We start from the raw sequence: 144,179 nt of genomic DNA, 5'->3' as shown, positions 1-144,179 counted from the left end.
GTTCCTCTGACACTACAGGCTGCTGTAGAGATTACATTCCAAGTTATGTTTATAACCTACTTTAGACTTTTTTGGTTTCCTAACCTTCAAGTTGCTTGAGGCATAGCTTGATCATTCAATCAATAGCCATGGCTGCTCATTCACATTCCTTATATCTGCTTCTTAATATATTTTCTTTCTGTGGCATGTAGGTTTAAAGGATATAATTTATTGAATGATGCCATTCAACTCTAAGGCCTTTGTGCATAAGGAAGATATTTAAAGTATTTTACAGGCTACACATCTAAACCAGCCATTTCTTGACATATCTGTCCTCAAGCAATGGCCCAACTTAGTGAGCATGTCCTGTTGTGCTAACAGATGGCCATTGGTCTAGACAGCTGAGGGACATGAATTCCCATTCAAGGGATGTGAATTAATTCATCTGGGTGTTAAGTGCATGATACACAGCCAAAAATTTCAAACAGTTGGATTTCTTGAGGCTTTGTGCCTTAAGTAACTGAGAGATTTTGATCTGCTTTTATTAGCAAGGCATCAACATTTAAGCATCTGTTGATTTGGTCTTCTAGATGTGCTCATGAGCTGAAATATGTATCAAAAGTAGATTTATTAATGATTATTCTATAACATCAGAGCACATTAATTAATTCTCTTTGAATTCAAGTTCTTATGCCTGCAGGAAAATTGACAAAATGGGGGATATTATGAAATGTTTCTGTTGAACTCAGTCCAAAACCAGACCAACAATGATTGCGTATTATTTGGGATTTGTGTGTGCATTAAGTATACCTATGTACTGCACTAACTGTGGCAGGAAAATAGATGGGATTTACAACCTCAGTTACATACTGACCATTTCCAACAATGATTATGGCCTTGGATTCAAGAACATCTGTTCTATGTGCTATGTAATCCACACAAAGTGAAAAATACCATAGAACTTTCCCTGTTAAGGGTCTGCAATAAATTTTCTATTAAGAAAGTTGGAATTTTCTTCTTGTAAGAAGAAAAAGTATGCGTCTTCATACCTGCCTACCCCACTGAAAGAAAATCCACTTATTTCAAAGTCATAAAATTGGCACTGTCTATGCTACCAAAACAGAAGTCATAAAACACACTGCAGATCGGGCCTTGAATAAAAATTCACAGTGATAAATAGTTGTCCAGATGTTTTATCTGCTGTAATTCTCAATATAAGAAATCACTTAGATATTGTCATGGTCACTGTTCTGTTAAAGGAAACTTATTCCCAACAATTAAGTATCAATGAAAGGAAATATTGAATTTCTATACAATGTCACTAATACCAATAAAAATGTTGGCAGAAAAAATAAATACTGATGACAATTAGTCTACAATGTTGTGCTGGGGATGTATTTCAGAGCCTTATCTCAAATACCATTCTATTTTTATTACTATTAGTCTGTTTTGTAACGATTATGATTATAAATCCTACCCAGAAATGACAAGATAAAATAGCTGCTGATATTTGATAAAGACACACACTAGAAAAACACTTAAATCTTAATTATATAGCTCTTGTAAGAAATAATCAGTCCACTAAAATTCCTTTTAAAAAACAATCTTTTTATGACCCCAGACCTGTATCTCTGAGTTTTAAAAACCTTCCTAAGGTGCCTTTCCCCAGAAGAGAAGACAACTACTATGGTCATTTTACTAAAAAACAAAGACAAACATGGGTATGACAATCTTTGGTGTGTACCACTGTGAGGTTGCTGTTAGTTGAGAGAGCAGGAGTCTAAAATTTATTTCATTTACTGCTAATAAAATAAGAAATTCATGCAGTGCTTAATTTTTTATCCAAGTTCCAAAAGGAATTATTCTGCTGAATTCTCAATAATAAGTGAATTTACATTAAAAGTTTAAAAATTTCTTTAGTCATCTTGAATATAAGATATAATAATTTAGAAAACTATTAGAATATATTGCTACACTGTAAATTGTATGGGATCCCTGAGGGTTTATGGGAATATTGATCAGTAAAAGATGTGAGATAGATATTATCACAATTTTGTGAGACACAGAAAAGAACCCCACACATTCTGTTAAACTGCATCAATGTATTCTGCTTTGGTGAAAAATTAAGTTGCAGGTGATGTGTCTCACATTTATTTGTGTTTGTTTTATTTTCAGGCACTATCTAAACTACAGTGTAGAATATAGTTTGGCTCTATGGAGCTATGACCATTTTCTATTGTGAAAATGTCAGTTACAGCTTTTACCAAGATCATGCTGGCTAAAGACCACATTTCCCACTCAATGAGGTGCTTCTAGCCATCCCTAATCCATGGTTACTGATCATATCTATTGATGACAGGGGCTTGTGTGATGTTTGGGATAGCAACAGTGTGATGACATTTCTTGGATCAAATACTCCCTTTCAGAAAAAAGCAAGAGGCAAATTATAGGAATTTAAAAGAAATGTTGAAGAGGGTAGATAGAATTCCACTATATGATACAAGGACTGTTATAATGTTTAAAGATCCAGGGAAGGTCTCAAAAGGGAGGAATAATTTAATGACTGCTCCACAGATTCATCTTTTCTTTCATTGTTAAACAGAATAACCTCTACTTCTTTGCTCGATAAAGCAGTACTGACAGATTTCAGTATATACACTGTCTTAAACACCACATCTTTTCTAAACATGTAGTTGGGTTTTTTTGGTTTGAGACTTCTATTTCATTAGGTCTTACCTAGGGTTTTACATGTTTTAGTATTCCTTCCTGACTCTAACATTTGGTTTGATGTTTCACTGAGGTTTTTGAGTATGCCAAATTATTTTTGTGTGTACGGGTCATATGATAAAAGCCTTGTGAAAGATATGCACCACCTTTGGATCTAGTGACACTCCTTGAGTGCGTTGTTGAAAACTTTTCACTATTTATACATCTTAGCAAACACAGTAAGTAATGCTTATTGGCTACACAGCTCACTTACTTTATTGGTTAAGCAATTCCCTCATTTCTAATTCTACCACTTCTAATGGTAATTAGTCCACATGCTTTGGCTTTCCCACAGGCAGGTGTCCAGCCATCTCTGGGAGAGCAGAGCTCCATCATGTGTAAAGGCCTGGGAAGAAAAATGTCATCTCTCCAGGTGCCCCCCACTTCCTTCTTCCCCAGCTTTATATGCTGACCATGATGTCATTGTTATGGAGTATCCCTTTGGTCAGTTAGGGCCAGCTGCCCCACCTCTTTTCCCTCTCAATGTCTTGGACACTCCACGGATGACATCTCCTCATCGTCCCCCATCCTCCTTGGTGGGGAGGGTGAGGAGCAGAAAATACTTTGACTGCGTGCAAGTGCTGCTCAGCAGTAACAGAAACCTCCTTGTTTTATTTACAGTTTCCAGTGCCAGACCAAAACATAGCCCCATATCAGCTACTCTGAGAAAATTAGCTCTGTGCCAGAAAAAACGCAGAACTTGGACTTAATGCTGGGCAAAGAAGGCTAATTACTTAGATATTAATAAAGTCAGTCCTGTCTGTTAAATTTATTGGGAATTAAAAGTTATTTCTTCAGGTTTTCTATGAGAAATTGATTTTTCCTACAAACTCCTGCTAGCATCTCTGTCCTAACATTTTTCTTTTTCTACAAAATAAAAGCAACATTGTCAATTATATGACAATGCTTAGAAGGTACATGACTTCGCAATCTTTGCTCTGTTCCCATTCCTGAAGTCTTTCACTGCTGTCTGCTTTAATTTCTTTATTGCCTCTAGAATTTATCATGCCATAACATGTATGTGGTCTCCAAGAATTACAGAATCAAAGAAAGTGCTCCTGAACTGAGAGTTCACAGATGGAGGAGCAAGCCATTACCCCAGATTTAACTATTCAGACAGTGTACTTCAAGAACATAGCTAAGAGTCCACAGAAAGATAGTAGCGTAAGGATTATTTTGTCTGCATGGAGATAGGCCTACCTGAATGACAGTAGGCAAAATATATTTTTTTCTAGTTACTGTCTAGTTGGCCAGTGAGAGCTGCATCTGTATTTTGTACTTCCCCATGCTTCTCTAGAAGATTGTCCATCACACTAATAAGAAAAAAGTACATCCACTCCATAAGAGAGTTCCCTCATACCTAGTTCTATATAGGGTAGGATTTCCAAGTTCTACCGATTTCCAGAGATTCTTTTGGAGTCCCACAGATCATTCATCCTTGTGTTAGAAAGGTTGTTTGGGATCTAAGTGGGCCTATGGTAAATACAGGGCAGTAACTGCCTGTAGCACGAGTAGGGTGTGAATCAACTGCTGCCAAAACTGTTGCTGTTCTTGAAAGAACCTGATAAACTGATACTTAGGTCTAATTATTTCCCAATTGTTACTTTGGGGCTATGGAATATGGCTGCTACTCTTCTCCTATCTATTTGAATACATACAATCTTGTCTTTATGGAGAGTCACTGTTTCACACCTAATTTGTGCAAAATTTTCATTGGGAAGACAGAGCGCTCTAGAGATGTAGCCAATGTTATAGCTGGAATCAATCATCAATATTGAGGTGGATGGAAGAGGTAAAATTGCAACCAGAATACTATCTGAACAGCAAGGCCAGAAAACAGAAAAATTTGTGTCTGTGTGACGTAGTAAGTCTTTAGAAAGTAGAAGAATTCCTACCAAAGAACTTAGAGCAGCTAAAAGTGTTTGTAGTGCTGTGAGTTGTTCATCAGTCATTTCAGAGAGGCAATAAGATGAACCAGGTCTCTCAAAAGGAGGTTTCTCCATATTCCTTACATCCAGAAAGAAAGAAGTGTGAATTCCTTAGTAAACAACTCACAAAGGAAGCTGATAGAGAACATGTATGTATGTATGGATGGATGGATGGATGTGGGCTTGTGTTTCTTCTGACTTTTTGTTCTGAGACTGTCTAAAGAAAAATGTGCCTAATTCTGAAACTCTCTGAGTTCAGAAACAAACACACATCTATTTAGTTCAAATATACATTCTGGAAGAGGTGAATTGAAAAGATCCAAGAAGAGTATGTTTATGCATGTGGGAGGTTCTACATTGAACTGTGAAAGAATAACAGAGACATAACTCAAAAATGTGCTGAACAAAAATGAACTAAAATTGTTTCAACTCAGGCTTAGAGGAAAGACTGAGCTACAAAGTCTGCCTTGACTGACACAAAATTGGTCCTCCAGAAAAACAACTTAATTACTGAAGCATGAAGTTTTAAACTTGTTCAAATTAGTTGTAAAATAATTCCAAGGAATAGAAAGGATTCCATTCAGGAAAGTAACACAAAAATATGCTATTGTTGACAAAATTTGAAAAGAAAATGTCTTAAGTTTTTATTTGAACCTTAGTTCCCTCTTTTTTTTTTTTTAAATAAGTTACATATCTTTCAGTGCTATCTTTATGCAAACACAGCAGCTCTTCTGTAAGACAAATTTTCATGTGTCTATTTTGCAAAAGTATGAGATCTTTGACTACCTGGAACAATCATTTATACCATTCAGGTTTTTGTGCAGTCTGAAGTTAGAGAGTGACTGTACCTACAACAAAGAAGGGATATAAGTCCTATTTTGAGTATAGAAACATGGCTACAAAGTGTTAATACACTGCACAACAGCTGTTTTACAATCATCACTGAGTTGACTAGAAAATTAGGACAGTATTTTAAATTTGCATTGTCTAGTTAATTATGCTGAATTATAAGTGCAATATTTCAGAAGTAATATAAAAGAAAAAAAGAATGCTGTCACAAAAAAAGAAATTTCAGGGTAAGATATAAAGAAAATCCAGTAATTACTTTTAAAGCTGGAGGCATTGATTCGGTTATATAATTTTTTATTAAAATTACTTTATTCTACTGCAAGTGTTTGACAGCAACATAATTTTCTTGTCCCATAGATGACGATGAAGTAGCACAGTAGTTTCTCAATGGGTCATTTTTATACAGAATTTGAGCTCCCCATGGAAATGTACTGTTTATTTCTGCAAGGTATTTCTCCATCTTTTCTAGAGATGAAGCCCTGAATTAATTTACCCTTCAGCACTCACATCCATGACAACTCCCCTACTAGTAATCACCCTTATTGGATAGGAAAAAGTCTATGTTTTTATTTAAAAGTTATCTGCAATTTTTAACCACATAACCTCAAAATGGCTATTTAAGATTTTGCAACTAGCAGTTGTAGTTAATAATAATTTTCATAGAATTTCATCATGGACTTTGCAGGGGAGGAAAACCTTTTAAATAGCATTACTTTCAAGTAGCATTTGCTAGTTGCAAAATGCTCTCTTCTCACATATTCAGCTCTTTAATGGTGCTGGTGTAGTGTTTGGGAAGGAGACTCAGTCACATGCCCTGAAAAGCAGGGTCACATACTATCAAATTACATGTAATTACATGATATTTCATACTATTACTTTTTTTAATCAGTTCTCAGGCAATGCAAATAGGCTGTATGACAGCTTCTACACAAATCCAATATGGTGAACACAAACTTTTAAGCTGTAAGAATTAAATTACTTCAGAGTTTTAAGTTAAAAGGGCTAAGTTTACAGTGGAGTGATGTCAGCCCTTCATGCAATTTGTTCTGCTGACTTTAATGAAAAAAGTGATAAAAACATCTGGGGTAGATTCCATATAAATTCTTGCCTTGCTGGTAAGATGCTGTTACTCTGTGCTACATGAGCCCCTGTTCACCATGAATGAGAAGATGAATCAAATGTTTGTTTCAATGCTGTCACGAATACAGTGAAATCTATGACTAAAAAAACCGTCTGAATTAAATATTTCATTTCTGTTGCCAAAACTACATAAGTTTAATAAATTATTTGATAGGAATATCAAGAGCTTTGGATATTTAGATTAATATCTATAGTATTAAATTAGATTTGCTGTAGTATGACATAATATATTTGAAATAATGTTATCAAAATGAGCTAATTTTCTGTGTCTCTTCTATGAAGTCAATATTTACTAAAATATTGAGGTATAATATTTGTTGTACCAGTAAGTGAAGACGGATATTTTATTATGTCCCAAGGCAAACAAAATCAAACACAATTTCTCAGTTTAAACATTGCATCTAGAACTGTACCTGATAAGGCAACTCTTGAGTTAATTAATTATGGCTATTTTATGCAAATTTTAAAAATTAATCTAATTAAAATGTGAGCTGGTCCACTTGATTGTGCTCTGGCAAAGGCAGTGCTGGGCACTGCAGACTAAATTTGGACAACATGTCATTCTAACACATTCTCAATGTGCCTTTAATTTCCTATAGACTGTCTCTATTGCTCTCAATATTCTGTGTCAAACAGCAAGTAACTGTACAAATAAAGACTTCAGTGGTAGATAAACTGATTAAACTTGTGTTTCAAAGCTTATCAAGAAATGAAATTCCTTTGTTGTGGCTCTACCATTTAAATTAGTTACTCAACAGTGTAACAGTGTGACTAATTGTACAGGGACTGAATTAATCCAACTCTTTGCCTCAAGACTGAACAGATTATTTACATTTTCATGGTAAACAATTTCTCTTCCTGTTTAATTTTATGTTTATGAAGAAGATACTCTATATCTGATGTGAATGATTCTGTTCCTGAAAACTTTTACCTATGGCAAAAGATCTCCACCTATTTAGTTTGTGGAGGTATACCAGCTGTTCAAACAGAAAATAACACCAGTCATCCTTATTTTATTTCTTACTTGATTCCTTTATATTTTTAATCCATCACTACAGCATGGTATGCTAGGAGTCTGGGAAAATAAAGTAATCTCACTGAAAAGAATGAAAGGTTTAGTGGAATTAACAAAATAAATATTACAACTATATCATTTCTATAATCCAGCTAAGACTGTTCCTGACCTCCTGTACCATTAAATTCACTTTTATTTTATTCCACATGTGTTGTCTTTTGCAATTTAAGCTTTTTCAGTCATCCCAGCAGATGTGCCCTTGGACAGAAATTCCAATCTAAAAAATTTTTCCATTTATTGTGTAATCATTTTTTTTCCCTGCACTCAGTTCTAATTTACTTCAGTTGTATTCAATTCCCCTCCTCTGATTCTGCTTCTGAGCTAGACTGAAATTTCCAAATTGTTTTGTTTTGCTATTTCGTATTAATAATAAATTCCCTCACATATTCACCATGCTCTTTGACTATTTTCTCTGTGTTTTTCTGTTAACATAGAATAGTATTTAATCAGTTGTTAAATGCATGTTGGAATTTTATAGCCTCTATTTTTCACTTTGCAGCAACTGGGTAATCAACAGCCTACATTAGTCAGTATAGGTGCTAAGAGATGACTTTAATTTGTAAAGTCATCTCAGGTACTATTAATATTGACAAGTACTGTTGACAAGATGAAAGAAAATCTGAAAGTTGCAAAACAGGTTTCTCAAAGAAACAAGAAATTTTCTTTAAAATTAAAATTATTTAAAAACTCGAAAAAGATTGTGCAAATGGTGAAAGGCAAAAATGCAGTCCTTATTTTATTTTTCTTTTCTATATTTTTGTAGAATATGTATAGAATGTGTATATGTTTCCATATTTTTAAGACCTAGAATGGCTTTGATCTTCTTTGAACAAAAGGTATTGCACAGATCTTTTGCTTCTAAGTGGCCTGACAGGGGCTTTGCTCAGGGGAAAAAACATTTGAAGTTCTAAAACTATCATATAATTTTTTTGGTTCTTGGGTGAGGTCAATAATATAAACATAAACAAAGAACAGGCTACACTCCACTTGCTACACACAGCTTATAACATTTCACAGTAATAGCAGTGTATGACAGTAAGCACCAAAGTGTGAAATAGATGTACATGTAATGATATTAGGTAGGTAGACCAAATCTCCAGTGGAGCTTCATGAGTAATTTATGTAAGACCTAGATTGGTGGACATAATTTAGGAAAGTGAGTATCAGGTATTCATAGACAATAATCACTGCTGACAAAAATGCCATGTGGCTTTTTAGTACACAGAAGTTCAGAACATTTGAGTTTTTGTAGTGCTCCATATAGTTTTAGATATAATAAACCATAATAACTGCTTTTCAAGGAAAAAAAAGCCTGTGTGGTAAACCAGAACATTAAATGCTTGACATTTTGATGGAGGAGGGAAATTTTGGGTGGCATAAAGTTGAGCACCAAAAATCATCACTTCAAATAAATCTGCTAATATATTCCAGCTAACACAGTTATTTAATTTTCTAGGCAAAATGAAATGGCTTCTCCAATTATGAAATAGTATTTGTTACTTACTTTTCAGGGTTTTCTCCCCCCAAGGGCTAGTTTGAGAGGTAGACATAGTGGAGAAAAAGGAACAGCACAAACAAGAGCATGTAGGCCTAAACTAATGAACTAATACAATTTATAATGAAGAATACCTATCAGGCCCTAAATTTTGTAAAGAACTTGCATATGTATTTGAGTCCACCTGTACTCTATAGGATAAATATGTGGTTTATATTTGGTGTTTATTTACATCTCCTTTTCAGAGGAGGTATTAAAATAAATTATGGGGGGCTTCAGAACTGCAACACCTTCTTGAATGACAGATAAGTGACCCTTTTGTGTGTACTCTTGCTCTTATTTGTACTATGACTGTTTTTAGAATAGCAACTGTCCCACATAGATTACTCCTGGAAAATTACTGGCATAATTCTATACCCTCAGTCAGGTTTAAACAAGTCTGTTTCACTCAGTGTTTCCCAAACCACTACAGAAATTCTAAAGAGTTATTCTTTTTTCCACTAAGTACCAGACCAGCTAAGAATTTTGATACTAATATCAGTGGAATGAGAATGCATTTTTTACTGCGTACGAAACATCATGTTGAGAGCTACTGTTGGGTGTCAGAGACATTCTAGCTGTTCTTGCACTTTCAGTTCAAATTAGCTCCTTTACTGGCTTATTCAGGTGCTTCTGAAGAGCAGAGAAGCAAAGGAAAGGTGAATAAAGGCAATAAAGAGTGAGCAGAAGCAGAAAAAGCATGGTCTCTGAGATAGAGTATTGGGGTGTGAGCATGAGCATACAGACACAACCACATATAGGCTGTAGTGTGGGCTCTGCAGAAGGCAGGTTTCCCCTAGGAGGCAAAGCCTATTGATACAAAGCTACATATTGGGGAAAATAAAAATCAGACTTTGGAGTAAGCATCTGTTAAATTTTCCTCCTGGGATTTTCCTTGTGCTTCTATTAGCCTTGTGAGCTGTTCCCTGGTGGAGCATCTAATTTCATGTCTCTGTATATCAATCAGCTGTCACTTATGAAAAGACTGCCTTGAGTCAAATCCTACAATTCTGTTCCAAAAATGCTCCCACAAAAAGAAAAGGGATAATTTTGATGGACAAGATAATACAAAACTCAAGCCTTGGTTTATAATCTTCAACCAAATTTGGCTTTTTCCCTTGATGTCAGACTAGATTTTTATCATTATTATGATGTAAAGTATTTGGTTGAAAATCAGTTATATTTACACTTCAAAACCACCAAATCCTTAGTCATGCAGTCCTGTTCTTAACAGCTGAGATCATTACAAAAGACTGACTGTAGCAGTTCAGTCTGCTTTTATTTCCTTTTGGCTTTGAAGTGTTTCAGTTAAGTTTTTCTACTTCATTAATAAAAAACAACATTTTCTTAGTTTCCTCTAGGCAAACTGAACTATGTGAAATAGTCATAACCTGGCTTAAGATTGAATGTCTAATAAAATGTCTTCAGTTAAGTCTGAAGTATGCCTAAAGTAAAGCAAGAATGTGAATGTAGTAATCAGCACACCTCAGTAGGAACTTGATTTCCATTAAAGCTTATCTACGTTCAATCTTTATTCACCACTGAAGCAGGTTTAATTAATTTTATCGTATTTGAACTGTTCATGGCTGTTGCTCTAGGAATTGCACAAAGCAATTAACTGCTTTCTTTGCTATATTTAGGAACTTGAAATGTGGTGGGAAAAATGGGTGTCAAGCATTTTGTTACTTGGTTTCATATAGAAAATCCTACTGCCATAGAGGTCAATCTGACTGTGCAACTGCAACATGAAATCATGCAGAGGATTCAAATTAGGATCTTAATTTTCAACTGATAGGAACAGCTAAAAATACAGGGAAAAAAAGCAAATAAGGAAAGGAGTGTCTATTGTTCAGTGATATTTGAAATCAAACCAAAAAAACCCACTAAAGCACTCTGAAAACAACTGACAAGCTATGCTGTAAAAGATACAAACAAGCAAAAATTCAAGAGAACATAAAAATTGGAGAACTGTTTTCTATTTCTTCAATTTATACTGAGAAGACAGAACATACTGGGCAAAAGGTTCCTGATATACATTTGGAGCAGACAAAACATTGTGTCATCTTTTATGCCGGTGTTAGTAAGGCTGTACACACAAACTTGCCATAAGAAGGATTAATTGGTGTTTCTTAATGCCATTTTTAAGGCAACATTCAATCTCTTAGAGGCAGAAGCAGATTGCACAAGAACAAATACAAAAGTTTTTCAAATCAAAAAAGACCTTTACATATTGTTTGGTGTTGAGGCAAGTTAAGACATAAAACTCATCAAAGCTATACCCCTAAAATTTAAATCTGTTCTGATTGCTAGCCTGAGACACAGTTTTTCAGTTCTGCTTTAAGAGATATAATAATTGGGGATTGAAGTAGATAGTCAATACTATATTAGACTGGATTTGTTCTCCGAGCAAAGTGCAAAGTGTTCCACTGATACCTCATTGTAAATACGGAAGAAGCTTTCCACCTGAAGTTATTTCCAGAGGAAACCAGAAAGTACTTATTGAAAGAGTTGGTTGCTCTAAAAACTTCAGTGTTTGGAAACTTTACTCTCTATTTCTAATTTTCCTGCAACTATCCTAATGCTCAAGTCTCCTACATCTACAGAACTTCTCTAGGAATAGGAATGGATTTCCCCAGGAATGCAGGAAGAATTAGTTGCTTTTTTGTGAGTTAAGTGCCACATTCACTTTCCATCATATAAGATGGTTCTATTTCCTAAGTGGAATCATATTATTGGGATGGCTTCATATATCAAGACCACAAAACATAGGGACAGAATATAGAGTAGGATACACCAAACATAAATCCATGGACACGCTTTCAGAAGTCAAATGCCATAGTGCTATGCAAACACTGAGATATCTGATTTTCACTGGTGGTGGGTATACAGGAAAGAGGATTGATAATGAGAAAAGGGAAAGGCAAGAAAAGTTAAAGTCCTCTTAGAGATTTCCATAAAGCTGCAGCTGAAGTTATCCCTCCTAGAAGCAGAAACAGGAAAAAAAGTGGGTTTATGTATTCTCTTGTTTTATGCAAAATAGGCTTAAAAAAGTTATTTATGTGCTATGACATAATAATCCCTTCATGGAATATAATCTCACTCAAATGGGGTGCAATTTCAAAACCTTTGCAAAAGGTTTGGCTATGTGTGAGCTACTGAAGCTGCTGCCAGTAGATGCACTATCTATACAAGAAGAGGCTAACTGTGTCAGGAGAATGGGACAAAAGGAGTTGTGCTGTCAAAAGAGAAGAGGGCAGAGAAATTTATTAAGTGCATTATAACTAATAGAAGGCCTTGTGGTAGAAATGAAATTTGAACATCCTGATCAGGACACGTGGAAATTAATACCCATTTAATGTGAATACTATAGAGCATACAGTCTGAAACCACGAGACTTTTGTGTTTTGCTAGGGAATATAATGCCATGTCATAACAGCAAAAAGACTTAATGCCTTGTCAAAGAGGGTTTATTATAGCTTTCCAGACTCCAAAGCTGAATGAGACTGTCACTAAACTTCAGCTCTTTTTTTATAAGACATAATTAGCACTGGTGTTTCCAGACTGCAGCTGCTCTGACACTAATATATTCAGGGTTACAACTCTAAAACACACTTCGCTATCAGATAGTGGATACAGCTCCAGGAAACAGATAACAACATTTTATTTAAGAGCACTTTTTTCATAGGCAAAGCCTTGTTTTGGAAAATTTCTCACTTCATGGAGAAAAAAAGTAAAAGATCTGGCTGAATATTTCTTATCTATTTTGAGTTTTCCAAATGTTAACTGGACTAACTCCTATAAAAATGGGAAAGTTCAAATTGTTTTGAGGTTGTTGAAGCCTATTGTTTTATATATACATAATACATAAAATACACTTTTGACTGGAGAAAAGGAAGATTAGTCCTTGAAAATTTTGAAACTTTGACTTTTAATTCCAATTGAGAATAAGGTTCTTCTAAATTTCCATAGTTTTCCCATGGTGAAAAATTGAGGACTGTTAAAATATGAAAAGAATAGTGAGATTTATAGATTTTGTAAATTTGTCCTTCAACACTAAGTAGTAACCTACTGAAATTGGTAATCACTGAATTAGACTCATTGAGACTCATTCCACCATTATCCAGTAAAGAATTACATAGTCTTTATCCCCAAAAAATTGCAGGGAAGAAAAAAAGGTTATGCCATTTTTAATGGAAGTCAGTCAAAGCTTAATAGGAATGTAATAATATCATTGTGCTGATACTTACATTCCTAATGAGCATCCCAAAATTCTCCAAGTGATCAAAGTTATAAAATCTTCTTGGTGCCAGGAGATGAAAACAGCTCAGTAGAATGTTTGAGCCATTTTGATTAACCAAGTGCAGAAAAACTTCTGAAAAACATTAAAGCAGCCACTTGAAGAGGGTCAATAGGGATGAAGACAGTATGTTGATAAACCCATACAGAAGAGTGAATAAATGGATTTATTCTTTAACTTTATAGGGTTATAAACTTTTGGTATTAATTCAGTAAAGGGCCTGGACATCATTGCAGGCTGCTCAGTGGAAACTACAGCTCAGTGAACAGTTTCAGTCAAATGAATAATCAGGTTACATGAATGCAAGGTGTAGAAAGTGATTATGCCTTGAGAATACTGGAGACAGTGCAAGTCTTCTTTCTCTCCCTCAAAGGAGAACTTGAGTTTGGATTAGAGATTCAGAGAGGGCTAGTGAGAAAGAACAAGTGCACAGAGCAATTTCCCGTGAAGAGAGACTGAAACTACTTGATTTGTTTACCTCAAAAAAGGGATAAATGAAAGTCTGTGTGCTGAAAGTAGTTAACATTTCACACACATTCTCTAGCAACAGAATTAAGATGACAAAATCAACCACTAGGAGGTTGGAAAATGCCAAAACTAATAATACTTTAACAGATGTGTCTCAAAAGAGAGAGAAATAATACTAAGAAAAATGTTTTGCAGAGTTGCTTAGTTGCTTTCTCAGACATAGAAGATTTCATTCTTTGAAAAGAAATTTTATTTCAGGTCAATTTTTGCAATTTAAAATCTTCTTATGATATTTACATTACAAGAACTCTTTCTAATGATACTTGTGTTTACACTCATCAGAGACTTATATTGCATAATTGACAGATGAACCGTAACCTGTCACAAAGACATGCACTTCAAACTTCATGTTAATGTACCTCTAGATAATACCAGAAATGGAAATAATTATTTTCAAAACATTCACCTCTAAAACAGTTTTCCTAGACTTTTTTAATCCCTTCCATTTTTTTCCTCTTCCTGATTGCAGCAGCAACAATTTTAATGGTTAAAAAAATTTTACATGTTTATTCAAAATGTCAATATTTTATTAGTTATATATTCCATATAGAGACAGTTATATAAATACAGGGAGGATATATAAAGCATAAACAATTTTCATGAGTGCAAATATCTTTAAGTCATAAAAATAATTTGCCAGCATGTTAACCAGGGAAAGTAATCCAGTCCTGATTTGCAACTTAATCTAGTAAGAGATGGAAACATTAAGCTTCTATCATGCAGTCAATTTTGAACTGCCAATGACTCTTCCTTACTTCAGATCTTCCAAATGAAAACATTATTCCCATTGGGTGGTTCCAACATTATTTTGAAAGGATTCTAAGATGTAATGTGTAGTATTTTCTGATTGTTAAACCAAGGAGAAAACATTTAGGACTAATTTTCTCAAAACCATAAACATGAACAAGATAATGGAGATAACTGATAAATGTAACTAAATTGCATATGATAAGTTAGATAATACAATATTTAGATATTGTATAATTACATAATTATATTACATATGCATGTTTCTACTTATGTCAAAGTCTACCAACATGGTCACAATGTGAATATGAATATCTGAAATGTAAACATATCTTACATTCTAATGTTTTGGGAGATACAATTTAATTTTGAATAAGACCAACAAATCATATCATGTTTTACATATCATTTACAAAATTATTGCTTGTGAAAATAAATTACAAGGTGAAAGTCTTTTTATCACACTCTGTAATCATTTTTTTTTGCAGCAGTTCTACAGAGGTGATAATCTTTAGTCTTGAAGAATGACGACCTTTTGAAAACAGACAACGTCCTACTAAATTAGCACACAAAATATGTTTTCCTTACAATTATGCAATTCCCACCCCCACAGTATCTCACTTATATACTTACGGGTAATAAATTATCTATGGACTTGATTATGGCTCTGTGTGTCATGACTATTTGCTGACTCTAGTCTGAATACTCAATGATGATTATGTCAAGCTGCAGTCCATACTTTCTACTGTTGCTTCTAACTGCTTATTAAGGACTGAGTTTAAATTAATTCTATTTCAGGCACAGTATATTGGTGAAATAAAGCTTGAAAGGGAAGAGCCAGTGGTACATGCAAAGTGCAAATTTCTTCTACATATGATCATCTTCTTTTGACATAAATTTGCCAATAATCAAACTAGGTTTATTCATTTAATTCCAGAGATCTTTTCAACAGACTGAATCTGTATATTTTAATTTTAAAAGTAGTTATTCAAGAGATTTTCATGGCAGCTGAGAATTCAATACTGCTTTGTTTCATCTGAGTATTAGAAGTAAGAGATCAAACTCCATTCTTATTTGGCCTGAACTATTGTTATTTTTTTATGTAAAATACATGGACTCCTAAACAAACTAATTTCAACTGCAGTAATAGAATGTCATAATTAATAATAGGCAGAATAAAAACAATTTCTTACCCTATTTAAAGATGGTCTTAACCTGCTTTCTCAAACAAACAAAACTCCAGAAAGTCACTATATTTTTTTCATGTAATGTAAAAACTAGTAAAGTAGATAAGACATGGAATCTAATATGGTGTACTAAAATAAAACATTGAATAGAGCAACTTAATACCAGCTACTGAATCCTAGAATTCTCCTCAAAATGTAGCCATTTATGTTTAAAATAGGTATCACAGTAAATAAAGTAAATAAGTATTTACAATACAGGAGAATACTTGACAATGAAAACATGAATTACTTGGTTTTTGTCCATTAATAAGTCACAGCATTCATTCAATTACTTTGTCATGACCTTCACATGAAAAACACTAAGGATAAACTGTGGATTAGCATGTATATTTCCAGTTTCTATTCAAAATTAAATTAGATAAATTAGGAGTGCACTATGCCAAGAATAATCCTTCCTTAGTCAGAGAGTTTCAGAAGTATGGCTTATCTGAATGAGTAACTGAGCTGGGATCTGTATCCAAAGGAACTTATTCACTTTATTACATGTGAGGAGAGTGGCTACTGAGAGTCTGTATCATACATAAGAAAAAGTGATAAGGGAAAGAGAAAGGAAAGACATAGCAAACTTGACTATATGCCAAAATGATCATGTTCCTAGAGACAAAATTTGATCTGTTTTAATACCACAATTATCAGTAAATGTCCCTTCTGAGTCCATTGGTGGATACCAACTTGCTTTCCTGGAGAATGGCAGTTTTCTCTCTTCTATATTTCTTTGTCTTAGGTTGTTTCCTTGAATGATGCCAAGATTCCTACAACATTTTGCTGGGAATATATTATGATCCCACTCTTTTCTTCTTTTGCTTTTTCAACATCATTATTTCTTCATTCCCTGCTGTAGTAATAAATACTCCATTCCCATTTTGAAGTAAACTCAGGCCTCTTTCATGATCCTCCTTCATTCTCAGTGACATCTCCTTCTTCCACCAAATGCCATTGCCATTTCTTGGGCTTTGAGTGTCACAGGTTTGCTCCTGTCTCTTCCACTTCTCCAAATTTTCATTATCAGAAATCTCCTCAAAATATAGTTTGAAATGTAGAGAACTATAGCTTATGGTCTTCTGTATATCCCTGAAACTCTGTTAGTAACACAAGACCTATGAATATTTGGATACCTAAGTTTCATGACAGTGCAACCTAGATATCACTGTAAGTAGGACTGCTGTGATCTGTGAGAAAGCATACATAAATAAAAATAGCAAAGGAAGGAATAATGCATCTCTGCAGTTCAGCAAGATGGGGCAGATGGAGCTCTGTAGTGGAAAGTTAAAAAGCATTTAATTTGAATATGTAGTGTATCACAGACTAGATTTTCCATGGACAACCACAGAGTTCACCCACATTATGTCACTAAGTTGGTATTTTGAAAGAAGCCTAGAAAATTCAAAAAGTGATATAGATTTCAGCATGAAAAGTAACACAAATAATGTGTACCAAACTAGGTAGTATTTCTGTGACTTTCTGGTAAACTTGAATGACATATTCTACCTGAAATAAACAGAAAAAAATAAAATTTAATTCCACAGAAACTTTTTAAAGGTTTCCTGTAACTAATAACACCAGTGAAGCAGTACTTTCAGCATCAATGTGTATGACTGCCTAGGGAATAAAGAAAAGAAGAAGCTATTTCAATAATATTTTTACAAATCTGTATAATGTTAAGCATAAATGTGATCTGGAAAATATTCTGCTATTACTAAGTCAGCAGTATGCCAATTTCTATTATCTCTGTTATGGTCATGTATAAAAGCTTTAATCAAGGATAATTTCTATTTCCTTAAAGCACTGTAAACCCATCTATACTTAAAATCAACTATTTGACTAATAAGGTACCAGTAGGCATAACTACTGTCAAAGTTCAAGTAAATATGTGATATTTAATCACAATTAAATTTAGTTTTGTTCAATGTCATGCAAGCACACACAAATCATGGTTATTTTAATTTTAAAGAAATTCAGATTTCAGACAGTAGCTGGTGTAAGATACTGAAGCTAATTAATCTCTAATGATATATCCAATATCTTTAAACAGATCTATATGTCTGTCTGTATATGCCTGTGGAAAATAAGAATATAATCGAAGAAACACAAATGATGCCCTTTGAAACAGACAACTCTACAAAGACACTAAAAGAGCAATGAATAGACCCTTGCATAACAAAGAAAGACTAGACAGTGGAAATTAAATAAGAAAATAGGCAAGACCCCAAAACATACATCAGACAGAATAGTGGTTATGTTTAGCCTGAAGTGTCAAAGTACAAGAGGGGACAGACTGGAAAACAAGTCTGGTAAAGAAAAACTACTCAATATAGGTAGAGTAGGGGAAGCAAAAAAGCTTCAAGAGAAATGACCATATAACTTCTGAAAATACTAAAAAACCTAATAATGGCTTTGAAAGCAATTGTAAGGTGTTAAATAGAAATTGGATCATCGTATTCTTAAAGTTGGAAAAGACCTCTCAGATTTCAAGTCCAATGATTAACCTAGCATTACCATGTTCACCACTAAACCACATCTAGTGCCACATCCCTTTTCAGTAATGATGATTCCACCACTTCCATGGGCAGCCTGTTCTAGTGCCTAACTCTTTAAGTGAAGAATTTTTTCCAAATATGTAATCTAAACTTCCTGTGGTGCAACTTGAGGCCATTTCCTCTCATCCTATCACTTGTTACCTGAGAGAAAAGAGTGGTCATTGAGAGATACTGGAGGTCCTGTAATTTAAATGCTTAATATCAGATCCTATGTATACCTTAGTTTTGCTGGCATGTTTGATAATTGAAAAACCAAACACGTAATTTAAGTGATGAAATACTATGTCTTTGTAACCAAATGTGTCCATAGGAACAGCATTTATGTCAACAAAATCCTATTACAGCATTAACCTTATCCAATTGATCTGAAAGTAGGAAGTAAAAACAGAGTTTAGAAAGTTGCTAAAATTGTCAGTGTACATTCTACATTGTAGCATGGGGTAAATGAGAAAAAGGAGAAAATGAAAAGCTGCATCATCAGTTCAGAAGTGCTTTTAAAGCTTCTGGTGGTAGAAGGAGAGCCAAATCTAAAGTTTTAATATAATTTGACTTTGTGCCATATTCATTTTCTGTATAACAAATACTCAAACTCATCTGTAAGCAGTGTAGAAGGATAAGGCAATGACACAAGCCAAGTAGAAAAGCATGAACTATAATTTTGAGGAGATTTGTGTATGAAAGTAAAGGAATTTTAGTAAATATATGCATATAATATTATAATTTTCTGACTTTAAAGATTTAACAAAGAAACCAAACAGGATTGCCTTACAATTATGTCACAAAATACAATCTACCTCATCATATTTCATTTTCATTTTTTATCTGAACCAGTTTCGCAAAACTCCTGATGTTCATAACTTGCAATGAAATTACCTTTTAAAGTTTTCTAAAAAAGGTGAAATGTGGGAGTTGCAATTTTTATTGTTCTGTAAATAGCAGTACATAGAGTACAATGACTCTGAATTTCTAACTGATCATATGTTTTGTAGGCTTTGAAAAACTTAAATGAAAAATCCCTCTGAAAGCCAAAAAAAACCCATTCTGATATTTTGAATTGGAAAAATAAAAATGAATTTTAAAATTTTCCAGTAAAATATATAAACATATTCTGATTTGGAGTTCTTGAAATATTTAAGTCTGTATAATTTCATTGTATTATTTTCAATAATTATGGTATACCATATTATGTATCATTAACTTGTAAAAGTGCTAGTTTAAAAATATGAAGCTAATTATAATGAATAAAAAAATGATTATGATTATTAAGTGTATTTTAACTGTATTTAGAATATTTAATTATAATCTTTAATTTTAAATGTTTATGTGAATGAAACACATATGTTAGGTTATGTGCATGAAAGTTACTCACAGGCAACACAGCCGTCGTGCCAGGACTGTGGGAAAAGCACAGGCAGATGGGCACTGATGACCCAATGATGTTCTACAACCAGTGTTTCCAAAGACCATCAGAGAAGACTCACTTGGCCATTGACCCCAGTGGAAGCCCCACCAGGATCAGTCAGCTAAACTCTCTCCCTCTTCATCAGGATATCTGTTCTATCAGGGGTGATTGCCTGAGTGGGTATAGAACTTACTACTGATGCAGGAGGAAGAGTATTTTGGGGTGTGAAAGCTTCTGATATGGCTTAAAGAGGCTATGGGAATAAACAAGACTTATTGTGGGATGCTGTACTTGGACTGGCTGGACTGTGTTTAGCTTCCTCTGTAGTGGCCCATACAGTGCTGTGGCTTGCATTTGTGACAAGTAAGAGCACTGATAAAACACAGGAATTTTGGCTACTGCAGAACAGTGCTCTCACAGCATTAAGGTTTTTCCTTTTATTCCTCCATCAGCAGGTTTCATTACTGAGCAGCCAGAGAAACTGGACCAAGTTCTTGCTGTTCGAGCTTATGTGAGCGCCGTGTCTGGTGGCATGGGTGCCCTCCAAGGCACTGTTTTCTCTCTGTGTTGACCTGTGCAGCAAGATGTGTTAACAGTGTGGGTGTGCTAACAGGAATTCTTGACACTGTCTGGACCTGGGGACATGGAGCCACATCAGCCTCATGTGTATGAGGCTGAGACCCGAGAGGCTCACTTGAGCCCTGATGTCCATCAGATGTGGACTCTAACAACTTAAGGTCCATGCTCTTAATTGACACACCCAGACCAGGGGATGCTACTGAATTTGTGAAAATCTGGTGGCGCGGCTGTTTACCTTGATGTCCTTGGTGCTCTTGGGTATTCTAGAAATGGAACACCATCCTTTTATAGTCTTCTCTCCTGAACCTGATTTAATTTCCTTATTTAGGTGCCTCTTACAGATAATACAGTCTCCTCTCTGACCTGTACAGCAAGTTCCTCTCAGCTTCAGCTGATGTGGCAACTAAAGATTTCCTCTCTGCCAGGAAAAAATCCTTTGTTCCTTCCTTGAATTAACCTCTGTTTCTAGAGGTCTTCAGCAGCCTTTTTTGTGTTTCTTCTTTGTCTGAAATATTTTCCCTTTCTAGTCTTCTCAGTCTCTGAAGAGAAGTACTTTATTTCAGGTGCAAGGTTTACACATTTATTCACGGATGTTCATCATCCTATCTGACAACCACTAGAGATGGCAGTCACATGACTGTTAACTGACTTACTGTCACTGCCAGAAGTCCAGTGCAGGAAGCAAGGACAGTACCATGGCAAAAACTTGAATGGGACTCTTAATCACAACATTTTAAATAGATAGGATTTTGTCAACCTATAGAATAGGGTCCTGAATTTTATTGTAACATGCACTTACTCATACCATGTCAATAGCTGGAAAGACATACAAGCAAAAAATACGTTCTAAAAACTATATGTATAGTAGAAGAGATCTGTGACTTTTTACAGAGATTAATTAAATTCTTATGCCAAGAATTATGATATCACCATTTTAAAGAATACTGCGGCTTTAGTTTAAAATTTGTAGGTGCTCAATTAATTATTTGCTACCCTATTTTTGCTTTAGGAAAGAAAAATAGAAATTAATATATTTAGAAGGCAATAAATACCATATGAGTTGGAAGTGTAATTTATGGTAAATTACAGGAAAGTTTTCCTTTTCAAAAGGAACATTTCTGAAATATGCTCAAGCAATTCTAATATTTCTAAACGCTGTCCAGACTATATATATCAAACACTCTGTTTAGAAGAATAGCTTTTTGTGCTTGAAGAGTTTATTTTTTTTTTCCTGAACAGCAAAAGAGGATGAAAAAAATTATTTTTTCCTATTTTATTTCAATTTATCCTATTTTATTGAAGCCCATAACTGTTCAATTAACAACTGAGTTTAGTAGCTAACTATCAGTAAAAATAATTCAGAAGAATTATACAAGGTATTAGGAAATTATCTGAACTGATATAAAAGGTCTGTTGCAATCTGTGGGTGCATTAGTTTTTGAAAGATGAGAATCAACTGTGCTGGACAGTAATTGAACCTCATGAGGTCATGCTATTTCTATGCTGAATCTGATTCTTATCTGAAGCTATTTTTTGATGGATTTTTTATGACAAGAACAAACAAAGACAGCTTGTCCAGTAGTGGAACAGGAAGATACATATATTTCTATTCATATTTTGTGATAGCTGATTGGCAAATGTTGCTTTTCTATGCAACACCAAAGTACTATCAAAAACCTGTTAGGAAAGTTTTACACTCTGTTTAAAAGCTTTTTTTTTTTTTTTTTTTTTTTTTTTGTCATCATATCTTTTATTCTATATATCAAGAAAATTTTGGAATTATTTTTAGAATACATAGTTTAAGCTATTGATAGAGGTCATCAATTAGGATTTAGGATGCATGATCACAGGTCATAACTTTTGTAGATTTTTCTTTTCCTTCTGTTCAGAAATAGTGTGCAAAAAAACATACTTTTAATGAAAAAACACCAAAATAATCAATGTATTGATTTCACAAAGTTGAGTCAGAATGAATATAGAGGAGAAATAAGGAAATTATAAAGAGGGAGACATTTACTATTGTACTAAAGAATGTTTTGGTCACTGGGATTATAAACTAATTAATATAATAAAAGAAATTGCTCAAAAATATTCTAGAGACAAACTGAATATTTTTGTATCTGCTTCTCTACAGCCAAATAAGCTTGAACTCTTTCAGGTTTGTATCAGCAGGTACCTACCTGCTTTTGCCAATCTGTAGCACCACTTTGGCCACAGTGCAGCAAAAAATTTCCCCACTAGATGGTAGTGGCACCACTAATTCCTGATCCTTCATCTTAAAACTGTATTTTTCAATTGCGTTGATGCTTGTATCTTCAAGATCATAATTAAATCATACTATTTTTTAACCCAATTATAAGCCTATAAAAGGTACTGATAAATTTAACAAATACTGAAATTTCCACTCTATTGGTAGCCATTTTACTAGCATTTGTTGTTGGGCTAAATAGAATAAAAAAATAAATATGGAAAAGGAGCTGCAAAATTCAGAAATCAATAAAGGACACTAAATGAATAAAAGAAAAAAAAAGCCAAAACCTTTCATTTTGATTCAATTCAAGATTAAACTATAATTTTATATAACACCCTGACAATCATCATTTAGGGAATGGGTCTTTTGTTCTCTAGATTTCAGTCCTTTACTGAATTATACTTTTCAAGACTCACCATGCTTCTTTATCCAAAAAAAAAAAAAAAAAAGTTACTGTGATTTAGAAGAAAAGGTCATCCTAAAAAGCTCATGAGAAAATTGTTGTAAGCCACAATTTTCAAGAGACTCTTTGCCATTAAAGAGATGAACATTCTTTATAACTAAATGGTTTCAAACTGAAAATTTATAATCAGTTCAATAAATGATAATACTCAACATCCATTTCCACACACAAAGTGGTTTAGCAAAACTGTATACAAAAATTTTTATACACAAACAAATAGTGCTATCAGGAAATCATTTAAACCAACATTCCCAGTCTGCTCTGGGGGATATCAGTCCTATGTTATGTACTTTGGCTTGTCTTGATGCTTTTCTGCCATTATCATTATATCGTGTGCGTGCACTAGCTCTCTTGCTTTGCCCCTGTTTTAGGAAGTGTCTCTGTGAGCTATTCTAGCCTCTAATACAGTCTCTATATACTTTTTTAAATGGCTTTTTTTTTTCTTTCTGAAGTACTCCTCTATAGGCCATTTTTTGCAAAAAATCTATATTAATCTGTATCTTCATGCAATCATATTAGTCTGCTAATTTTAGAGAAGCTTTCAGTAACTTGGGGTTACTGCTTCTAGATTATTTGATGCTTGAGAAGATAAAAGAAAGGAGCCCAGAAGTAATAGCAACAAGCTAAAAATTAATACCAAGGAGGAAACAAATCAAATTAAATATATTGGGTCCATGTGTTGGGCATAATCTGAATATCCTAAATCGAGTAAAACTCTATTCACAAGTAAATCTAATTCCCCAATGCATCTACAGATTAAAAATACCTTCTTCTAGAAATTCCACTAATTGTTTTCTTAGGGAGGATATTGATGTTTATATAAGCTGTTCTGTCTGCTGGCAGACGTTTTCTTTAGTGGAAGAGACTTCAAGGAAACAATTCCCTTTTCCTGGCTATAGCCACTGAATATCATGAAAACCGAGTCTAGTCATCTACCCTGCTAACTTTTGTTGTACTTAATGCTCATTTCAGACTGATTTATGCATTTTTCCGGGGTGCAACACATGGACACAAGAAATCCTCCACTAAACATCAAGATAGTTTCACAGGGCTTTTTACCCTTTTAAAGCTTACAAAATCTAGCCTGGAGATGTAGCCTTCAGACTTCAGCTGAAATATCTGCAGTCTGTAGTCTGTGAAACAATTTTGTTTCCCTGAAACAGGGAGAAATGTGGGTAGTTCCCTGAAACCTTGAGTGCACTTTGTTGAGTTTCTCTTTTTGAGAAAAGGAAACCCTATCAACTTTTTTATATTTATATTATTCTGTTTGTTTTTCTGTGATTTAAGTGGCCAGAGGATATCATCTGGTGGACTTCAGGAGCCAGTTCCAACTTCATATGAGGTTGCTACAGCTCCAGGTCCAGCTAGTAAAAATTTCCCCTGTCAAATTTTAACCCAGGTAGTGAAAATAAAAGGCCTGGTAGATCATCAAAAGAAGATCAAAAGACTTAGACAGATGTCTAAAGTCTGAATTGTGATTCTTAATTCTCTGCTTAATTCCTGACTAGTTCCTGAGGTCCAGAAACTCAAATAATTTCTCAATTTCTCTTGGCATCTGTGTTCTATTAGTGTAAATGACCCTAATATTTCAGATCTGACTCTGTGGGGATGTTTTGACCCCATCTCCTAGATGGTGTCTAAATATACAGCTACAAACTGAATGGGACAATATCTATCTACCAAAGGACAGTAGAACTAGCTGCTGCAGTAGCTGTAGGATGGAATATAGTTCCCATGGAATTGGAAGGATTTATGTTAAACTGCTGGCATCTCAGTGACTACAGCTCTCACTCAGGACCGCAAGACCAAGGTTCAGTTTTCCCCTTTCCCTGGGGATGTGACTTCAAATCACCTGCCTCCCTGATTAGATAGTAAACTGCTCCTGTTGAAGCCATTTAATCCAAATAAAAGCCAGTTGAGCCAGGAGAACTGTTATGTATTTTTTAATACCTATGTCAGTCTCCTGAACTGAAGAACCAAAGAAGGAAGTTGAAACCACACTAGCTTTAGCATGAGTTGTAAGTTCTATGGCTCTTTTCTTTCTCTCAACCAAAACCAAAGAAAGCCTAAAAACAAAGAACAGCACATTTTATTTTTCAGAAAAAATCACAGAACTTAGTCTAACAAAGAAGTTTCTGCAGACGTTCTGCAAGGAAGTATTCACCTTGGTGAAAGAAAGTACCCTAGTTCTAAAGAGAAAACTTGTAGAAGCTTATTTCAGCTTTTCTGTCTCAGGATACTCAATACCTAGACAGTCCAGTATTTAATTTTCTTCAGACATCATGCTGAGGGGTTTTATCCTTAACACACTCATTTGGATCTTCCTTGGAGAAGTAGGAACTTCAAAAATACATTTTTAGAGCCTCTGCATTGTGTTACACATACCGTTTTTCAGACTATAGCCCTTTAATCTTTTATTATGTAGAGAATATTGTAGTCTGAGGTATTAGTTGATTCGATTATTTTTGGAGCTTACAAAGAAAAGTGCCAATTTTATCCCAGAGTGATCAGTTTGGAATTTCTCAAATTCCAGCTGCACATTTTAGATAGTTCTACATATAACTGAAAATCCTGCTGCTGTAAAGAAAGGCTGCTCATCTCAGGAATTTATTATAAATATTTTATAATCCAGGAAAATTAATAGGGAAATTAGACAGCTTCATGTAACAATTTCTAATAAACAACATTACAATATATCATGTGTTAAAGAGGCAGAGAGAAAATTAGTTTTATTTTAGTTTATTTGGGGGGTGGGTGGGTTTTGTTTTGAGTTTGATTTTTTATTTTAAAGGATCTCTTCTTTCATACACAGGTTTATGGGCAATATGTTCTGGAAGGAAAGATTTTTACAACAAATATTAATATTTACAATATTTTGATAAATCCAATTGAAAGACAATAACAAGTTTGAAGTCTATAGGAAAGACAATTGCAAGTTTGAAATCTTTATGATTTAATATTATTCCAATTTAAGATTAGTTAAAATACTTCACACAGAAATCAACCCCTCATTTTCCTGAGGATAGGAAAGTGTATCTCCCACACTCTTCCCACATATAACTTAATGTTTATACTAATCACTGACAGCAGGGTATGTGCCAACAACACTTTTTCAGATGGCTGTCATTTTAAGGTAAAATGAAAATATAGATCCCAGAAGCCACTAACACCCCCCATGATTATTCTTCTTGAAAGTCCTCTGTGATGACAGTGTAATCACTGAAAGAATAGCAATGGGGACTCTGAGTGACCTTGAAGACTCAATAGATTTCTGAGTTGTGATGACTTTCTTAGATAACTCTTACTGGGTTTCTCTTACTGCCATAGAAAAATCTATGCTCTTCTCCTCTCATATCACAGAATAATGGAATTCTGGAAACATAAAGTTTACTGAAGACTTTACTGTGTAAGAATCCAGTACTAGTTATTTTTTAGAAACAGCATAGCAAAGTGTGAGTATTAACAGATAATGAGGTAATTGTAAATTTGGGAGCCATCATATTGGACTGGAAATTCAGATTCTGTCTGTTTGGACAAATATTGTTTTCTCCTAAAACATATTCTTCACACTTCTCTGACACTTCTTTCATGTTTGGGATCTGAAATTACTGGAGTGTAAAAATAAGATTATCCAGTTTTTTACAGACAGAGAAATTAGGGCACTATGTGGGCAAATGGCTTGCTTAGATTATGGCAGAGTTGAGAATTAAAACAGCATTTTCTAACTGCTAGTTTTGGTAGCAAATATTATCCTGGGTTTGTTACCTTTTCTGGAATTTGGAGAGCTGGGATTTTTTGATCCCATTAATGTTAATTCCATTTTTATTATAGTAGTTTAGTAGCCTAGGGTCTAATTTGTAGTCAACTGCAAATTGGTAATCCAATAGACATTTATTCCAATTTTTTATGTGCAATGGGTTAGCCTATGGCAATGTCATGTACAGAAGAAATAAGCAAACCTGAGAAGTTTCTGATTAGCAGCTGCATACTGCTAATATGAACATATGTTGCACATACAACATATGTGTTGTTCGACTGCTCATACAACCTTGAATTTAAAAGGCACTTGGAAAAGTTTTAATTTTTCATCTGTCTTGGCTAAAAGAGTTAACTTGTTTTAAATCATGCCTTGTGTAATCCTGTCCATAAGACAAATAAAAGAAATAAGACAAATAAGTCTACAAATCCTTTGAAAACTCAGCTCATGATAAAGGTTAGTGGTTTTGTAGTTTATTTTCTCAGTCTACTTGCTAAAGAAAGAGAATAATACATAATTATTTTTAATGTTTTAAAAAATGTAAGTTAAAGCATGTAACTGATGTAATTAACAAAAATGTTTATGTTCTATATCTCACAGTTCTAGAAGGCTGTAAAGTTTTTCTTCAACCAAGATGTTAGAACATACTATCAAAGCAGTTAAATTGTTAAACCTTAGAACAAAAGAACCATGAAGCCAAGTGTGGAATTCAGAAGACATGCAGAGGGGAAAAAGAAAAAAGAAATAAGAAAACTTGATATGTCAGTGCACCTGAGTAATTAAGAAGGTAAAAAAAAAATACTGACACATCAGCCAACTTACAAATACAGATAGAAAAGTCATAAGCCTATGTATTATTACTGTAGGATGGAGTACTTGAGCATTTTATTGTGCTCTTTTCCACCCTTAGTGTAGCAGCCACATTTAAATTACTCTATCACTTTGCTGAACCTGGGGGATTCTCACTTGCACTCAAGTGTTTTCTCACTTATATTCTCTGTCTACAAAGGCTACGTTTTACTTAGATGGAAGCTGGAATACTCTGTCATTCCCTTTAAGTTTTCATTTTTTTATCCAGGACAGCTGGTGTCTTAGGAGAAGTAAAAAGTAATTCTGTGTACAGAAAACCTTTGTGAATAATTTGCTTAAATATTGTCACAAGCTGGAGTCAACCTTTCCTTATTCATGACTACTTAAATTTTGATTTTTATCAGTTTTAAAATCCCAAATATGTAAATCTGATGTAAGTTATCAGATGTGTGATACAGTCCTTTTCACCTGGCCAGCTTTATTTGGTTGGACATTAGCCAGCAATGAGTGCTCACAGCCCAGAAAGACAATCGTATTCTGGGCTGCATCAGCATAAATGTGACAAAGAAGTCAAGAGAGGTGGGAGTCCACCTGAAGTGCTGCATCTGGCTCTGGGCTCGTCAGCACTAGAAAGGCATGGATCTGTTGGAGCACATCCAGAAGAGGGCCATGAAGATAGTCATAGATCATAGAAAGGTTTGGGTTGGAAAGGGCCTTAAAGGTCATCTAGTTCCCTAGTGATAAGAAGAAAAATTCAAGAATGATTCAAAACCAGACAGACAAGGTCTACATTTTTAAATGAGACTATATTCTCATTTTAGTGATGTCTCCATTGCTGTTTAAGAAACATTTTATTGATTTGATTTTTTAGGAAGTAGATTACTGCATTTTCAATGCTGCACATAACAGTGCTGGACATAATTGATCAATGTAGAACCTGTAATTGCTATTTTAAATTAAGGTTCCCATGCTGACAATTAGGATGAAGAGGTTAGGAATCTTCAAAAGATTCTCTGGCCATGCAAGACATGCATCACACTAGGCAGATTTTTGTGATTTAGCTGCAGATTGCTGTGTTTCTCTTAGAGTTCACACAAAGTGCTTTCCTTGCCAGGAAAAGGAATGTATAGAAGGGAACTTTTGTGCATCTGGTCTCATTCTGATACCAGATTAAAATATGCCTGGAGCACTTACATGGGCTTAGGTACTAAAATGTGCTCATGGATTGTACCCTAATATAGCTCATCTGTCCTAAAAGGAGCCACTTCACCACTTTGCAGTTCCATCTGTTTGATGGTGCCTCATTGGAATTCTGACAAAATTTTCTGGGGACTTTCTCTCTCCCAGATGAGTCTGATAAAATGTTGGCAGACATTGGTAAGAACTTAAGCATGCAATGAGTTAATAAGAGATCCATGGTGACTGAGATAAAAAGATCTTTTGGCCTCTATAAGAACACTGCTTCCTTGTCTGTACTACTGCACCACTATATTTAATTAAAATAATATTAAATTTTCCCTGGTATATTGCTGGAGAGTCAGTTAAATAATCTCAAGTGTCCTTAAATGATAATTGATTGAGCTGCTTGGAAGTGAGTTTGGTTGATTTAGCTGCATCATGTCTCCTTCAAGCTCATTTCTCTGAGCATGGGGTAAAGATCTCATAGCTGATCTGCACTTGATTTCACAGTGTGTTTGTCATAAAAATATAATTTTGTACATATATTTCACTAGCTTAAATATTCATATAGGCTCTTTATTTAACAACATCCCTGACATTAGAGGAAATTATTCTCAAAAGAATGAGATAGAGACAGAATGCTCTAAATTATTATGTGGCTGAAAAAAATATATGGAGAGGAATACCCTATTAATTGGAAAGCCCATGGGAATATTCAGCCAGTGAAATCCAGTGATTGACTGCATGTTGCTAACTTACTAGACTTAAATAGATGTTGACTCATCGCAACAGTGGCCATAGCAACAGATCATTCAATTTAGAGGCGAGAGGGATGTAGAGCAATACTGTGCTTGAAATATGTTTATACTTAAACAGACAAAGATATACAGAGAGATATAGATATAAACATCTAAAACATGCTTTCCAAGAGCCATATAGTCATTTTACAACCTGTTAGGAACTTTGCCCTAGGCAATACTTGTAGTCTACACACTCAAAGATATAAAAGGAGAATTGAACAATTTTGCTGCAGCAATTCATATCCTGACTTTGTTCTGCTTAATCTTTAAATCAATTGTAGATTAATCATCAAGCAAAGTAAATTAACAGAATTATATGAGAGTAGGTTAATACAGTTTATATTGATTTGAAATATATGATTTTTAAGAGAGAAATATGAACTTTTAAACAGAAAATTACTTATTATTTACTTTCACTCTAAGTTTTGTTGTTTTTTTAGTCAGAAGGGCTTGTAAGAATTGTAAAAGTAACATGCCAAAGTACCACCCACACAGTGATATTTTTAACATTCACTACCTCAGGAACATAATGCCCTCATCATTGATGAGTTCCTGAGGAAAAATGGTTCCAGATGCTTCATTTATAACAAAACCAATTTTTTTTTGAGAATGATACAGTAGTGGAACCACACTCTTGTTATTGGAATAATCCTACAATAAGCTTTTATGTTTCACCTAGTTCAGATGTTGAGTCCCCTGTAGAATCTAAAAACCTTAGTGTCTTTATTATTCTTGTGATAGTATTAATAATAACTTTAATAATTTATGATAGCACCCTTTTACACTTAGTGATGTAAAAGTACAGAAAAATGATGTGGTGGAAGACACAGTTAGCAATTTCCCCATCATAGCACTCGAAAAGTTGGACTGTATTTCATCTGAACTGCTGCTGGAAAAATGTGGGTGTAAAATTTTCACAGGAATTTACTACCTTTTCCCACTCACAAACAGACTTTGCTTTAACTGGACTGCTCCTAGCAAGTTCTTATATTGCTGCCCAGAATCCTTGTTTCTTTCTACAGAACTACCTCACCTTAATAAAATTAACAAAAGAATATGTACTGTGCTGGCTTTTTTTTATTAATAGCCCAAGAGAGATACTTCCCCTCAAACTCAGAGACTTTATTATAGAATTCACTTACTCAGAGTTCAGAAATTCCGCCAGAGGGAAAATGCCTACTGAATAAAAAGAGGACACCTCTTACAATAGTTGCCCTAATGTTTCTAATGAGGTTTGAGATTGTATGGCTTAATCAAATATACTTAAATTTATATATATAAAACTATAATGTATAGAGGGAATATAAAATATGTATAATGATAATTTATAGTGCACATATGAAAAATTTTAAAAAATTTTGCCATTTTGGATTTTTTTAATATTGCTATTCATCCCTAAAGAATTGTTTTTTACTTTTGCATTTTTTAGTATACATTTATACATATTTTTATACCTGAAATCACCTTATCATAATTTTTAAAATCTCTATTAATGAATCCTGATTAGTTAAGATTAAGAAACTTTTGAAAACAGATGCTGACAAGTGTGAGAACAACTTTAAATCATTAATTCGTAATATGAATATATTTAGCAAATTTCTATAATCTGATGCTATGGATAGAAACAAGCACAGCAGAAACCAGTTACCTTAATTTGTTAATAGATGTTCTATGATTACAGTGTGCAAACATACACTAAAGTAGCTGGGAAATGGCAACAACATCACCCAAAGAAATCTCTAAAGTTCCCTTGACATTCAGACCAAGAACTTCCAGAGATTTCTCAAAAGGAACTTGGAAACAGTGCTCACATGTGGGAGTTCAGAGAATCGCTCTGTGTCCCTATATAGATCCTGCTCTCTTAAAGGTAAGCTTCAAACCCAGTATCCAGGCATAGGGTGCACTTTTAAAAGAGTTGAACCTCCTTTCCAATGCTGCCAGTGTTGAAAACTACAAAGCTGATAGGCATGCTGAGAACTGTCTACACAGTGATACAGATTATTAGCAAGCAATGGTGCTTACTTATTTTCCTGAATAATTTATTTCTTAATGTATCTTAATTGTTCTGTATTAAGAACTTAATGTGATTCCACAAAATTATTCATTAAAGCTGTGTCTTCATGTAGAATATTTCTATCCATTTTCAGTTATAGTATCTGAAATGAAAAAATGCTAAAATGATAAGGTGATAAAATGATAAAATGACAAAATTAACTGAAAAAATAACTTCTAGAGTTCTAAACACAGTCATAAGTAAAAAATACAGTTGGTGGAATGTGAGTTGTATATTTCCACAGGGATGGTAATTTTAAAGAAACTGTGTTGAAGTAAATGGAATTAGAATAAAAATAAAATAAGGAGTTTGAGAAATCAGAATTTGGTTAAATCCATGAAATGAAAATAGAAGAAAAATCTCAGATTTGTCTTTCAAAGTGTGGGACAGTGGTATCAATACCTATGATGGTTATAGGGTATGTGAAAAAATTATACAGTACTGTAAAGAGGATGTGTGGTGATTGAGAGCACAGACGATGCTATGCAAGCCAAGCCAGTTTATTACACTAATCACCAGTATTTATAGTTCTCTAACATCCATACAAAATTTTCCACTTGGGCCCCTTTGCCTCGGTTCCCTTAGCAACAAAATCTTTTCGGTCATCAAGTCCCTGTTACATTCTTTCGTGTCAGCAAGGTCCTTGTTACATCTTCTCTCATCAGAGGTGTCAGAGTGACCAGCTCAGCTTCTGTAGCTGTCTGGTCTTCCACAAAGATATGTTCTCTTTTCAAGCAATTGATCAAGAAAGATAGGCCATATAAAAACTGAGGATAGTCAAGAAACTCTTGACTATCTAAGTTGCTAAGTATTCCAAAGTACTATTTGATGGTAGTTTTTATTTATGTATTTGTATCAAAAGACACAAGAAACAGGATGTGTCACAGGACAGTAGCCAAACGCTTCTTTCATAAGAACATTTGTAAAAACTAAAAAACACCTATTGATGTTCTTCAGTTAATAGGTTGTCAGTTAATTGGAGGGTAGACTATCTCATTATTAAATTATATAATTTGAAAATGATACTGCACAGTGATTAGGATGGGGTATATGTTTTCTTCACTGAGGTAGGGACTGCATATGTTTGAACAGCATACACCCCAACTGAGAAGACCAATGTGCATTTTAATCCCCATTATTCATCATTGTAATTCCCATTATTCAGCACTGAAACTGCAAATAGAAGAGTTTGGATTGTTTTTCAGAAGTGTCTTTCTCTTCTGCTGACTCTCAGATTACAAGTTTGCATCAATCTTTCCAGTCAACTACTTTGAATAAAAAGACTACATCAAGAGGTCTTATTGTTCAGTCATTTTGTCCAAGAAATTGTAGCACAAGTTCTGATAATGTGAGACTAAACTTAAAAATATTTCTCTCATGGTAGCTAGGTATCTGCCCAAAATTTTAGGCAAGCAATTGAAACACACAGTCACAAAGGACAATATATGATGCAGTACTAGGATATAGTTTCAGTAACAGGATGAAGGACTTTTTCTATTTGAAATTCTCACACATTCCTACATCATGATGATGTACTAATATTATCAAACATATGTAATTTCACTGCAGTAATAAAGTAAGACATGCTCATACATCATAATCTAAAACACTGTCATCTCTGGATGTATGATAATTTATATGGTCTGAGACTAAAGTTACATAAAACTTGATGTGAAAAGGTCTGAACCTATACTCCATCTAAGCAATTGCTCATTAGAGATTCAAAAATAATCCAGACGCAGCCAATGAATGTAATTAACTTCCTAATCTAAATGCTATAGAAACTGCAGAGCATTTCCAAATAAGACCAACCTTAATTTAAAACCCTCTAAATCTCCTCGGGTTTTATCTGTAGTTTTTAAATATTATATTTTCATTTTTAGAAATATTCAGAATTCAGAGATAAGTACTTGATAAAGCTTTAGGAAATGAGAATAGAGAAATAGAGGCACAAATATAAACAGTAGTGACAAAGGCAAGTGCTTAGATTCTGCACTGCATAGTGTAAAGACTGGCACATTCTCCTGGTAATGATATTTACTGGACTATATGAAGTTTATATATGCTAGTACTTGAGGTGATTTATGGAAAATCCTATGACAAGAATAGAAGAGAAGATTCATACAGTTCATAGCTCACAGCTGCTTTCTTGAAAGGGAATATACAAACTTTTTTATTAGAATTATTCTGCACATTCAAACTATCACCAAGTAGTGATTTATAGGTTTTTCTGATTCTCCACATAATTGCATTATGCATGGAGTTCTGAGACATATGCAACCTTGGCAGACTACACATTATCTAGTAATTTTTCAGCAATAAACAGTAAACATAAAATATCACTCCTCATTCAAGTAGTTCAAAATGTATCAGTGCTTCAAGCTGATGAAATAATCACGTTATCAAATTCAGCTATCAAAAAATCATGGTACTCTCTCCTTGATTAATGGATTAAAATGAATGTAACTAATTGATGTATGAACCAATCTAAATCACTGTTTTTCTTTGCTTTTCCAGAACATCTGTAATCTGAAATTCCCTTAAAAAAAGCAGATATAGTCAGGTCTCTCTGGACTTCTACCTTTTTGCTTTTTGAGATTGCTGGGGTTTTTTAAATACAATGCATGTTGTAGTCTCCAGCCTCTCTCCAGGTTCTTATGTGTATTATAACATCTAGAAACAAAAATTCAGATATGTCATGATTCTCCAGTAGAATACTTTAATTAAATATTTTTACAAGTGCAAAAGCAGTAAATGAAAATAAAAATAAATTTATTCTGTTAAATCAGAGTCATATAAACTGTTCTTCAGCCCTCAGTTTGTACAATATAGAAAGTCCCTTGTCTCTTTCAAAGCTTATAAAAACAAAACCAATAAATATTTTTATTCCATGCAGAAGGTCAATGATACGACTCTTTTTGATTCACAGAACCTTTGCAAGTCCTTACTTATGGAAATTATCCTACAAGCAATCCCTTAGCATCTGATTTAATGATCAGAACTAGATATATTATCATAGATGTTTTAGATCTTTTTACCATAAACAAATACCTGAAATTCTTGCCAGATTCTTATCTCTCTGAGATAAGCACATGCTATGACTGCTAGTTACTTTCCTTAAATCACTAATATTATTTAATTGTCAGGTGACTAAAGCCACATGTAACTATTCTATATAGAATAAATGGAATAAAACAGAGAATTGGTGAATTTTATTAAATAATGTAAGCAATTGTAACATAGAATAAAATAGAGAATTGGTAAATTTTATTAAATACTATAAGCAATTGTAACATAGAATAAATAATGGGAATAGAGAGGTAATAAAAATGCAAGAAAATGGAAACAGCCTTGATGATTATTTAGAAAAGACTGAGGGAGGATAGAAAATTCTGTGACTGTCATGGTGAGCAGAAAAGAGTCATTAGATTGAAACTTCAACTGTAGCTTCTGTAACCCTGTAGGATATCCTGAACTAACTTAAAGAACACAAAGTGTTTCAGAATTGGCTTCTAAAAAAGTTAAATAATGTCTAGAAAAATTTCAAAATAAGACTAAACATTTTGCCTTGAAAAGCTAATATAGCAAGATCTTCTGTACAGAAAATTAAAGCCCTCTCTGTGTCTCATATTCCCTATCTGTAACATAAACAGTGTTTATCATAATGATTCTGTCTGTATATCACTTTAAAAGTCTATATTAAAAAAGCCTAGATATTTCTAATAAAAATTGAGTGGACAGCTTTCAAAAAATGAAACCTGAATATTTTTAAAATATTCGAAGAGAAAGACTTACAAAGAAAAGAACTCTGGAAAAAACCCAAATTTTTTTCAGTGGACTATAAAGCAGTAATGAATTAAAGAAATTCTCCTTCCCATAGACCCTGACAACCTTTAAAGTCTCTGATGGGTTCAAGTAAAATTAAAAGAAAAAAAAAATCAAGGCATCGAATTGTACATCCAAAGACAGTAACAGAAGCCGAGGTTATCAACAGGTTATTCCCTGTAGGTGAAAATATCACTCAGTAGATTACGAAGTGATTGTTAAAACTGTTTAGCCATAAAAAAACTCCTTGGATTAATGATAGTGATAATTCCTTTGTCTCAACTCTCAGATTAAGACTTGTCTATTATTGAATCAAAGATGAAGTAGATAGGTACTACATAAATTTCAAGGAATTATCTGCAACTTTTTAGAACAATCATCAACAAAGATACAGCAGGTGGGGATCACAGGACAGGATGAAATGAAGGGCAGTAGACCTAGTGTTGAAGGTAAACAGTGTGAGACAACTGCAGGCAGGAACCAGGCAATACAAGTTTAATGGTGGTTAATACTGAATGCTATATTAACAATCATATGAGGTTATCATTGATGACACAATTTATTAAAATTCACCAATCTGCTGTGTTGTGCCATTTGTCCTATATAGTACAGTTGTATTGATTTATGACAACTTACAACTCCCAACTGCCTGCTGAGATTATGAGCTCTAATACCTGATTTTTATGTTGCCTAATAAGTGTGTCATAGCCAGCAAATTGCTAGGGACAATATTTGATGCAGATTGGACACAACAATCTGGAAGGTTCTTTTCTCCTTGAAATCAAAGACGAACTTGCCAAATGCAAGCTTTTGCTTAAGGGACTGTGAGACAGTAGAGATTTAACATCTCAGGAAGTGAGACAAGAGACTTCAGCACAGAAGGCTTTGGCATTGCCAGTGTATTAATAGGCAGGAAGCAATGGGATGCTGACGGGCCAGAGAAGGGGGTCCAGAAACAGTGGCTTCATTTTCTAGGACAACCTTCACAAAGAACTCTTTAATGGTCTATTCCAGTGTGCAAGAAGCTGAATAGGCATGGCAGGTGGCCCAACTGGTTAAATAAGGAATTGCTGACTGAACTAAAAAATAAAAATATCCTATATGGAAGGTAGAAAAGGAGACAAGCTACCAATGTGAAATGAAGAAACATCACCTAAATTTGCAGCAGTGAACTTGAGAATGGCAAGGATACGAAAGACAACTGCAAATTTTCTTACATACTTAATGAATTTAGATAAGCTTCAGATGTGCCCCTCAAATCTTTTCTCTAAATGTCATGAAGCATTGCTAAAATATGCACTAAGACCACTCTTCATCATATGAAGAACATTTGGGAAGCCAAGTGTTCAGAGGGAATCACAAGTTGTAGCAGCATAATCAAAGGCTCATGTCTCTAAGTGAATTGTGTTGGTTACATTTTCTGCAAAGTATAATGGGGGGAAAGAACATATACTGTGATCAAATGAAAAGGAGTTACTGAATCACATCCTAAAATTTAGAAAGGTGAAGTGATTTTTTGATTCAAAAAAGCATATATATTTTTCATATAGGCAATGATTGAATAGCAATTTAGATAAATTTGAATCTAAGAAAACTGCAGCTGAATCCATGAGGGAGGAAGGAAAATTGATAACTTGACAATCTGTGATAGGTTTATCTTCTGAAAGTGCTCTAACACAGTACTGCCCTAACCTATCTGGACTTATCTCGCTGCCAAAGGTTGCCCTGTAGAGACAGCACAGAACAGACAGCATGTTCTTACAGTTGCTTTGGTTCACAGCCTGGCTGTGGCACTCCAGCTCCTAATAAAAGGAACTATTTATTAATATGTCAAAGTGCAGCAGCTGACAAGCAATCTCTGCTGCTGTAGCTACTGAGGTGGTCATGATCTCTGGCAGAAGGGCAAGGAAATATCTTCAGCTAAAGCTGCAGTAGTAGATCTGACAGAACTTTAAATTAGTGCTTCCCATTTCAAACTGGACAAAAATTGAATTTTTCTCTCTTCTAATTGTGCTCTAGACTTTTTCTTTTACATTTTTCAGCAGGAAATTTTAAAGGAAAAGTGAAACATAATTGAGGGAATAATTTTTAATTACCACTGGCATTAAATACACTTCAATCTAATTGTTTGTGCCTGTCTCACACTTACATAATGTTAAACTTCCTGTCTTTTATAATGTTTTGTCTCCAAATTGTTGATGCAGGCTTTGAAATAGTAGTTAACTGCATTTTGGAATTTAAATGATCTGTGACTTATTTTATATTTTTTTACACCCAATGCCAAAAGCACTGTCTTTCAAAACAAGTTGTATCAAAAATCATTAAATTTATTAGGGAAAAATGTTCGCTTCTAATCCATCAATACAAGCACAGCACTGTAGTGCATGATAATGAATATGAAGAGATCATGGGGGACTCACTTGTGAATTTGATGGACATTTTCTACACATATGTGATCAACTTTATGGTACATAAGCTTATCACCCACTCATATTAGAAGACCTCTTAACTGCTGCAGAGAGCCCTGTTCTTGGCCAACAAATGTAGATTTTGTGGGTACTGTGCAACAATAAAAGTATTTTTTTTTTGTTAATTTAAAACAACAAAAATCCATGGGTGATGCTTTAATTTGTAAAAAGACATTCCTAATTGGGCAGTGCCTTTCAAGCAGAATAATCTGCTAATAGTGATGGATTTACATTGTCATGCAGATCAGCAGGTATTACTGAATATTTTGTAACAGTTGTATGGCTGCATTGTCTCACAGACTGAATTAATGTACCAGTTGAAAGGAAGGCAGTAAGCACAAAGGTATCCAGGAGATCAAGCCCTCCTCCAGGATTCCTACTGGCAATTTCTTGTAGCAAAGTTTATTCTTCATCACTTTGGTAACTACATATATGATATAATAACTGTTCTTTTATTCTCTCTTGCTGTCTCCTTTGTTCAGATTGTAAACCCTTCAGAAGAGAGGCTTACAATGCTTATGCTCAGATTGATCTACAGCTCACTGCAAAACATTTATCTAGATCACCTACCCCTATATCTATATCTATATCTATATCTATATCTATATCTATATCTATATCTATATCTATATCTATATCTATCTATATCTATCTATATCTATCTGTATCTATATATCATCTATATCTATATATTCTCTATCTATCTCTATCTATCTCTATCTATCTCTATCTATCTCTATCTCTATCTCTATCTCTATCTCTATCTCTATCTCTATCTCTATCTCTATCTCTCTATCTCTATCTCTATCTCTATCTCTATCTCTATCTCTATCTCTATCTCTATCTCTATCTCTATCTCTATCTCTATCTCTCTCTATCTCTATCTCTATCTCTATCTATCTCTATCTCTATCTCTATCTCTATCTATCTCTATCTCTATCTCTATGTCTCTACATCTACATCTACATCTACATCTACATCTACATCATCTACATCTACATCTACATCTACATCTACATCTACATCTATATCTACATCATCATATATCTATATCATCTATATCTATATCTATATCTATATCTATATCTATATCTATATCATCTATCAATCTACCATCTATCTATCTATCTATCTACATCCCTGTTTATCTGTATATATCTATATATTTTATCTCTAGATAGATATACAGATAGATAGATAGATAGATTTACAGATAGATAGATAGATAGACAGACAGACAGACAGACACACACTGTGCCCAAGAACTGTGCTTCTTTCGGAGTAGGTCCTTTGCTTACACTTGAATTTCAAGAAAAAGGTGAAGAAATAAATTACTTTAAATTCTGGATAAGTATAGCTATTTGATGTATTAAGTGCAACTGTAATACATTATGAAATTTGAAATACAGTTATAAACACCTTCATGATTTTCAACTAGAATTTCTAGTAAGAGAACATACTTTCAGTAAATATTTCTCCCTAAAATAGTGATCAAGAATAACAGAAACCAGAAGAAATAAACAAACTTACAAGTAAGATAGCAAAATTGTACCTCAGTAAATTAAGTAAAAACACAAGAAAAAAATAGATTTTGCAGAGAAAAATTCCTTCAAGTACACTTTAAATATCTAGTATAATTTTAAGTAAATTTTGAATGGAGATTTTTGTAAAAGGCTCTTAGGACAAAAAAACAACAAACAAGGGGACATGGTATTTTTATTAAATAAATAATGGACCTTGTAGTAGATTTTTAAAGTGGATTTATAAATATTTAAAAGATATCAATATAATTTTCAAGTACTGATTTGAAGGGCTTGGTATTTCATTAAATATTTTCTTCTGCCCTTCCCCTCTTTTTGAAGAATTAATATTTAAGACATAAATTTGATTTACTTTTCTTTTCAGGTTGTTAACTGTGTCTAATTTCTAACTCTATGCAGTAAATCTTTAAGTATTTGCAAGTATGCACACAAAAATCTTCCTGCATCTCAAAGAAAAAAAATGCCTTTTAAGTAATAGTAATGAAAATTATTTTATTATTAACAAGTTGATTTTCTGATTCCTGAAACTTTTGTTCCATCCTACAGCAAATATGTATACAAGGAATATATTTGAGTGACTATTTTTGAACACAGCCAGTTGGATAGCCATATGGAGCTTGTTAAAAACATGTAGGTCCTTTACTTACACTTGGACTTAAAGAAAAAGAGGAGGAAAAAAGTTTAAATTCCATTTGTGGTCATTCCCGAACAACAGCAGACAAAATATGTCCATATGTTCAGCCAATTAAAAGTTTTGGGGTTAATATTAAAGATACTCTGCAGTAGTCTATGGAAACTTTAATATCCTGTACTAAGAATAGTTCATACTACCACAAAAGGTATGAAGTAAAAACCCTAGAAATTTGTATTATTACCTGCACATGAAAGAACACTTAACTCACAAAAGCAGCACACAAAAGGCAGACATATAGGTAGCACAGGAATTGATCTTCACAGGAAATAGTAAAACCCCTGTGCACAGGTTATGATCAAAATGGAAAAGTAAAACAGACATTCATGACCATTCACTTTTGAGATAAGCAAGGAAAGCATCAGTTCTGTCACTTCAAAATACATGAGCACCACACTTGCAACTACAGCTTTTTTGATAAGTACTTTTGTTAATATTCTATCTACATTGATCAGAAAAATGCATGACTTAAATTTTTATTTCATAATTAAAGACTGCTATAAAAGCATGAGAAAATTATGTTTGCTTTTGTGAATCGGATGAATCTGTCTTTAATAAATCAAGGACAAATCTTCCTGTTAAATTTTTAGAGAAAGGACTCAGAACATTAGGCAATTTTTTTAATATAACAGTAGATAATTGTATGAATTCAATAGACATCTTCTGAATGTACATTTTGTTGGACAGGAAACTAATGAACTGCTGATGAAATTAAGCTTTAGTCTGTGTAATATTGCTTCTTAATATCTGCAATAACTTCTGTAAAGAACTAATACGTATCCCTCTGACGAATATTCTGTCCGAGTTATGTCAAAGACTTAATTATTTTTTGGGATCAATTTGCTCTCATTCTGCTTTTCAATATCTTAAAGAAAACCTAGGAGATAAGTAAACGAGGGGGAAGAAAATGAAAAATACATCTTCAGTCATTTTTCATAGTAATATCGTCTAGACCTTCCAACTAAAATGAGTACAAGAATTTAAGCAGGTTCATTTTATTTTTACTTTATTTATATTTACTTTATTTTATATCATCAACATCACTATGTGACTTTCAATTCTGCTTTTAAAAGTTCTTGACACACTTGAGCTTTGTACATGTTTGGTAAGGAAGTTGACAAACTGGTGAATTCTCCTGTGTACACCATTATGAAGTAGAGTGCAAAAGAAACTAGAAGAATTAATTCTTCTATAAAGGACTTTTCATTTCCTAGTACTGTTTTCAATTACATCAGCTTCTACCATCAGAATAAAATGTCACTGCAGAAAGGCACATATCAGGAGAAAGGCAAAAACAGTTTTCACAAATTGGTAAAACCACTTGTAAGACATCTATGTTTTCTCTCAAGGGGAACCCAAGAAAAATATGAAGATGCTTCTTTTTCTCCTCCTCTGTAGTGTCCCAGTATTATCTGCATTTGGACATACTCCTTTACATTGTCCTATAAAGACATAAATGTGAATCTGTCCAAGACAGGGGAAAAAAAAAAATTCTGCTTGCCTAACGCTAGTTGTTCCTTGTTTTAAATGGGATTGAGGGGTTCACCAAAGCAAGAGATATTATTAATAATCATACTACTTTATTAGTATGCCCTTAGGCATACTAATATATACTACTAAAAAAAAGTCTCAATGAATTATTTATAACAAGAGATTTAATTAACTAACTTCCTTACTCCTTTCTGCTTTAGATTTGTCTAAGCACAGATTGCCATTCTAACACTTTTGTTTCATACTCAGAATAATTTTTCTTAATCAAACTTTGAGTGAGTAGTTGTTCGTTAAAAATTCATCATAAATATCCACTGTTTCTCATGAATTCAAATTAGCTTGGCTTGGTTTTCTTTGTGGCAAGAGCATTTGGTTTCCCTTCTGGAGAGTAATTTTAGAGTATTTGCACCAATGTATTTGTTAGGTAAGGTTTTCTATTTGGCACCAGCCTTAACAGTATTTGTATTAGACATACTTCTATAAATAATACAGTAATTGCATAGAAATGGGTGCCTAAATATTTAGATACCAATGCAAAGAAAGAGGAAGTTGCTTTAACCACAACTACATCCCAGAGAAAGACCGCCCATGACTGCCCTTCCATTCATTGTTTGCCTGTAATGGACAGCCAAGGGTTCAGAGGCAGCCCCCACTGATGGCCTCTGTGCCCATGTGTCATCATATCCCTGGGGGCCACTGGAGAGGACATGGGACAGGGAGGGAGCTGGCTGGGCTCCGAGCACAGAAGATGCCTTAGCATGAGTAGCTCTACTCTCGCCAGACATATTGGCACTGTGATTGTCTAACTCATACCAAGTCACACTGCCTTACTTATGTAATTATGTGAGATGACAAGACCAGCCTCTTGTGGGCACATAGATGCACGTTTGCTCCATGGTCCCTGAGTCAGACCCAGTGTATATATCAGCATTTCGTAGCTGATTACCCAGACTTTTCTCTGCTGGGAACTCAAACTCCATGCTAAACTGAGAAATGCCCTTGTCACAGATGATCAAGAGTGCAGAATAAATATTAATTAGGTTTCAATAGACATGACTCCGGCGTCCTAAGTCTGAGGTCTTGCAATTACAAAAGTTAACTTAAGTTGTTAAGAATATGACTCTAAGCACTGTGAGATCTATATAAACATATATACATGATCCAACACATATCCTGGAAAACAGGGTTAGTCCCATTAAAAGTCCTTGAAATCATGTAAGTATAAAATTTTCATTTTCATCTTACACAGTAATCTTACACTAAGCTTACTATAGATTCTACCTTTGTTTGTGAATTTGACATAGGATTACTTCACTGTTTTTTAAATAGAAAATACATTTTCCTGAAATTCAGTCACAAAAGAATGAAAATGATTCCATGATGCAAGAGAGTGGAATGAATGTTACTGTACTTATTTACAAGTCATAACATTTTAAAAGTGGCTTTTCTCTTCCAGCTTGTCCTTCCCTTCTTTTTTCTTTTAAAATTGTTACTTACATATATGTTCAGTGTCCTGCCAGTTATGAGAACAAGACAGCTTTGTGAAGCATTATGGTCTTGATAGCTGAAGGAATTTAACATGTCTTCCTAAGTCTAGAAAATAAATTAATAAATTTTGCACTAAAAAATAAAAGCATGAGCTATTTTACTACTGTGCTGTGTTCTCTTTCTTACATAGCAGGGGAGACACCAAAAATACATGCTGTGAAGACTTAACCCCTGAATCATATACAACAGAAAGAGGGACAACAGAGAAAAATGCCATGCATTTTTTTCTGTAAAATAGTAATCTTTAAAATTTAGTGCAACATTAATCAACAAGAATGCTTCTACATTGCAAAAGTACCATATGCCACTTACTCTTCTTCAAAAACCAGAGACATATTTAAATTACAATGTAGAACTAAATTGTCTTGAATCCAACTGGAAGACAAAGTAGACAGTCTCTACTTTCTGAAGTCCACATTTCACATCTCACTATGGCAAAGCCCTCTCTTGTTCAGCATCTAATGTGCAATAAGGGCTACATCAAATGATTCTTGGTACAGCAAGTTTCTGGCTGATCTCAGTGTGGACTCTGACTGACAGTGACAGAACATCAAAAATGGCAGAGCAAAAAAAAAAAAAAAAAATAGAAGAAGAAATAACTGCTAAAACAGAGCTGTACAATGACAGTGCTGAGACCACAGGTCCAATTAAGACTGCTGCCAAAATATTCCTCAGGATGCTGGATAATTTCCTAGAACTGTTGGGGCCCTTGTTAGCAAGATCAGTTCAATCTTCTTTTACAATCCAAAACAAAGAACATCCATACGCAGTATAAATTTCTATTATGTGTGCAATTCCCATCAATAAAAAAATTAAATGAACTGACTTGTGCAATGACTGAGAAATAATATGCACTGGCTTCTCTTTACTTCTAGTTTGTCTAGTTTAGGCCTCACACATACTTCAGAACTACAGTGATCAAAAGCACCATTTTAGATCCCTCTCTCGCTTTTCTTGAAGAGAACTTTCTTGCTCTCTTCAAATACCAGCTGCTAGCATAGGCATTACTGAGTAGAATAATATTTAAAGCGGAAAGAACACATCATTCATTTTAACCCCTCCAACAACACTGTCTACGTATCACAAATGTAAAAAACATCTACCTCACCTATATAATTTAAGGACCAAAACATTATTTTGTTAGTACTGTAACCCTCTTTCCTTTTTTTTAATAGCTGCACCATCTAATTAACTCCATTTGGATTGGTTATGACCTTCTTTAACTCTTCAGAGTAATAGTCTTTGAACTCCTTTTCTTCACAGTCTTCTGCCTAGTTGAAGGTTCTCTGTGCACGGTTAATAACTTCCTCCACTGCCAGAAAGACAAATTCATTAGTCTCTTTTTGTGACAGAAATTTTAAAATAGTCTCCATAAGCAAGTCCTTATACCTTCAGAAATTTTCAGGCTTACACAATCCAAAGTCCAGTAGCAAGACATATTAGTGAAGGCTGTGATTAAATATGTCTTTGTAAATGCAAGCAACACACAAGATACTGTGATTGTAAAATATTTCTACATTTTAGAAATTAAATACTTTACAGCAAAGTTTCTACTTCAGTGTTAATTTCAGAGCTGTGAAAACAATATTATTTTACAAGAGGTTTAGTGACAGGTTCAAAAAAATTATCCGAGTCTGCATTGTTTGAATTATTTTTCTCTCAATATTCTATATTCAATAGTCTAAATAGGTGTATTTAGACTTTTACACATAAGGCTCAGGCAAATTTGGCCCATTTGCATAATTATAAAGACATCATAGAATCATAGATTATGCAGAGCTGGGAGGGACCCACAAGGATCATCGAGTACACCTCCTAGTCGTGCACAGGACAGCCTCCAGAGTCACACCATGTACCTGAGAGCATTGTCCAAACACTTCCTGATCTCTCTCAGGTTGGTACTGTGATCCCTTCCCTGGGGAGCCTGTTCCAGTGCCCAATCACCCTCTGGTGAAAAACCTTTTCCTGAACCTTCCTTTTCCTAAACCTCCCCTAACTCATCTTTCTGCCATTTCCTCAAGGCACTGGTCACAAGAGTACAGAGATAGCTGTGTGCCCCTCTGCTTCTCCTTGTGAGGATGCTGAAGCAATGACTGCAATGGGGTCTCCCCTCAGTCTTGTCCTGACTAGGTATTATAAATGGAGAACAATTCCATACCTACCAGGTTAACACACTGTGGATAGGACAGCTGAAACCTTTGTTTCTTTTACAAGGTGTTTGCACATATTTCTCTAGACATCATGCTCTAAGACTCAACATGCTACCTTCAGCTTGTTTGCTAGTTGTTTGCAACCTTCTGAAAGCCTCAGAGACCAAACCATATCCTTGTGATTGCAGCTGTAGTGTGGATTTTTTTCCACCTCTCAAGTCTGTGCAAAATCTCCATCTCACCTGTTCCATTTTCTTTCTGGTTGCAGGAATACGCAAGGCAGACTGCAACCTACGCTTTTTTTGTAGCACCAAATCTGCTCTCCTGAAAGCCAGATCTAGGTGTAAAGAGCATCTTTTTGTATCTGCTATTTGTACAGAGCATCTTCTATATGGAAAAAATCTGTTTAGTTCATTCCTTTTGTTGACATTTCCATCTTATTACTATACATTCTCTTAGCTTCAAGGGTTTAATTGCAGACCTGTGATTGAGACAATGAACCTGTTTCTTTCTGTCTGAGACTGATACCTGATATAAGTGACTGAATAACCTCCAGAAGTCCCTTTCAGTCTCAACCATTTTGTGATTCTCTGATAAGGACTGTATTTTGCAGCGCTGATTAAGAAGAGTCTGAATTATGATGTTAAAGTACCACCACACAGAAAAAATAGGATATTGTGCATGATATCAGAGTATCCAGCAAACACAGTGTATCAACATCCCCCTGGTGTCTGTCACAGCCATGCTGATACAAAAATGCTTTTGCCATTTTAGGTTATGTTATGCAGGGTAGGTAGTGTTGCTATGACAGCTGAAAAGGTTCTCCTGTCAGCCTAAGCTGCATCTCTAGCAGGAGCTCTGCCAGTGTGGCTGTGCTAGAATTGGCCTTGTAATGTAGATGTGTTCTGAAATATCAATGGAGCATGATGCCTGGAAACAGAAAAGCTCGGGAAGCTGGTACTATTGTTAGCAGAAAAGGGATGTTTTGTGTTGTAAATAAAATTAATTTTTTCTCAGAAAATTTGGAGCTATGAAAATGTGGTTGCATGATAAACGGATGAAGCCCTCTGAGAAACTCAGGGCATTGTATAATTCTATCCAGATATCATGCCTTGCTGCAGGACAAGCCCATTTTAGATGGCATGTATAGAAGTATATATGCATTTGAGTGTCTACTGGTTTGAACTCTGAGACACAGGTATTTGCATGGGAGGTCCTCCTTCCAAAGCCCTTAAGAAGAATGAAAATTTAAATTTTTTGTAATTGTCAAATGTGATTTGACATTTCTACCTATTTTGCATCTCCAGATCTCTTTAGAACCTGGAAAGGAAACTCAAAATACATTTTAAATTTGTGATAAAAAAAAACCAAAACAGAGTAAGGAAGGAACTGCACTCCATTATATTATGCCATAAGCATGGGGAAATCATGTCTGAAATGCTGTTTACTAAAAGGTTCAAAATATAATTAGTAAATTTCATATGCACTGATGTTGAAAATACTGTTAAAAATAGAACAAAAATTTGGTGCCAGTACAAGGCAAATGACATAAAACCTTTACAGCTGCAATATAAAACATGTGTGATGGAAAAATAGATTTGAATTACAGTACTTGTGAAGTTGTATACTTAGTTGTATGAGAGAAGGTCCTGAAGTTTAGCACATGTGTAGGTGCATTCCAAAGTCTTTGAATCTTTTACAAAAAAAAAAGGAGGGAACCTGAAGGTTCACATGAAGCTTAAAGAATGACAAGTAAACATTAAAATTTCTGAGACAAGGTGGATTATGCAAAGAAGGCATTCAGTAACTCTATATCCTTTGTTACCAGGATCCCATCTCTATTTAGCAAGAGGCCCACATTATCCATAGTTTTGCTTTTGTTGTTGATGTATTCAAAGAAGCCCTTCTCCTTGTCCCTAACATACTTGGCCAGATACATTTCCAGATGGGCCTCAGCCTTCTTACACTTGAGCAATGACAGAAATTCCTTGTACATCCAGGCAGATCTCTGGCCCTTTTTGCCTGATTACTTGCTTACTAGGAAGCATTTTTCTTAACCTTGGGAAAAGTGATCCCTGAATATCAACCAGCTCTCTTTGATCCTTCTTACCTGCAGGGCCCATTCCCACAGGACTCTTTCAAGAAGATCCCTAAGGAGGTTTACTTAGGTCTCCTGAAGTCCATGGATGTAGTCTTACCTGGTGCCCTGCTTTCTCCTCATCTGATCCTCAGCTATATAATTTCATGGTGACTACAGCCAAGACTGCCCTCATCCTTTGCATCTCCAAGACCTTCCCTGTTATAATGAGGTTGAGCAGCACACCATTCCTTGTGGGACTGTCCACCATCTGTGTCAGGAAGTTGTCATCGACACTTTCCAGGAACATCTGGACTGTGTGGTTTGCTTTGTTTCTTCTCCAACAGATGTCAGGGAAGTTAAAGTCCCGTTTAAGAACCAGGGTCTCTGGCTGTGAAGCTGCTTCAAGCTGCCTGTAGAAGTTCTCGTCCACTTCCTCATCTTGATCAGGCAGCCTATAGCAAGCACCCACAACAGTGTCACCCTCACTATTATGGTCTGTTTTCTTAACTCATAAGCTCTCAACACACTCATCCTTCGCTTCAAGACAGAGCTCAGTACATTCCAAGCATTGCCTCATGCAAGGGCAGCTCCACCACAGTGCCCTCCTGATCTGTCTTCCCTGAACAGTGGGTGGTCTTTCACAACAATGTTCCATCCATGTGAGCTATCTCACCACGTTTCTGTAATTGCAATGAGGTCAAAGCCCTGTGATTGCACACAGATCAAGCCTTCCTCCTGTTTGTTTCCCACAGTGCATGCATTGGTATACAGACACTTTATAGGAGTATTTGACTGTGTCAATATCCCAGGTAGTGTGCAAAGGGATGTCCCATAGTCCTGTCTTGTAGTTATATTTCTGGCTACTTGCATGTGCTGGAGGTATCTCCTCTTATGCCATTTGGCCTGCTGCTAAACTCTCGCCTTCCCCCACCTTTCTTAGTGTAAAGTTCACTTTACCAAATTGGCCATTTTACTGACAAAAAACATGTATTCTGAACTTAGTAAAGTGGATCCCACCTCTTCCAAACATCTGTCAATCTCATCAAACAGGGTCCCAAAGTTAAAAATATCAAACACTGTTGACAGCACCACAGACATACCCAGTGATTTACTTGGTAAGTCCATTTAACTCTGCTCTTGTAATTTACCCTAACTGGCAATATTAAGGAAAAAACTACCTGTGCACTCAGACTGAGTTCCACAGAGACCAGAAAACTGTTTTATTGTTTTCAGTTTACCTTTGGTATCATGAGTGCTCACAAGAAAGACCAGCAGGGAGTAATAGATATGTTGACAAGCCTTGTCAGTCTTTCCATGACATCTCTGATTCAAGCCCCTGGCAGGCAAAAAACTTCTTTGGACAATGGTGTGGTCAGCAGATGGGTGTCTCTATCTGCTGTGGCAGGGAGTCACCCATCTTAATCTCTTTCTGCTTCTTCAGGTCTGATGACTCAATTGCCTTACTTGAAGCCTTAACCATCTTGTCTGTGGTTTGGAGGGCACTAAACTTGTTTGCTAATGTCAAGTCTTCCTCTTTGTATGGAGAGTGAGTGATTTCTAGTCTTCCTCTTTTACTGACATTTGACTCCTTGTGAGATCAGGTGCAGAGGTCACCTTCATCTCTGATGTAGATGGGGGTTGAGACTCCTGTGTCTGTAATATCTCTGTCTGTAATATCCAATCTATTTCTTTCTCATACTCAGGAATGCTGCTCAGCTTACTTACTTCCCTGTGTTACTCTTTGACCTGGTTGACAGCAACTTGACAGGGACACACTTTCTGCAGAGGAGATGACTGTCAGCCCTAACTTCCTGTACAGGCACCAGGCACTCCTTGCAATAAGGCCTGCAGAGCTACCTACACCTACAGTCAGGTCTGTTTGGGTGAACAGACACTGCTGCTGCAGCAGCTTCAGTACTGCTGGGTAATTAACTCCATGGTGCATATTAATCATAATTTTGGAAGTTCAGACAAAGGCTGGAGACAAGAAGCCTGCTCTTTTCTCTCCCTCAGCATTAACTACTGCTCCTATTTGCTGCTCTATGGCTCTGCTACTCTGTTGGCCTTCCTAAGGCAGGGAGTTCTTCCTGCACCCTCCCTGTGCATCCTTCCTTGCAAACTGCTGCACAAATTGCAACACTCATTCTAGTGCTCATCCCCACAGAGTTTACTATAGGCACGCTGCTGTCACCAGTTGACTGAAGCTTTCAGCCTCACCAAACTGAGGATTTCAGTTTCAGATCACTGAAATCTCTCAACACCTATTGCCAGGTCAGTCCTGCTCACAGGGGCTGCCTGTTCCTGGTGATTTCCTGGCAGGTTGCTAGTCAGTCTCTCAGCTCTTGCTCAGGCTTCCCTAGCTCTAAAAACTCCCTGCAGTGCTCTTTCTATTGCTCAGCCCCACAGAAGTTATCATAGCCATCCATCTCTATATATCATATACAAAAATGATGCAATATAGCAAAGTACCATGAGTCGTAGCAAAGTTGTTGCAACCCACATGCTTTACTTTGTAAAGAATATACAGAATGCAACAGCAAATGAATTCTTTTTCAACTTGTAAAACTTCTTATTTAAACTTGTAATTGGCTCTTCCATTATGTTTCTGACTATTTTTACTATAGTATATTGTACATTCCTAAAGTACGTGTGATGAAATTTGATGTGGTTGAGAGCAGGGGATGGAAGGCAGGTGACATAATATCAGAGTCGAGACAATCAAGAGTAGCAAGATCTCAGGAGCTCAAAAAGAAGGCAATTGAACCTGAAAAGCCATTGAGTCTTTTTCAGACTGCTTATAGTTCAGTTGACAGCATTTCACAACTTATGATCTTATAGGTAAGGGAGAAACTAAAAGGATAACTGATGCCCTATTAGGTCCTGTCTAGGCACAAGGATGATGTTTTTTTCATTCATTAATATCATGTTATGGCTAGTTATAAAGAAACATAGATTAAAACTGTCCTTTAACCACAGCAAATTCTTGTTTTTTTATGATCCAGTATAAGAGCAATTTAGTAGTCACAAAAATCCTGAAATCCTGTGTACTCTAGCTGGTGGTCTTTGAACCATTGTCCTCTAGGCACTACTACCAGTCCATGGTGCACTTTTATTAGGCAATGATTTTTTGCCTTAACCAGACTGTATAATAAACTGAAAAAGATTATCAGTTCAGTTAAAAAAAAAAAAACAACTTAAAAATAGGTGAAAACTACATTATATATATCACATAATGGCACTGGAAATGCTAATGTACTCTATGAATTTATAGAGGATTTAATGCTAAATCTGCTTAAATGAAACATTGAAGTTTTTTCATAAAAGAAGAAGAACTACAGGAACCCAAGGGAAGTAGAGAAAAGCACTAATAATGTCATTATTTTCTGACATGTAAGACAAGTTGGAGAAACTATAAAGAATTTTTTTTTCCTTTTCAGGCCAAAGACCTGTGATCAAGGCAACAGAATACTTTGTTTCTCTTAAAAAGGGCTTTTATGCAGAAAGATACAGAAATAATGTAATTTAATACAATAAATATGCATTTTACATGTAGGGAATATAAATTAAGCTAAACCCTTGTTAGAAAAAGAAAAATCTCAGAATGAATTCTCTAGGTGACATCTTATAGCACTGAAGATGATGATGAATAAGTGCTGATGTTTCCACAGAGATGACACTGTCATTCTAGTTGCTTAGTTTTTGTTGCTATTTCCCTGCTAGATCCATTAAATTGGTATACTGTGAAGAAAATAAAATATCATCCTAATGAGACCAGGTGCTTTTTATGTAGTACTAGCAATATGCCTAGATTTTGTTCCTTACTTCTTGTGTATAAGTTCTTTTTTTATTTATTTTACAAATGCTGAAAAAATGTTTTTAAACTGTGATTAAAGATGCAATACTAAATGTTCAAGATCTTCTTGGCTTTTCTGGTTTCCTATGGAGCTGTTCATTTTTCTCTTCCTCTAAATTTATGAAGGAACTGTATTTAGAAAGGCTAATTTAGTTGGAGGGATTAAATGTGAGGAATTAGTTTACTTACATTTCACCTCTGGTTATGCATCGGAATATTTGTTATGATGAAAAGTTCTTGATGAAATTGTTTGTCACATCCAGCCTATACAATCTCTTGCTATTAGTGACCACTTTGAGGAGTCCCAGTATGACTAATCAGTGCTTACTCATTTAAGCTGTATTATACATTTTTTAAGTAAAATCTAAAAGACTGCATTACTATAAAGTGTTTCTATAGGGTGTACTCACTGCACTTAAGTTTATTCCCTCTGCACTACATGGAAGGCATTTCCATCCCCCAGAGAATGATGAAAGCTGACAAACAAAATAAAATCATGACAATCATCAGGCTGCTGTTCTCACTGGTATTGGAGGACTGGACTCTTAGGGCTGGGACTGAGTCTTGACATCTCATGTGGGGGGAAATATTTGATGGCTGCAAGTCACTCTATGTGACATGATTCCAGCACAACATCTGTAAAGTTTCAGAACATTTTATACCATCTTTGATGAGAATGAAACTTATTTAAGTCACACAGACAGTGTGAATCTGGTAATTCTCCCTCAGAAGATGGATACACACACCCAATCCCACCATCAGTGTCAGCAGAGTCAAAGCTTACACAACAAGAGAATTGTATTGATAGCTCTGAGATCCTAAGCCACAAAGCCTTTGAACTGCTTGTGATGGATAAAAATCTTAATCTATCTGGTTCTTTATGCCTGGGTCACAGGACAAACCTGTAAAGCAGACTCTTTAGACTAGGTACTAAAAACAAATGGCAGAGCAAACAGGGTGCTGCCAAGTTTCTACTGTCCTTATGACACCCTATACACTGCAGTATACCATTTAGGAATCACTGGCACTTGGGCTACATTTACCTTTGGAGAATTTGCACTTTGCACTGCAAAGCCACAGCTTTTGCCGGGTCATTGGAAGATACCAATTTCTAAATATAAAACTATAATAAATTATATACTCAATCTAAGTATACATATCAGCAAACTTCTCACAAATGGAAACTGACAATTTAATATCCACAGATTTATTAAATAAAAGGAAACAATGGCATATCTGAATCAAATTGTAATATTGATTTTTTTAAAAACAAACACAGATAGATTCTCTTAGTATTACATCAGCTAAAGACTTTACACTTGCATTTAAAGTTAATAGAATACATCTTACAGAAAAAATCCAAAAAATTACTTTGTGGCCTTCAAAATTACAATATTTTTTTTTTCTAATTATCTTTGTTAGTTTTTTTGCCAAGCACAAAACATTTGGATTAAAAAGATGATTTAGCAGTTCTTTCTTCAAGGCATGGTGTTTATTGATAATTTTTTTCTATTTTAGCTAAGGTGACAGTTTTGAAATTATAGAGAAGCTGATTAATACGAGCCTTGGAAAACTGGCAATCTGTTCACGTGCATAGACTTAAACTGAGAAAGGTGAAATCATTTGATCTGGCACATTTTGGACCTAGTAATAGCCCAGGTTGCCACCTGGAGCTGGACATTGAAAGATCTAAAAAACAAAAAAAAGCCAGGAGCTCACCAAATGAAGAAAAACGGATCTGTTGAACCAGACTTGTCAGCAGAGAAATCAGGAAGAACAAACTTTTGGTTAGCAGATAATGACAGCATTTGTAAAATTATAGAACTGAAAAGGCTGGTATCTCTGATGAAGGACTAGTGTCCTCCTAGTGTCAGGTGAAAACTTTTCAAGACTGGAAAGAAATACAGCGTAGCTGTGGACACACACATTAATCTAGACAGACATGGCGGCAGCTAAGAATGAAATTTGGTGGCAGAAGGAGTCTAATTAAATTCATAAAGGCTCTGTGAATGAACACTATATGTGAAGTAATCTATCGAGCACAAACTGTACATACTTGTCACCCATTTTTTTAAACCTTGCTTATTTCTGAGAACAGTTTTTATATCCCACTTCTCAGTGTGGTGTTCATCTTTCCAGGAACTACTAACTAGTTTGAAAGTAAGAACAAAGCAAAACATTTGAACTTTGGACTTAGAGTTGAAGTTCCAAGCACCTGAGAGTTTTTGTTTTAGGATTAAAACTCAAATATTTTGTTTAATTTGAAAAAAAAAAAAAAAAGGAACTGCTAGACATAATACTTGGACTGCTTCTTGGTTTTGCTAATGATACCTAATAAAAAAAGAGTATATATAATGTGGTTTGCTTGATTTCTTCTGACATGAGTGTTGTGGTCTAACCCAAATCTCCAACTAAGCACCATACAGTCATTCACTCACTCCCCCACAGTGGGATTGAAGAGACAACTCAAAAGCTAAAAGTGTGAATACTCATGGGTTGAGACAAACACAGGTAAAGGTGAAGAAAAAGCCACATATGCAAGCAAAGCGAAACTATTCAACAGTTCCCGTGGGCATGGGCAGGCAGGTGTTCACCTTTGCCCAGGAGAGCAGGGCCCATCACATATAATGGTGACTTGCAAAGTCAAACACCATCACTCTGAATACCCCCCCCTTTCCTCCTTCTTCCCTCCCCAGCTTTGTAAGCTGACCCTGATGCCGTATGGTCAGTCGGGGTCAGCTGTCCTGGCTGTGTTCCCTTCAGACTTACAGTGCACCTCCAGCCTCCTCCCTACAGGGGTGAGGTGAGGAGCAGAAAAGGCTTTGACTTTGTGTAAGCACTGCTCAGTGAGTGCAAAAACATCTCTGTGTTATCTACACTTTCCAGCAGAAATCCAAAACATAGTCCATACTACCGATTGTGAAGAAAATTTACTTAATACCAGATAAAACCCCCAGGAGGAGATTGCCAAATTCACTTCCCACTTCTACAGGAAACAGTTTCACTGGTGTGATTCTGGCAATCTGTTTTGGAAACTAACAGTTGGTCTGGCTTAACCAAAACTGACAGAAGTTGCTTAGATAGCATTTCAAGACCATTAATTTGATAAGGAAAACTGACGTTTTGCAAATAATTTTTCCATATATCTGTTAATTTACTTGAGTATAGACTCTTACCTCATCTCATATATATTTTCATGCATTTTACATTTTCATACATTTAAAATGTGTGTTCCAAAGAGAGAGAGATAGCTAGAGCAGTTTTTATATACCTCCTTCATCTTACTTAGATAAGGCTGAAGAAAGCATTCCTGAGGGAAAAAATGTTCAGATTCTGGAGCCATACATTCTTGTGCACATTATACCATTCTTTAATGCAGTGATACAGAGAGATGGTGCTTTCTCATCATCATCATTTTTTCCATCTCTTACATTCCATATCTTCCATAACTGTCATGCTGCTGTATGGATCCTAAGGTATGATCACTCTGTAGTTAACCTGAAACTTTAATTCCAGTGAATACTTGTGTTACACATAGACATAACTGGTATTCATCATAAACCATTCAGCAGACAAAGAGCACAAAACATAAGTAGCAAGGTTGCCTCAAGATCTACCTAATGAGCCAACTGTTATTTCTTTTCTGCCAGAGACTGTTGTTACAGTAGTCATTTGACATGTGGAAACTGAACCTGAGTTTACTTCCTTGAGGTAAAATGCAGAGCCCACACAAGTGCAAGTCACCATTGCTTTTGTAATATTTGGGAATTAGACCAGGAAAGCGAAGTCTAAATATATTGGTTCTTAACACACTGCAGGTGTAGAGAAGGTTAAAATCTAATAAGATGAAGAGGAAAGATGAGGAAAGGTGAAAACAGCCTTCTAGAGTCTGAGAGAAAATCTAGAAAAACTCTTTTGAAGAGGGCAAGAACATGAAAATAAAATCCTGCTTTGGATAAAATCCCTTTTTTTGCAAGGGAAATGGATGATCAATTAACACTGTGTATTTGGTTTCTCTAGGCTGATTTGTAAATCATGTTTGCAGTGTGATTCTCTTCCTTTTGGTGGAGAAATCAAAGCCTCTTTCATAACTCTGGGAGAGAACGTAGTGTTTCTCTTAAAGCAGACTCGCTGCTGGAAGCTGTCTAAAGAACCTGTCATAATACTCTGTAACAAAGACGTGGCTGAATCACTAAACATAATAAAGAGCAAGAGCAAACTTATCATTCCTGGAAACTAATGATCTGTTTTCTATTAATTCTACTTCTCATTAGCTCTAGTATATGAAAGGTAAACTGCCTTTACTTTTTCTTTAAGACAAGAAAGGCTACTATAAGTAGCTTTTCATTTAGAAACTATGACAGACAGAAAACATCCTACTGGGTATTGATTTTATTGGATGGCAGGACTAAAACCTACTTTCAGATGGAAGTAAGGAATGTGAGCTTGGAGTCACATGCAGAGGCTGTTTGACAGAATGACGCGATGGATACGTCCTTTCGTTGCTATGGTGATGGCTCATCTGCTTATATGTCCAAGAAATAGGGCTTTTCATTTTTTCCTCTAAGAAGAAAAACTGCTAACTCATAATAACAAAGTGATTTGTTTTTGCACTAAAGCATAGCTAATGCAAATACCATTGCCCAGTTTTAATTTGGACATGAAATTAATATCCTAGAGCAAATAATATGAACTAATAATTTTCCCATCCTCTACCTACTTACTCCCATAGAATTTTTCAGCACAGCAACTGTTTACCTCTTCTGTGAACCTCCAATATATCTGCAACAAATTGGATTTCTGGAATAACTGACACAAGCTCCCAGAATACTGGGGTAACTTTAATAAATTTATTTCAAAGTGGCATTTAATTTTATTTTTTTTTACTCAAGCCATCCAGATGTTAGAACTGAACAGATTTTACCAGCATTTTCTATCAATAGTCTCCTGAATATTTAAGTGAATTCTGTTCAGATGTGGCCATATTCTATTTCTGTTTATTGTCTTCAAGTGCCCTCTGACCAGTCTCTATTAGTGGGAGTGTTTACAAGAAGCTCATACAGAAATGCACAGATGAAGCTCCAGAAAATAACCTTTTTTTTTTTTTTTTTTTTCTGTACACAGGGAATATTTTTGTTAGGATTGCCTGCATTCACAATCCAGGATGAACAACACCAAGATGTGACTAATCATATCAATTTCATGTGCCAACCAAAAGTATCTATTTGATAACACTTGATATCTCAACTATTTGATTTGAGATGCAGCACTATTTTTCCTTATGCAATAGAAAAATCAGTAGAATATTAAACAAAAACAAAAAAGGCACAGGAAATCATGTTCTGTCTGCAACAGTTTCAAATGAAAAATTAAATTCTCAGTTAAGATTATTTGCAGATACATCAGTCATGCCTTAATTAAATGTAGCTGTCGTTTCATTGTAGCAATCCTCATGCTGTGTCAGAAACCCAAATAAAATAAATATCAAGATCAACCTGATATGGAAAGCATTTCAGAAATTACAGATGTATTTGTGAGTCATTGAAGTCATCCTCCCATTCAACTCATTCAAAATCAGAGTGCAGGACCATGTTATTTTATCAAATGCGGTAGGGGCTCTATGGCCTCCAGGAAGTATTTTTGTAGGTTACAATAACAGTAATGGCAGTGTGACACTTATTTCCATGTGATACTTATTTCCAGATGTCCCCTTGATAATTTTGCCAGATAGAAAAACCTAAAAATCTAAAAATATATTTTAGTTGGCATGCAGCATCAAATCTTCAGGTACCTGTCGAAGAGTAAGCCTGTTTGCTTTGAATTAATTGTGATATTTGTTTTCAGTGGTTTTCCTCCCAGGTATATTGCATTACAGAGTATATTATAAATTCCCTTTTTAGAGCACTGCACAGCTATACATTTTGAATAGCAATAGTCTTTCCTGATATAACAGGAATTACTTTTTTTCAAAGGAAAATAGATTGCATGAGTTTTCACAAATGCCTGTGAACACAAACTTCCAAATTATCATCTAAAGTCCAGAGATGTATCCTTATGTGTCTTCTATAGATGGTCCATTTTATTATAATAATGGTTTTGAGGTTGAAAAAAAATACGGCAACAACTTTCTGCAAGTATTAATGGTGATAACCTACACAAGAAAGCAAGGACTAAAGCTCATGGAAGCAATCACTGATATTCTACCATAGCCATTCCCATCGCAAAATATTTGTACAAATTGTGTGACATGGTAGACTCTCCAAAGTGTTAGATAGGATCTCAGTCTCTCTTCCCACTTTATAAATTATGTTTATGTTATTTATATATTTGTGTTTATAAATTTGGGCTTTGTTTTCATGTGAGTTTTTTCACCGCAGATTTTTAAATGATGGTATAAGATTGATAATACAATAGACTAATAATACAAGTATGCTGAGTGCATGCTTTTTTTTTTCCCCCAGAAATAAAGCAAATTAGCCACCAGTAAACTAACCATCTGCTTTATGCCTGAGCAACTATTTAGCAAATAGCTAAATTGAAGCAAATAAATGTAGAGGCTTAAAGGTCCGTTGCCATCCAAACTGTCTGTCTCACACAGGTCTAGGCCCTTGCCAATACTTTTCTCCAGTCCATATCCAGTCGCCTTTGTGTGCCGTCACTCTCTGGCTGAATTTCAGCTGTTGGTCTGACAGCCAAGCCTGTGATGTGGCGAGGAAGTTCTGCTAACCACACAAAATACTGACACCCTCACCTTGGCGCTGACGGTACCAGACGTGTACCGGGGACGCTCTCCGTGGTGCTGCTCCCCAGAGCCGAGAGATGTGTGCCTGCTTCCCAGCAGTGACATTTCTGTTTCTAATCTAGCCTCAGATCCTGCTTCAGCCAAGGTGACGTCGGTCGCAGCTGGCTCAGCAGAGTGCCCCTGGGCTGAAGCAGCAGGTGCTCTGCTCAACCTGCCATGTTTTGCCTGAAAGAATATGCTGAACTTTAATTGAAAATTGCCTTCCTGTAACAGACAGAACCTGCGCATTTTTCTGTGATCCTCATTCTCTTAAGCATGCACACACACCCTGCACTCCACAGGAAATATCTATAATTAAACTATGTCTGGCATGTGGCTTTGATCGAGCTGAAACCCACTTCTTGGGCCATGTTCCTCACTTGAGGCTTCTCTTCAGCAAGTGCTTGTGGATGTACACTGTACCTTTTGGGTAATATGCACCTGCTACAGCACTCTGCAGAGCCCTGGCCAATGATTTAACTTGCTGATAGTGTCCCACTGCATGCAGGTAGTGGATATGCCAGGCACCACACATGAGCATTTTGCAGCTGTCTTGATGAAGGAAGAAGGCGAAGGCCTGGTGCAGAATCATGGCACTGCGAGCTGAAGCCCAGGTGTTTGGCTGGACCAGGGGTGGGGAGGTGCTGATAAGGACAACTATCTGGCAGCGGAAGCCAAGGAAGCCCTGACCCCAAGTCCTCTGAGGGAAGACATTTTGCTGTTCTTTTAATTGCCACAGTGGCAGGAGATCCTGGCAGGCAGGACACTTCGCCTGGTCATGACCATGTGCTTTTGGCTTGGGTTTGGAAGGAGCTGGAGCCACACAGCCAAGGCACCAACTGCTGTTCTGTAGAGGTGGTGACACATAGTCGTGGGAAAACTTACTTAGATAAAGGCAAAAATTTATATTTCGCCGGGGTAGAAAGTGCCATTAATCCCCTACACTGTGACTGAATTTGGCCTCTGCTGCTACCTCAGCATTGCTTTGATATTAAAGCAAGGGATGTTTCAAGATAAAACAATTGCAGAGCATTTTTCCTACTGTGTTTTATTACATTGTTTCCTGCAGTTACTAGGTGTGTTTCACCTTATGACTGAAAGTATAGCTATGAATAAATTTCTGTGAAATCTTATCTACATTTCATTCCTTGAGAGGGGCAAGCTCATCAAACCTTACTATTGTCAAAAGGATTGCAAATCTGGAAGCAAATATATGCAGTTACAGGCAGACTGATGGTGGCAACATTTTCTGTGCCCTCTGAAAGAGCTCTAGCAATTTAGATAGCTGCGATCTTTCCAGCGCTCTTTTGAAATTAGTTCCCTGGAATTAAAAACTATTATATAATATAATTGCTATTCATTAGATAAAAGTGCATTCTGAAATCAAAATAACTCATCCCTGGACTGAAACAGAGAGAGTTGCACTATTAATTCTTAGGAGAACATTATAACTTTTTAAAAAAATTTATTTTTGTTCCATATATCTTTAAGAAAAAAAGAAGTAATTCCTATGTTTATTATTTGAATTTAGCAAGTTTTCTTAAGGAATAAAAACCAGAAATTTTTGAACTTTGTATTTAAAACAAACCAAGTAATTTATCACAAAACATTTTTACTATTTTTCAAATAATCTTATACAACAACATTTCTTATGTTACATTAGATAATTGAATTAAATAACAATCAAAATTTCATACACATTGTCCTGTATATTCTAGTCGGTACATCATACTGTGCTGGAAATATGGGCTACAAGTTTCAGAACTGCACACTGCCTAATACATTAAAATAACAAAAATCACTTGAATTAAAATAGAGAACAGAATGCAACTTACATAACAAGTATTTTAGAATTGATTTTCAAATGTAAATTTTCTCAAGTCCAGTATGTAAAATTTCTCTCAGAGATGTGTCTCTACCCTTTTCTAGATTAGGAATACTCAATTTATGCAAGCTCTATAAAGCCCAAGAAGCTTTTAAAAAATCATGTGTTTTCATGTAATCACAGTGATGTTCCAGTAAGCCAAAATTTTTCACTACTCAAAAAATTGACAAAACTATACCTCAGTTTTCACATAAACTAGCTTAGAGTCCTGCATATTATTCTAAGGACTCAGAAAATAAATAAAAAATTATAGTTGATCTTGTGACCTGTAACAGTGTGACAGGAAGATAAATATCAATTATGTGCAAGGAAAACAAAGATTTGAAAAATTATAATTTTAGGCTAATAATGTTAAAGTTTTTAATTTTCATTTATTTTGTAAAGTTTTGAGTGAATGTTGGGTAGCTTATATGACCTCTTTTATGAAATATTAACATTTTTTTGTAACCTATTAATGTATTTTGGATACCTACAGTTAAATGGATATTTTTAGATTGATGCTTTAGTAAAAAATAATGGGAAAATTATATACGCCTTTGATTAAGTATGCTACAGTATTAATTGGTATGTTAACAAAAAGAAAAAGCAAACAAAAAAAAGTTTTTTTGTTTAATACCAATAGCTCTAAGATCCACTCTATTTGTTGGCTTGGCTTAGAAAAGTTTAAACTTCCAAATTCCTTGTACCTTGGATGCCTCCAGCCTTGATTAAATAGATTTACAGTGCAAGAATCTGAGTTTAATGATTACTGCATTGTGTGAGTAGATACACACTTGTCAGGTAAAAGAATGACTGCACATGAGTCACATAATAATTTCATGTGCAGTTCCATACTGGAGAGGCTGCACTTGTGGGCCATTTGCCAGAACAACTGACTCAGCACATGGCTTACTCCCCTGTTATTTCTGGAAATGTCCTATGCAAGAACTTGGAGGCTTCTCGTCTGCAAGAGGCACAGGACACAATTATTCATGGGAATTTGAGTGGATAAAAGTAGTGTCGAGTGCTTCCCATAAAAGAAAAATAAAAGGGCTAAGAAAATTATCTGAGAGTTTGCTTAAGGCTAGGAAAAAATTATGTTGGCTCATGAACAAAGGTAGCTACATCTTAATTCTCAAAAATTAACCCAAAATTTTATATCTTAAGCAGGTTACACTGCCTCCATAGCAGAATTAAGCCTTGTCAAAACCAGACTGATCAAAATTATAATTTTTTATTCATTAAGGCATCCTGACTTTGGTTTATTTTGTTTTGAATTCTTGCTTCAGTTCCTCTATTTTTAAAGCTATTTTTTTAAATGTGGGGTTTTTTAGGATTGCAAAATTTAGCTAATTATTTTTATGCATATTTGAAATGACTGTGCATTATTAGGTTAATTTGGTTTTAATTTTTAAGCCAATAATCTGGAGACAATTTAAAGGCAATCAAAATACTGAAACTTTTCAAAATAATTCCTAATTCTGAAATGGTTAGGTAAGTACAGATAGAATTATCAAGAGTTGTATGCTGCTGTAAAATCCTGAATGATGTTATTAAACCAAATCCACAAGATTAGCTTATTCTACTGGCACATACTTCTTCTCTGCTGGTTGCCACTAAAGACTGTTGCCATGTGGAGTCCTGAAGTACACTCATACTTCTGCAGTCAGACCTCTGGGTTTGACCTGCAATAAATCCTTCCTAAAATGGAATTTAGCCAGCTGTCCCTAGCTGCTCTAGATTTGTAGAAAAGGTTGTACAGATAGGCACCAAAGGAGTGCATGTATTCATCAGTACTTGCTCATCCAGATATTCACCTGTTGGAAGTGATGGATAAACCAGCTAAACTGAAGCCTTTCCTCCAGGTCTTCCAGCTGGCATGCACTCATGATGCCCTGAAAGCCTTATAGGAACAATAATCAAAATGAGTGAATTTTGTTGTACAATTGTCTCTATTTTAAGCATTAAAAACTTTGAGGGTGGGGAAAAAAAGGATTAGAAAATTATCTAACAGGAAAAAAAAATAAGCCCTGAATATTTGGAAGAATTAGCTTCTGTATTTATTTTTTATGAAAATATATTTTTGGAATATGCAACCTGATTCTGAGGTCACCATTTCAGTAGTAGCATTAATTTTTTTTTAGTTCATTTTAATAAACAAATTTTTCTTAGTACTGAATAGCAATAATAATTTCAGTAAAGATATTATACATGCAGTTCATTTACTGTGCTTTCTTCACACTGCCTGATCCTACCTAGGATTACTTGCAAATAATAGAGGAAAAGACTGACAGAGTGGAGGTGTTAAATAATGGTTGGGTGATTTATCCTCCCAACTATTCACAAGCTATTTTTGCTTTCAAGTTATAGAGGAACACTGAAGCTTATTGAAGCTCCTTGTGCTGTTGAGCCTGGGAGCATTATATGGAGACTGCTTTTGCTGGTTTTCAAATATGTATCTTACTATTCACTTTCTAATTTCCTCATAATTATGATATTTGGTGCTTTCCATTTAGAGTTACAGGGGAATATCTCTCTTATCTTGAAAAGTCTTTATTTTAAAGAAGAATCAAAAATCTGAATACAGTTGCATTTTTAAGACACAAAATTGAAGGCAAATTAAAGTACTTTATTATTATTATTTGAAATCACCTTTTTATTTAATGCCATTCTCAGGTTTTTGTGTGCTTGATTCATGGTTTGTGAAGGATTAAGGCTGGCAATGCCAACTTTCCATGTGATCCATGAAACAACTTCAGTGTATTTCTTTTAATTCTGAATGTCTCACTCTTATTCCAGAAAGAAAACCAAATTCATGGTGTGGACTTGAGTGGGGAGAATTTATCCCATATTATTTGCAAGTAAAGCATACATGTGTTTGATGGCTGGTTAAAGGAACTGGTTTGTGCTGCCTCTGTCATTTATTACAGAAGTATAAGCACACTGGGAGTATAATTCCGGTTGCCATGGAGTAGCAATGCATATCAATATTAGACAAACTTTAGGATATGAAACAAAAAATATACTGGACTAGGTCTAAAACAGAGAAGGGGCATTTAAGCAGAAAGAACATAATAAGTCAGTCTTAAATTTGAACAAAATTTATCTTTTTTCAGATAAGATCTGTGTCCTTTAAAAAAAGACAAACAGTGGTGTCCTGATGATGCATTTCATCTAAATGAGATCACAATGTCCTTCAATTTTCCATAATAAAATTGAACTAGTATTGACTATCACGACTGCATAAAATTCACTTCAAAAGTTCAGATGTCCTGTTCAAACACCAGCCAATTCACACTCTTCTTACCTGCAAGACATGCTGACATAAATGTGAGAGAAAAAAATTTAATAAAAGTAGTGGTGTTGTTTTAATATGTTACTTACATTCTATTTCATTTTATCACAAGTTAAAATACTTGTTTTTTTCAGAAGCAGCAAACTCATAGAATTCTATTTTACAATGTCTAAAAGTTAAAAATAAGATATTGCCAATTCAATTCACCTTCTGTTGCTGCAAGCTTTGAAATTAAGAAAAAACTTTACAGACTCTACTGTCACAACTCAATGAGCCATTCATTCTCACACACACAGAAAATCCATAAATACTTTGATCCCTGGTATTAGCAACTGTGCTCTTTGTTGTCTAGGGAGGAAAAATTAAGGACTAGTGGGCAGTAAAATGAAGCAGTAATGGCTTTTACCACTGTGGTCCATTCCCACTACATCTTCATAAACACCAGCAAAACCATTAGGAGATGTTACCCTCTTGCAGTACTTGTGTGTGGTGCTGCTGCCAGTGCCAAGCCCAGCACAGGTAAGCATCACATCAGGAGGTGTGCCCTGGAGTGGGAAGTTTGCTCTGCTGCAGAGTAGCCACTGTGGTGATCTAGAGCTGGCAGAGATAAACACAGAAAATCAGGCTAAAAGAGAAGGAAGACCCACTGCAGGGGGATTTAGAAGAGAGTAATCATTCAATCACACACACCCAGATGTGTAGAGTGAACTCCCTAATTTTCTGTTGGCATCTCCACCACCACCTAGAAAACATGATAATTAAATGAAATGAAATAAAAAGGTAGGATAAAAAGGGAAATGTAAATCCAATGGTTCAGTATAGCTTACTTTGTTGACATTTGGTGTTGACAAAACAAATGTAATACATATGATTTTCAAAGGCTTTAGTCATTCCCTATGACTGTTACATTTCCTACTGAATGCAATCTTAATTTTCATAGCTGCCTACAATTATGTATGTGCAGCTGTATCCAAACATATTTGGAATGTATTATCAGGGTTCTCCTCGAATGCCTTTTTTTTCAAAATAGAAGAAGAACTGAAACCAAGAATGTCATAAGCAGATGATAACCAGCATCATGGAGCACTGCCCAAAAGTTGTGGTGCTGAAGAATGAAACTAAAAAGTAAAGTAACTGATGAGGCTGAAACTAAACCCCATTTTTAAGAATGCTTTCATGTGGCTACAGACAGTACTCCTAATTTCCTTATTTATGTATTTTCACAATTAATGGAATGTTTTTCATTCCATCTGCCCACACTGGCATCATCCTGCCCTTATTGATGATTAGATGATGAGTTGGCACTACCTAATATTCAGCTTTCAATGTGACCCTGCACTGCAGTTATTCAGGAGAACATTCAACAGTCTCTTGGCTTGTCTTCCTGAGTATACATACTTATCTATGAAAAAACAATGAGTTTGTTTTGTTGGTTTTTTTTTTTTTTTTTTTTGCTTTTTTAAAATTAGGGTATTGGTTTTTACCTGCCAGCAATAGCCTAAATAAGAAGAGCATGAAAAATTATTTTTTGAAAGCTATACTAGAAGCTTCACCATATTTTATTTCAAATTTCAATAAAAATGTTACATAAGATTGATTGTATCTTTTGATTACTGCTTTTCTGGACATCAGCATTCTAGGACTATGTGAATCATATGCAAGTTCTGCCTAGAAGGTGTAATTCTGAAACTATTTCAGAAGGAAGTAGGAGAGTCCTGTTTAAGATCAGTCTGACTGCCTGTCCCAGCTCACTGCAGACATCTGTCTAACAGACCATCAAGTCTGTTTGGGATAACAAAACACCTATCTTCTGTGTCCATGTTTCATGGACCTCCCATGACAAAAAAATTCCCAATGAACATAAGATTTTCCACTATGGGCTGTTGTGTTTCTCATGCTGTTTCCCATAGGATTAAGGAGTGACAGCTCCAATACTCCTGTCAAATATGCTGTTAAGAATCAAAAGAGAAGAATGTTATAAACAAATCTACACAAACAGAAACTGCACCCATGTTGGTCCTTTCCTTCAGGCTTGGAGGTTTTTGGTGGCTTTATAATTTTACAGTTTTACAGTTTCTTTATGGCTTCATCATCTCAGCAAATAGGAGCATCACAAGAATTCAGAAGTACTGAGAAAGGGTGAGTGTTAAAAGAGGAAGAAGGGCTTGGTGTCAGATTCTATGTATAAAACTATACTTCACATGTAGTCATTTAAATGACTTGAATCTTGTAATAAATAAATATTTTCTACAATATTGAAATGGTTTAATTTAATTTAAGCTTTAATTTAAAAATTTAATTCAAGCTTTAATTTAATTGTAACTGAACTAGGAATAACTTTCACTTTTTAAATAGGCCAATAAAACATTAGTTAGACTAAAAGTAAAATCTTGATTTATTTATAAGACAGGCTCCCTTTTTCCCCTAACAGTGTTTTGATGGTAACATCAGGGGTGATTTCTAACTAACTATTCTTTCTTGCTGAGCTCCTCTTGAAACAAGGTCTATTTTCTTTCTTTAAAAACTTTGGGAACAGACAGTTATTGTCAAATGCTTCAATACTTAATGTTGTCTATTCACAATTTGATTTCCATTTCTGACATAGCCCATAGGAGACTTCAAGTGCAACCCTTATTCTAGCAGGTATTTAATTCCTCCCTCAGCTCATAAATTGCGTTCTTGACATGTGCAGAAAAAGATAAGGGATAAATGGGATTAATGAGCACTTAAAAGAAAAACAATTAATATAAAGGTTATAAATCAAAGTTTATATTTAAAGAATAGAACCCCTTGGGGGTTCATGCTGTAAAATTGTTTGCTTGTATTAGATCAGGGATTTTTCAGAGTGACTAGTACTAAAATTATTGTATGTCATTTGTCTGTAAAATAGTATTTAATTGATATCAAACTACTGTTAAAAAACACAAGTGGTCATAACAGATCACAATAGGACAGGGACATTTTGGAGTCAAGAGCACAATAGCATATGTTCACTGGTATGAACAGGTAGAAAAGGGACAGCCATGCTGATAGTATGGTCAGAGCCAAGGAAGGAAAACATGATATTTGGGATTAAGATGAGAAGGGATTATTTTTGGAAGGAGATGTATTTCTAACAGTTGTTCTGAAAAAATTACATCAACAACAAAATTGGTTGGGAGAGATGACAGGTATAAACATAAATATTAATGAAACAATATTTCTGCTTTCAAGCTAGGTGAAGTTTCTGGTAAGAGAGATATTACATATTAATAAACTATCAGGAAAGACTAGAACAGAGTGAGCAAATTATTGGCATATTAGCTATTCAGCCAGTCTGAAACAGAAGTTTGGGGATCTAAGTAATCTATAGCTGGTTTAATGTGCCTGTAGCCGCAGTGTTTCTTTATTATGCATGTAAACATTTTGAAACTTGAATATAATGTTTGGAGAACATATATTTTTACATGACTTAAGGTTTATAAAGCATGTATATGTAGTCCACAGACCTACACAATATTTTTATGTAACTTTAAAAACTATCACAAAGGGCTTAATGATGTTTTTCCATGTTATTTTTTAAGCATCTGATATTGTATGATTAAAAAGTAAACAGAATCTTCTTTCTGTGAATCAGTGCAATTGTTTCTTTGGGTTCATGTAGGCAGTGCTCTATGGTAGAACAATTCACAGCCTAAGTTGTATGGAAAAATATTCTGGTTTGAGACATACACCTGATAATATAATTGTATTTCTCTGACTTTTATAAACTAGCTGAATATTTGTACATATTTTAGAATCTTGAAACAAATGTGCAAAGTAAAATTCTTGGTGTGATTAAATGAAATCCGTGTGCACACATACAATATAAGCAAAAAGAATAATGGCAAAGAGACTTCATGTCTCTAAATCTCTTAAGTTTGTTATAATTTTCTGCTAAATATTGCTATTTATACAATTAAGACTGAAGCTAAGACTTCTGGATTTTTTATATTTATTTATAAAAATGACAAATCATTTTTTGGTTTGCTGGATGAGGTGAATTTTGCAGATCATTAGCAGGCAGATTCACATTCTCCTACAACCTGGACATCTGACAGAAATAAAGTATATATTGTTTGTGTAATAGAGTAAAATAGCTAGTTTTTAGATTTATTAACTCAAATATACCAAAATTCTCAGATGACAGGAATCAGTGAAACTGTATTGGTTTATGTGAGATGAAACAGACGCTGTGTCTCAAAGGCTATTTGGGTATAATTTTGGATAATCTTTTGGAATAATGTATATACTTTTATGAATAACATGGTTCTCAAAATGTGTTTACTTCGGTCAGTGTTTGGTAGCTGGGATAGTGTGAGTGATGAGTATTTCATTCAATTGGGAAAATATTTTCTATAACCATTATTAATATATGAACTTCTCTGCTGAATTTATTTTTGTTTATATTAAAAACTGAATATATCGAAGGATATTGAATTATACTGTGAGTCTTTTCCACCATATACACATTGCAATCTCTCAGACACGTATTTGAGGTAGGAATAATATTTTTAATAAGTAGATTCATAAAACCACATAATGGAATTCTTATTACAGGCAAAAATTTGAGAAACAGTACATGGGCTATAAGCCAGGCCACTACTTGTATATTTTTTCTGCTAAGAAAGTCGGCTTTAGCATGTGTGATTTCCCAAGCGTCAGTGACAAAATGACAGACATTTGTAGTTCTTAATTATTCATAAACCACTTTAATTATACTTAGAAAGTGCATTTATTAGAAAATAATTAAAGAATAACATCACTAGAGTTTATGAACAGATTGTTCAAATAAAAGGAGTTTTTGAAATTTATTTCAAATTGTATGACCACATAGATTGATGTACTTGTGTATTACATTTTAAGGATTTTAAATGATGTTTTTTTCTGTGCCATGTAAGGTAAATTACAGTTCCCTTCAGTATATCATAATTAATGAGATCTAACACGATAACATTTCAATAGTGGTCAAAAAGAAGACAAAGATGTGACGATTATATAGGAATGCACTATACACTGATACGGATTGTTCATGATAGTCTCTTTATTATGGATAATTCATATACCTGCCTTCTAAAACAAATTAGAAGAAAAATAAGTAAAATCATTGCTACATATTGTGTCTATTGAAATAACATATACTTGTTTCATATCTATGCACTTGCACTAGCCTAGTGATAGAAGAAAATGTGCAAAGAGAAAAGTGCAAAGCTACTCCAAATGAAACTACATTGTTGCATACAGCTACAGTTTAAATATATACCCTGTTTGATATTAATATATTCATTATGATTCTCTTTGCTGGTAAATATTTAATAATGCCAAGCTTCTTTGTAAACATTAAGTTTGCGATGCAGATGACCACCAATAAAACAATCTATCTGTATGGGTTCAAGGTGTGCTGATAAGATCATACTCAGATTGTCAACATAATCAAGATTGTGATATAGGAAAGGAACTCTTGCAGGAATAGGTAGCATTCAATAAGGCTGTAAGTGTGTTGCATACAGGGAGGGGGACAGGGGTGTTTCACTGCTCCTTCACAGAGGTCCTTTGGCTTCACTGGGGCTTAGATCAGAAATGCAAGGGAAGTAGGAAAGTGATGGGCATTTTCAGATGCTGCAGAGTAAGACTAGCATTTTAGGAATAAATCTATCCAGGGCTGATGACTGCTATAGGATAAGTACACTAGATAAATCACCCAGACAGAACTCTTAATAATGCAATTGTGCTATGCTAACCTTTCATACTGGAGAAAACTTAATGACTTGGACTATAAGAAAGCATACCATGGCTCATCCACTTTCACAGAAGCAAGTAATCCCAGATGTTTCAAACTGTGTCTCCTTAGAATGGACAGAAATAATTATTATTTTCACCAGTCATCTTTATGTTGACCATAAAGAGTCAGATCTTGTGACGGGCTGACTTACACTGTCATGCTCATTGTCAGTGAACAGCTGGCAAGGCTGCTGATTGTCTTGCACAAATCACTTTGAGTCTTTGGAAACAATAGACTGAAATTAAAAGTAACCATTGCTGCAGAGTTAAGCATCAGTCATTATTCTCCTACTTTTGCAATGACCAGTTTTGCAATCCTTACCTAAAACATACTTCAGAATGGCAGTAAATGCAAAAGTAATTTCAAGAGGGCAGCAGGTATTATCCAAAGATTTCACCCATAGTAATTTAAGCAAAATTATCAACTCTCCACCCAAAGAAGAACAAGAGATAAATTTCTTAAAATTATTGCTATATTTAGCAGCTCATAACATCACCAACATGCGCATTTCTATGATTTTGATTTAATACAAATATTTCAAAATACAGATCTGAAAAATGCTCTCCATTTTTATTACAGGCCTATTCATAAAATATATACCTTTGGTATAATATGTTCTGTTGTATATAGCAAACCATTTTAATTATCATCAAAAATATATTTTAGCACTTGAAGGGGACTTTAATTCCTCAGATAACCCACATATTGGATACAGTATCTTGAACCAGCTCATAAATGGGTAGACATGATACAGATGTACATTTTCTGTAGGAAATGGAAAGTGAGAGGTCGTTTAGAATTCTAAACTTACTAATGATTAAGCTACTTTAACTGTCTTTATGCTACTTTCATAGATATATAAGAAGACATTATTTTCATTGAAAATATGCTTTAAATAAGGCAATTTTTGTAAGAATTTAAAGAATATTTTTGCTTGCATGAAAAACTCATTTACTTGTAAGGTGGTCATGCCTCCCTTGCTATTCACTACACACAAAGCAATAAAATTACAGAGCTAAGCATCCTCCAAGGATGAATTCACAGTGAAGAAAGCTGTGATATATTTTATGCTGTAAATCATGTTGTATCATATCATATGATGATACCCCAGTAGAAGAGAGCTGGTTATTTACACAGTGGTTCTGACTGGAAAATGTAAACAAAGATGAGTCAAGCACCTCAACAATGCATTGACTTGCTAGTTCATATCCAAGCTTTTTTAATGTTGTTCATTTAGTTCCATTGACAACTTGACATGAGGCACCTGTTTTTGAGTAAGAAACTGGTCAGATGATGAGGTGTCAGTGGGGATTTCAAGTAAATATGAATCGATTTCCTTTAGTCCATTAGTAAACCAAGGGTATTCTAATCTATGATTGAAGAAAGATGGAATGCTGTGATATGCAGGCTATATGCAATTTAAGGAGCTCTATGACAGTATGACAGTTGTTTTCTGATACATATAAGCTCAAGAAAATCTCCAGTAAAGTAAATAATGTTTTAAAATAATTGTTTAAATAAAATTCACATTTTAACATAGATTAACAAAAGTCTCATGGCTATTCAGAAGCTCTTTTCCCCACTGATATTGTTGGAATTGGCTTGGAAAAGCTCAAGTGTACTTGAACGTCACTGTAGGTATAAACAATTGAGCATTAAAAGGTATGACAATTGGAGCTTCTTTCCAGAACTAAATGCTCTTTCTTTTTAAGGTCAATTTGAAGGTGAATCCTATCGTTGTGAATTGCTTTTCTCTGCCAGAGGACTTCATTATAAAGAGAGATTCATTGTTGCAGGAGACAGCCTGTCTTGCTATTCTTCCTCATTTCACACTGTATTTCCCCTTACTGAAGAGGTCCCTGCTGTCTGTGGAAAGTCCTGATAATCACATGTTCCTCTTTGTACTACTGTTATAAGTAGTATGTTCTCTTTTCTGTTATTTAAAGGTATCTAATTGTTCTAGGTTATTACACTATGTTCATAATTGAGGCAAATACCTAATTATTAATTTGAAAATTTTATCAGTGGCAGACTAAAAAACAACTGCTAGCCTCAAGTTATTCTCAGGAGGTCAGTTTCAGAAAGATGTTAAATACTCACCCTGGGTAATAATATTATTACCCAGTGTTTCATGGGCTCAAGATTCCACTAACTAGACAAAACTTCCATATTCAACTATCACTCCTATTAGATGCATTAATCTTCTTCTCACAGAGATTTAGAACTTCTGTCTTGTACACAAGTGAGATATAACAGTTCTTCCTCACTTATTTTTCTAGGTGTTTCCTCAGAAACTCCTCTGGGGCACTTCCTGATTTCATGAGTTACAGTCTCTTCAGAAATAATGGTAACTTATATTTCCCTTCCCAACCCTCCTACACCCCTTTTTCATGCTGAAATGGCCTGAGCTGATGAATCATGGCTCTTTTCCTTCCTTGCTGTTTATCGTCCTGCCCTTGGAGCTTTGAAGATAATAATTCAGGCATGTTTCTCCTCCTAAATGCTATTTTAAAATTAAGAAGTCAATTGAGAATGTCATTCCTAGGAGGGATGGTGAGGTTTAATATACAAAAAAATTATATTCATGTCTATGTTAGTAGCAAAGAAATATGGATAGAAGTACTTACCAAAAATCCTAATGAATTTTCAGTTACCTTGATTTTTCACTTCACCTCTCATAATATATTTCATAAAGGCCTGATTTCATTTTTTTAAAAGAAGTTTTCAGAGGTTTTAGAATCAGGACTGTAACATGGACAGAAAAAGCATGTGGAAAGTGGCAGGAATAGTTTTATGACTTGTTTTACTGAACCAGGCAATATGGATACTGCTGATTCAATCTCTTTCTAGGTGCTTATCTCCATCTAAGAAAAAAAAAGGAAGCCATTCATAACTTTTTATTTCCTCAAGGATATCACTATGTCATTATACAAGGGATATACCATTGCATAAGAGGCTCTGTATGTCAAGGCTCTGTAACAAGCTTCCAAACACCATGAGAGGAATTTGATCAAAGTGCTTTCAGTGTAGAAGGTATATTTCACAACAATATTTAACAGGTGGTCTAATAAAATGGACAATTTTGTTGAACGCTGTTGAGTGATAATAGTAAAATTCCCTTTTTCAAACAGAGTCCACCTTCACTTGATTGTTGTTTGTAATCAGTGGAGAAGGTTTGCTTCTCATTCTTTCTCCTGCATCATTAGAACTATCCTGGAAAAAAACTTTTGCTGTACAAAAATTGACAATAATTCTCTTGTATTCTCTTCTGAAGTTCTGGTTCAGGAGTCCATATACTATAGCATTAAGGCAGCTGTTGAAATATGCCATGTAATAGCTGGACACAAACAACCACTCTGGAATCCTAGGGATTACAGTTTTTGGGTTGACAGCCACTGCAATGCCTATAAAGTTCAAAGGAGCCCAGCAGACTGCAAACAGTACAAATACCACAAACATGGTTACAAAGTTTCTGAAGTCGTGTGGTTTCAGCCGAGGGTTGTTATCCGGTTTAACCCTTCGCCTTACCTGGATAACGAGGATCCATATTCGCAAGTAACAGAAAGTAACTACGGCTATGGGAAGCAGGAAGTGGAAAAACACAACTGCTATAGTGTATGCTGAGCTCACAGACTGTGCAAACGTACACGAGTAAATCCTGGGGTCATACTGGAGCGATCCCACAAACAGGTTGGGCACGATAGCAACAAATGTTAGGAGCCATATGAGAACAATATAGCACAATGAATTCCTGTCGCTGTACAGCTTGTCATATTTGAGGCTGTGGCAGATATAGCAGTACCGATTGATAGCGATGCCTGTAATATTGAAGATTGATCCAATGACACTTAGGCCCATCAAGAAGCCACTAATCTGGCAGTGTAGGTATCCCAGTTTCCATCCGTTGTGAAACACAGATGTGAGGACCAGTGGATAAGGGTAGATAGCTACTATCAAGTCGGCAACTGCCAGGCTTACAACAAACACATTTCCTGTAAAATAAATATAAAAAGGCAAGTATTAGTTTTTCTTTTGCTCTTTTCTGTCATTTCTGCTCTAGTTATATTAATGAGCAGTCTCAGTGGAACACTTTAAATGTAATTAGTTTATATTTCCTAGCTCAAAATTCATTGTCATATATCAGAAATAAGAGACTCAATTTTAGTTTTCTTTCAAGAATTGCATCTTTAAGTTAAGCTACCTTTTTAAACTGTCTTTATCTACTATTTTATCTACCATGACCTATTATTTTTATCATGCCATTTATTTGGATTCTTTCAATCACACAGACTTAGAATCCATATCAAATTAAAACATTCATAGCTTTAAGGTTTGTTTTGGTTTTAAATAGTCTCACTTGAAAAATAAGCAAAAAACACTATTTCTAATAAATTTCCAAACTCAAATTTACCTTCTTTATTTAACTTCCTTTCATTGCATTAACTAGCCCTTAACTTGTTCAGTCCTGAAACTAAAATCTTTTCTCCCATTTATATTTCAAGCTTCCATGACTTGTGTATGACTTTTACATTGTTCTCTTTGAAACTGCTTGCAAGTATTCAAATATTCTTAACTTCTAAGAGTCATTTTGAAAACAGACGCAGTTGTTTTTCCTAAAGACATGCTTTTCAGTAAAAAAAAGAGATGCTGGGCAGTGGCCTAGACAGCTCCCAGACAGTACTGATGCTCCATTTTTCTCTGCCTCTAAACTGGAAAATTAGGCAATGGAACATTCTGCTGATTCATTTTTAAACAAAGGGATATTATATTCTTCAAAGACAACAGAATCCATCATGTTTTGAATTCATTTTTTAAGAAGAGATTATATTTTCTGGTTTTAGTTGCTTAAATGATAACCTATCTGAATACCTCCCAACCATTCTAATTTCTAAGAAGAGACTCACAAGAAACATTGATGTCACTTTTATTAATTTTTTTAAGATAACTATTACATGTAAAGCTTTAGTTATTCATGCCCATAAGTACAGAAAGCTCTCAATTTTATCTTTACATGCATGTTTGTAGGTATATAAATGCATATATACATAGACATTTGATATTCTACTTTGTAGTTTTGAGATTATTCATGGAAGATGAAATACGAGCTTCTATTGCAACCTGTAATAAAATATATTATTAGTTTCAGATTATGTACAGTTTCAGTGCTAATCCAAGATGGGCTTGGTGAATTATTCTATGCATTTATTCTCAGCATGCAAAATATAAGCAGATAGTAGCAGGTTAGTAGGAAAGACAAAACTATCTATGGACCAATATGGTGTTTTAGCTGCTAAAATTCTCAAAACTACTTTTTTAACAAATTATTTCAAATGTCTTCAAATGCATAGTCCCTTACCAATCTCAGGCTTTAAATGCCCAGTTAGAAATGTTCAACCTGCAAATACTGTCAGAGAAAAACAGAAATTATCTTTCTCTGGATGCTACCTATGCTGTTGTTTACATTTTGATACATGCACAAAGTACCACATTTGATACTTATACTAATGACACCTGGAACAAATAGCCTCCATTAAAAGACTGCTGCACCAGTTTTTCTTGATTTAGTATCTGGATTTATAAATAACTTTCTTGTGATGGTGTCTGTAGCTGTTTTATCTTTGACTGGGGATTCACTGCCAGACTGAAATATGCTTATCCTGAAGCCTTTGGCAGAATTCCAGACCATTTCAGCATAAACATCACAGCTTCTTCAAGCAGAAGATGACACAGGAAAAAAAGCACTGCTTTCAGAATTTATCTTTGACATAGTGGCAACTGATACAAGAACAAGAGACTGTATGGAACTGAAAGCTCTTAGTTTATCTGATGAATCAAGAAGTGGAAAGTAAATTAAAAGGTAGTGTTGGCAGGTTTTTTTTCCCCTGTCCGGAATATTGCAGGATTGATTAGGTGGTAACATATAAACCCCAGACACTTATTAAAATGTAATAAGAATAGAATAGAATTTTAAAATAGAATTTGAAAATAATTCTATTTATATTTTCTTAGTAACATTCTGCTTAGCTGGAGACTTCCTATTCTAAATTTTTTTCTTTGCCATCCACTAAAACTTCTGCTGCTGCTCACCATTATAATTTGCTAACATTGCAATCATTTACCTACTTTACTCAAATGATAAGGACAAAGTTAAAAGGGATTTTTTCCCTTTAAAAGGTGTTGTATTGAAGGGTGATAGAGGATATACATTTCTCTCTGAATAGTTTTAACTTTGGAAATGCATGAGTTTAAGAAGAGTAGGTACTCTTGTCTCTGAATCAGCCAAATTTCAGGCTTTCATAAACTTATATACCATGGTTGTTCCAGGCTTTTTCAACTGGCTGCTGTAGAATGACAAACTGAAAGTCTTGGAAACACAAGCTGTTTCATGTGAAAATTGCAGGCAAGCAGGAGTATAGGAGGATATCCTAGTAGTCTAGCTTAAAGGAAAAAAAAAAAAAAGGAATTATGAGTTTGGAAATCAAGCCCCAGGCTGCCAGCTCATGATTAGTATGTCAGCTGAATGAGTAAAGTGCTGGGGGTGGAAACTGCTTGGAAACCAGATACCTTTTTGCAGACAGGACTTTTAATTTGTCTTTCAGGAAGGGTTCTTTTAAAACTTGACTTCAGATAAATTTTTGTTATGAGCATGGAAATTGTTTTGCTAAGACAGAAAATTTAAGTAAAAAAAAGATTTGGCGTTAGTATGATTGTTGAATATTTTGGGGTTCATTTTTTCAGACCTTGAAGCTGAATCTGGAGCTGAGCTTTCATATGTTATATAATAAACAACTTAAAAACATGATCCTATCTTTAGGTACCACTATTACTGGAAAATATTGGTAATTGAGGAAATTCTCATATTATAGTAGCATATTGTGAAATTAAACTCTTATGTTTGTAGCATAAGTGGTATTTTAGAGGCGAGTATCATAAAAAAATGTGTATATTAAAGTGTTAATTTTTATCTTCAGTGTTGGGTTTGAATAGAATGCTATAAATGAAACCTGAAGCTCTACAATGAACCCTTCAAAAAGGCCACAAAATCAAAATCTTGAATAACTCTTCCTTGAAGAAAAAGTATTCATTCTCTTTAGAGAATAAGATCACGTAACTGTGAAAAAATGTGATTTGTGTACATAAAGAATATATTATTATGCATTAACATCAGCTGGCTGAACTGAGAAGGCAGAGGTTGAATTTCTTGACTTTGACATAAGCCAAATAAGCTTTAATAAATTTAAGCAAATGTACAGTGGATGTATGTGGGAAGAAAGATAATCTACTGGTAACCAGCTTGAGCAAGTTATGTTTTTCAATGCTGTCTAAAGCAATGTTCCACTAAATATTTTCACCACCCTTATGGAAAAAGAAACCTTTCTGCTCATCAAACACATAGCAACATCAGATCTACCTGCTGAATATAAGGCTGCATTAATGCAACAGAAAACAAGTGTTTTCCTAGACAACTTGACTTTTCTAATAGCACAATACAACATTAACTGAGTGTAAAAATCTCAACCCTGACAGATTATAAGAAAAAATGCTTATGGGATTGCCAAGATATCAAAATGAATATAAGAGCCTCAATAAGAACTACATTATGTAGTTGTATCAGTAGCAACTTGTGTTTGCGGAACATATACAAATTACTGTGAGGGTTGTTATTCCCTAGATTTAGTGCTAAGTATGTCCTGAATGATAATTAGAAAGTCACCAGAAATTTCTAGCAACTGAAATATATGCAAAATATTAATGGAAAAAGATTAAAGTTACATAGACTAGGTGGTGCTGAATGCCTGCCATAGAGTTAGAATGGAGGGCTGAACACTTTGCCAGGTCAAAAATTACTAATTCTTCTGGCAATTTTAGGAGAACTGAGGGTGATGTGGTCTACAAAGCCCTTTCCTCAAGTGTTAGGACTGTGAAGTACTCTTACTCTTCTAAAATATTTAGCCTGGGGAAAATAATCTACTGTAAAAAAGGGAAACAGCTTATGTATGGAAAAAACCCCAGTCTTTTAAAGCATTAGTGGTATTCCAGCTACGATATTTGGTACTCAGAAAATCTGAGTGAATTTTAGAAAAGAGCTCATATTCTGGCAACATCAGTATGGCTATTTTTTCTTCTTTTTTTCACAAGTTATTTCTATACCTTTTAATATTGGTTGCCAAGTCATTATTCTATTTACCTTTTTCAAAGTTTTTCCTAGATACAACAAGTTTTTCCTTCTTACAACAAATACTTTCCACAAGCCATCATGTTTTCATCTTGCAGTTGCATTTTGAAACACATACCATCACATTTCCATTTCTGCTTCAGGTTGGAACAATTTTAGGTGAGGGTTTTTTATCTTTATGCCAACTGGAGTTGCTTTATCTTTTAGGTAAGACTAAACAATATGTGCAGCTGTCATTGAAGTAACATAAAAGGATTTTGTTTCAGTGGCCACTGTCTCAGACAGTCTAATGTTTACTTGCTAAGTATATCTTTAAGGAAAGAGGACAGTGTAATTGGTCCAACACCGTTAATTTTCAGAAGATGAAACTTCGTTTCTAATGATCAGATTTATGTAATTCTTATTTACTGTCTTTTCACCACTTGTAAGATATTGCCAGATACATAAACAGTCATTTCCAATTGTTTCATAACTACCTTTTTTTAACAGGATGCTTTCCTATAAATTTTGATCATGTTTTGTAGACATTAAATATTATTTAAATATCATACAAGTATCATATCATACAAGTTTGTTATGTACACATTTTTTACACATCTAATGGCACAAAAAATTTATTTACATTTTTAAGCACTGGTTTCTGATAATTCTAATACTTTACAAATTTTCTTCAAGGATAGCTTATTTTTTGGCATTATAAAATCTTTCTGATTAATCTAGCCCTTGTTCAGGATGTTAATTTGGGAGTTTATGCTCCTAGCTGAAAACAAGACTATGATAGATGCTCACCAGTGAATGCCTGCAGCATCAGAAACTTTAAATGTGATACCTCATAATGGTGCAGCATCAGAGAGATGAACTTCTTCCTTAGAAAGGCATTTTGTCAGGCCTGTGCTTATTTAAGGATATTTCCATACACAAAATGGTGTCCCAATGACAAATATTAAAGCTAGATTTGTTTCATATTCCATGACCATTTTTGCCCTGAATGTTATTCCATTACCACCAATATTTCACTTATAAAATATCTTAAACAACTACAAAATCAAGGAGTGAAATCAGTTTTTGTGAGTACCTAATACAAATATAATAAAATTTTCTGTACGTGTATCCAGAAACAGATCTGAGCTCTACTCAGTGTTCCTTCTACCTGTGAGATTAACCAGTCAGAAAGTTTCAAGAAAAAAGATCAGTTCATAATCTTTCTAGCATTAAATTAATACTGGATAGTTGTTGTACCTGGCAGCACAGTTTGGGTTTTCACAGAGATAATGCACAACAAAAATTGGTAAATTAAAATAGTTGTAAGTGGGGACAATGACCATGGTTTCTTAGAAAAAATCCCAAAGTCAAGTAAGGTTACCTAGACAAGTAAGAGTGCAGTCCTAGCTTCACTGAAGAAAGATTTGAAATGTCTAAGAAACCAACAGTCCTTGCAGCTCAGCATCAAAATGGCACAAAACAGCGAGCAAAAATGTAGGAATAAATATTACATAAGCTCTAGTTACTCCTGGGAGCTTCATTCACTTTACAGATCATAATATCAACTCCCCTAGATCTGAAAAGCCTATTTTTAAACTAAAGGCACTATTTATAAAACTGTCCTGAATCAAGAAGTCCATGTGCACATTAAATTTGAATAGTGTGATGGGCCTGTGGGGTTTTCTTCTGATTAGCAAGTTAACCCTGATGCTGCAGGTGATGATGCAGGGAAATGTGAAATATTTAAAGCCCATAGTCAACCTTGTAGCTTTAAGAATATGTAAGAAAACCCCTCTCTTTCCTTTTAAGCTGAGAAAAGACCTTGTATTACTTTGTCATTTTTATCAAGCCTTATTCCAATGTACAATTCTGTCATATCATAGAAGGGACTTTCAGACCTTCTATCATCTCATAGGGATGCTAATGAAACTAAGAGGGCAATTAAAGACATTGCCACTGCATATACAGGTAATGATGATAGGCAGGTAACTTGTTAGCACTGAGGAGAATATTAAATATTTGAGGTTTAAACTAATTTGCAATCTTACTAAAGTAGAAATACTTAGTGTCAGGTAAGTTCAGATGCTGAAATGACCTAAATAATCTCAACATTTAACTCCAGTTAATAGATATTCAGGGTTCTGAGTCTTACAGGGTCTGGACAGCTGGAGAACTACCTAAGAGTACATTAGAGAAATATTGAAGAATAGATTTGTTAAAGAGATATCAGAATAATCTATATTGTAATATTTTGTTTCACTGTGCTGAAAGTTGAAGAAAAATTTACATAATCAGTACAGCATAAATGAAAGATTACTGATGTATTCAGAAAAGAAAAAGCTATACTGTATTTAGATTAATTATCACACAGAATCTTCCAGTGAAGCTGCAGCAACAATTAAATTTGAAATGCCTATGCCATCTTCTGGCCAAGAAAATCAGACGCATGGAAGTTCAATTGGCAGAAAATGGCAGTGACAAATTATGTAGTATTCAGACCAAAGGAATGGTTGTGTATCAGGTCCAAGTTTACTGTAGCCAAAGAGTATGCAGATGAGATTAAGTGTTTTTACTGATATGCCAAACAGCATACAATTTTCTGTGGTTTTATCACCTACCATCTTTGTCTGTAATCCCATGGTACACATGTGAGTGAGAAAGCTCCTGCTCTCCTTCTCACAGTCTAAAAATATCTGTTGCTGCTATTTTTAGTGGTTCAGTTATGAGAGGAAAGTGATGTGAGTTTACTCTCAGGCACAGAAGGGAATCGAATCCATATGCTGGATGAGTCCTACAGACTTGGGGATGTTCCTTGCCTGTGGCAGTTTTGTATGACATGCCAGGGCTGCTTTGAAATTATCCCTTATATTGGACCTCTCACATGAGAGGCATGTACAGATTTAGGCAGATTTAGGAGGTGCAGGGATATTGAATACCTCGGTACTGATAAGCTTGAGGTATTTCTGGGTATGTCAAGAAGAGCAGCACTATCTACTGGATTAATTTACCTGACACGAAATATAAAGCACTGAGGAAAGCTGCACTAAAGAAAAGGCCTGGACAACCATTGCCTACTTAGGCACCTAACACAGGACTAAACAGGAGTTAACATTGACTGAAAATCTCTTGGGAAACTGAACTTAAAAAAAAATCTAAAAGTGGTCAGATTTTGGGTCTTGTGGTCAGTGACATGAAATATTTTGCTTTGAGATTCTACATAGTGGGTCCATATCCAAGATATTTTGCTTTAGAAACAGCATCAAATTAAATAAGACTTCTATTCTTTTACAGAAACTTCTAAAATTTTATCACAGCTATCTATTTACCTGGGTAACAAGATAGTATTAAACTGGCATGGTCATAGGGTTTTATACTTTTAAAACATAGAAATATAAGATAAAAGTGACTCTTTTCACCCAGCCAAGAGTGAACTAAGACCTAACATAAAAGATCAAGTAGGCTTGTAATGACACTGATGTGAATCAACAAATCCTGCCGTCTTATAGGTGAAAGTTGGAAACCGGGGCAGGCTGGCTGAATACTGCTATTCAACCAGGGCATACTGGTGACTGTCTCAAGTTCTGTGACCTTGGTTTTGGCTCTGGTATCTACCTGGACTGTTCTTTCCACAGTTCACTGGGTGGGTATCTTTTCAAGGTCAGAATACATATCCCCTTTGAACATCAGCTTCTTCTATCTGGATGACAATATTTCAGACATCAAATAGATTTGCCTGAATAACTTATCCGCTTTTACAGAAGGGAATTATATTACCACTTCTGGCTTGATCTTTTCTATCTCTAATTTCTATGATTTATTTGGGAGGAAAAAAAATCCTGTGGACAGCCTGTTCTCCAACAAGGTATTGCCTAGATGTTACAGAACACTGAGGTTCAGCAAGCTGTATGAAACCAATTAGAATAACAATCCTGCTGATGTCAGAGGATCACGCAACTGAAGTGCATCACAGCAGAGTCAATGTGAGAGTACTTTTCTTCCCTTCAACTGTATTTGCACTAAGGACTGGAAATATGTGGAAAGACAAAAATTATACTATTCACAGTAATATCAGAGCTCAGATAAATAAAACTAATAATACAGTTCGAACATAGGATAGGGCAGAGATTGATGCTTATGAAATATAATTATGTTTTGTGTCTATTTAAAATCTCACAGATCTGTCAAGACTAAATAATGTGAAGATGCAGTCTATTGCCTTCCAAATCCTAATATGTATTTTGAGAAAACAAGTGGGAGAAAACAGGATAGTGAAGTTGCAACCACAAAACTGACAGGAGAGCCTGACAGGAAAGGCTTCTCTACTGCATAAAACATTGCAAACACAAAATCACTTTCCTGAATTTCTTTGAAAGTCACATTTTTATGTAACAGGGTTTTGTGGTTGAATTTGTCCAGAATTTTTCATGGGATGAAAAAGAAATTTAAAAATTCTCAAGAAGATAAAATAATCCATTTTCTTTCTGTTATGATTAATTACTGTATAGCTGGTCATTCAGCCAATGTAGACAGCAGACAGCAAAGCTATTAAAATGAGTTCATAAAATAGTCTTCCCAGTTCTTTCTCTTAAAATCAACAGTGGTAAGACACCTGCCAAGAAAGTCAGAAATAGCATTATAGAAAAAACCCCACTTATAGAGTTACACACATACGTTTACTCTTCCCTCCTCTATCCATTCTCTATTTCTCTAGTCTTCCTTTTACTCCTTTTAATATTTATTCCATCACTGTGTTTTTTCTCACTGCCTTACACCCCAAAATATTTTATTTCTGGCAGAAGCCTTTCTCCCCCATATTTTTCCCTTTTCTCTCCTCTTTGTTGTCCCAAGTTTCTTAGAAAAGAAGGGTTTGTTTATGAAAGTAACTGATGGTACCAAGAATTCTTGCTGTCCTATGCCATCAGAAATACATCACCACTGAAAACTGAAAAATAGGCAAATAAGTGTAACTTCCATATGCATGGCAGCAAGGTGAAGAATCTTAATATCCATCTTCTCTACTGTTTGCCTATTCCTCTTCATGATGGACAATCAAATCAAGGAAACAGGGTATGGGAAAACAGCTCTGGATTAAAAGGAAGTGAAGACCCCAAGATGTGCAGTTCCTTTCTTCTGTAAAAAAGATTTTAAAATTTTGTGAAATTTGCTCCAACTATTGGACCAAAATATACTCTCCAGCCCAACACTAGACACCTATACTACACTCCTTTTTCTGTTGCTTGTATATGTCCACAGACTGCCAGGAGAAACCTTTACTTAACACATTCTTTTCTAATTTGATGGGAACCCACACCTGCATCAGGATTCTGTACCATCTACAGTGGAGTAAAAATGGGGCAAGAAATATAAATTAGATCTTAAACTGGTTACACTGAGTTTCAGGCAAATTCAAAATATGACAAAACAACAAAGCAGATAACATTCTTAGAGCAGATATTCTGGATTGTTGCAGCAAGCAATTAAATTATAGCCCTTATAATTTAAATGTGTCAAAATCTTAGAGGTAAGGTACATTTTTGCCCCTTGTATTATAAAAAAAATGGATTTAGATATATGGTGGGTTTATAAGAAATTTATTAATTAAGGAATAATTAAAGAAGAATAAATATAAGAAATATAAGAATATAATATAGGAATATAGGAATATAGGAATATAGGAATATAATATAAGAAATATATATGAAATTAAGGAAGAAGGTAGTTTATTCATTATTGCCGTCATTCATTAATCATAATATTTTAGCTCCTGCACAGCTCCTGCTTCCTGACTCAGAAGTAATGTTTGTTTGCTTATATTACATGTGCATTTTAAAATATGTTGCTGATGAAATGTACAGTTGAAATTTTGTATTGGAGGAGAAAGAATGAAGGTGTTGCACTACCTTAAGTAAAATCTGTATTTTAATTTGTATCAAAAAATTTGCAGGAAACATACACTTTATCTGCACCTAAACCCCCTTGTTTTTGTTCTTTTTTTTTTTTTTAACTCAAGATCTAACTTCTAGTCCTCTCATAGAACTAAAATAGATGAGAACCAATAAAATTCTGAGTTTTTTAATGTTATCCGCATTGCTAGTAGCAACAGTCTATAAAGAATTTAAGATAAAGTTTAACATTTGTGACATTTGAAAGACCATAAATTATTTTCATTTATTCCAAGGCTCCCTGGGATTTTTATCTTTGTACAATTTAGTTTCTTCATTACAAAAGCAACTGTCAAAATAGACAAAACAACAGGAACAATGTGACTATAGATTTTACAGAACTTTAAAAATAGTCTTAAGTAATTTTTCCTGTAATTCTTCAGACAAATAAAGATATGAATTTTTTTCAGTATTTTTTCTGAATGGTCTAAATTAGACACTCTCACTTCACTGCAGGCAAAAAGACTAAGCTCTCCTAAATTCATGCCAATACCTTTACAGTATATTTGAGAAGTACTGATGCTCATGTGCATCAATTAATTATTCTGCAACTGGATGCACTATTATACTTGAAGGTAATTAACATACCTCCACTTAAATTTCAACTGAATAATCTATTTTTTACTATTGGTCTGAATGATGGAATGATGAATCTTTCACAGAAGTTGGCTCTGGGTTGACTAGATCTCTGGAAGTCATAATAAGGAGATCTAATTTGTTGCTTGTTTCTTTGGGGTTATTTTTATTTTTCCCTGTATGATGAGAGTTCATACAGAATAGAATAAAATTTTCAAGCAGTAATAATTTTAGAGAAAACTTGTTAGACAAATAGTGATGCTATTATTATAGCATTATTATAATATGCTATTATTACTATCTAACAATAGTTAGTATGATTACCCTTTGACATCATAGAATATTTCAGGTACTTCCACACCATGAAAGTGAGGTCAACTTGAAGGATTCTTCTTCTCTTTAGTAACTACTGATATTGAAGTAAAACATTTTTCAATATCCTCTTGATTATTTAATTAGAAAACACATGACTTTTACATTTAATGCTTATTAGAATAAAATGGGGTTTGGATTTGTGCTTTTTATCTTAACAGTATTAAATGAAGTTCTTTATTGAGAGCTCCATTACATAGAGATATCTAATTCAGCATACAGATGAATTTGCCAAACCACTGAATCCTTAGAAGTAGGCATAAGAAAAGAAAAAAAAAAAAAAAAAAAAAGGATAAAACAATGATTCAGCTAACTCTACTGACAAGTTGAAGTAGTGTAAGTGACCAAATAAGTGGGCCATTGCATTATTGAATTGTTATTTTTCTCCATTTTGTTTTAGTTATTTGCCTTTTCTCTGGGTTTTACTTTCATGAAGAGTGGTGTAGAATTTCTCAGAAAGAATTTATATTTTTGTTGCTTAAGACCAAACTGCTTGTTTATTAGTGAATGCAGTCAAAAAACTAAGAGTCTATGGCACTAGCTAATATGCAAGAAATATATAAATGGTTTTGACTTTCAGTACCTACATATGTCTTCAGAACTTATCACTCAATGTTCTTACTTAACAAGATGCACAAGACTGTCCAGCACAATAATACTGAACTGCTGAAATCTACACTTGCTGTCAAAAGTATTGGATTTTGTATTATAGTAATTTCAGTGTGGGTGCATTTAAAAGCTGTGTTATGATACCTGAATTATTTGTACCCATTGATTTTTGTTATGACTCAGAAATATCCTAACTGAGCACTTTGAGAAACCAAACACAATTTGTAAAATTAAGTTCAATACCTTCAGTGTAAAAATGTGAGCCCGTTCACTACGTGACAATAAAATAAATCTGGAAAACTATACCACAATTATAATCTTACAGTGTTATGTATGTAATAGTTGTGGAGCTCCTTTCCTTTTATAATGCCTATTTTTTTCTCTTACACTTCTTTCAATCTTTGTTTAAATGCTATCAAGAATCTTACAGAAAAAAAAAGCTTTTAAGCAAGCTGAAAAGCTATATATAGACAGCTAAAGATAGTATCCTTTTAAATATTCAGTAAAAACGTTTCCAGTTCTCCCTCTGAACCTTACTGCTCAGTTCTTCATCTTTTTTTAGGCACAAGCTTTCTGTGTGCCAACATAATTCATTATTTAACAAAATTTAGCAAACCAGAAGTCAACACTACTACTTATGAAACTAAAAATAAGAAACCCAAAGAAATGTGGGATAACAGCCTCAATGAATATTAATAAAAAGTATGTCTATGTTGAAAGGATGCCAAAAGAGTAGAAGTTCTGTGCATTAGTGTATGTCAAAGATGCCATGTACTTATATTGTGTTACAAAACCTGACTCGAAGTTTATTGTGAAGAAGAATGGGTGGCAAGGAAGCCTTAACTTCAAACAGCACTGAACAGTAGGTTCACATTTCTTTACTTTGTTCTATTGGGGAATAACCACCTCATTTTTAAAACAATATTTTTGTAAAATCTACAGGTGACTGAATGCTTAAAAAAAGGTGGGGGGAAAAAAGCATCTTTCATACCTCATCTAAAACTACGTATATTTTCTTATTTTAGTTTCAGAAAGATCGATATTTAGCTTTGCAGGTGAAAAGATTTCTTCAAAAATTTTAAAAGACAGCTTGAGCTCCTTAGAGAAACACTTTAGCCTTTTCCATGAATGAGTACAAAAATGTCTGCTTTAGCACATTAATGTATTTTTAAACTAACAGCAGAAGAGCTTCCCCTAAAGATCTGAATAATAGCTTTAATTTGTGTTGTGTAAAACTGGTCAGTTCATGAATCAGAATTTAATTATTTTGGTAAAAGGTAAAAAAATCTCCTTGTAAATCTTTCATTGAAATTGTTTGTGCCAATTGAAACCATTGATAGGCTATAGTAGAACTTCTCGGCATTATGGTCACTTCCTGATAGACTTGAATTCAAATTTTAGGAAAGGCCAAGTGAATTTTCTGTTTATAAATTCCAGTATCTGGAATAGGACTGTTTCAGTTCTTTACAGTATTTTTAGATATATTTTAACAAGCTTGCTTTCTGTAAGTTTGGTGTGGAAGGCTATTGCTATGGTCAAAGCTTTAAAACAGATCAATCAGCCTTCTTACAGTGAGCTCAGTGAAGAAAACAATGTGAGACAGAGAACAATAAAAACAAGCCAGTTCCACCCTGCATTTTTTGTATTTCTATGGCACCTTCTTTCTTCCAGAATTGATTTCTGTCAGTTCCATACTTTGATGGTCTCCTGTGGGCTTCTTCTCATTTCTTAGGCCTGATGTGTTTTCTGTTCTTCTCAGCCATCCCAATTCCTGCTGTAGCTGCAAGTTCTCTTCTTGATGCCTTCCTGTTTGCTGGTCCTTGCTTTTATTGACTCTGCTCAGCTGCTTCTGAGGGAGAGTAATTTCCCCTTTATTCTGGGAGATAAACCTCACCCATATATGCCTTTACCAACAACATGTGGCAAGCAGAGTGAGGAAAAAGGTAACAAATACCCTTACTCAGACTTAAGGGAGAGAAAAACAGTAGTTAAACTTTTCATTCTAAAGGCAGTCCCTGAAAATGTCTTTTGCAAGTCTGCAAGGAATTAAAAATCTATGCCAAATTGCTCAGTCAAACAAATGAGTAAATACATCCAGCTTTATTCTTCCAGCATAAGAAAGTACTTAGTTATACGAGATTTTCTAGGACAGATATAAAAGTGAGAAGATGTAAAAGGCAGGGCCAGTATTAAAGGAACAAAGCAAAGTATTGTTTAGCTTATCCATCAATGATTTGGATGAAGAGGCAGATGCCTCCTCAGCAAGCTCAGTGAACACAAAGCTGGGAGGAGTGGCAGACAACCCAGAGTGCTGTGCAGCCCTTCAGAAGGACCATGACAGCCTTGAGAGACAGACAGAGAAATTGATGCACTTTTGATAGGATGATGGGGAGAGACTTGCTCCACTTCCCTTCTGCCCCAGGGAACTGAATTTTGGAAAGTCTCTCCACAGATGAAGCATGAGAGCAGCCAGGTTCACTGTGAAATGTATCCTCTCATGCTTGAATTCTACAGTATCTCAACAGTAAAATTGTTGTTGAACAAATGTTCATGCAATTAATTAGTATTGCAATTGTGATTTTTACCATAAACTGCAGAAGTATAACTTCAATGCCTTTTAATAAGAACAACAAAATAAATTTTTTTTGCAATTAATATCCTGTGTATTCTAGCCTATTTTCACTCACCCAGATCACAGAATCATCAAGGCTGGAAGAAACCTCCAAATTCAACTAGTCCAATCATCAACCCAGCACCACCATAACAACCCCTAAACTGTATCCCCAAGTGTCACACCCAGATGTCTTTGAATATTTCCAGAGATGGTGAACCCACTAACTCCCTGGGCAACTTATTCCTTGCATTTTTTCCCTAATATGTAATCTGAACCTCCCCTCCACAGCTAAAGGCCAGTTGCTCTTATCCTCTCCCTTGAGACATGGAAGAAGAAATCCACCTTCACTTCACTACAATCTCTCAGGTGCTTGCAGAGAGCAGCGAAGTTGTCCCTGAGCCTCCTTTTCTCCAGACTAAACAATCCCAGTTCCTTCAGCCTCTCCTGTAGGACTTGTACCCCAGCCCTTCTCCAGCTCTGTTGCCTTTCCCTGGACTGGCTCCAGCCCCTCCCCATGTTTCTTGCAGTGTGTGGCCCAAAACCAAAGACAGGGTTCAAGCAGCAGCCTCGCCGGTGCTGAGTACAGGGGGACAATCCCTCTCCTAGTCCTGCTGGCCACGCTGTCACTGACACAGGCCAGGATCCCGTGGCCATGGCCACCTGGGCACACAGCTGGCTCCTGCTCAGCCAGCTCACATCCCGCACCCACTGGTGGGGCACCTCCATGCCTGGGTCACTTACCAGCTGTGCCAGGCCATTCTGTACTCTCCAGGACCCTTCTAGATAGCCTCTTCTCTGCTGTGCTGTATTTCCAGTGGACATCTAGCAAGTTGAAGTCCCCCAAAAAAGCAAATATAGGCTCTACAAGGCTAGAAACAGTCTTAGCTATATGGCGGGGAAAAAAGTAAGGACTGCCATGGGTTTGTGTCTCTACAAATAGGGAAGATTATTTGAAATCACTGTTGCCCCTAGTTCATAATAAAAATTTAGATGTTGATGTAAATTTGATTACAGTCCATTCAAGATTTAAGGTTTAAAAATCATGCTGTACATGGCTTCAAATTACAAATCAACCTCACATCTATTTCAGTTAATTGCACAAATATAGAGTACTTGGACTAGGGTTTATAGTATTAAATGACTGCATTAGTATTTTATAATTTATAAGCACATTGTTCATACATAAAATTATTCACTGAGAACACATTATTATATAGTGACCTTTTAGTGCTTCCTACAGAACCTTGTTCACTGAGATTATTGAACTTCAAAGAAATGAGAAGAAATCTGAATCCCCAAGAGAGCCAATAAGAGAAATCTAGCAGAATTATCAAACCACCATGAATACATTGTGTATTGTATATTACTCACACTTACTATTATTGGACACAATCAAACTCTGCAAAGAACACGTGGAAATTTCCAGTAGCAGCTATTACTGCATTTTAGTATTTTAGCCATTTCATTCTCCCCCACCAAAAAAAAAAAAAAAAACAAAAACTAAAAACCTATAGTGATATCAAAGCAATGTTTTTCTTGAAGAAAATTCCTAGAAGCAATAAAAATATTTTTTAAAAAATCAAATCCCGAAGAAGTAGCATCATTATAAAAAAAAAAAAGAGTGAAAAAGTGTAATGGGGGCTTAGTAGATTGGGTTCTTATTTTCACATAGTATCTTTTTAGATTTCTATTTACTAATTCATCATGATTCAGTATCCAAAATTAAAATATCAGGCATAACCTATTTATTTGTAAAGTTAACTATTCTGAAGACTGAATTAATTTCTTTGCACTCATGTATGTTTAAGAATGAATAAAAGTACCCCAGTAGATTCATTCATATAAGGTTCTGAAAAATCCTTTGAAGTAAATTCAAGGGTAAAAAACCAGATATCTCAATGCTTTGGTTTTCATGACAAAGATTAAAGAAAATAATGCTTTTTACAGAAAGCATAAATATTTCACTATCTGGACTGAACTTTGTGTATAGAAAAAAATTGAAATTCTGTATATAAAACTCTTGTACAAAATACCAGAGAAATTAATTATGGAGACATGTCCCTCAGTCTGCAAGATATTTCAGAGAAAAAATCATTAATTAAGTTCTTAAGCGTCTTTTAGGCTGATGGGTGATGCTTTGCCTTGCTATAAGATCAGTGTTTGTTGTAGAGCCTTAACTTCATTTTCTGAGCAAAGGAATTATTTTTTAAAAATCTCATGGTTATGAGGCTGATCAAGAGTTTAATTTAAAAAACCCTAGCACCTAGTACAAACCACTTTGTGTGCTATAGATTTTGCTAAAAGGTCAGAAAAGCAAAATTTCTATTTTCAAAAGAATGGCTGCCTTCATTAGGACAGGGCTGTAACTAATTCTGGGTTTCCAGTAATCTTAAGAGAACTGCAGTGTGGTCATGTCCAGCCTGACCTGAGCCAGCAGAAGATATTGAAGATATGTCACTTCTATAGACAGTAAATTGATGGATCACTTCCAAAATTATACTGGCTATTATTGTTATTATTCTGCTTCCTTCTCTGTTCTTTGATTTTTTTCTCCCATTCCTCTACCCCCAGTTTGAGGCACAAATAGTGGAAGACATGATAGCTCAAAATTACAAGCTCTGATTTTAGCTCATGGATGCTCCAAAAACAAAAAGAATGAGGCATTTGAAGATAATTTAATCACATTAGGATGAATCCTTTTGCTTTTTGTTTCTCATAAGGGTATATTGATGTTGGATGGCATATGGGGAAAGACAGCCTCTGAAGAAAAATGTTTCATATTCCTTAGTCTAATAGATACATGAAAGGATATCACAGTGTCCATCACTAAGTGATGGACAGCTTTTTGTCCTGAAGTTTTTTATGCCATGAAGTTAATAAAAAATTGATGCCTTTTCCAGTGGCAAATGTAAATTAAAGTGAATTTGAATGTGTTTCTTATCTAGCTAAAGGAAATCTTCAGAAATTATAATAAAAATACCCTATCCTGGTGATCTTGACATTATAAACACATGACAATGTGTTATGGAGGTCGTACTAGAATTTCTATTAAAAACTATCAGAACCATTAAATATTTGAAAGAATGAAAAAAGATGCTTAGATACTTTACTAAAACTTTACCATTAAACCTACTTTCAATCTTTCAGGTAATTTCTTATTCTAACTGGCGAATACTTTTTTGTGTCTTAAATGTTGGTGCAGTCACTGATGTTAACATATCTATCAAGTCTGACATTTTCTCCTGCAAAGTTTAATGTTCTGGGAATAGAATTGCCTTATTTACTATTAGTTGTGTTGTGTTTAAGAGCGAATGCAAGTTATACATTAGATTTAGCAGCCTGAATGAATCTTCCAGTTATAGCCCTGTATTCCTTTGGCAAAGGCCAGCTATAAAAGAACATAACAAATGACAGGGACAGTGTTTGTGCTAATGTGCGTTCATCTTACCATCTCTAAAAAGGGTTCCGTGTTTGAGAGAATTTGTAATTGCAATGATCATTGTAGGAAAAACACTGCTGCTGGGTCTGTGCTCACCTTCTGGAAGACAAAGGGCGATAACTGCTATGTGCCATTTCTTGGTGTTTTCTTGTGATTGTATTGGAGGAAAACTTTCAGGTCCAAGTATGTTTGCTTAAGTTAATGAACATAATCACAGCAAATTTGAGGAAACTGCACATGGCTGCAGGCACTGAGAATAAATCCATTTAGTGGTTTCTCGGTTTCAAAGTCTTATACATTTGACAATGTGTCCTTATCAAGTCTAAAATCAATCATTACTATTCTGTGGGATTTTAAATAACCCCAATTTTATTATATTGAAATCTATCCAATAATTTCAGCATAATGCCTTGGTAAAAATAGAAACTCTTACTAAAAATGATGATCATATGCTTAACAACATTAGTTTTTAACTTTTATTTAATAAAAAAAGCAGTTTTAACATCACATAGCAGGAGCATTTGGAGATCTATGCATGTTGCATTTTCAGAAAGCTGGCAGAATATAAATAATCCACTGGTTCTATGGTCTGTTTCTCATCTGTACTGCTCTTTGTATGTGAAGACAGGGTGAGAATGTTCTTTAAATCATCTCATCCATCATGACACAAGATACCCACATTTCTGGCTTTCAGATCATTTGAACAATACGCACAAACAAAAAAAGGAATAAAAAATGTAGCATGTGTAATTCTCAATTCATAATGACATGTGCTATCTACTGTGATAAGTATAACTTCAGAAGATACAATGTTTACCACAGCAACAAGTTTCTATTTCAGAACCTGAACAGATATACATTTTATGAGACATTAAGCTTTTAGATGTCTACTTATTCCTCGTATTTACAAATCCCATGCTATTGGAGGACATAGCAGTTCTGTATATCATATATGAAACTTCTGGACAGTTGTTTGAGCTACAGATCTGTGAAAAAAAATTAGTTATTTCCCATACATATTAAAAATACTATAGTATTTCAGGGGATATTGTAATTCTCACCAGCTGGAATTCTGTTTGTTAGCAACATTTTATTTTGGTTCAGATATTACTCTGTAAATTTGAATTAAAATAATTATAATTCAGGTAAAGTATTTTTTTTTGCTATTGTTGTTAATTGTCAGTATTTTTCTTGGTAGATGACTCTGAACTTCAACAGAGCTAAACACTGAAAATAACAGACAGCTCTCCTAGTCAGATAAATCAGAATCACTGCAAGAAGATCTGCATAGAAGGAAAAGGTAAGTTCTTCAGAGTCCTGAAAGCATGTCTGTGTGCCAATATGCCCAAATATTTGATAGAGCCAGGGATCAGACTTGGAGGAAATTTACTTAAGCTTCCATTAAGCTAGAAAAAGTATACAGATAAAAGCTTTGGCTCAGGTCCAGATCATATCTGTATGCAAAAGATGGCTCTGGAATCAGTCACATCTAAGGCGAGTAACTGCTCAAGATCCCCAGTTACTTCTAGTTTTTTCTAAGACAAAATTATGAAATCAATCTGAATTTTCATATTAGACACCATAATTCTGCCTACTGACTTTTTGAAAGCTATGATCATACTACTTGTGTAAAACTCCACAGAGTCAGCCAAAGCCATCACTAGGAATATGCTTGTTTAATTAAAGGATGCCATTAATCCAGTGAATAATGTTGGCATAGAGAAGATTTCTGTTGCTTCACAAAGTTAAAATTTACATTTGAAATATGTTTTTAAAGTATTTTAGATAGCATTCAAGTGTGGATTAAAACATATCGAGAGAACCATATCCTAGGTACTTTTTTCATGCAATAAACTACACATAGTATTTACATGCCTGTCAAGCTCCACTTATTTCAAATTATATTAAATGCCAGCCTGCTCTCAAAATTAAATACCCAAAGAAAAGTCAAGTATAAAGTTCCAATGACATCTTTAAAATATTTTTTTGGAAAAACAGATGGGTAGCCAAGAATCTTTTCTGAGCCAATAATCTGTAAATTTAGCATTTCATATGTGCGTCCATGAATTAGCCCACAAAAATATCTTAGTAAAGTAGTAAGTTAGTGACTTAAATGCAGTGCAGCTCTCTCCTAATTCTTGCATCTATGATCTAAATGCAGCCATCTTCAAAAGTTAACCAGCGTTGGATTGATGATTACAATGGTTGCTTCACTTTTATTCATTTGAGGTCTGGTGGATGATAAAGTTAACATGAGTGAAGAGTTTGCTGCTGCAGCAGAGAAAGGATGCTGAGTAGCACCAATGGGGGCATCCCCAGCAGGCAGAGAGAAATCATTGTGCCACTCTGCTCAGTGCTTATCATGCCACACCTGGAATGCTCTGTTCAATTTTGCTCATCCCCCTATACAAAAAAAGAAGCGTATGGGCTGAAGAGAGTCCACAGAAGAGCTACAAAGATGATCAAATAACTGTAAGGCTGTAAGTAAAGCCTGAGAGGACTGGGTTTGTTCAGCCTTCAGAGAAGAAGCCTTGGGAAGACCTTATCACCATGTTCCTGTATTTAAAGGCTAAAATAAGTCCCTTTATACAAGGAGTCACATGGAAAATATGAGAGGTGATGGGTGCAAGTTACTCCTGGGAAGACTCCAATTGGACAAAAGAATTTTCACAATGAGAACAATCTGGCCTAGAACAATCTCTCCAGGAAAGTCTGGGATTCCCCTGCATTGGACTTTTTTAAGATTCAGCTGCACATGGTGCTGAGATATCTTGCCTAGACTATGGTTTTACTATGTTCTTGCCAATAAAGATGAAACCCCCTTGAAGTCCATTCCAACCTAGTGTCCTATGATTCTGTGAAAATATCTCAGTTAGGAGAGATGATTTGGGAATATGCAGAAGTAAGTAACTGGAAATGTTTGAATTTTTTGCAAGACAAATGATTACTGGATAAGTAATTACTGATCAAGTCAGCTGATTGAGTCAGCTAACCAGTTTTCCCTTTCAAAACAAAAAATTAAGTACAAAATGCTTAAAAAATTACTAGGGAGAACTCTTATGTAATATTCCAAAACTGACCGAAGTGCACAAGCTAGCAACCCAGTGCATGGCAGTAGTGAATCTTTACTGTCATTTTTTAAACTAGGATATTATGAAAGCTGTCTGTAATATTTGACAGTGGTCTATTCTAAGGAGTAAGCAAGCATGTTTCCTGCACTGTGAGTTGCAGTGGAAAGATGGCTGTACATATATAAAAGAAGTACTTTTCAATCTACTTGCTAGTCAAGACACAGAGATGACTTTGATTCTTACTACTCTGTGGGGAACTGGCTGGAACAGAGTCTGCAGTCAATTCAGCTGCATCAACAGCACAGACCCCAGAGAGGACCATCCTCCTGTGCTAGGAATATGCATAATGTAGACTTTCATTTTGTTCATACAGAACTGGTTGTGTAGGCTGGTTACACAGCCAACACACACCATTTGAAGAGTGGGTTTAGTAATGATTTGACAGTAGAGACAACAGGGATAAGAAGCTGCAGCAGATTCAATCATAGCCCTTTTTAATAACTTTAGTTCAGGTTTTCAAAGCCGCATTTAATGTTTAGACTCACATTTGGTACCAATTTAAACTGGAATTGGCCATCTAGCAGCTTGAGGTGGCTTTACAAATATTACCCACCAATTACTATTTTACTCTATCAGCAGCTGGTGCTAAAATGTCCCAGTTGTTATACTAGGCACTAACCTGGGGTTGTTGGGTTAGAAGTAAAATGACAGTACAAGAGAGCATAGAGGAAAAGCATTTTTCCATCTACATGAAGAAAGCAAAATTGAATGGAGGTAGCTGTGATAAAGGCCCCTAAGAGTATCAGAGAAGTTTAAGTTTATATCAAGTTAATTTATGACAGAAGTCTGACTCTGTTACAAAATTGATTTTTTTTAGGTGCATTGTCTTGATAATTCATAGTATAGACAAAGTTGTTGACAAATAATGTTAGAATGCAATGTGATAGAATAGCAGACATATCTACTAGTTAACATAATTAGAAATCTCAGTGACAACTCTCATTCATTAGGGATATATTTTCCTCTTGTTGAACATACATCAGCCACATTGATATTAGCAGGGGTGATTTAAGCTTCCTTAAAACTGAAGATGACATTTAATAACTGTATCATCAATGGATATGTGTTCAGGTAATTCAGCTACTCATTTTTGGAAATCATTGTCTGGAAATTATTTTAGCTTTGCTAAGCAGTCATATTTGCTATAAACTGTGATAGAAAACTGTCCAAAACATATGAAGTGCTCCCTTTTATATATCATTCCATTATAAATACATTACTTTTACGTATGCATTGCTTTGGTTTATCTAATTAATTACACATTTTGATTAAAAATAAAGCTCTTAATTTGAGAGAGGCACAAAAATTTGAAGAATTGCTAAGACAATTTTCAGAAAAATCTCTATAAATTTACATTTGTAGAGGAAAAAAATAAAAGTATTAAATCTTCCTGGTTAATCAATTTATCTGTATGGAATCCTGTCGAAATTCTGTATTTAACTGTCTCTCTATAAAATTGACTACTTCCAGATGACCAAACCGACCAATGTGGTTTTAAAGATAATTTCCTTCATGTTCAGATATATTTACACTTTAGAATATAACCTCACCAAAAACTTGGGGTCTCCTAACAACCAACAAACCAATCAAATAATTTTGGACTTCTTGTGGTCACCTCTTTCTACCTTTGTGGACCCCAAGTGTACTTGCAGCCTTGTCTTCTCACCTACCAAATGAGTATCAAATAGAAGTTCATATTATTCTTTACTTGTCAATTCATCTTTTGTCACCTAGTAGAACTAGCACAGCATCATTTCTCACTGTACTGTAGCACTCAGACAAGGGGTAACCAATTATATTGAGTAATTCTCCTGGTTGGCACTCCTATTTCTCTTTCCTCACTTTTACTCTGTTCCTTGCATCTATCAAGATGAAAACAGAACAACACACATCTCTGCCCTACCTGGAGTATTCCTACACCTTCTACCAAAACTAACCTGCTAAGAGTCAGCAAAGGAAATAAGGTAAGAGATGTCTTCACAGGATAACCTGGTCTGAGCTGCTAAAATGGACCACAGGGACTTGGATTTCTCAGGGACCACGCACCTCAGGTTCAGGAGCAAGAAGAAATCCTATTTCTTTGGGCTTCTTTGAGACTCTCAGTCACATTTGTCAGCAGTACAAACAGCAGGTTGTATTAAGGAATTGTAACAGAAACACAGAGAAAATAAGCAGGACACAACCCACTGATTCTAAATACTGTCCTAAAATGCTAGATATAAGATATTCCAGCAGCTGGGTTAGAACATTTTTCAGCTTAGTTTGTGGAGCACACTTGCATACTTCTGTTGTTCTGCCTGTGTGACATTTCTGCTTTCTGTGCCTGTCTGGGAGAACACAGCACTGAATTTTCTAAAAATCTGATTATTTCCAGCAAAATGTATTGTGAAATATATTTGGACATGAATATGCAAAGTGTTTGGATTTTGCAAAGCTCTAACTATTCAAATTTTTTATTTTGTTTTTTTTTTGTGGTAAAGCAGAACATAGAGAGTGTGGAGTTCAAAGAAAAAAGAACCTGTCAGACTTGTTTGAAGAATCACAATCACAAACAAAGAAGAATTCTTTGTTCTCACAAAAATTAGGATATATTTCATAGAAAAGAAAAAATGCAGTTTCTGTGAATGAACATGTTCACAAGAACTTATCTGTACGCAGAAATTAAATGAATGAGCTACCGTCACCTGGACAAAATTGTTACAATTCTAATTAAAATACATTGTATTTTAATGGATTTTCATACTCTGTAAGGATTAAGTAATCAGACTCTATCACATCTTGATGCCAGCTTACTATTTAGTAACAAATACTATTATGAACCCCATGTCTGAGTGCTAATTTAGTGAATCAATATGAATACAGTATAATTAGTCATTTCCTGCTACAAATAGAAAATCTATAACAAATGTATTATACTCTGTATTCTTATTCTGAGAAGTGATGCATAAAATGGAATACATTACAGCTTAGTTTGCATCTTAATGGCCTAAAAACATGGAACATTTTTCCCCTCTAGTGTCTGTTAGTGGAAATGACAACAAGTTGAATGCATTTTTTTATTAAAAAGCTGTATTTTTTAACATGAACATGTTAAAGTCTATCCTAATGCATTATTTTGAAAATATTTTCTAATGAAGAATTAATATCAGACCCAATTCATACTGAAATTTTTACTACAGTTTTATTGTTGATGTCAATGAGTTTTTAATTCCTTTTTAAAGTAAGAGAGTGGGGAAAAGATGCATCTTCAGAAATTTCAGATTAGTTAAACTCACATCGTAGTACTGAGTTAAAAGCAACTATAGCAGATGTAGATTGGAACTTGCATTGATAATGTGGATCTTTAACTTTTGGAAAAGGTCTAAAACTTCAGATGTATCAATATAACCTTCACTACAAAGTAAGAGATTCTGGGAATAGCATCTGTTAACTTGCAGACTGAGCCTGGTCTGCCCCATCCAAGCTTGCTTCTAAGCTTTATATATTCAATAGGGTGAAGCCATAAATTGATCCTGGCACTTTCTAGAGCAGCCAAATTCAAGAAATGCAGAAGAGCAATTCAAGGTGGCTGCTATCTGTACCCATCACAGGCAACTCCTCTGGAGCCAACAGAGAGCAGCAGGCACGTGCTCTGGGGATTGAGAGCAAATGTTTTGCATGTGGCCTTTTCCTCTGTGGGGGTGCTTTGGGGAACAGACAGGACCATTAATTGCTAATTCCAGTGTCAGTGCCGTGACCAGATTTTCTCACAGGCCTGAGAGTGGTAAATATTATGCAATCAGACTAAACAATGGAATGTTTCTAATTTTCTGCACTGAATGCATGTTCCTACAGCATCTACAATCTATTTTACAATGATATTAAGATAAAAGCCTTTGTGGGTACATGTGACTTATCTAGATTTTGCTAGTTTTTCTCAGCTCTCATTAGAGGAGTCTACATTTGGAAGTCTATCTATTTTCTCCAGGCATTATTTTAGTGAAAGTTATCCCTTTAGACAAAATTTAACTCAGATAACTAAATTTCCATAATAACTTTTAAAAATTGGTTAGAAATGGCAGATTTGAACATTGTTTCCCTTGGAGTTTGGATTTTTGGAGTTGGGTTTGGGGATTCTTTTCCTTTGTTTATTTCTGTGTTGGTTTATTATTTTTTCCCTAAAGGTTTGCTAAGTGTGAAGGAGAGCAAGCTAACTCCTGCACACCCAGATTCCACAGGCAAACAAATAAGCATGACAGTTTCAATTGTTTTATTTTCCAATCAAGGTTTTTTTGGAAAAAAGAGGTAAAGAGAAGCAAGAAATTGTGTCTTTCTTTTCTTAGTCCCTCTGCACCAACTTGCATAAACATATGCATAAACATTGTTTTGGCTTCTTGTGTCTCCATAATGATGTTCCATACTGCTGTATATTTGAGAAAAATTAAACTTCATACCTTTCAATGAAACCACTTGTTGTTCCTTCTGTGTTATAATTAATAGGCCTCTCTCTTCCTCTCAGTGATTCAGATACACTATGTTTTATGTATGTTTTTAAGAATGAGTAGTTATCCCAGTAACCAAATTGAAACCCAGAGTTACTAGGGGAATGGAGCAAATAACAACCAGATGTTATTAATGAGAAAATGACTGCTCTCAGAATATTCATAATAGTTCTCCTTATTATCAACCTCTTGCATGGCACTCTTATGAAGATTTGAGACTTTGTGAAAAAACTTGATGGGGAATTCTGTCTCAGCTGACCAGCTTTCTTGAGGCATTTCCATTTATTCTATAGATGTCTCTGATACTCTGCTCCTAACTGAGGTACTCTAATTGCTACTTTACAGCAAATTTGGTTGGTACTTTAATCTGTAGAAATGTTGGTGTCTAGCTCTTTGACAAAATATATTATACCTCCTGTTCAGGAAATTGCCTAAGAATTTTTGGCCTAGAAAATATTCATGGAGGAGAAAGAACTCTTCCAATATGACAGTTTTATTTTGACACTCCTATGAAGGCAAAAAGAAAAGATTACAAAATTTTATAGGAATTTTATTTATAAACTTAAATACAATACTGAAGATGATTATTGTTTAAAGTATTTGGCACTCCAATAGAAGAATGAAATCAAGTAGCTCATTTCATTTAAAGAAGATGCTGGTCACCTTCATGGGAACATTCTTACAAAAGTATGTCATGCTTAACAAAAAATAATAAATTGCAGTCCAAAAGAAGAAAGTTTCAATGTCCTGTAACAATCTCAGAAAGATATGCCTTAGGTACCTCAAGTAATAATGGAACTTCCAAATTGAAAGATACCAAAGCTTATTATTTTTAGTGTACTTAACTGAAGATAAATTCCCTACAGGGAATAAAGAGTTCTAAACAGCTTGATGCAATAATATTGCATGATTTTTATTGTAGTATCTACCCACTTCCAGAATCATTGCTAACAAAACTTTATTTTCAAAATCTCAAGAAAAAAATTTTACCAAGTGTGGGTGAGCTGTAAAAATCTGACGTTTGTTGAACATAAATAGTGCCAAGGAAGGATAAGTCAAATATTTTGCCTAAAATGGCTCTTTAACAAAATTCCTCAGAGTTTTCTGTAGATGAATTAACAAAGAGTTGGTTGCAGAGGGAGTTCTCTGTAGATGGCATGCTAATGAATTCTGACAGGCTGAATGGTGCAAAGATAATGGGCTGAGCTGTCCACTGACTGTAAAGCAGAAGATGATTAAGGTTAAGACTTCAGGAAAATACCCCCCAAAAAATTGATCAAAAGGAACAATTTGACTTAGGGGTTGAACTGCAGGGGTCCAGTTTCTCTGCTAATGATTGATGTGTTAGTCAAATTCAAGCATCTGAAGTTTTACAGCAGTATCATGACTTGCTGCATAATTCATGATTGTTCTAATATTGCCATTCACTCTTCTTTTCCAAATATGAAGGGTCAACCAACATTTACTTCATCATCTTAATACTGCCTTTGAAATAAATTCAGATTCAATTAGATATAGAGAGTTATTATTTCATAATTTGATGGAAAACTTTTTCAAAAGAGAATACCTGAAATTAGATTTCAGAAGATGAAAAAAGATTAAATAATATTAGAAATATCTACTGAGGAATTGCTACAGAGTTTTTCTTCCAGAAGAATTGTCATTAAAATCATGCCTGATAAAATGAGGACTTTATATAAGAAAGGTGGCAAGACATGTGAAAAGATTGGGAGACTTTTTTTCAAGCCTATAATCAGTAAAAAAATATGTAGTACTTGTTAGGCAGAAAATAAAGTTTTGCTTCTAGAGATATTAATTTATCTTATGCACAAAACAGATTAAATATCTCAGAAATTGCAACAGAATTGCACCATTTACCCTTTCTATCCTCAGCAGAATGAAAAGCAATAAAAAATATATTTTTCCCTTTTTTATGTAAATTGTTCAGATGCACACTGAATTGTTCTAGACAGTGATGTGTGTCATCCAAGGTTGGGTCCTCTTATCATTACTCAAATATCATCAGACCGAGGTGCTTTTCTTGGACATGTTTACAAAGAATAAATAAATTCTACAAGACCAAACCAGGAAAAAGGAAACAGAATCTGAAAGTGAATTTGGCAACATATCAAACTTACCAAGCTTTCATAATTAGGCTCTGAGTATTCTGAAAGAGTAATGGATCATTAACATCAGTAGGGGGCTTTCAGGGAAAAAGAAAAATCCCAAACAAAACTTCAGCAAAGAGATAAATATTATTTTCAACACACAAGTATGGAAACTTCATTGTTAAACCATACCTTGCTGCTTTCAAGCTACAGAAAAAAGCCTTATTTTTTAGTTAAAAAAATATTAAAAGTATTTTTCTCTTTTTCACAAAGTTATAATCTATCGTGAAGCAAAAAATCCTAATATAATTTAAAATTAAAGATTTTGCCTTCAAAAACTTTAAACATTTCAACATATGCAGCCATTTTTTGCCATAAACCTAAATAAGACGATTCACAGGACCCAAAGTAGATTTCTAACTGGTCAAAATCTTTTGAAAGTTTTCTTCATAAAGTCTTGGGTGAAGGATAAAGGTCAACTGAATATTTCTCATATTATTGGAATAATGATTATGTATTTTTAGTCTCCATAGGCTTCACAGACATGTGACAAAGACAGGCTTCTCACAAATTGATGGTGATACTTTTGAGTTTTCATCATCAATTCCACATGTCATTAGAAGCAGGAAGAGAAACAACTCTGAAGAGAATGAGAAAGTAGTTCCTGTACACATAGATATTAAGTAATTTTTTATTCCATAACCTTACAGAATAGAATTAAGCAGAAAGATTCTGAAATCCATTAATGAATTGGCTGAGGAGATCCTTTTTCAGGGTCATATGAGTAGAGCTGATCCTGTGTCAGGTAGGACACCTTGACATTTTACTACAGCTGTTTTCTCTTATCCCTATAGAATTTGACATACCCACTATTTTGGGAGCTATTAATGCTGCTTTCTAAATTCCCCAAAGACTAAACAGTTGAAGAGACACAGAGTGGAACAAATAAAAATTTCCAGCTAGAAAGAAAAGTGTAATTATATATACATATATATATATATATATATATATATATATTGTAAGTACCCAAACATTTTATATTTTAAGGTCATGTTTATACTTTGCATTCAGTATTCAAATGCCATTTTAATGTCATTGATCATTTTTTAGTCACTACTATTTGCCAGGCAGAAATCAGACAGCAATCACTGTGGCTATATAATTTCTAAACTGTTGAAAATATTGCTGTGAGACGTTTTTCCATCCTGGATAACTACAATGCAGATGGAGTCTAAAGAGACTTTCTGCTTCATGCAGTTGTTAATGATATTATTCACAAAGCATATACACCAGGCAGATTTGGCTTGGCAGTCTCTGAGGTAGCAACCTCATCTCATTTCTAAAGAGAAATTATGTTCCCTTATGACAGTCACGCTCTTCAAAATTTTGGGAGTTAAAAAAAACCTGCAAAAAGTGCCATTTAAAGTTTGTGATTAGGGGAAGGAATCACTAACACAAAACAGTCAGCATTTTCTTGCTGGAAATGGTCAAATTTGTCATTTTCAAACCATCCATTTACCTTCAGAAACCAGAAAAACCCTGGCTGCTTCATAACATTCATAAGAGCTTTCATTTGAAATATATTGAAAGATGGGGTAAAATGTAGAACCACCTGGGAATTCATATACATGCTAGAAAATTTAGCTGAAATTTCTTTCTGAATTTTAGACTGCAATTGATGTGCACAGCTTTGGCCTAACGGTACGTAAAAAACATCACAAACTTTATTTTGATGAAAAGCAGCTGCCTTTATTAATATGACTTTTGTGACAATTCAAGCAGCTAAGGATAAGCCAAAGGGGAATGCAGTGTGCTGGAATAAATTTTGATTTTAGATAAATCCATGTATTTGAGCGACTGGAGCATGGGTACAGGAGGTATGTAGACCCAGTGACATAAGAAATCTTTCAGTTACTATTGCTAGGAAACATGTCTTAGGAACTTCATTTTGAAGACTTTGTTTACCGCAAGAAGAGTTGAGTCATTTCAGCAGAAAGTGCCTTGAGTATCTGGATAGAAAACAAAATATTTTTGCCTCTTCTTCTCAAGTATAACTGGCACTGAAAATATTTTGCTCCCTGTATGTTTAATACATCAATCATGATCTGCTTTTGTGGAGGTGTTGCAATAGGATGAAGACAGAACTATTTGAAGTAACTGAAGTATTCCTGGGACTTGTTACAAATTTAGTGTCAGCACTGTTTGTTTACATTTTAATCTTAAATTCAATTTAGACAAGAAAAAAAAAAAAAGAAAAACAACAACAAAAAAATCTTCATAATGGCTTTCATTTCCAGACACTTCAGTAGTGACATGCATAGCTAAGCACTGCAAAAGCATTTCAACATATGTTAGCTTCAGGGATAAGCACTGTTTGATTGGGGCACTCAATATCCTTAAGATGTTTAGGTGTTTAAATGGAACTGCCCTGAAAAAGAATGCTGTCTGAAAAATAACTAAACCACAACAACCCATCAGAGACCACCTTTTGCCCTCTTCACCTTACAAAAAAAAAAAAGGTCATGTGAAAAAAAGAAAAAAAGAAACTTAATGTGAGTTCTCTGTAAGGTGACTATATTTGAAAGACAGCAGGAACTGAATTTCTAAAAAAGTCCTTACAGCAAACTATAAAGCCTTGCCTACCTATCCAGGTTTTTCTGAAGAGGACAGAATGAACTATTTCCCAGTCAGTAGCTCCCAAAACACAGAAAATCTTTTATCTCAAGGAGAGGAAGAGAAAATTGCTAATACTTACAGATCGCCACAACTCTGTGCTTGCCCCTTACAGTACAGGAGGGACGAACACTGCACACTCTTCGGCTGGCATGTTCTATCACAAGAATCTCCTGTGAGTCCAACGTTCCTGCTGTTTTCTCTACTTCAAAGTCAGGGTGGAGAAGCTTGTACTTGCTTTCCCCCTGTCAGTTCTTCTGAACTGCAGTCTTGGTGTATCAATACCTCTGACTCGGGAAGAATTACTCGGGGGTGTTGTTGACACAAAAAAGCTCAACATGACCCAGTGAGGAGCACTTGCAGCCCAAAAAACCAATTGTGTCCTGGGCTTGTGCATCCAGAGCATCGTGGCCAGTGGGACAGGGAGGGGATTCTGTCCCTCTGCTCTGGTGGGACCCCACCTGGAATAACGCACCCAGCTCTGGGGTCCCCAATGTAAGAACAAGGTGGACCGGCTCCAGCCAAGGAGGGCCACAAAGCAGATCAGAGCACTGGAGCACCTCTCCTAGGCAGGCAGACTGAAAGAGTTGGAGCTGTTCAACCTGGAGAAGAGAAAGGGTCTGATGAGACCTTAGAGCAGCCCTCCAGGACCTAAAGCTGAGGGAACTAACAAGAGTTAAGGATGTGGGTTTTTGATTTAAATCAGATTAAGAAGACAACTGCCAAACTCTGTAGAGGCACAGACACCCTACTTGCACACAAAAAACTGTAGGCAATACCACAGCTATTAAAATCCCCTGATAATCTCAGTTCAAGGTAAAAAATCCACACAGCTGAATTCAAGGGAGCAGATGGCTCTGGATTTTCATACAATAGATGAAATACAACACTGAATTCAAAAGAACAGTTTGACATACTCAGTCCATCTGAAATTAGGTTTGAAGATAAATATATCAGTAAGTGTATTCTCACATACAGAGATGTCGGAAAATGTGCACCCAAAGCTATGCAGATGTTAATTATAAATTAAATTATTATTGTAAGGGGTGTTGTTCTGAGCAATACAAAATATATCACATAATAGGGATATATTTCCCCTTAGTATATGATATACAGAGTACATAAATACCAAACAGTCTTTCAGCCTGCCAAGTCTTGCCCAGCTGTAATACGAGTTGTGGCTCTGACACACATCTGGAATAAATGATTAGCAGAGAATTCTGGAATACTGCTTTGATCAGACTTTAAATAATAAACAATTGCAGAAACTGAGTTCATAATGGCTTAATTGTAATGCTTTTAAGAAGTAAGTCTTTTTTTGGTGCTTTTGCAATGTTTACTACATAGGAGCTCAATCCATGATGAGCAGTATAGATAAAAGCATGAAATTGGTAATATTATTCCTATTGCTTTGTAATTTAATTTCTGTTGCCATAAACATGTGCCGCTTTCATCTTTTTCCTCTGGTTTAAAAAATACTTTTTCAAATTGGTAGATAAAGCTTGTGGAAATGAAAACAAGACTCTTTCCATATTTTTGCTTTCCCCTTAAACTGGTCATGAGAGTTTCAATTTTTTTAATCACTGCACTATGAACAGAGGGACCACTTAAATTCTTTTTAGAAAATTTATGTTTACAGCTGTGCTAACAAATCTTTGAGCCATGCTAGTGGCTTGATTTGTGGTTTACTGTGATCTCAGCTCTGCTACTTATTTTCTTCAGGGACAAGATTCTTCAGGAGTCTTCTCTGATTAACTTAGCTTCTATGAGATAATATTTGGCTGCTAGTGCCAGACTAATGTTTTAATGTAAAAAGCTTGTTAATTCTCTCTGATTATAATACTTCTAAGTCAAAGTCACTCATTAGCCCTTAAAATTAACATCAACATATAAACATCAGTGTCAGCAGAACAGAAACTTATCAGAAAGTTCTGAAGTCTGCAATTTAAGTGGCAAAGACCATAGCTAGAGTAGGAAACAGTATTAGCTTTTCTTGTAGTGATTTTAAAGCTATGCCAAGCCTATATTTTATGACTACTTTATGGCTGTCAGTAGAATTTTCACACATGCATAGTCACCATTGACTGGTATTTCACCTTGTTTACAAGGACATAAACAATTTTATTAGAAGTTTAAAAATTCACAAGATAAAGGAGACCTGTAAAATTTACTGTAAATCTATTCACAGAGATCCTGCAGTCTTCTGAACATGATCATCAGACATGCTGGTCTTGAGAAAACAGACAGAACTGCCTGTAAATTAGCAGCACTGTAGGTTTCCCAGCAAGTACAGAAGTGTTTTTTTGGATAAACACTTTAAAACAATGGTAACTTCTTTGATGGGAGCAATCTAGCAAGGAGAGATCTGCAACTCAAGCTCATCTACTGCTTATAGCAGAGTACAGTATCCTCTGTGAAGTTTCTGATTTCAGCAGTATGGAATGCTATGAAGTGTAGTGGAAGAAATGACACTCCACCTGGTAAAATGAAGATTTTAGGGCCAGCTCAGTGAAGAATACAAGATTTAGGTACTGATGCAAAAAATGACAGAAGATATATTCTGGGATATATTAGACATTACTTAAATTGTAATTTGAGTGCAAATGTCTAAAAGCTCTATTTTCATTGAAGATTAGCAATATGAGGCAGAAAGGTCAATTAAACAGCATGGCTAAAAGGGCTGACATAAAGCTAAAAAAATTCCCATGATCTATGAGACTTGTATCTCACTAGTGAAAAATCTTCATGACATACCAGATCAAAAAGACAAAGGGACATGGGAGTTTTAAATGGTATTATATGAAAATGCTGGAAATTAAGATGCTTTAGAGGGGGTCACAGTATCCAGTACCTGTAATCCAGTAACAAATGTTTAGTTACAGCTGTACTGAAAAGATCATGCTGTAGCTGAACCAAGGATCAGCTGAATCAGTCTCATGAAGTCCCCTAGCCTTGCCATCTAACTGATGCCTCTCAAAATGACACATTTTGGAATAATCAGAAAAGGGAAAAAAAAAAAAAAAAGCAAACATCCCCTAATGTTTATCTTCATTTTATCACCTCATCCAAAAACATCTGTGCAACTTCAGTTGTGTCAGTGCATGATTATAAAAAACCATGTAATTACATGAATAATTTCATTTTTTGAAGGTGTATTGGACATATTCATTGAGTATTCATATTCACTGAGTTTTGTAAGCAAAAGGAATTTATAATAAAGGATGTTTGGAGAAAAAAAAAATCAAGTGTTTCAAAGTTATTTATGCATCATACAAGGTACATTTACAGAATTTCAAACGCTGCATAAAAATTGTTTAAAAATGTATGGGAAGATCAAGACTAATTTGCATATTGACAGACTCATAAAACACTAACAAAAGAGCACAGAGAGTATAAAACTTGAAGTTCAGAAATTAATATGTGCAATGATATAGCACAGAATTACAGAATATACTGAGTTGAAAGGGACCCACAAGGATCATTGAGTCCAACTCCTGGCCTCACACAGGATAACAGTCTGCACTCTGTAAAAAGCCACAAGTCTTGAAGTAATGGGTCACAAATGTGGGAAATAAAATCACAATTTCCCATATTCAAAACTGATGACTTACCCCAAACACAAATTCACAAATCTCTGCCTCACCTCAAAAGTACTACAGAATAAACAGCATATAAGGCTTGGGATTTGGAGAAACTTAGTATCCTTCACAATATTTAGAGGTTCTCTCTAGCTTTTTAAAGTGACTGAAGTCAACATGCTGCATTATTATGGATACTCACTTTACAGAGATAATAGGTTTCACTCAGGTAAGACAGCCTGACACTGTCTTACCTGACACATGTAAGATGTGAAAGGTGAAATGACCTTAGTAAAGCAACAGTCCAGAATAAGGACAGTTCTTAATACTTTCTCTCAAAAAGTGTTACAGCAACACTGAAATTGAAAAGCTTCCTTTTTGCTATACCTAAATATGCTAAACTAGGCATGGTCATAGCATGCATCCATCACTCAAATAAATCTCATTATGCAGCACCTGAAATTCCTTGAGAAGTTGGGGGCATTGTATTGATCTTGAAGATCCTAACAGAACGATTAAGAAACAAGAAGAGTCCATACATATGACTAAAGCAAAATTTAAGATTACATGATCAAATAGGTGATGCAAACAAATTAACTGTTCTGAAGAAAACAAAAAGGACATTTTTAAAAATACTCCACTAAAAAGTTCATTCTAGAAACACAATATAAATATTTTTAAAATTATTTTTGGGAAAAAAAATCGAAGTGGATTAGTGCAACACTGACAAAAGAACCAAGAGACTAATTCAGGGACACCACAGGCATCCATGCAATAGCTAAACACAGGACACAAATTCAGAGAGAATATGAGGAGACACTGAAGAGAATGAGTAACAAAACAGAAAGATTATAAAATTGGGGATGTAGTAAAAGAAATTAAATGCATTAACTATATGTTCATTCTATAAAAACCACGCTGGAAGAGAAGCTGCAGTTATGGTCTGTTACAAGGCTTCTTTATGGCACAGAGGTGCTATGGATGATCCTTTCTGCAGTTATTTAGGATAAAGAACTTTGGCAGTCATACTGGGACAAAAGACTGTTCCAGAATGAAGCTGAGAAGCAGATTCAGTAGCAGAACCATAATGCTACATACAAGCCACTATCACCCGAACAGTGAAGACCAAAAATGGCTCAGAAACTGGGCTTTTACAATATTACAACAGTAGATGTAACAGGAGACAGTTGTAAAATAAGAAGGAAATTCATTCTCAGCTGATAAGAAATTACTTAGCAGTGCAAATGCCTCAAAAAATGTCAACAATCATATAACAGTATGGGTTCAAATAAAGCAGACTGATGTCAATTCCAGATAGTATTTCATTTTCTTGGAAAATGCTTCCCAACTACTAGAATTCTGAAAATAATCACGTGGTTGTAAAATTTTGTTCCATACATAGAAAGGCCTTACTCTTATTATATTGTTACATACTTCTGCCACCTTTTTTGGTGTCAATGGTTTGCACAATGCATACACTACTACAGCTTGAAAGGCTTTATAGCGTTATCAGGGAAAAATCAGTTTAGACCCAAGCAATAGTTAACTGTATCAGTAAAAGTTACTAGTGACAGGAAAAACATAAAGTGATTTTTTTCTGGATTCCCAAAACTAGAAAATAGGAATTTCAGATTCAAAATTATTCTACCATTTACTTCACTGGGACTAATTTCAAAATTCCTATTAATTCCCTTCTATTAATTCCCTTCTCCATAGCCCCTCCTCTCTGAACAGTGCCAGCACACCATGAAATTTTGAAGGCACTAAAAGAAGCCATCTGTCTGGACAATTAACAAAGCATTAGGTACTGGTTTAAAGAGCTTGACTCCAAAGAGATTGTCCAGTGGCCATAATCCTAACAAAAAGTTGAACAGCAAGAATCAACAAATACTTACCAGTAAATCCTAAATGCTACATTTCAGATTGTTCAACTCTTCCTCCAACTTAGTAAAAAATTTCTGTCTTTGGAAATTGTTTTGACTGAAGTTGCATTGTTGCTGTACTTTCTTCCAGATACTACTAATAGTAGACATTAACTGGAATGCTATCAAGCCTACCTGTACATGTACAAAAGACTTCATATCTGAACATTCCTGGTGTTTCACAGTGCAAACTGAAGTCATTTGATGTAGATGCAGAATATATGAAGTAACAAAGTGTAATTTTTAAAGTCATTGTTTCCTAAACATAGTCATAGTTTAAAATGAAACATGGTTTGATATAGGAATTACATGTGGAAAAAAATTGTCTAGGGACCGCAACAAGCAATAGAAGACAATGGATTTATATTTTCTACACTGATAGCCTGAAAATCATGACATAAAGCAAGATCTATGAGAATATAAAATGAAATGTACTGAATTATAAGCTTTGGCTGGGAACAAATATAGAAAAATATTCATGACAGATAGAAGAAAAAAAAGGACAGTCCTAAAAGCAAAAATCTCAGGGAGAACAAGACAGAAGTGACATGTGTGCAAGTGCTCAGAAATTTAGTATTCAACATATGGACAGAGATTGAAATATGAAGGTCACATCTGAACTTTGAGAATGGATATGGAGTCACTGAAGACTACAGAGGACTGGGAAGATGGTTCTGGAAGACAGTAAGGCAAAAGGGCAACTGATGCCCTTTCATTAGGATTTCAGTAGAATATTTTTTTAAGTCTGCTCCTCCAAAGGAGCAAAATTAACAGCATTGGAGAGACTGCTACCACTTGTTGAAGAGTTGGAAACACAACCTTAAGCTGCTTAACACTCCAGAGAAAAAAAGGGCAAGAAAAAGGACAAAATTAACTGCCTACTTGTACATATTATATAGACCTTTAGGGCATGCTGAATAAACATGCTGTTTTGTTTTACTTATGAGCAACAAAATGTTTCATTATCCCTGCCAGATAATGATCAAGTAGAAGAACTGAATCAAATGTATTTCCTTAAGAGTGCAATCTAAGATGATCAGAGACCTGGTGGAAGCAAGACGTTGCAAACAAAAGCCAAGACCCTTCTGAAAAGCCTCTTTGCAACATGGTTTATGATGGCATCTAGATCCATGAACATCCACTTCGCAGATGGTGCAGAGGTATTCTTGAGCAGATGTACTGTTCTGCACGGTGGCCAAGAATAATTCCAAGTTGGAGCTAAAAACTAAGTTGAATAATTAAGTTCATGGCAAATAAGTCAGGGTACTTATCAACTATATCAATACTTAGCAACTATATATACTTATCAAATGACACTAACAACAAAAGACTCATCCTGAAATATTCTGGATTCTGAAGGGTCTCATTGCTTTTCCAGAAGCAAGAGAAATTAAAGCATACAAGAACAGCACCATTTTGAGGCTGTTGGCTGAATGGCACCCTGTGGACTGCAATCACCTCGAAAGAATGTGAGTTTGCAGTGAGGCCTTTTCTGTTCACCAGGAGCACCTTAATTACTGCAGCTGCAATCACTGCGTGTGGGGTGGGGCTTTTAATCCTCAGAGCAGCCTCTGTTAAAACAGACTCCAGCCCCGAGCAGTCATCCAGGTACCCATGCAGAGAGTAGAACCTTACTTCTAATAACCATCTCAGTAATTACACCTGTGAGAGGAAGGCTGTGTTTAGGATTACAGATTTACGAGTGCCCTACTATAGCTGACATATTAATCCAATTTTTCCCGTTACACTGCATTCCTAATTTGTCAGCTCATATGACTCTTTTCTTACCTCAGTATAGGCTCAGAGTTTCTGAACATAGAAGACAAAACAATTTTACTTTACAGATGATAATCAGTCACTTATTTCCAGTCTACTAAAAAGTCAACATTTTGTGTTTCTATAAAAAAGTATTTGATCACATACTGCATTTGCACTTATCAAATGAATATGTAAAAATCTTCCAACAAAATAAATCCTTAAAATAATGCTGCAAATATATCTTCAGAATAGGTATTAGCTTGAATGAAACATACTGGAGCTTCCTCGCAATGTTACTACTGAAAATTTAATTTACTTTATTGGAATACCTGAATAAGAGAGTAGACCAAAAATAACACAAGCAAATCCATTCTTTGAAATTTATTTGCAAGATAAGCAAGTTTCTTGTTTTTAAGTAAAGTAAGCAAATATTCTGTCCAGTCATCACAACAAATGATCAGCAATTCAAAAGACAGAAACAGGTGAAATCTCTGTGAAATCTGAATTTCATCAAGAAAGTTTTCTGAGTAAATACGGGGAGAGGAGATAATATGAATACCTATATAAGCAAAAGATCTTAGAAATCAATTCACTGCTTTGGTGATAGTTACATCTGCACTAGAAAGACATGCTCAGGCAGCTTTACCCCAGGAAACATTCTGGCAGCAAAGGCCTGCCACTGCAATAGCTTGAGAAAAGGAAAACAAAACACCCACTAGCAATGAAAAAAGCTTGCAATGAAAAGATGCGTCACTCTTGGAACAGATGGGACATCCCAGTACAAAACAAGCACCAACAACAAGCAGACTGCAAGTTCTACACCCACTAGGCATAGAATAAGGTGTACAAGATAAGTTTAAGTAACCTATTGGTTACTAAGTTACTTAAACTTACCTTGTACACCTTATTTTTTTCCACATTCATACTTCTGCATGTCCACATTTGTAAGATTCAGCCACACCTTTAGGTCACGTTGCAGGTAAGAATAGCTACAAGTGGTATTAGCAAGGTACAAGTGCAAGATTTGCACAACTGTATAATCTCCCCTAGGTTGTCACAAATTATGCATTAGAAATTCTTACCAAGAATAATTACAAAAGCAGCACTTCATTTAAAATGATAGTATTCCTAATGACCCTAAAAATTCTGCAGCATCTCAGAATTCTGTTTTTACAAAGAGTATAAATATCAGCTTTGACACAACATGTAAAGGGGACCATGAGGGAGAGACTCAAGTCAACAGCAACTCTAAAATAAGAGCTTTTCGGAAAAAAACTGACATCCACACTCAGTGGAAAAATGTAAGGGAAAAAAACCCAAAAGAAAACAAAATATTCAGCAGCAAACAATTTAGCAGAAAAAGTGAAAAGTTGTTCTTCAATACAGGAGTGGTCATCTTCATGCCATCCTTGGCACAATACCCAGTGGGTATGGATCATCCGAAGTGCAAATGTATGATGAGCAGAAGCATGTCAAATTCATGCAGAAATAACTGAACAAAACTGGATATGTAAATAAAAAATACTTTTGGAGATTGCCTACAAAGGAGACGAGTATTATGCAACAAAAAGTAAGAAAATCAAGGCAGTTTCCCACCAACCAACAAAATGTTCATAGTCATTATCAGGCACTGCAGTAGTGGGATAAACTGAAGGGGCAAGAGAAAAAGGAATCAAAACATCTGCAAAAAACAATATGTACTCAAATTTGGAAGTGAAAACACAAAAGGACCAATTATTTGCCAAAAAATTGTTCAAAAACCTTTGCTGCAAAAGCAAGAAAATCTAACTGCATTTTGAGCTCTGTATTAGATATTTAATACATGCTAAGACACAAATTGCTGTCTTCTCCATACTTACCAGTATACAGAGATGAAACACACTTTTACTGAGCTTGATGAGGATTACTTTGTTAACTCTGCAGTCCTGAAAGTCTGCATCCACAACAGTTAGAATGAGCTTGGCCAATGAAGATTATGTGTACATGATACGAATAGAAAAAATCCCACGGGAAGCTGTCTCAATAACCATGAATTAAAACACACCGAAATTCTTCTAATTTACCCCAAGAACTAAAGCCACCACCTGTGTCTAGATGCAGCAAAGGTAAAGATTACTGTCCTCTCTACCCTCAGAAATGCTAAATATTGTTCTCCTGTGAATGAGAGACTAACTTCTGGAGTGTCTATATCCACAAGCAATACACAGAAGTATGAGTTATATGCCAGCAGATGTTGCAGTAGGAATAAAAAAGGTTAAATGAAAAGGCCCTTTCTGCAAAAACCACCAAATTAGAGGAAATATTTCTGCATGTATCTCTAAATTCATGAACGCAAACTACACAAAATTAAGCAACTATTGGTTTGAATAACTTCTGCAACATGGTAAAAATCAGTAGGATTTACATGTCCTTTAATATAAATGTGGTTCTGTACATACCCAAGACAAGACACCACCAATACTATGAAAATCTTTAGCAACAGATGTTGGAATGTGTTACTTCATCAGGAACGGAGAGTAAGATGGGTTTATAAGCACTGAAGAGATTCTCAACAGTACAGTTCTTCAGACAAGGGGAAAAAAAGACAAACTGAAAAGTTAGTGGTCAGAGACAGCCAGACTGAGAAATTTCCAAAGGAATATCATACATATATGACATAATTCACAACAGAAATACCCATCTATATAGTAAGGCTAGAGCAGCAAATCACCAGTTTACTCTGATTAATGAATGTAATAAAGAACACTGAGTTCCTAGAAAGTAGAAAAGGACAAATATATCAAGAATATACTTGTGTGATCTGACCAGACAACTCTAGTACAACTGTCTTTGTCCTAAGAAATAATTCCCATTTGTAACCCTACAAAGGACAGCATTGCAGAAGCAATCATTGGTGGTCTCTTGTGTTTTCTTTATTCCCAAGTGTGTTCTTGAAGCATCAACTTCCAGACTTAATAGCTTGCATACCTACTATATATGAAATTTTAAGTGGCTTCCTACAATGCACCCACCTAAGGATATACAGGTCAGGCACTTATGACCCTTGTCTTTACTCAACTTTATTACAACACTATCAGTGAGCCAACAAAAAGCCTATTCCAGCCCCAGTGTTTTCTGCTTACTGCACTTGGGGTTTAAGGCTATGGGCAGTAGATCAGCCTTCTTACTCACTGGCAAGTATTGCAGAGATAGAGTGAAATGAAACAGGCACCGACCTTGGTAAGAGATTTGCTACTGATTTCATTAAAAGCAGGATTTATTTCACTTTTAGGGAAGTTATTTCCAGAGATCAGGCACACATCTGGAGATGGTGCTCCCTTGCAAAGTGGAAAGATTATTTTGTAGAAAGACTAACATAATTTGTATCAACCTTTCTTTGACTAGCAAAGCAACAGTCAAGAGGCGATACTCTTATTCTCATTACAGGAATAGCAATGCTATGTAATATTGGTATAACAGCAAAGGCATATAAACTGACACAAAATGCATTCAGGCAATGAGAATCATAGAATGGGTTGGGTTGAAAGGAACCTTAAAGATCATTTAGTTCCAACCCGCTGCTGTGGGCAGGGACACTTTCCACTACACCAGGTTGCTCAAAGCATCATCCAAACTGGCCCTGAACACTTCAAGGAATGCAGCATCCAAAACCTCACTGAGCCACCTTCCAATGTATTAACACATTTTCTGTTGGGGCATGGCAATTCCAAAAGGATTTCTGTGAATACCTACAGCACCTGAAAGTTGTATTTGATGATTGAAAAGGTGCCATTCAGTCCTGTGTTCTAAGAGAGAGCTAATTCAGTGACAGATTCAGGGAAGGTTCAGATGCAATATGGAATAATGGGAATGTGGGGAAGAACCTAGCTTTTAAAAAGTAGATTAAATTATGTGAACCCGCATGTTAGTTGCAGTACATTGCAATACTCAAACTACAGAAGGCAGACCTCATCATTACACTGTCAGAGAGAATCTGGAGACATCTTTAATGTAAATAATTACTATAATTATGACAGGGCATATTAATGTAAAATACACAAACCTTTTTATTTAAAGACTATGAATTCTTCATCCAGAATGAAACAAAAATGCAACTGAAGTAAATTATTAATTTGCATTTATTCAAACTTTGATTCTTCACAATATACAACTTGCATATTTTCAAAGTATTCCTAATAAAAATGTCGCAGCTTAGCTGTACTGGACTCTTTCACCAGTGAAAATGAAAATACTTTTGTCTCCCAAGTACAGATAGGGAGATGAATGTGTCCTTAAAAATCAAGTTAGACTAAGGAGTAGAAAACTGTTTATCAGTCATTCTGGAAAACAGAAACATAAAATGAAACCTGTAGTCACTACTGGGGAAAAAGAAAATTAATAATATTTTTTTTTTTCCCAGAATGCAAAGACCTGGTGAAACTTCTGCATGTTGTGACTGGATATAAATTTTCAAACCTGATCCCTGTATTCATGCCCATTGACCACTTTGGTTCATCTCCACAGAGCTGGCCACTTTGTGTGGCTGAGTAACAAAGTTCTGGCAGCTGCACCACAATCTGAAACAGCTGACTAAAAAACAAGTCACATTGACCTCAATACCAAGCATGGAGCTGACCTCTGTCAGCACAGGGGCAAACAACCTTTACTTGATAACCTCTCCCTGCATACAAATCAGTTTTGCTAACCTTGCATCTGCAGCCAAAACCAAACCCCAAACAAACAACCCCATGGTGAAATTATATAAGCACACCTTATACTTCAACACAATGTGTAGAACACAATGTACACATCGTGCTGAATGGGGTTTCTGTAGGCCTAAATGAAAAAAGTACATATCCAGCCAAACTTTCACAATAAAGGTAGCTGAACAGTCAAGTTTGAAGGTGTTAACTGAAAATATAATTAACCTGAAACCATCCATAAACCTTTCCAGCTGCTTAGTCTGTGTTTGACTAGAGAATTGCAGTGCTTGGTCACACATATAAGTGTTTAAAATTGGCTGCTTCTGTTTTCTCTCATTTTAGAAAACAGGACTTCTTAGGATAGGGTAGAGAGTCCAAATGAAGCATTGAAGGACTTTACAAGAATTCTAGCAATGGAAAAGATGAGTCCTCCACCACCAAGAAAACCCAACCCACCACCCTGCCCAAAACCCAAACAACCAAATTCAAGTTCCCAACTCACACAGGATTCTTTGATATAATCAAGAACTGAATTTTTATGAAGGCCTGTAGCGTAATACCTATTCTTCAAAAAGCATATCTAACTACACAGCCTGATACTGTATTAGGAAATTTATAAAACTAGAAGAATGAACTGACAATTTTTACTTCTTGTGTGCTTCTTCAAGGAAGTGAAGTTTACCTCCTCATTAAAAAAAAACTACAGAACATGAAACTTTTCACACATACTGGTCAGTGACTACCACAAAGCTACTTAGAAGCTACAGAAGTTACTATTTAAATGTTGTAAACAGCTTTGTTGTTTACTTTCAGTTGCTGCTCTATTTGAAAAAAAATTGTAGTATGCTTGTCACTGGAATTTAAGGACAATGGTGAAGTTCATTTGCATATTTTATCTATTTTTAAAAAGTAAGAAGCTAATCAGACCTTTTTTCTGTCATTTAATGCAGAAACCTTGATTATCCCACCTGTCTACCTGTGATTTCAGGAGGGCTAGATTTGGAAAGAACTTTGGATTTGTTTAGTAGCAGCATCTGTATTACAATACCAAGCATTACTTAACTATGCACATTAAATACATGTTCATTTGTTCATGTAATAAGCAAACATTTTTTGCTTTGGTAACAATTTCATTTTCTGCTATCCTGAGGAATTGTTAGTAACACCTGTCCTCCTGAAACAGAGGTCTAATTTGTTTCTCAGGAGCAGAAACGTGGTATTTAAGGCAGCTCAGAGATGTGACTAGATGAAAAACTGCCAACAGCAAGGGAAGCGAGTTCTTATTGACCTTGCCAAACTTAACTGTGATGCCTAGCATTGAATTGACACCACAAGGTTTTTATTGCCCCAGGAAAGCAAGCCTCACCAGAGAAACAGAATGGACATTGCCACACCAGCACTGGATGCCTACTCTTGGTAGCATTTTCTGTCACTTAGACCTGCTGATATCTGACTGCTGGAAAGACATGAAGTGTCCATGTTATGAAAGAAAAGTGGATAGTGTGAAAATAAATAGGAAAGAGATGAGAGCAGAAGTAAATTGGATACTGCTAATGAAAAAACTAAAGATGAAAATAAAGTTTATGAGAAAATGGAAAACTCCTCAAAAATAACCTAACAGGGACACCAAATAGTAGAGCATAGGAGTATCACTGCCCACTGGCAGCAGCTACACTAGAAAAAGTAATGTCTTTAAAAACTTCAAAATGCATAATCTTGCAAAAAGAACAAAAACCTGAGCTTGATGCAGTAAGATTATTAATTATTTGGAATACTCACCTCTACCTTTGGGTCACTAACAGCACAGCACCATTTAAACAAGCCTTTGAAGCAAACCTTTGATTCAGTAAATTATTCAATCAAAACCAGTCTGAGGAACAACTTTATTGAAACTATTTTTATGCTCACTTCTGTTCAACAATTGGCAAAATTCAGCATCTCCTCTAGACTTTTTCCTTCTCCCAAACAGCTTACCATTTTTAATACTGGAAGTTATTAATTTCTGAAATAATGTTCATTGCCATCAACATCTCAGTTTTTATCAGAACCCTGAATTTGTGCTATAACTTGATCTTCTAAGCTCTCTTCCTTGACTCCAGGATTTGTCAGGCTACCCAGAGTCTCTCAGGGCACAAAATGAAGTCCAAGGTTCACCTGTGACAAAAAGAATGATTTCATTAGTCTCAATTCACAAAAAGTTTCATTTATTAGATAAACAATCTTTACTAGAGCATTTAACACTATAATTTCAAAACTAAAAAAGAAAACATCATCAAGAACATAATTTTTCTGAAAAGGCTGATAATATCTCCAATCTGGTTATCAAACTATAGCTCCATTATTTTCAAAATTTTTATTCTAGAAGATGCATTAAAAGAGGAGCACTCTTCAACTAGATTCTTACATTGCTTAAATCAAAACCCAGGGCTAGTTTGAAAAGTCTCCAAAATGAAATTCTTGTTGATAGATTCCCAACCCTAATTCTGCAATGGCTGCAATATTCAGCAAAGAATGAAAAAAAAATCAGAAGTAGCTGTGTTACTTAGTTCTTTCAAGAGTGACTTCACTGATCTGAAGAGATTTTAGAGAGACTACCCTAACTCAATATTGCCCTTGAGTTCATTGTATTCTTTTGAGCACTCACAGAGCTGTCTTCTCAGAACTCTTGGGATCTAAAGCAGGTGAGGCAGATTGAGCATACAAACATTGGGGATTTTTCCCTTTGTCATTGCCATCTCATTCAGAAAAGTAGTTACCACACATAGGTAAGTTTAAGCATGTGTGCAGTCCTAATGAAATGAACAGTATCTTGCTGCCCAGGGCCTCAGGAGTGTCAAACTTCCTCTATGCCTTCTTCACTAGAAACACAGTTTTAGCAACAAAACATTTGGGCCAAGGACGTGGAAAACTAGAAGAAAAGTACAAAACCCCAAATACGCCTAGCACAGAACAGAGATCAGTGAGAAGCAGGTGAATGCAGCTTTCTGCCCTGATTTAGTAGGTGCTGGTTACCAGCTCGGCACCAGTCCCTGGACTATCCCAAGCCATGCCAAGTGCTAGCAGACAGGACAGGCACACAGGAGTGAGGCTGAGCCTGCTGGGCCTCCCTTCCCACACTGGATTCCTTTAGAGGGGGTAGTCAGGGAACCTCTGGACCTCAGCACATGAAGCACCCAGAAAAAAAAGCAACCCGCCAGGCCAAGAGAACACTTTCAAAATGAAGAGAAAGAAGAGCAAGAAGTGTAATACCATTCAAGAAAACTTTCATCATTGACTTTTCGAATGGTCCAGTCCTGCAAACACTGAATACCCAAATCCACCTGTCACCAAAAGAACAGGTGTGCGTTGACATTTTAATGTCACTACCAGAAAACTAATCTCCATAGTCAAGGACTTAGAACTGCTCCCTCAGCTTGTTCTTGATGCATTGTTTTTCTTGGTGTGGGTAACAACAAAGGCATAAGGATACCATCAATCACCAAATTTGTGTGTAGTATTACATAAATCACTTAAATGATCTCCTCGGTTTTCTGAGATATGATGTTGACAGTTTCAAGTAGAAATTCCACTTGTTAAAAGTACTAACAGTTTTTCAATACACCTTCCCTACGGCTAGTTATTGCATCTTCCCAGGGTGGATCTGTTGAATGACCTTATTTCTGATCTATGAATATTTATAAGGGTAAATGAGACAAGGATTTACACAAAACTTCTTTCTAAAATGATCTGCTCTCATTCTTTTTAAAAATTAGCTATTAAAGAAGGCACATCAGTTTAAAGTTCAAGCTGCATGAATATGCTACCAAGATATGGTGTCATTAAAAATCCTTATGCCTTGAATGTTTCCCTTGAACTTTGTTTCAAAGTTAAAAGATTACATATATCATAAACCAAATTCAGTCTTTGTGTAGGTCAGCTTCAAATTGCAGCCATTCCCATCAGGACTGAATTGGTGTCAGGCACCTCTTGGATTACAAGCCACTATAAAAGAATTAACAGACCAGAACTATGAAACTTATTACAAGTCAAGTACATTAAATAAAAGAGGATCCTACCAGTTGCATCATCAGCTTCTGTGTCTAGGAGAGCATCTATTGAAGCCATGCTTGTGCCTATGAAGGAGTCTGTAGTATCAGACACTCCTCGCTTGCTGAGACAAACTTCTTTGAGTTACTGACTTCTCTGCTTTGATCAGTGTCTTTTACTAACCTTCTGACTGTCAGGAAGGTTACACAACTTGTTGAGAAGGTTTTTCTAGGCCTTCCTACTATTCCCCAATGCACTTTTTAAATTGTACATCCACAGGTTCAATTTGTAGTATCTTCCAATAAGTATACAATAGAGAGTAGGACAGAGATGAAAGATGTTTTCCCCCACCAAATCCACCTTTTTTTGTGAAAGGGTTAAGTACTCCTTATTTCTGTTAGTCCTCTCTTGCAAAGAGGGAAGAAAATCTTCATTGAGATACATTTTCTTCAGGAGGTATCTTCTGTTCCTCCCTGACCTTTTTCCAGTGGAATTTTCATCCTGTGTCCTTTTTCCTCAATAAATGTGCCAGCAAGACTTAATTAATATAAGTTGTTGCAAAAGTAGAAGTTTCTTTCTTATTACATTTCTGTAAAAAGTTGTAACTGCCTTTGGCATTACCAAGTTATAAATTAGTTGTATGGATAAATCAGATTATTTTCAATGTAATCTCTTCCTGAATAATCTGAATTAGGAAACCAAGACTTGGGAGACTTTAGTCTTCAAACTTACATATATGAGGCCAGGGTCTTCTAAATACTTGCTCCCTGTTATAAATTTATTTGCCTGAGGAAGCCCTAATTGAAGGCTCAATTAAACAGTGGTGCCCAATAGTGGTGCTCATAAATAAAGTTATTCCTAGGCACAGATTTTTGTAGGATTAGCCAAGAACACTTACAACACCTTTTTAAAACTTGTTTCCAAAGATTCCTTTAATCCATTTACTAAAACCCCCATATTTAAACCCTCAAACTTAAGAACTTTAAAAGCTTGCTCTTATTTTTTCCTAAATCAAGACTATAAACTATTCACCACATTGTACCAAGTATGTTCTTGTTTTAATTAATCCTTCATTTCAGAGGGTCAAGCAGTTATCTAGTTCATGTTCCAGTCTCAAAAATTTATGTTCAGAAGAATGCTCTACTCTCCTAGCTGTTGCCAGTTTATTGCAGCTCTTAACAGTCACTATGACAGAAAAGGCAAGAACAAGAAATGCAGTAAGAGTGAGCAGGTGTTTTGATTCAGGAAGAATTACACAGTATCTACAGTAGAGATTATGTGCATACATAGAGCCCAAGGATTCAGTTATGTCTCCAGACAAAACACACCATGTTTATTTCAGACTGTACCGGACTTATCCATATTGCAAACTACCCACAGAGGTGCTAAAGCATTGATTTATTAATTAAGGAGGAGGACAATAGAGTACTCTCCTAGAGTAACCCAAGTAACATGCCTGTCTCAATCCTTTCTCCCTCCATCTAAAAATGCTCCAGGGAACAAGGGTAGTCAAGTGCTCACTTGGACTTCTGGAGTTGGAGTCTCCTCTCAATTACATGCACGTGTTACCCTGACAGTTCCAGTGAATGAAATTTCTGCCAATGAAAGCAGGAAGATAATATATCTTTCAGAATTTACATCAGTGGCAATTGTAGGGAAGAAAAAAATCTGTTACTCTTCATTTTGATCTTGTGTGTGGCATTCCACTATGGCTGAATGAAACTGAAGCAGACAACCCACTAGAATTACCTGAATTAACCTTAGAAAGATAAGCATGCCACTGTTTGCCAGAGTCCAATACTAGATACCTTTCTTAGGCTAGCTCACATCCCAGGTTCAAGTTCCCCCTCAGATGAATTTTAAAGCATTAACTAATTAACTCAGTGCAGTAGTAATGAAGACCCTGACAGCCCAGTTGTGAAAAAAATAAAAGCAGCTTTCCAGTTGTCATGGAGTGAAATTCTGCTTTCATTACCAATACAGCTCTCCTCCCATGCTCCTGTATTTTTTTCAATGAAAGATGCATAGGGTTTGGAGTGCACAGATTTGGTACACGTGCGCAGCAGCTGGTCTGACATGATAAAGCAGAATGAATCTGAAGAAGTTCCTGCCTGTGTGACCAATAATCCATGAACTAAGAGGGATTTACTCAATAGACCAGCACAGATTCTATCCTGTCAAAATTAGAGACTGATTTTTTTTTTAAAAAGTGCCTAAAGCTGTTTTCTGATAGATGTTTTCCATTCCCCAAAAGACCTAGACAGCAAGTAGGAGGCGAACAAAGGTGGGGGGAGGGAATTGTCTGAATCCTGCAATGTTTATAACTTCGTATTCGCTTGATTTGAAGCTCCAACCATAGAATTTGTTACTGAAGACATTTCTGTAACTCAAAGAAAATCAATCAGAAGAATAGCATCCAGCATGCACACACACTGTATGCCAAGGTAGCATCCCCGACACCATGCCTAAATTTAATTCTTAAATACGACTTACTCGCCATTCTCTCTTGCTAGGTGGGAACTGCCGAGAGCTAAAAATAGCACCAGGATTCAGTGGCTGGAGCTAAAAATACCCTTTCCCGCTCGATTACCGACTCGGTAGGAAAGACGGAGCTCTTGGCATCTGTCACAGCCTGTAACCGCCAGCTGGGGATGGAGACAAAGAGCCCAAGCCCGGAGTTCCGCGCTCGGGGAAAGTTTCAGCGGCAGGCGAAGAGGCCACGGGACCCCCACCCACCCCAGCCCGGGCGGCGCCCCCGGGCCTCCCCGCCGCCCCTTACCCGCGTTTCGCAGCTTCTTGTTGCGGTAGACGGAGAGGATGACCAAGAGGTTGCCCAGCAGGTCCACCGCGATGGTGAAGATGAGGATGGCGGCCAAAGTGGAGGTCACCCAGGGCTGGCGGCGCGGGGCGCCCTCGGCCGGCGGGTCCCGCGGGAGGACGGAGCTGTTCAGCTCGCTCTCGTTCACTCTCATCCTGCCACCGAGCCGCCCGGGGCACAACCGGCTACCGGCGAGGCGGGCGCGCTCGCCAGCCCAGCCTCCGGCGGGGCAGGGCGGGGCAGGGCGGGGCAGGTCAGGGGTCGCCCTAGGGCCGCGGGGCTGCCCGCCCTAGGGCGGAGCGGGGCTGGCAGGACCGGGCGCAGCTCCCATGGCGGCCGGCACTCCGGCAGGAAGTTTCCCCGAAGTGTGCGTGTGCCGCGGCGGGACACTTTTATAGGCCGGCCGCGCCGCCGCCCCGCCCGCCGCCACCGCTGCCGCCAGGTGACACCGAGCCGCCCCCGCGCCGGCACGTGCGCGGCCGGGGCTCCAGCTGCTGCCGCGCGGCGCCACAGCGCCCCCCCGCGGCGCCCGCGCCGCCCCATTCACGCCGCGCTCCGCTTCCCCATTCATGCTCCCGGCCGCTCCATTCAGAGCCGGCCGCTCCATTCACCGGCGGAGGCGCGGCGGGGATCGACGGGGCTTGCTGTCTGCGGTTGGGTGGTTTGCAGCGCTCGGCGCTATTTTTAGCCCTCCTGGTTAACGCCGGCTCTTAATTAGGCGCCCGCCGAACTCCCTTCCCCTCCTCCCCCTCCTTTATTTAACATCGCACCCGCACGGTAACGTGAGCGCGGCGAGAAACCTCCCATCGGGGAGCGGGTCGGGGCTGCTATAAAAAGCTCCTCGCGAAGGAGACTGGCTGGCTGGGCAGGGGGGGCGTCTGAGGACCCGCGTCCCGGGAGCACCACGTGCTGCCGCAGCGAGGGGGCGGCGGGGGGGATACGCACCGCCCGGCAGCCCCCCCCACCTCTCCTCCTCCGCAGCCTTTCTTCCTCCCCCGCACCCTGGGCAGCGGGGGCGGTCTGCACAGGGAAGACGGAGAGAAAGGTAGCGGGGATGCCCCGTGCCACCCCTACGAGCCCGGTGATGTCTGCATCTCCTGTCCCCCAAAAGTAGCATTTGCTTCAAAGACAGGAGGGAACGGGGAGCCATTGCCCAGCCGTGAGGAGTACCCAGTTGACTGAATAGGGTATCCTTCACCCTCTTGTGCGGTGGGCGCTCTGGTAAATAAATAAACAAATTAATTAATTAAATTAAAAAAAAAAAAAAAGAAAGCACTTTCTTGTGACTGAATCTTCTCTCTTGCACGGTGTAGAGCTGTTGAAAATCTCTGAGCAAACTGGGCGTGGGAATCACTCTCCCATTCAGGATAAGGCGCTGGGAGTGCGGACGGCAGTGCGCGCTGTGCTCCGCCGAGCGCGGGGCTGGGCGCGGTGCTGGCGGCCAGGGCCGGCTCCGCGCACCCACCGCCGCCCGGCCGGAGCGCTCACGGGGCTGCCGCCGCCGGGGGCCAGGCGGGGAGCCAGCGCGGGGCTCCCCTGCGCGGGGGCTGCTCCTGGCGCCGCGCAGCCTCCGCCGGCCGCTGCGCAGCGCGGGCGGTGCCGTGCGCGGCTCTGCGCGGGGCGGGAGCGGCGCAGGCGGCCCAGCCCAGCCCGGGCTCACGGCGCGGTGTCCCGTGGCAGCCCGAGGTGAGGGACAGCCGAAGCCGCCGCGGTGACCAGCGCTTACGTAACGCGGCGGTGTGACGGGACACCGCGCAGCGCCCGGCCCGCAGCCGCGGAGGGGCGCGGACAGGCGGGGCGGCGGCGGCGGCGGCAGCAGCGGCACCCCCGCCCTGGCAGGCGCCGCAGCCGCAGCCTGCACGGCGGAGTGCCAGGGAAACCCCGAGCTTCCCATTCACCCACGGTTTTCTTACGCCACCGCGGGCAGCGGAGCGAGGAGCACCGCCGCGCAGCCTCCCGCTGGTGAATGAGGCCGCTTGTGTTTCGTGCGGGAAGTGCTGATTTATTTGATCACTTACTGGCTTATTAAAAGCTCAATATTACGGCAGCGTGTTTTCCCGCCGCCTAGATAAATAGCAGTCCCGGGGAGATGTGTCGGCACTACAGAGGATTCCTTCCAACTGCTTCCCGAGCTGCATCCAAAGCCCGTCCATCACTGGAGATGGAGAGCAGCAGCCCGCCCTACAGCCCCTCAGCGCGGCGCCGCAGCTCCTGGGCAGGGGGTGGCGATGAGCACGCCCTGACAGCCACATCCACCCGCCACCAGCCCCCGCCCTCCATCCCCCCCGGCAGGTTAGTGCATGTGTCCGTGTAGGTGCATAACAAGTAGGTTATCAAGCTGTGGGAGAAGATTAAAAAGAGGAGGAGCCAGTATCAGGGGGATATCAGATCAAGGGCAGCCACACGTGGAGACAGGCAGAACTGCCTGGTCCTCAGTAGACCTCCACGGGTGTTTCACTGGACAGGGAGGGGCTGGCTGCCCAGAGACAGCTGTGAAGTTTCACAAGGTCAGGTATTTTTAACCAGAAGGTAGAGCGACGATGAGGATCAGCCCAGGATTTTGCTTCAAAGAAAGAGAATCTGGTCCATGCAGGAACTGCTGTTATTTGTCTCATTCTTGGGATGATCAGTGACATATTTGCTACTTAGACCCACAGGGGAATGAAGATATCACTCTATCCATCCCATTTTAGTCTTGTGGACCAGGGCTGCTTGTGTGGTGGGAAGGGAGCACTTCTTGAAAAGGGGTCTGAAGATGTCCTAAGGCATCACTACCAGAAAACCCTATATGAGAGCTAAGGGTGACCCAAGCACCAGCAAGGGCCATGATACATTGAGAAGCCTTGTATTGCTGCTCTGTGTGTTGGATTTGTTTCCTGCAGAGTGGGAGACGGGCATCAGGATGCGGGTCAGGCTCCAGCAGGAACCACCTTCCCATTCCCCACCAGGAAGTGGGACAGCTTTCTCTTTCCTCCCTCTCACCTTGACAGAGACAAATCATACTAGAAAATGCTGCTCTTTAAGGTTTTGCATGTGTTTACTTACATTCTGGAGAGTTACAGACTCTAAGATGCCACCCAAAACAAGCAAGCTGTGAAAACTGCAGAGGAGCAGATCTAACATCAGGCTCCTTCACACTGATCAACATTTAGAGTCAGTCAGACAGTCTTAGAGGCAGTTTGGTATTGCTTGTTACATCCTCTGAGGCTGGTCTCTCTGCCTTCACATTTTCTGTACTTTTTCTACATGCACATTTTTAAAGTACAACTGAGTGAAGTTAAATGATGCTTTACATGAAAGCAGCAGAAGATAAGATCAGGGCAGAAGAACAAGCAAAACACTTGGGCCAGCCACCCCATATTATAATAATTTAAATCAGAGTTGACTTCACTGTAGTGAGCAGTATTGGCAGAGACCTTATTACATGAAGAAATATAGAACTTGTCTGATCTGTCATAAAAGAGTCCTGATTTAGTTTTGCTTGAGTTGTTTGGGACATACCTGTTGCTCATTCTGTCTCCAGCCAAGTTTCCTGGTGGATCTTGAACTGATGTTGTAGTCTTGGTTTTGGTCCTGTCTCCTGTTGATTCAGCCTGGCCTTTCTGGATGAGTGGAAGGCCTGAGTCATCTTTTTGTCCTGTCTAGGGCTGGCAGTTCAGCCTGTTGTCAGCATCTGTCTCTGGCTGCTGCTCTTAGGTCCTGTGAGACTGTGGTCTAGCTGGTGCAGGCACTGCCCGGGCTCAGGTTTTCCTTGGCTCCTGGATGGCTTTCCTATGGAGAAGCTCTTAAAACTACACAGCAAGGACATTAGATGAGTTGAGGGAGCACCGTCCATCTTAAAAGATAGGTAGAAATATAGAAAACATGAGAAGAAATCAACAATTCAGCTGGTTCTCTGGGTAAGAGAATGGGGACTGCTTGGCAGATGAGATTGAGATGATCATTAACAGGGGCAAGTACTGAGACTGGTACTAGCAAGTACTGGGGCTAGTGTGGGTGCCTGGCAGAGAATGGGCAAAAGGCCCATTTGTCTCCTTAAGAAGTTTTCACCATGGTACAGTGTGGTTTTCTTACATCAGAGGAAATAGCTGTTGAGGCTGATGGCAGATAAGATATCTTGGAAGGGGTCGACTTGAATACAAATATGGGAGGAAGGCCTTGGAGGGCTGTACTGGAACAGGGAGGTAAGTTGATTGTGGTGCCTGTGGCAGAGAAGCAGCAGCTTCTGATATCCTTTATGTTTTGGTGCCCTTCTCTCCTTCAGAAAAGCCCAGGAGCTGCATGAAATATATAAATGCAGACTCTATTCTGCTCAATCACAATAGGTATTTCTGTAGAGAAAAGCTGAAACTTAGCACCGAGGTGGGAAAAAATGAGGTAAGCCAACTGGCAGTGTGTTTCTGTGATGAGCAATAGTGTGGAGAGTAGGAGCAGCTGCTCATTTGAATGCTTAGCATCAAATTAGGTGGGTGCAGATTGTGTCTGGTGCTGTTCCTTACTATTTGAAGACCTTCATAATTCCCGTTATGCTGAAGAATAGTTATGGTGCTGATGGTTCTTGAGCACTCTAGGAAAGAAAGGAAACCCACAGCTCCTCTTCACTGCGGTGCTCGGAGATATTTTCACCATTACATTTGCCAGATTCTTGGGCTGCTCTCCCAGCACACTGACACAGCCACTGAGTTCTCCCCACAGCCCTGCCTTGAGAGCTGCTCAGTACACAGATCTTGCTGATACACCTGTGGGGCAATGCCACTTCCTCAGCAGTTAAACTGCTGTGGCAGCAGGTTTGTTGCAGCTCATCCCGTGGCAGGAGGTATCCACTCTTCATTACATCAGACCATTGGCTGTGATGCTGCACTACAAAAAAGAAAAAAAAGCTGTCTGTTGCTCCTTCTGTCTTTTAGAGGAGTGATTCAGAGTGCTGAAATTTTGCCATGTTTTATTTTGTGATGTGCAGCTTTCTTTCCCTGAAAAGTCTTTTATTTCAGTGTTTTTTTCATTGTTAGAATCTGTGGCATCTTCTACCTACATGTTTTAAGTCATAAAACAGCTCTGTAAATCGCATGCTCTCCATGAGTATTGGGTTTGGGCAGATGATGCAAGAGATTGATAGGAAATGTGCCAGGTCTTTAATTCTTCATTCAGCACTGCCTTAGAACATAGTTTTTGTATTCAGAGAGCACTGTTATGACAATTCTTAGGCAACACATGCTGCTTTTGCTTCTGGCTTTGGGGTTTCTAAGGTGAGATACTATTCACCACATAGCTGGGACAGGGAATTTTATTTAGAAATGAAACTACATCCTAGGATTCTTCTCTGCATTAACTAATGAATTAATTCTTATTATTGAATTAATGAACTAATTCTTCTCTGCATTAGCAAAATGAAACTACATCCTAGGATTCTTCTCTTTTCCTCCAATATGAAATGACCTTAAAAGGAAGATATAGCAGCTTCTCACTATAGAATGGCATATTATATAATTGTTAAAGAATTCTCCAGGATTATTAGAAAATTATATTTGAAACTTTGCAAGCAGAAAACATAACTAATCTCAGTTTATCTGTATTTTAGGGTAGGAAAGTGAAATGATGTATATTGTAATTGTTTTAAGCATGCTACCTCATAATCTTGATTTTAAAGAATAATTTGGAGCTGATTTTGAAGCTGGGGGATGAAAGTGGGTAAGATTCAGGGCTTTAAATTCTGATCAGAAGCAGATACGTTTTGAAGCCCAGTCACACACCACAGTTGCTGAGATAGGTGAGTTAATACTCAGCTTTGTCTTCAGTGACTTCAAGACTTCTAAATCAGTGCATCTAGTGGCAGATCACACTACGAGACCTACCTTGCTACATGTAGAGTGAGGTTGTTTTTCAGACTGTTTTTTCTGGCCTATTTGTTTGCCATATCCATTTCTTTGTCCTCTGATTCTTCAGGATGTTGGTCCCCAGCCACTGCTTTTGAGAGATGATTGATGTAGATTGTTCCACAATGTGAGCAGTCCAGTGACAAGCAAGGCTGCTGGAGAGGGCACTCTGGATTGCCACACATGTGTGCACCAAGGAAACTGAACTGTCCTATTATTTGTGGCTGCCTTCTGCTTCCTTCAAGTCTGCATTTAAAATGTTAAGAATAAGGATTTCCATGGCACTAGCATTTTATAATGTCATGACAACATGTCACTCTTCTGCCCTGCCCTCTGAGCACAGATCCACAGTTCCTGGTAGATACCATTTACTTGCATTAACTATAGAGGTTTAAATACTCCTGTAATAAAATAGAAGCTCTGCCAAAAGCCAGAATGTGCCTGCACATTCACATTGTTAGCTAGTATTCTTTTCTTGCAAGGCTGTAGCCTGTTTTATATAAAAAGCTGTTACAGTGCTTTTTTATTAAGCAAACTAGAAATCTGCACCAATTCCAGCCCACCCATTTATCTTGTGCTCTCACTATGCTGACCAAATTCAGCCTGTCTACTTAACATTTAAATTTTTTTTTTTTTTTTTTTTCTATACAGGAATCTGTTACAGTCATGGAAATAGCATATTCCTTTAACAATGCATACAGAATGGTTTGAAATAGAAATAACATTCACTTTCTTGTTGTATATTTTTATATTTACCTTTGAATATTCTGCCATTGTGTGTTTATGTTTTTCCTCCTTGGCAGCAACTTTAAAACCTTTCGATATCTTCTTGTATTCTTTTATATGACTCTTTTGTCAGTCTGAGTGAATGTTTTCTTTGGCTTTCCTTTTGTTTAAATATGAGGAATAGAGGGAACATGTCTTGAATTGAAATCAGTGAACTGGAAAGGGACTACAAAATGAATTGACTGTAGTAAAGCTTAAGTATTAAAATCCAGCCAGTGCAGTTCTTACCAAGTGTAGAAAAGCAGAAAAAATGCTTACAGCCTCAGAAAATGCATGGAGAAGTTACAATGGAAATGGTTGAGATGAATTAGAAAAATTGAAATTGGTAATCTTGAAATTGGTAGTCTTTGACATGAAGTTAATGAGTCAAGGGTAGGGTAGAGTGGGGTGCTGAGTCTGGGGGATTGGAAGAGGCTAAAATGCTTAAAATGGAGAAGCATAGGATTGTTTTGCATAGTCAATATTCTAGTTTTAGGCTGTTATTAATAAACTGAAATCAGTGGAATAAAACTTGGTTGAAACAGTGATGGCACAATTCCGTGATGTAATGCTAAGGAGCACTTCACAATGGGCCCTATAAGAAATGTGGAGTAATGTGTAATTAGAATTGATGGGAAAACAATAAGATTTAATCTGAATTGAAATCCTCAGATGCTGTACTAGCTATTGAGTGGTTTTGTTACTATAGAATATCACAAAAAAAAAAAAAAAAAAGAATCAGCAATGTAGTTGCTTTTTATTTTTTATTCCGCAAATATGGGCTGAGCCATTTTCTTCAATTAGTGTATCACCAGCAAGTCCAGGAAGAGATTTTTAAACAGTTTATCTTGACTGCAGTGTTTCCAGAAATCTTTTCAGGCTTGAGTCTACAAATGACAACTTCCAGGTTTGGGGGCTTTTTGTTTGTTTCCGTTTGCACCCACCCTCTTCCCCTGCACACACACATAGAGAGACATCCCCCCAGCACTCCCAGGATAGGCTTGGGTACAGTTTGTAGATGACAGTGATTTACCTTTCCCATTTGCCTATGAAAATTAACAAAGTCCCACTAAATCATCTGGATGGCATGTCACTGTGAGCAGTTTCTAAACTTGAATCCTAGAAGGAGAGAATGTTCATGAAGAAATAGAGGCTAGAAAAGCCAAGCAAATAATTTTTCTAAGATAGCAATTGTGTACTGCTCAGCAGCTCTTTATATTAATTTTCCTTACTTCTTTCAGCAGGTTATTTCATACTTTATCTAATTTATTTTTATTTTCTACTCTTTTCATTTCACTAATAAACAAAAATGGATTTTGTGACAATTTCTGCTGTAACTTTTTAATTCCCTCTCAGTGTGGTACACTAGACTTCATCCATATTAGTAACTCCTCGGGTAGTTAAGAGTTGTGTCAATATAAAACCTAGTCACAAAATAAACCACGAGTTCAACAAAGGTTACTTAGTCTTCTCAGAGGTCTCAAAGTTTGATGTTTTCCTCAAAGACAAAACGAGTGATACATCAGAGGTTCTTTAGAAAGGATTGAACACATTTAGTATTGCTCAGTAATCAAAAAACACTTTTGTGTTTTCAATACAGTGCTCTTCAAAGAGACAACTAACAGCTCTGAGAAATGTTTCCTCTATGTGGAAAAGGTACAGTACATCCAGGGAATAGAAATGCTGTCTCTATTACTCTTGTACCTAAATATATATTTCAGAGGCAATGAGGCGTGAGAGGGCAATTCTGCCTTCAGAGGAAGAACTTGCTATTTTTTTTGAAACTGCAACCAGGATACCTGCTATATTGAGATAGTTAATATTATTCAGAACATGTAAGACATGTCGCTATTCCTGTATCTACTCAGGAAAAATCTGAAGTGGTGATGGGAGTGTGTAAGATATTCTTGAAGTCAGTGGTCAGCACTACATCACTCTGTCACTTGGTCCAGCTTGTTCCAGGTAACATGACTTGTGTCTTGTGATTCCTCACAAGTCCTATTCAGGCTGATTATATTCATTTCACCTGCTGGTTTTGCATCCTCGAGTCAAGATATTTGTGTGGGCTTGTGCTTTTCTAACACTTAGTAATCTCGCAGCTGTTTTTAGTATTTGTGTTATCTCCCTCTACACGTCCTATCCTCTTGCTGAGAAATCCAGTTTGTTTGTCTGACTTAGTCACAATCCTCAAGCTCAGCCACAGAATTTCTCCTCAGTTCTGAGGCAGTTTCACTCTAACATTTAATTTCTGCCTTTGCAGATTTCATTTCACTTCCATCCTTGAATCCTCAGCCTGGGACAATAAGACAGAGATATTTATTATTTTGTGCTCTCTACTTTTTCAGAGCATGCTCTTTCCTGGTAATTACTTCCCTCTTTCAACAAGAAACTTCCCATGTCTCTTAGAAAAGATGAAGAAAAATGGGAAGACAGTAAAACAGAATAAAATAAATCTGGTGTTTAATCAGTCAATAAGCACCACTTGTACACACATTCACTAAGGGAATACCATTTAAATCTATTGGCTTAGAAATCTGACATCATTAATCCATAATTAATTTTTGAAAATAAAAATTCTTGTTTTGCTGAAACTGTTTTGCATTCTAAAACAAAATGGAAAAAGTGACAAAATGCAAATCAAAATGTCATGAGAACACAGCATGCATAATGAAAGAGTCAAAAGTAATATAAAAATCTTTACTCCATGAGAATTGTGCTAGTTACCATAAAGTGTATTTATTCCCACTAGTTTATTAAAATGGTGCCCAATTAGCTTCTAGTCATGACAATGCTAGAAACTATTCACAAGAATATAATTATTTATATGGACCAGGCTTCTGGGCTAAGTTATTTTAAACTTTTATGTTGCCGTGCGCGACTGGCTCCAGGCGAGCGCCAGTGGGACACAGTGGGAGGGGGAGAGAGGCGGCGCCGCTTTTTCCCCTCCGGCTCTGCGAGGCTCAGTTCCAGTGCGGGAACAGACGAAATGGCGACACGGGACTCGGGTGCAGACACGTGTTTATTGTGGGAGCGTGTCCCCGAGACCCCGGGACACTGACCGGGGGCTGGTTATACCCCGTGCCGGGGCGGGGGGAACCTGAGCCACGGCCAATGGGACGGGAGGCAGGGGACAGGGGCAGGGAAACACCGGGAACAGCGATGGGAAAGGCGGGGGGGCAGGGACCGGACCGCGTGGCAGGACAAGGGACCGTGGGAGGGAGGGGGAACGCGCAGGAAGGGGGGAGGGGGAATGGGGGAAGAAGGGAAAATTACAACCCCCCGTACTTTTATATAAAATAAGAATTTATAATATTTGTAACTCAACCTGTGATTTAATACCTATTAGTCTGTCTGACGTGGTCAAATAATGTTTTTTTACAGCTCTTGAAAAACAAGCAAGAACAGTTACTTCACTTTTTGTGGAAAACCTCAAAGTTATGAAAAAACTTAGGGAATTACTTAAATTCAGAGCCTGTACATAAATAAAGTGCTAATGGAGGATTTATTAGTAATTTTCTTCACTATGAAGGTAGTGAGGCACTGGCACAGGATGTCCAGGGAAGTTGTGGATACCCCATCCCTGGAAGTGCTCAAGGCCAGGCTGGATGGAGTCTAGTGGAAGGTGCCCTGCCCATGGTGGGGAATTGGAACTGGATGAGTTTTAAAGTCCCTGCCAACCCAAACCATTCTACGATTCTGTGATGTACTGGGTGAAGTGTTTGATCAGTTTTGAGTTGCCAATTTCACCTTATCTACATTTTTTACCTTCTGGGACTTCAACTGTGAAAAATTCTGCAGCAACAACCTACATATGAAAGTGTAGACATTGTGTTCAAAAGTCATCCATGCTAGGTAAAGTTATATATTAGCCAGCAATTTTTAGTACCATCAATTTCAATTACATTGATTAGATCCACATCTTCTTTGTTGACATGGGTGATTAATTTCAGCAGTGTTTTGCTACAAGGTCTGCTGAAGGTATGTTGTCTCTAAAGTTTGAATTTTCTGCCGTTGATAAAATCTCTAGAACTTTTCATATAACTTTGATCTCCATTATGAAAAGATATGCTCCTTCTAGGCTTGTTTTAAAATCTAAATATAGTAAAACATCATATAAAGTTGTCATATACTTTTTATGTGATCTGGGACATAGAATAAAGGCTGTCACTTTGATTCTGTGCATTGACTTTGTTGAATTTATCTGAATTATTTCTGCAATTGGTATAGTGATCCATTTCAGAGAAGCTTTTTTGATTTAGAATTTCATAGCAGATTTAAGCTCTATTTATAACATTGTGATTTCTTAGACAGATGCACGTATCCTTTGGATTTGTTTTGGAACAAGTGTATAATTTCACCCATTGAAAATGGGTGAACAACATTTTGACTGTGATTCCTGTGATATTCCCCTGTTTATGCGTGAGGAACTGGTCTGCAGCCTGTTGTAAGAGATAAATGTCAGTGATGCCAATCATATTTATTATTTCTTCAAGAGAGGAGGAAACAGTGGAGCTGTTAATAAGCCAGAAAATTTCCAAAGTTGTATATTTTTAAATTATATATAAAGTGAGGGGGGGGGGGGGAATACAAAATAACACCTCAGTGGTATTAAACCCTGAAGGTTTTTTTAAACTCCAGTAGCTGTGACATCATATAAACATATGCTCCCCTAAAAAGACTTCCTTTCCTTATATTCTATCTGACTTATTGGCTAAATGTTCACCATTCAGGGTTTTATATGAAATAAACTAGTGCTTTTCATCTAGTTAATGGATCAAAGCAATGTTCAAAGAAGAGAAACTCCTTTTGCATTTTGTAGCAAATTCAGCTGATACAATAAGAAAGCAATAGAGTTGGGAAATGGCTTGCTCTTTTATCTGTGCATGTAACTCAAGGTTACAACTAGAATGTGTGAGTGGTAATTATTAATATTTTTAATTAGTCTGTTGAGAAATTTTCTATTCTATCTATTTATTTGTAAACCGAATCCACTTAAAATTATCTTTGGTAAAAAACTACCTGAGTAAGAAAAAAATCCAGATATAATACTTAAAATGTTTTAATTGAGATGGTTGAACTTGTAGCTATTTCATTATAACTGAGGAATTATTGTGATTTTATGGGGAGGAAGTAATCTAAAAGCCAGCTCTTGAGTTTTTTACTCAATTGTTCAATTAGAGTATAAATATACTCTAATTTTTAAATATACATATTTTTAAATATACATCTGGAGGAAGTGACCCAAAATACAAAGCAGCAAGAAAAGATGGCTGCTGAATAAAGTAAAATAAACAAAATAAAGGGTACAAAACCTTCCAGTACAAATTTGGAGATTTGTGTGGATTTTTTTTCCTTTTTATTTTCTGAGAGAAGTTTGCAGAAGGTTTTTTTTTTAATCACAATTTTAAAGTCTTTAATGATGTGTTAATTTTTCTTTCTATATAATCTCCATGAGCTTCTTTCACTGCTATTAACTATCCCTTCTATGTTGTCTATCATTTTTCAGGTGCTGATGGTTTTCCTTATATGAGAAAATGGATTGCCAGGTTGCCCTATCATACAGAAATATATGTGTCACTTTGCCTGTCATGTGGATTGTTAGTTATGAAAAACTATCTCTCCTTTCATACAAGAGAATATATTTGTATCTCTTGCTTTGATTCTCTCCAGACATTTAGGCCCTGCTCTGAGTAGTATGTCTTGGGATCAGAATTTGCTTTATGATGAGTTTTGTTTGCATATAACAAAGTATCCCAGAGAAGAAAATCAACACAAAAAAAATCTAATCTGTTGTAATTACCTGTAACTGTCAGTACAGAGAGAATCCATAGTTAGTAAAGTGATGGTCTTTTTTTCTCTTACTGATTAACCTGCTGAAATAATTTGTAAGTTATATAGTTATAAAGTTATATAGTAGGTTGGAGGTACTCTTTTTTCCATGTCTGTTCTTACTAAGAACAACAATGTCCACTAAGTTATAGGCTTAATTTAATATAGCTCTGTGGACTGTAAGTAAAACAAGTGTCAGGCTTTGTTTTTGGTACATTTGTCTTATGCACTCTTAGTAAAGGTTTTGTCAGTGCTACTAAACCCTCAAGAATCGCTAAGAAAATTCACCATGTAGTGTTGAGCTATCTTACTCTATAGACTGCCAGATCTTTTGATATTTAATAATTTTTGAGGAGTAAACCAAAGAAAGAGTGGAAACAGATCTGTAGTTTAAATGACTCATTAAATCCTTGGCACAGCTTTGGATTTTCTTACTCATTGTTGGATGCCTGTTGCATACAGGCAACAGGTATATTGAGAGTAAAAAAAAAACAGAGGACATTTGATTTCAGTGTTTTTTTCTTGTTTCAGTGGGTTTTGTCATCTATAATATGATTTTTTAAAAGGAAAATTCCAAATTTTGTTGTCCCCCTTTCAGTGATTACTATAATTGTTTTCAGGTGTGTTCCATTGTCATGCATTTTCTTGAAGGCAAATAAAAATATGGGCAGTAGCAGAAGAAGAAGATTTTTATTTAAATATTTTTGAACGTGAAAGCTTGAGTTAAGTGTAATCTGTTTCCAATCTAGTGAAGTCTGCATAAAAAATACCAATAAATCTGATGGAATTGATCACTACATCACAGAAGTGGGCCTAAAACATGGGTGGCCCTTAAGGAAGAGAGCAGAACCATTTTCCCCCACTATGTTCTTCCCCATATGTTTTTTGCAGCAATGGCAATCACTGAATGCAAGGTACATGTCTAACATGCAACACAGAAACAGGAAATGGAAAAGTCTTGAGAAAACAGGGCAAAATTAAATTCTTAGGCTTTCTGCACAGGCTACTAATGAGTCCAGAGAGCATCTGTACCTTATTTTATTCTGTGCATAGGAGAGACAACCTAAATTTAGAGGACTTTCTAGTGAAGTCGTGTGTGTATTTTTCCAGTATAGTAAGACATGTTACACTTGAAAAGAAGTTGGGTTTTTTTGTTTGTTTGTTTTGTTTTGGTTTGGTTTGGTTTGTTTTTTTGTGTGTGTGTGTGTGTTTGGTTTTTTTGGGTGGTTTTTTCTTGTTTTTTTGTGGTTTTGTTTGTTTGTTTCGTTTGTTTTGTTTTGTTTTCTTTCCCATTGAGTCAGCAGCTGTTTAATGTCTCTTTTCTATGTGATTGTTCAGGTTAGCCTGCATTTGCATGACCATGTCAGGTGCATGTGTGACATTGCCTTTAATGAACATGCATTGTGAACTGTTCATTCAGGCTTATTTCAGAGCAAAGCTGGAGGACATGACCCAGAAAATAAGCTGTCATTGAAGTGCAAGATGAACTTCAGTGTAGTGGAATTAAAACTTAGAATAAAAATGATAGCATACATTCCCAGTCTGATGAAAAGCCAAGGAGGCATGTATACTGTGTGCAGTGGGTACTACAGAAGGCTGGGGGAGGAGGGGCCTGGTTTTGTTTTGTGCATGTTTGTTTTCTATAAATTCCATTCTGAATTTAGACATTAAGAACACAGTGGGTAACTGGGATTTGGACATATATGTAGACCAGCAAACAGAAGGGATGCCTGGGGTTCTGCAGAACTGGGTGTAGAGCCTGGTGTTGGTTGACATCTGGGAAGGAGCAATCACTGTCCCCTGCAGATAAAGCCAGGGTCAAGGCACAGACAGCCCTGAGACCCTGCACTGCCAGGTCCCTGTAAAGCCTGGTGCATCCCCCTGTTAATGAGTGTAACAGAGTTTTAAGGAGTTTCATAGGATAGCATGGGAGCTCTGAGACGCTGAACTCCACAACCACACCTTTCCTGTGAGAAGTGACTCAGCCCAAATTGAAGCAATGACTGGTGTCCCTGTTCTAGGAAAGGATATCTGAGTTTTTTCAAGATTTCTTCAGGAGTGCATGTTTTGTTATTAAATTAAATTTTGTCTCAAAGTAGAGAATATGTATTTTCAGATGCTTTGCTTGTTCTTCTAGGCAAGGTCAGTTCTAGACCTAGATGCCAGAGCCTGGAAGTTCTACTTGAATCATCTTATTTCACGTATGGAGTTGAGAGACATGAGAAAGCACCAAATTAAGGTAAATTCTCTTTTTAAGGTCATTTCTGCTTTTCAAAGTCTGTCAGGAGAGGGAGATTAAAAAACCTAGGAAAGCTTTCTTCTCACATGAGCCCTTTGTCCCTCTGTCATATGCCTTGTGTTTCCATTTGAAATCACTCTGACATACAATAATTTTCTTTTGGGAGATAAATACTCTTTTCAAATGGGTATGAAAAAGAGAGTGTTCAATTACGTAACTAAACTGTCTTTGTCACTGGCTAGACAAGATCCAGCTCTTTTCTTCCTTTCTTCTCTTATTCCTTTCTGATTACTATAGCCTCTTCAAACTTGCCAGCTGTGCTACATGTTCCTGTTGTGTTTTAAGGAGTGTAAAGATATTCTCAGTAAAAGCAGATATCTAAAAACAGGATAAAATAATGTGGTTTAGGTGACTGGACCTTAAGGTGACTTTTCTGTGGACCCTGCTACTGGGAGAACCTACTCTAGAAGGAAAGGATGCAGATCCACTGTCAAAATACGCAATTCCTGTCATGCTTAAAGGAGTAGGATCTGTCTGGGCAGGTGTAGTGTTGGAGACCCTGGCACAACTCCATCGGGGAGTCAATTGTCCTGATGTCAGTATTGCAAGGGAAACCACCCAGTGAGGCAGAAGAGGAAGAATAAGCCCTGTATAGATGTCACATCCTCTTTGATCTTTCTGCCTTTCCTGTTGTATTATTCCTAACACCTATCCTGTTAGTTTAGGTAATAGTAAATGAAGTTCATCTTCTGTGTGATGATTTATGGCTTTAATAGCAATAAAATGTTCTTCGTACCATTATGAGGGCCTTGGTACGGCACTTCCTTAGTAAGCTAGTTGTGTTCGGGTTTTGACTAGAATGAAGGATTTTTTAAATGGAATTTGGATTTAAAGTGGCATTTGGATACACTGGGAACATGGATCTTGTAATCATCTCCTCTAAGGCCCCTCTTGTGCTTTGCGAACTGAAAAACAAGGAAATAGATAGCTGAGTTATAAAAGAAAATCCCGTGCTGTGTGAGAGGCAGTTAAATACTAGATGCATTTATGTATCTCATTCTGGACAGCTATTGTATTTATGTATTTCTTAAGTCCTGGAGAAAAAAAAAAAGTAGATGAATCAACAAAAATAACTTCCTGCTTAAACTAAGAAAACAGCTGAATCAGGGAGATAAATTTTAGTATAAATATATATTTAATCGTAAGGAAAATATTTTCCATCTCTTATTGCCCTGGATGTTGTGAGCTTTATATTTTTCTCCAGGGCTAAGGAAGAAAATTTAAAGTACACCAGATGAACCTTAAAGCTTGGATCAATACAAATTACAGAATTCTTAAACTAAGCTTTAGCCTTATTATGACATTTACTAGAAGACACTTTTTTTTTTTTGAGAGATGAAGCAACCCCTGATTTGCAGATGCTGTATGTAAGGAGAAAGATGATCTCATCCTCCACAGTAGAATAGTGTGGCAAAGACCCTTCAGTAGTTACAAGTTAGAAGGAGAAATGAGTGCTTGAAACAAGGTAGATGTGGGTGAAGAGGAGAATGTGTCTTTTCTGATCAAATACTTATGAAAGGTAAAAATTTTCAGTGGCTTATAGAATCATAGCAATGCTTCACTGTTTTAGAGAGTGCCAAAACCACAATATTGCTCTTTATAAAAAAAAATGGGAATTAACTTTTGTCCCTCTAATCAGCCTCGTTTGTTCAGCCCTTTGAAGTATTTGTTTTTGTGGTAAGTTCAGCTGCTGGCTCGCATGGGCTCCTTGGTTTGGTTCTAAAGGCTGTCCAAGCAGAACTAATGGAGAGGTGGGGAGCTGGATTTCTCAGGGGAAGGTGAGGGAAAGAGCAGCAGAGCTGGCCAGGACAGGCTGCTGGTGCTCCAGCACAGCCCCCTGCACCTGTCTGCTCTTCCTGATTGCATTTCCTGAACACACTCAGAACTGGGGTTCTTTTTTCAGTATTGGGTGGGTTGTTTTTTTTTTTTTTTTGGGGGGGTGGGGGGGTGTGCGTTGGATTTTTTTTTTTTTTTAGGTTTTTTGTGGGTTTTTGTTTTGTTTTGGATTTGCTTGTTTGTTTTTTCATGTTTTGTTTGTAATTTGGTTGCTTGGCTTTTTTGGTTGGGGTATTTTTTTGCTTTTTTGGGTAGTTGTTTTTTTCTGTGGTTCATTTTTTTTTTTGTAGGTTTGTTTCTTTGGGGTTTTTTTGGTCAGTTATGGGATTTTTTACTGGCTTTAAGGTGTCCCTGAAAATGTAGCATCCATGTGTCTTGCAAGACTGTCTCCTAGAATAGTTCTGTATCCTTTCTTACAGGCAAAACCCTTTGGGCACAACTTAACTGTAAAGTTACATAACAGTGAAAAGCTTAAAAAAAGGATGTTTTTCCCTAGTTGATGTAGTTGTCCCCTGCAACCACACGTTATTGAGTGTTGGTGGGTGTTCTAGAAACTTATCCCATTTTTCTGTCTTTTTCTATTGATTTAAATATGTTTTTAATGGACTGTCTTGTTACTGTAGCCTTTTGTCCACCTCCATCTTTGTATTTGCTTTTCAAGGTAATTTTCTCTCTCTCTAAATATGTATTCACTGTGCACCCTTAAGGATGCTGTTACAATACAGCAAACAGATATCCTTCATGCTGGAACAGAGTATTAGCAATTACAGCAATTACAGCAAAGAGCTGATGAAACCCTGAGGTGCCTCTCACTCAGCAATGCAGCATGTTTAAAAAATGATATGGACAAACAAACAATTTACAAACCAAAGAAATGCCACACACAAAAATATGCATGGACAGGAAAAGACCTCCAGAAAGATTTTGTGTATTTTTTGTCTTCTAAATAAAGCAACCACTTCAGAGCACATACTATACAAATACTATGTTGTTTACAACTATTATTTTTCTATTTCAGGAAAACTGTTCTGCATTTAGTGTCATGTGCAACTGTACAGCATATCTGGTGTGAAAGAAAATATGCTGTTAAAACCAATGAACTGTATGTTTTAGAAGCTGAATCAGTCACAAGAGAATTGGTATTAAGATTTTGGAGGTTTATTTGCTGGCAGACAGAACTGAAGAACTGTGAACTTTCAACCTGGTTGCAAGAGTCAGTATATGTGGTGATGAGTAAACAAGGACAAAGGTGAACAATTTAAAAAAAAGGAATTCTAAACAAACAAATATGCCCATAAAAAATGTTGTTATTGCTGACCCAAATTTATCTGCAGTAAATTTAGGAAGAGAATTTCTTTAACAAGCCAGATGAGTCTAACAAGGGGATTTACCAAGGGGTAAATCTTCAAGGATAATATGATGTTGCTTATTGTTCTGTGAAGACTGCAAATACAGAGAGGCAAGAAAGATGTGTTCAAGCTGGAGATTAGCCAGAGTGGGAATTTGCACAGTGGCGTCATGGTTAAAGGGAATGCACAGAGCCTTTAAGCAAGCTGCAGTGCATATATTTGGCATGGAATTAGTCTGTCTCATTCTGACATCAGCTTCTGTCTTTTTAGATGACTAATAAAACAAAGGGCTAAACTTTTATCTTACAGTTTTGAGCTGCTTGTTCACAATCCTAATTGTAAATGGCCTGTTATTTCTTCTCTTTGTAATTGAAGCCACAAACTCCTGAAATCCTTGTTTGCCTTTCTTTCCCCTTCCATCCAGATTGTTGCGTGACTTTTCTTCAGATCCTTGCTGAAAATTTACTCCTATGAAGCTTTGCATGAAGTAGTGCATGTTGCTATGAAAGGGTTCATTATAGTGTCTGTCCTCAGTGTCCTGCATTGCACCTGAGGCTTGGGCAGGATCAAGGTGAGGATATGGGAATGTTGGCACAGCCTTCATTTGGGAATAGGCAGAGAGGAGAAGTTTTGTTGGGGGTAATGCCTCCAGCAGAGGTGAGCTGTAAAAGGGCTGCTTGTCTGGCTGGAACTAGGTGGGAAGTGGGAATCCTGCAAAGGATCCTGAGCTGCTTTGGGGGCTGACTTAAAGGGACATGAGCCTGTATGGGAGGCCAGACTGACCAAGGGATAAAAATCTCTATATTCTAATACAGCTTCTTGAAAAGGAGGTGGAGAAGATGTGTGTAAGCATGATGGAAGAGCAGATATTAGTCCATTTCCCATGTGATTTCCTTGTATTTGTTTTATTATTGTCCTGGAGAAGAAAATTCACCACATTTTTTGATATTGCTTGCTTATGCAGATTCTGGACTGACTATTGCTCCTTCTAATGCCCACTTCCAGTCAGTTTGTGCAGCAGTCAGGACTGTGTGGTAATTTTATATAAGACAAGTCTTTACTAATTTGCTTTTCAGTTTAGATTCTTGTTACCTTGGAAGAAATAATGTGATCACTTGTTTCACCCTTACTGATTCCTGGTTCTAAAATGGGAGGATGGACCCCTCTCTGCAACTTAAACCAGATGTTTACTGGTATGTGAACAGCTACATGCACTGAAGTTCAAACTAAACAATGCTCTGTAATCCTACTTCTTGTCAGTAGTGTCTTGGGTATTTCTACCCAAGCAACAATGAGAAATGTAGTCCAGAAGGCTGAGTGCAGGCTCCTTCAGCCTGAGAGGCTGACAGTTCATTTGGTAAATAGTATAACCAGAATAGAAGAAGTTAATAGTATAACCAGAATAGCAGAGATGTTTTTTTAACAGATCCTTTAAGCACAAGAAACCAGGCTGGTGTTGTGATCACAAGCTGAAAAGTAATTGCAGTCATTTTAAAATCCATTTATATTTTAATTTGAGCTAGGAACACATACTTTATTTAGATTCTTCAGAGAATAATGATGAATCAGGTTCAGACTGAGGTGCCCTTACTGTCTTGCTGCTTTAGTAAATACAAATAATCATAAAGGTAGTATTGCTCTAGGTGTGTCAGAGTAGGGGATGATTTATTTCTGAGCTGTACAGTTTTATGCCATCCTAAGGTCTGAAATACAGCGGTCCCCTGGGTTTCTTTTGTCTGTCCAGTGCCATTGTGCATCATATCCTATATTTTGGCTATGGCTGAAGCTTACACGCATATTACTTTAAAGTCTTTATGTGTTTGTTTTCCCCAGGGAATAGTTTTCCTCACTAATTTGTATACTGGGCAACCATGGCAATATTCAGTTTCACTAATTCAGCCTGGCATGCCATCTGCACTATCTAAAGGTCAGTTCAAGTATTGTAATTCTGTGGCTTCTTAATAAGTAGCATAGTGGTACGCTGGTACCATTCCCTGATAACAGCAGAAGTAATCTAAATCCTGTACCCAAAGAAAAGCAAAAAAAAAAGACATTTCTCGCCTGCAAGAAACCTATATGTTTTCTCTTTCAGGAGCTGTTCCTGCATTTTTGAATGCTCAGTTTCGTTGCTCTGAGAATTTTCCTTGATGCGGATGCATGGAAGGCTTCCCAAAGTCTTGTCTGGATTATACCAGTTAACAGCGGCCCCTTGTGCCCACGAGGAGATTTTGGCTCTCAGGGTCTCCATGTGAGCAGCGCTGCTTGCACAGGCTCCGAGCTGCTGCTGGATGGAAAGCAGGATGAGCTCTGGGAGATGGCTCCTCTTGCTCTTTGCAAAATCCACAGCTGAGCTGGGGCAACAGGATGGGTCAGAGTGGGAAGGGGAGGGATGATGTCAATGCCAGAGCCCCAGCTGTTCCCCACATGCTGATCTGCTCTGGAAAAGAGCCCAGAGGTAGAATTAGGGAAGTGAAATACCTAAAGGAGAGACTGAAGTGGAGTTCTAGAGGGGAGAAATGTGAGCATAAGTGTAATAGAATGGTTTGGTTTGGAAGGGAGCTTAAAGATCATCTAGTAGTTCTAACCTCCCTTCCATGGGCAGGAAATCTGCCACTAGACTAGGTTACACAGAGCACCATCCAGCCTGTTCTTGAACACCTCCACCCTCTCTGGGCAAACTGTTCCAGTGTATCACCACCCTCACAGTAAATTTCATACTAATAGCTAGTGTAATCTATCCTCCTTCAGACTTAGTTCCTTCTGTGATTATCTAGTGTCACAAAGAGAAATGTTTTGGAAGGCAGGGACTGGCCAGCAGCAAGCACTACTTTGGGGTCCTAACTCCTCCAGGAACATGCACAGTTAGTGTCACACCTAGAACTGAGCCCTTGAAAAATCCCCAAGATTCCTGTTGGGCTCTTTTGTTGGTGGGTTGGCTGGTCCAGTAGTGAATTTTGTAGAACTTCTGTATCAAAGGAAGATGGTGTTGGAGAAATGTCCCACTTTACCAAGTGCAATAAATATTTTTCCACATACTGAGTGTTTTGTGCTGTGTGAGATGCTTCTGAAATACTCAGAAGGAAGCAGTACCAGTAGATAACAAAATAATTGGAATTTGAAAAGGTAGGAAGGTCTTCTGGCTTGAGTGCCAGTAGTAGGGTTGCCAGTAGTTTCCAAACCTGTGCTGTTAGTGCTGCTCCACTGCTCTGTGTGGCTGTTGTGTGTTGATCTACATTTGTCACATCATTCCTTTGAATGAGAGTGGAGCTGAAATATGAAGATGTCGATAGATAGGATCTTATCGAGTCATAAGTGTATCTAACATAGTAATTATTTATTAGTAGTATAGAATAGAAGGTATATTTGATTTCTTGTAAATCCCAATGAAAAGACACTTCACTGAGTTTGGATTAATTTCTACTATGTAGAAATAGAAATACTTAGAGGGAATATTATGAGGAGGAAAACTCTTCCTTTCACCTATGACATTCCCTGAAAGGGGAAGCAGACATAATTCAGTTTTATTTTATGCATTATCATAGTCCATATGCTTTTGAGAGACTGCATTACTAACTTCAGGTTGTAGTTTGATATGAACTTCACCTGGGTTTTTTTGCCCATGTAATGTTTTATATTTAAAATTAGACAAAGGACAGGTAGTAGAAGGTGTGATTAGAGCCCTGAGTACTAAGAGAGGTTTTCAATTACAACCAATACTTTGCTGCCCATGACTTTCTTTTAAGATTTGACAGTGCAAATTAACACATTGAGGAAACTATGCCAGAGTGCTCCAGCAGCAGTGATTTCTACTGGAGAAAATAACATTCGTTCAGTGTTGGGTTGCCTTTGCTTAAAAAAGCATAGAAGGAACTTCATTGTAGGACACAGCTGACAGCACTGCCATAGAGTTAAAAAGATGAAGAGGAGTTTCAGAAACAGGGCAGTAAAAATAACCTCTCTTGTTCAGACACAAACTGAAAACTTCCTTCAGTACAGCTCTTGTATGAAAGCTCCTATATATTGCTGAAATGAG

At 36.3% G+C, this 144,179-nt stretch overlaps 1 protein-coding gene and 1 long non-coding RNA gene across 2 annotated transcripts; one reads left to right on the top strand and one right to left on the bottom strand.

Annotated features, from left to right (window-relative positions):
• Positions 1–72,338: 72,338 nt before the first annotated feature.
• Positions 72,339–122,447, bottom strand: MTNR1A (melatonin receptor 1A). Its single transcript, XM_021538652.3, has 2 exons — positions 122,157–122,447; positions 72,339–73,300 (listed from the first exon to the last, which is right to left on the bottom strand). Exons 1-2 carry the CDS (start codon positions 122,347–122,349, stop codon positions 72,432–72,434), a joined length of 1,062 nt encoding a protein of 353 aa, XP_021394327.2. The 5' UTR covers positions 122,350–122,447; the 3' UTR covers positions 72,339–72,431.
• On the top strand, positions 92,218–98,512 carry LOC110474933 (uncharacterized). Its single transcript, XR_002466192.3, has 3 exons — positions 92,218–92,318; positions 96,020–96,113; positions 96,633–98,512. It is a non-coding gene; the product is annotated as an uncharacterized LOC110474933 (long non-coding RNA).
• Positions 122,448–144,179: the final 21,732 nt, after the last annotated feature.

This window comes from Lonchura striata, chromosome 4 (assembly GCF_046129695.1).
Source record: "Lonchura striata isolate bLonStr1 chromosome 4, bLonStr1.mat, whole genome shotgun sequence".
In the NCBI taxonomy this organism is placed as follows: domain Eukaryota; kingdom Metazoa; phylum Chordata; class Aves; order Passeriformes; family Estrildidae; genus Lonchura; species Lonchura striata.
Note: the sequence above shows the minus strand (reverse complement) of the source record. Positions and strands in the feature narration are given on the sequence as shown.

Excerpts from the sequence above, each read along its gene's own strand:
- MTNR1A (XM_021538652.3), bottom strand. The coding sequence starts at position 122,349 with ATGAGAGTGAACGAGAGCGAGCTGAACAGCTCCGTCCTCCCGCGGGAC. Across the intron at positions 73,301-122,156 it reads CAAGAAGCTGCGAAACGCGG|GAAATGTGTTTGTTGTAAGC; the intron begins GTAAGGGGCGGC and ends TTTATTTTACAG.